The 109,767-nt window shown below is 49.0% G+C and overlaps 8 protein-coding genes and 1 long non-coding RNA gene across 19 annotated transcripts; 3 read left to right on the top strand and 6 right to left on the bottom strand.

Moving 5' to 3' along the window:
* Nucleotides 1-754: 754 nt before the first annotated feature.
* MRPL9 (mitochondrial ribosomal protein L9) lies at nt 755-5,017 on the bottom strand. Its single transcript, XM_004026662.5, has 7 exons — nt 4,417-5,017; nt 4,080-4,236; nt 3,469-3,593; nt 3,209-3,259; nt 2,555-2,656; nt 1,926-2,009; nt 755-1,299 (listed from the first exon to the last, which is right to left on the bottom strand). The coding sequence occupies exons 1-7, from the start codon at nt 4,567-4,569 to the stop codon at nt 1,168-1,170; spliced, it is 804 nt and encodes a 267-aa protein (XP_004026711.4). The 5' UTR covers nt 4,570-5,017; the 3' UTR covers nt 755-1,167.
* On the top strand, nt 3,941-12,421 carry OAZ3 (ornithine decarboxylase antizyme 3). Of its 2 annotated transcripts, none has more exon segments than NM_001290366.2 (5): nt 3,941-4,257; nt 8,238-8,374; nt 9,132-9,307; nt 11,262-11,347; nt 12,164-12,421. In NM_001290366.2, coding segments are annotated over 5 exon segments (573 nt in total). In that variant the 5' UTR covers nt 3,941-4,225; the 3' UTR covers nt 12,307-12,421.
* On the bottom strand, nt 11,346-32,529 carry TDRKH (tudor and KH domain containing). 3 transcript variants are annotated; one of them, XM_055359053.2, is made up of 14 exons: nt 31,821-32,039; nt 24,018-24,168; nt 22,605-22,711; nt 21,044-21,233; nt 20,196-20,335; nt 19,778-20,099; nt 17,527-17,687; nt 17,184-17,356; nt 16,908-16,972; nt 16,480-16,631; nt 16,153-16,254; nt 15,798-15,894; nt 15,504-15,595; nt 11,346-11,649 (listed from the first exon to the last, which is right to left on the bottom strand). In XM_055359053.2, the coding sequence occupies exons 1-13, from the start codon at nt 32,037-32,039 to the stop codon at nt 15,543-15,545; spliced, it is 1,932 nt and encodes a 643-aa protein (XP_055215028.1). In that variant the 3' UTR covers nt 11,346-11,649; nt 15,504-15,542. The 3 variants fall into 3 exon arrangements, with proteins under 3 accessions (XP_055215028.1, XP_055215024.1, XP_063551175.1); XM_055359049.2 differs by lacking the exon at nt 11,346-11,649 and adding an exon at nt 12,661-15,318 and having other exon boundaries at nt 31,821-32,529; XM_063695105.1 differs by lacking the exons at nt 11,346-11,649; nt 31,821-32,039 and adding an exon at nt 31,484-31,572 and having other exon boundaries at nt 14,576-15,595.
* Nucleotides 31,248-39,532, top strand: LOC129526037 (uncharacterized). Of its 3 annotated transcripts, XR_008670625.2 has the most exons (3): nt 32,261-32,324; nt 34,889-38,010; nt 38,506-39,518. XR_008670625.2 is itself a non-coding variant. In XM_055359194.2 (2 exons), the coding sequence occupies exon 1, from the start codon at nt 31,431-31,433 to the stop codon at nt 31,806-31,808; it is 378 nt and encodes a 125-aa protein (XP_055215169.1). In that variant the 5' UTR covers nt 31,248-31,430; the 3' UTR covers nt 31,809-32,324; nt 34,889-35,783. The 3 variants fall into 3 exon arrangements, 1 of the variants encoding a protein (XP_055215169.1); XM_055359194.2 differs by lacking the exon at nt 38,506-39,518 and having other exon boundaries at nt 31,248-32,324; nt 34,889-35,783; XR_008670622.2 differs by having other exon boundaries at nt 32,236-32,324; nt 37,805-39,532.
* A 1,594-nt stretch (nt 39,533-41,126) lies between these two features.
* On the bottom strand, nt 41,127-46,551 carry LINGO4 (leucine rich repeat and Ig domain containing 4). Its single transcript, XM_004026666.4, has 2 exons — nt 46,267-46,551; nt 41,127-43,752 (listed from the first exon to the last, which is right to left on the bottom strand). The coding sequence occupies exon 2, from the start codon at nt 43,737-43,739 to the stop codon at nt 41,958-41,960; it is 1,782 nt and encodes a 593-aa protein (XP_004026715.3). The 5' UTR covers nt 43,740-43,752; nt 46,267-46,551; the 3' UTR covers nt 41,127-41,957.
* On the bottom strand, nt 46,466-72,910 carry RORC (RAR related orphan receptor C). Of its 3 annotated transcripts, none has more exons than XM_004026659.4 (11): nt 72,807-72,910; nt 70,499-70,528; nt 58,246-58,331; nt 57,723-57,864; nt 55,972-56,484; nt 55,634-55,755; nt 54,543-54,675; nt 54,277-54,384; nt 53,985-54,095; nt 52,362-52,471; nt 46,466-48,667 (listed from the first exon to the last, which is right to left on the bottom strand). In XM_004026659.4, exons 1-11 carry the CDS (start codon nt 72,844-72,846, stop codon nt 48,506-48,508), a joined length of 1,557 nt encoding a protein of 518 aa, XP_004026708.3. In that variant the 5' UTR covers nt 72,847-72,910; the 3' UTR covers nt 46,466-48,505. The 3 variants fall into 3 exon arrangements, with proteins under 3 accessions (XP_004026708.3, XP_018878258.3, XP_055215195.2); XM_019022713.3 differs by lacking the exon at nt 72,807-72,910 and adding an exon at nt 72,012-72,581 and having other exon boundaries at nt 46,598-48,667; XM_055359220.2 differs by lacking the exon at nt 46,466-48,667 and adding an exon at nt 51,869-52,086 and having other exon boundaries at nt 72,807-72,896.
* LOC109026009 (uncharacterized) lies at nt 52,039-61,238 on the top strand. The gene is made up of 3 exons (XR_008670642.2): nt 52,039-52,106; nt 60,556-60,603; nt 60,793-61,238. It is a non-coding gene; the product is annotated as an uncharacterized lncRNA (long non-coding RNA).
* Nucleotides 72,911-78,707: 5,797 nt separating the features above from the next.
* On the bottom strand, nt 78,708-81,184 carry C2CD4D (C2 calcium dependent domain containing 4D). Of its 3 annotated transcripts, none has more exons than XM_055359247.2 (2): nt 81,080-81,184; nt 78,708-80,241 (listed from the first exon to the last, which is right to left on the bottom strand). In XM_055359247.2, exon 2 carries the CDS (start codon nt 80,008-80,010, stop codon nt 78,949-78,951), a length of 1,062 nt encoding a protein of 353 aa, XP_055215222.2. In that variant the 5' UTR covers nt 80,011-80,241; nt 81,080-81,184; the 3' UTR covers nt 78,708-78,948. The 3 variants fall into 3 exon arrangements, with proteins under 3 accessions (XP_055215222.2, XP_055215219.2, XP_018878281.2); XM_055359244.2 differs by lacking the exon at nt 81,080-81,184 and adding an exon at nt 80,679-80,775; XM_019022736.3 differs by lacking the exon at nt 81,080-81,184 and adding an exon at nt 80,619-80,685.
* A 6,275-nt stretch (nt 81,185-87,459) lies between these two features.
* THEM5 (thioesterase superfamily member 5) lies at nt 87,460-94,583 on the bottom strand. 2 transcript variants are annotated; one of them, XM_004026665.4, is made up of 6 exons: nt 94,370-94,576; nt 93,184-93,385; nt 91,979-92,117; nt 89,107-89,217; nt 88,663-88,787; nt 87,461-88,339 (listed from the first exon to the last, which is right to left on the bottom strand). In XM_004026665.4, exons 1-6 carry the CDS (start codon nt 94,490-94,492, stop codon nt 88,296-88,298), a joined length of 744 nt encoding a protein of 247 aa, XP_004026714.2. In that variant the 5' UTR covers nt 94,493-94,576; the 3' UTR covers nt 87,461-88,295. The 2 variants fall into 2 exon arrangements, with proteins under 2 accessions (XP_055215233.2, XP_004026714.2); XM_055359258.2 differs by lacking the exon at nt 88,663-88,787 and having other exon boundaries at nt 87,460-88,339; nt 94,370-94,583.
* Between the last annotated feature and the right edge of the window lie 15,184 nt (nt 94,584-109,767).

Here is a 109,767-nt window from a genome sequence, read left to right as displayed (position 1 = left end):
CCTGTAATCCCAGCACTTTGGGAGGCTGAGGAGGGTGGATCATGAGGTCAGGAGTTCGAGACCATCCTGGTCAATATGGTGAAACCCCATCTCTACTAAAAATATAAAAAATTAGCCGGGTGCTGTGGCACATGCCTGTAGTCCCAGCTACTCGGGAGGCTGAGGCAGGAGAATCACTTGAACCAGGGAGGCGGAGGTGCAGTGAGCTGAGATTATGCCACTGCACTCCAGCCTGGGTGACAGAGCAAGACTCTGTCTCAAAAAAAAAAAGAAAGAAAAAAGAAAAGAAAACTATCTACTTTCCTTGATCTTCCATCAAGACATCCATTCATCCATTCCAGAGTTACCTTATGACTAGCTCCCTATCATCTTAATCTTGGTCTAGAAAATTAATTAAGGTAACTTCTTTTTCAGAATTTCAGGAGCTGGTTCAAGGAAAAAAGTTCCCTTTTTAAGCTTCTTTCATCCCAGCTTTCCAACAATTACCCTTAGGCCTTACTCAGGTCTTAGAGAAGCAGAATCCATTGTGCTTATTCACATTGATGACTACATCAATGTATCTAAGAAGAAGAGTAAGTGTTAAGACCAAACACATCATCAACTTGTTCAGCACAATTTGTTCATACCACAGTAACTGTGTGATGCAGTCTAAGATATTCTCTTCTTTCCTTTTTAGCAGCAAACCTCTGTGGCTCAAGGAAATCTCAGTTGGATGTCCTGTCTCATCTACTCAAGACCAGTAAACAACACTTACTTAAAAAGAACATAATCTCTTTATTTCTGCTTGGGATACAAATGTTCAGTTTGGATGATGAGAATGAGGCAAGTACTGGAGACAATGGCTGGCTCTCCTGTTTGTCCCAATAAACTCCAATGGAGGAAGAAGCTAAACAGGTTTTGGATGGTTTCGGTCTACTGCATCTAGCTTATCAAATCTACAGCCTGGTACTTCTGGAACAAGACTGCCCTGCCCCAGTGATGACAGTTAAAGATAAAGATGGCAAAAATGAAGAAAGAATTCAACATGTATACGCAGTGCAGTCTGATGTCTTCAGATGTTCTCTAAAATCCTGTATTTGGTCAGAGCTGGGAGTGAGATCAGGGTGCTTGCCCATTTTTGCTCCACTGCTCCTGATTCTGCTTTGCTGCCTTGGAGGAAGAGTAGATTTAGATCTGGGGGCTGGTGGGGGCCATGGCCTTGGCAGCTTGCTGGGCTAACCAGTACTTATATCTTTTGGTCTTGGGCTTCTCAAAGTTCACGACAGACATAGGCACTCTCACAGTATCAAGCCCATTTACCTGCACACAAAACAATGGGAATTCTCAGAGATCAGTCAGGTAGGTAAGATTTAGCACCACTTAATCCCAGCTTTTCACCCTGACTTTTCTCCCAGTCAGAAAAAGGAGAGCTAGGGCTGGGCACAGTGGCTTATGCCTGTAATCCCAGCACTTTGGGAGGCTGAGGCAGGTGGATCACCTGAGGTCAGGAGTTTGAGACCAGCCTGGCCAACATGGGGAAACCCTGTCTCTACTAAAATACAAAAATTAGCCAGGCATGGTGGCGTGTGCCTGTAATCCCAGCTACTAGGGGGACTGAGGCAGAAGGATCACTTGAACCTCGGAGGTGGAGGTTGCAGTGAGCTGAGATCGTGCCACTGCACTCCAGCCTGGGCAACAGAGTGAGACTCCATCTCAAAAAAAAAAAAAAAAAATTAGAAAAAAGGGAGAGGTAGGTGCTAGGTGCGGTGGCTAACGCCTGTAGTCCTAGCTACTTGGGAGGCTGAGGTGGGAGGATCGCTTGAACCCAGGAGTTTGAATCCAGCCTGGGCAATGAAACAAAACCCTGTCTTTAAGAGAAAGGAAAAAAAGGAAAAAGTGGGGGAAAAGGAGAAAGAAAAAAGAAAGTATGCAAAACACTCACTCACCGTCACCTCACACCAATACTCGCCCCACCGTGTGATAGGCTCTTCTGGTAACTTTAAAGTATGTGGGGCAACCACAACACCAAGCTGCAAAAAAAAAAAAAAAAAAAAATCTCAGCTCAAATGAACTCTGTTTTCATGACTGCCACTCTAGGGAACCTCATAAAGAGGGTTACAGGATTCCCTGCACAGGGATGAATAAAACTGGGGTGTCTACTCTGGCTGATTCCATGGGACAGAAGGGCATACACCTTCATAGACGGTAGTAGAGAAATTCAATTCTGATTTCTCAGAAAGGGAGGTAGATTCACAAAGAGAAACAGGGCTTGAGGCCAAAACCACTTCATCCACAAAAGTAACAATTCTCCAGTGAGTCACAAATCCCCAGCATTTCCCTAGGTAGACAGGAAATAAATGGAAACCACCACCTTTTCCTATCAATCTTCAAATTCTATGTGACCATCCTTAGTCCTTAGCCATTTCCTTCCCATATTCCTGCAAACTAACCAAGAATACTTTCCTTAACTACAACTGGATGACCACACCCCTTCCTAACAAAGTGATCAATCCCAGGCCTCCTTTCCAGAGGCAGCTTCCACCTCAGGGGTAGAGTGGTTTTTGGGAACACTCACATTCTTGAAGAAGTGGCGGGCAACTATTTCAGGGTTCAGCTCCCATTTGACATTGTTCTTCATCCCTACCTCCAGGCGACAGCTTTTTAGAAATTTCACTGTCTGAAAGGAATTATGAGTTTGAGTCAAAGGAGAGGAAACATGTCAGGGTCACAAGGTATGCAAGCCAAGCAAGATGGCTCATGCCTGTAATCCCAGCACTTTGGGAGGCCAAGGTGGGTCTCCCAAAGTGGATCACTTCAGCCCAGGAGTTTGAAACCAGCCTGGCCAACATGGCAAAACCCTGTCTCTACCAAAAATACAACAGTTAGCCGGGCATGGTGGCGGGCACCTGTACTGATTATCTTCTCATGTGTCCATGTTCTCTCCAACTTGTACGTAAATATCCTTGAAGGCAGAGCCCTCATCTCAGACTATTCCATGGGTTCCCTGATTCCCAGATTGGGACCTCCCTTGGTACTTTAAGGCACTTCACCCAACACATCAGGGATCTCCCAAGAGGTCTCCATACCTGTTTTGTGGGGCAGCCACAACACTTCCCCTTTCTCCCACTCTGGGGTCTGCAATCAGGAGACCTCAAGGGAATCAGGGAGACTCTCAGGGTGAGGTTGGTAAGTCTTGTGACAAATGAATACTTTTTACGTTTCTACTCACCGCCTCACCTGCCTTGGTCTGGATCTTCTCTAATTTTCCTTCTTGTCTCAGCTAGAAAAGAAAGTTAAAGATGAAAAGCAGTAAAAGAAAAATGAGCCCATGTTAAATAGCATCAAACTATTCCTATGTTGGACATTGGCTGGGCTTCTGCATTCCTGTTCTTCTAGTTCCTATTTCAAGTTAAATGTCAAAGGGAAGGAAGCTGCGAGAGAAAAGAAGTTTTATCTCTCTAAGTCTCTCTGTCCTTCCTTTGAGCTCACCAATTTCTCCTCTTCAAACAGCTTCTTGTTTTCAGGGGATGCATATACAGCCAGTCCCTGAGGAAGGAGTCGATTCCGGCCTAAAGATTTCTTCACTGAGACCAGGTCACCCCGGACTCCAACATCTGTCAATTAGAACAGAGACAGGGGAATTAGAACCATCTAGGAGTCCCTAAAGAAAAGATGTCAAAGAGAGAAGCACCTCTTACTTTCTCACAGTGCTTATTTTTCCCAAAAGAAATGCTAATTCATATTCACTAGGAAGAAGATTTAAGAGACTGCTAATCAGTTTCTTTAGAACTTGATGTATAAATTTAATATCCCCTGTATAGAGGGAGGAGTTGTCCCATGGAGGATTTCAGTATCTGTGGCACAAATTGTCAGGCTCCTCTGCCCACACACTGTTAATGATGTTGCTGCCTTTATGTTTTAATTTTCAATGGAGGCCAATGTCACAATCACAATAGTTTTTATGGCTTCCTCTTCTCACGTATAGAGTCGGATTGTTTCCACAAAGAAAAAGCAAGGCAAATAGTTGAGGGGGACGGGCTAGAAAAAGCTGATGCCAAACCGGACCAGCCTGAGAGGAAGCGCCTCGGCCCGGGCCTTACTCTCCACCGACTGCGTCAGGATGAGCTCCAGGTTTTCTTTGGGCCGATGCTTCGTGTCCTCCACCAGCTTATAGACGCGATGTCGCCGGTGCAGGCGCGGCTTCCGGCCCTCCCCGGCCAGCGGTACCTTCCACCAGCGCTCCACGATGACCGTGCCCTGGCGGCCAGGAAAGCGACGGTAAGCTAGTCTCCACAAGGAACACCCTCTCCCTCCACCACGGCCGCCAGCCCCTCAAGGAAAGCCCGCCACCCCCACATCGGCCCCCTCCAGGTCCCAGTGCGCCTCCAGAAACAATACTCGAGCGTATCTACCCCCTACCCCAGACTCAGCCCTCACCCGATTTTGAGAAAGGCTGAAGTTGCAGGCCAGGTCAGGGGCGTTCCCTTCATGTCGCGGCCGCAGTAGCTCCTGGACGCCTCCCCGAAGCAGCCGTCCAGCGCCCGCCCGCAGCAGAGCTCTGCCCGGGGCCGTGACAACGGGCGCCGCCATGTTCACAGGCACAGAATGAGACCTGACGGAGGACCCCGGCGTCGGGCGGCAGGAAAGGCCCCCGCCAGGGCTGCCTGCGGCGCGCCGGCGCGGCTTTCGTCTGGGCTGAGCGAGGTTATGGGGAGCGGGCCGGGGAACAGACGGCACCGCGGCTTACCTATTTTTACTTTTTGGCAGAGGTGACGGACGTCTAGAATTACTGACTGATAATGGAATGAGTGTTAGGTGGACTGACGCCGGAAAAGACGCTCTTCCTCTTGAAAGTGTGGGCTTTGCTGTAGCTCTAGTTGCTGGGGTAACTTCTTTTAATTCTAACGTTCTGTGATGACTGGATACTGACCGGAGAATGAATGATGCTCTCACTTTTCCTTACTTCAAATCTACCTAAAAGTGGTAAAGGATGGGATCCCTTGGAAAACTCTGCCAGCTCCAGGAGGAGCCTGACCCTTAATCATTATACTGCAGTATTTAAGCTAATAAAGGAGAATTCTAAATCACAAGCTATGTAAACCATAGAAAAAAAAGCAACTATGGTAAGGCCGCGACAGTTCCCTCTGGGGAGGGTCTCAGTACTGGACAGAAGACCATAAAAACTGGATGAAAGAAGGTCCATTTGGCAGAGATTATGGAAAGACTGGCCCTTAAACATACTGACCAGTCCTCCTTCCTCCTAAATACACTACTTGGCCTCCTGGACACCGGTCTTCTTCAGTCTCGTTTGTTGATTTCTCCTTTTCTCCCCGCTTCTTAGAATGCCCTCTGGACTCCGTTTTTGAACCTTTACTCTTCTCAGTATACACTCACTGTTGATCTCATCCAGTCTCGTGGCTTACAATACCATTTATATGCCAATGACTCCCAAATTTCTAGTTCCATCCTAGACATCTCCCCAACTTGTCTCAAATATTCAACTGTTTATTCGTCATTTTCCTCTTACGTATCCAAAGGACACCTCAAAGTTAACTGTCCCAAACTAATTTATTTATTCCCCCCTCGCCCCCAAAACTGCCCCATCTGCAGCCTTTTTCCTCTCAGTTGAAAGAAACTCCATTCTTTCCATTCTAACTCTTTTCTCTCATACTCCATCAGGAAATCCTGTGAGTTCTACCTTTAAATTACAGATAGTCCCTGACTTGGATTTACAATTTTTGAGTTTGTGATGGTGTGAAAGTGATGTGCACTCAGTAGGACATCAATAAGTTACACGAAATATTCAACACTTTATTATAAAATAGGCTTTGTGTTAGATGATTTTACCCAACTGTCGGCTAAGTTGTCTGAGCATGTTTAAGATAGGCTAGGCTAAGCTATGGTGTTTGGTAGGTGTATTATATGCATTTTCAACTTACGATACTTTCAACATACGATGGGTTTATCAGGACATAACCCTATTTTAAGTCAAGGAGCACTTGTATTTCCAGAATCCAACCACTCGTCACCACCTCCAATGCTCTACCTGGATTACTGCAATAGTCCCCTAAAAGATATCCCTTAATTCTCTACAGTTTATAATTCTATGTAGCTTATTTATAGCAGCCAGAATGATCTTTTTAAAGCATAAGTCAGATCATGTCATTCTTCCACCCAAAACTTTGTAATGACTTCCTCCTTTACTCAAGGTAAAAGAAAAAGGCCATCAGATGGTCTACAAGGCCATACATACTCTGACCCCATTAGCTCCTCTATAATTTACACTGCTCCACCCACAGTGGCCTCCTTGTTTCTTGAAAACACCAGGCACGTTTCCTGCTCAGGGCTTTTGCACTGGCTGCTTTTGCGTTGGATGCTCTTATCCTCAGATGCTGGCTTGGTTAACAACCTCACATCCTCCAAGTGTTTAATTAAATGTCAGTTTTTTTCAGTGAGAGATCACCCTATTTCTTACTGTAACCCTGACCCATCCCCTTCACATTCCTTATCTTCCTTTATCTTGCTCTATTCCCCCCACCCCATAGCAGTTACCTTCTAACATACTAAATAATTTACTATGTTTATTTTCTAGGTTTGTCCTCTCACTTTTAGAAGATACGTTCCATAGGGCAGGGATTTGTTTTGTTCACTGATGTATCTCAAGCACCTAGAATAGTGCCTGGCTAATAGTAGACCCTCAATAAATATTTGTTGAATGGATAAATATGCAGAGGTCTCAAATTGGCAGTCCCAGAACCAAATTTTGCTTACAATGTTGTTTTTTTATCAACAATTTTTTTAGTAGTCGATATTTTTTTGAGTTGGAGTCTCGCTCTGTCGCCCAGGCTGGAGTGCAGTGGCACGATCTCAGCTCACTGCAAGCTCCGCCTCCTGGGTTCACGCCATTCTCCTGCCTCAGCCTCCCGTGTAGCTGGGAATACAGGCGCCTGCCACCACGCCCGGCTAATTTTTTGTATTTTTAGTACAGACAAGAGTTTCATCGTGTTAGCCAGGATGGTCTCGATCTCCTGACCTCGTGATCCGCCCGCCTTGGCCTCCCAAAATGCTGGGATTACAGACGTGAGCCACCGCGCCCGGCCCAGTAGTTGATATTTTTTAAAATTGGTGAGATTTACTACAAAACTGTCTTTCCAGTTTCTGTTCAAAAATCATACGATACAGCACCATCAAGTCTGCATTCTTGCATGGAACTGAATGGAATTGAGTTGTGTGGACTTCCTTTAGATAACGTGTGAGCTTTCCTATTTTGCTACAGCCCTACCCTGCCACTCCACTAATTTCCATAAGCTGTCTAGGCCCCTGAAGGGGCCTAGACAATTAGTTTGCAATTCCTACCCTACAAGGATCCTGGGTTATTAAGGGTAGGGATGATAATAAAAATACTCAACTGGTATGAACTGGGAACCAACTAATCAGGTCACCACTGGATCAGAGCCTTGGAAGAGTCAGATACCAACTCTTTACTTGCTGGATTTTGGGGGAAGGGGAGTGTCCACAGAGGAGCAGGGTGGGTGGGCACAAGTGCTCAGGCAGGGCTTTTGGCCAACCAGTACAGAAGTCTTCAAGTTCTATTTTTTAATCATTCATACAGCCATAACATGCATACTAGTCGAATATGAGCCTTGGATAAGGGATTAGGGTAGATAAGCAGCAGAGTGGAGTCCTGAGGTGACATAAGGGCTGACCCCTTATCCATGTCATAGTGCCCACTGGGTCACAATGCCACCAGGTTGCCTAAACCTCTGCCACCCACCTGTGAACTTCACTTTGCCACAGGGAGGCACTGAACTGAAAAACTGCCTTGTAAGAGGTGTCGCCCCTCTGTCCACTCCCTTTCTTATATCAAGAGGGGAAAAACACGTAACTACCTCTACCCGATCTGGTCACCATACGCCTATTACCTTTACTGTTACAAGTACCGGATCACCCTCCGGGAGAAGATGCTGCCTCGTTGTTATAAAAGGTACTTGTTTTCATCTCTATTTGTAGTTGTTTATATAAAATGTAAGGAAAAAGTAAAAGAATTTGAAAGAATTTCCCAAATGGCAAGAAATAACAACAGAATAGGGGGTGGAAAGCTGGCATGGAACTTTAGAATTTTTCCATCTGGTTGGGCCCAGGAACATAGAAACAGGCTGGACAACAGAAAATACAGAAGATCATGCCAGAGCCTGGTACTGTGTATCTTCCCACCTCAGATTCCAAGATAAACTAATTTGGGTCTCTTTCCCAACCAGCATCACTTATAAGGAAGAGGAGGACTTGACACTCCAGCCCCGTTCCTGCCTCCAGTGCTCCTGAGTCCCTAGTAGGCCTCCAGGAGGGCAAAAGCACCGAGCAGGGTAACCACGACCAGCTTAAAGAACTGTATTCGGTAAGTGGACTGTGAGCTAGTGCTGTGACAGGGCAACCCTTTTCTTGCATACCTTGCAGAGGAGGGACATTAGCAAGTTGGAAGATGAATTACAGAGGTAGATGGAATCTTGGAACGCATGTGTAAAAGCTACTTGCTATATAGACAAGGATTCTGGCCCACAGACTGTAAAATCAAGGTCATACAGATGGTAGTGAAAATCAGGATGGGAAAAGAGGGAGTGGGGACAAAGGTAAAACAAACTCTATAGGACTTCTGGGACATAAAGCTGTTTATGCCAAGATCCTGCTTAAAGATGCTAAGCAGGATCTGGAATCCAGAACTTGCCCACATATCATATTGCAATAACAAGCCTGGTTGTAACCATGGCATTTTAAATAGAAGAATTTAGAGAAAACCCATATAATGAAAAAAGTGGAAATTATTAGTGAGAAAGGAAGCACATTATAAAGCTTTGTTTAAATCCTAAGCTCTCTGATGTAAACATTTCTAAGTTCCTAAATGGTTATTGTACTCCTGGGTTGAAGTCAGCAGGCAGTAATACTGCCTCAGCTGGATTGTTTGATATAAAGGAGAACTCCACAATAGGCATAGGCTATTAGTTCCTGGGACTAAGGGATATTATTGCATCTTTAAGATCTTGGCTCCAATTCTCCCAGGCTCTCCCCATCAATGCCCACCTTGCTTCAACGGACACACCCCAATCTGCCTGAGGTCTGATTTGAAGACTAGAGGAGCATTTTTACTCCTTTTCCAGGCTGGGAACTTGACGGTGCTGGCTACTGACCCCCTGCTCCACCAGGACCCAGTACAGTTAGACTTTCACTTCCGCCTTACCTCCCAGACCTCTGCCCATTGGCACGGCCTTCTCTGTGACCGTCGACTCTTCCTGGATATCCCATATCAGGCCTTGGATCAAGGCAACTGGGAAAGGTGACTGAGCCTGGATGGGAGGATGGGGAGGGAATAGGTAGGGGATTTCACCCTTCTATCATGTCATAGTATATAAGGCTAATTCTGGAGCTAGATATAAGCAATCCATTCACCTGGCATGCAGACAAGCCTGTGAGCTGAGCCAGTATCTGGGGTTCAAGGGATAAGAGTCCATGGGAAGCTGGACTCAGATCCAGAAATAGTTGAATAATGGGAAGTACTTTCTAGCTGTTCATCTCAGTAGTCCTTTCTCCCCAGACCCCTTCTGTGGCTTACATCCAGTGGTGTGCAATCTCTTGGCTTCCAAGAAAAATCTACCAAAACTAGTTTAGCAACTTTCATTTCCTGGCTTGGGTGGGTGGAGGGCAGAAAACGACCAATAAGATTTTTTTCTGCTCCAAGTAGGTGTCTTTCTGGATTCTGAGTTGGCCAAATTTTTTTTTTTTTTCAGTATTTATTGATCATTCTTGGGTGTTTCTCGCAGAGGGGGATTTGGCAGGGTCATAGGACAATAGTGGAGGGAAGGTCAGCAGATAAACAAGTGAACAAGGGTCTCTGGTTTTCCTAGGCAGAGGACCCTGCGGCCTTCCGCAGTGTTTGTGTCCCTGGGTACTTGAGATGAGGGAGTGGTGATGACTCTTAACGAGCATGTTGCCTTCAAGCATCTGTTTAACAAAGCACATCTTGCACCGCCCTTAATCCATTTAACCCTGAGTGGACACAGCACATGTTTCAGAGAGCACGGGGTTGGGGGTAAGGTTATAGATTAACAGCATCCCAAGGCAGAAGAATTTTTCTTAGTACAGAACAAAATGGAGTCTCGTATGTCTACTTCTTTCTACACAGACACAGCAACAATCTGATTTCTCTATCTTTTCCCCACATTTCCCCCTTTTCTATTCGACAAAACCGCCATCGTCATCATGGCCCGTTCTCAATGAGCTGTTGGGTACACCTCCCAGACGGGGTGGCAGCCGGGCAGAGGGGCTCCTCACTTCCCAGAAGGGGCGGCCGGGCAGAGGCGCCCCCCACCTCCCTGATGGGGTGGCAGCCGGGCGGGGGCTGCCTCCCACCTCCCTCCCGGACAGGGCGGCTGGCCGGACGGGGGCTGCCCCCCACCTCCCGGACGGGGCAGCTGCCGGGCGGAGACGCTCCTCACTTCCCAGATGGGGTGGCTGCCAGGCAGAGGGGCTCCTCACTTCTCAGATGGGGCGGACGGGCAGAGACGCTCCTCACCTCCCAGACAGGGTCGCGGCCGGGCAGAGACAATCCTCAGTTCCCAGACGGGGTCGTGGCCAGGCAGAGGCACTCCTCACATCCCAGACGGGGCAGCGGGGCAGAGGCGCTCCCCACATCCCAGACGATGGGCAGCCAGGCGGAGACGCTCCTCACTTCCTAGACGGGATGACGGCCGGGCAGAGGCGCTCCTCACATCCCAGATGATGGGCGGCCAGGCAGAGACGCTCCTCACTTCCCAGACGGGGTGGTGGCCAGGCAGAGGCTGCAATCTCAGCACTTTGGGAGGCCAAGGCAGGCGGCTGGGAGGTGGAGGTTGTAGCGAGCCGAGATCACGCCACTGCACTCCAGCCTGGGCAACACTGAGCACCGAGTGAACGAGGCTCCATCTGCAATCCCGGCACCTCGGGAGGCCGAGGCTGGCAGATCACTTGTGGTTAGGAGCTGGAGACCAGCCTGGCCAACACAGCGAAACCCCGTCTCCACCAAAAAAATACGAAAACCAGTCAGGCATGGCGGCGCGTGCTTGCAATCCCAGGCACTCAGCAGGCTGAGGCAGGAGAATCAGGCAGGGAGGTTGCAGTGACCCGAGATGGCGGCAGTACAGTCCAGCTTAGGCTTTCACAACTTTGGTGGCATCAGAGGGAGACTGTGGGGAGACGGAGAGGGAGAGGGAGAGGGAGCGGCCAAATATTTTAACTGTTTCTGTGGCTCCTAGTTTGACCGCAACCCTGGAGTACGTGGAAGAGAAGACAAATGTGGACTCTGTGTTTGTGAACTTCCAGAATGATCGGAACGACAGAGGTGGGGATCTGCTGTTCTTCCTTGCTTTTTGCGCTGAGGCAGCTGGGTAACTCCTTTCCTTTATAGGAGACCCTCTTCCCGTCTTTAAAAATGCACCCTCAGGCATTTCAGGGATTCTTTTCTTCCCACCCACCACGAAGGTGGGAAGTTGTAACTTGTTCCATCAAGTTACAACTGGACTCTGAGGAAGCCCCTGCAGGTGGTGTTAGGGGCCAGACTGAAGGAGCACTGGTGAAATTACACAGAATCCATTCAAGGGATGTGGCCAGCAGGACAAAATGGATCTCAAACATATGGAGCACCTACAATGTGAAAGGGTCAGACATAAGGCCAAGGGAACGGGGACATATTTAACTGGATGCCTGGAGCATATGTTACAGAAACTATAGCCTCTTGCCTCAAGGAGTTCAAACTCTGTTGGATATAAGGGATGGTGAATAACCATTCATAAGTGATAGATACTATTTCAGAGCTTACTATGCCATCATTGTATTAGTATATAGGTAGACCTCACTAATCTCTAGTGTTAAGCACTTCATGAACATCTCATTTCATCTTAAATTCTGTGAGGAGGAAGGTTCTATGATTTATAAATGGAAAATTCTATAGATGGAAACTGAAGTTCTGCAGGACTAACTCACAGAACAAGTGTTAAAACCAGAGTTAGAGCCTAGGTCTGTCGGACTAAAGCACATCCTATATGCCTGCACTACACTGCTTCCCAGGGCCACTCCCTAGTGGAAGAAATCAAATCTGGGGGCATACATGTATTGAGTTTTAAAGCATGTTCTAATCATTTGTTCTATCCTTTCACAGGTGCCCTGCTGCGGGCCTTCAGCTACATGGGCTTTGAGGTGGTCAGACCAGGTCACCCTGCCCTCCCTCCCTTGGACAATGTCATCTTTATGGTGTATCCCCTTGAAAGGGATGTTGGCCACCTGCCCAGTGAGCCTCCTTGAACATGCTTATTCCAACACTTTGAGGGGCTGGAAGCCTTGACACATGGAATCAGGGGCCTGGGATGTGATTCAGGACACTTTCCATCCTAGGAATAAAGGGTAGTGCAATCATCAAGTGTTCACGGTTTCTTGCGGGGGTGGGTAATAGGGTTGACTGGAGTGGGATATACACCTTACAGAGCTAAATTCACTGAAAAGATCACAGGGACCTGAACTACGGAGGGAAAGTACCTAAGGATTTTTGGTTCCCTTTGCCTTCCTCCATGCCCCAAACTATTTCCCCATTTATTCTAACCATTTACTGAGCACTAATCAGTGAACTCCCTAGTTCAGAAAGACTGAGCTTTGTTAGGCTGTTTTTATCCATATATTTCAGTTGAGGTGCTATAGATGTGGAGAAAACCAGAGAAGGCATATAGATCTCTTGGCTTTGGCCCAAGTTGGGGGATCTCAACGGACAGAATAGGTAACATAGAAGAGGGCATTCCAGGCAGCAGGACAAGTACTGGGTTATACTAAAAGAATGACAAAGAACCCATCAGAATGGGCTGTAAACAGGTAAGACTTAAAGGCATATTAAAGAAAAAGACTTTTATACATAGTAACAAACTGCAGGTAAGAATGAGACATTACTCATTTTCCAGGGTAGGAAGTCTTATGAATGATTTATATCAGGGACCTCTAAAGAGTAAAGGTTCCCTACGGAACTCTGGTAGCACCAGTTCCAGGGCTGAGCATACTTCAGCGAGTTCATTGCAGGCAACATCTGAAACATCAAATAAATGGAAGCTCCTTAAAGATTCCTCCAAGAGTACCTGAACTACTCACCAGAACTGTTCCTTCACTAGAGCCTTTCTGCTAATTGGGACTGAGATTTTTCTTTTCTTTTTTTGGAGACAGCATCTTGCTGTGTCACACGGGCTGGAGTGGAGTGGTGCAATCTTGGCTCACTCACTGCAACCTCTGCTTCCCTGGGCTCAAGCGATCCTCCCACCTCAGCCTCTCAAGTAGCTAGGACCACAGGCACACACCACCACGCCTGGCTAATTTTTTTGTATTTTTGGTAGAGATGGGGTTTCAGCATGGTGCCAGGCTGGTCTCGAACTCCTGAGCTCAAGCAATCTGCCCGCCTCGGCCTCCCAAAGTGTTGGGATTATAGGTGTGAGCCACTGGTGCCTGGCTAATACTGAGATTTTTTCTGAGAAAATAAATTTTGAGAATTGTGGTTGTGAAAAAATATAGTTGCCATGTAGTATAGAGGTAGACGTTACTAATCCCTAAATTTTAAAAAAAGACCTGTGTAAGGCATCCTTATGTGCTAGTTTTAAATTTTCTAGTTTATCTTGCTTTATCCTTAAAAAAAATTCACTTGCCATTTTTCTACCATCCACATTACTATACATTTATATTTACTTTCAAGCACCTCAAGTACTTCAAGCCTCTCATTTGAGCCTCACAGTACTGTCAGAAAGATGCTATAAGGAAACACGTTAAAATTTTGCAAAAAGTTTACAGTGGAGATCTACTCCTTAAAGATTCCTCCAAGACTACATGAGCTACTTACCAGAGCTGCTCCTAGAATCCAGGTTTCTAGAATCTTAATCTGGGCCTTTTCTTTTGAATAGTATAGGTGGGGTCTTACTCACACAGCCTAAACCTAAATTGGTTCTGGTTCCTAGTGAATTTTTTTTTATGAGACAAGGTCGTGTGTTGGTGCAATCTGGGTTCACTGCAACCTCCGCTTCCCAGGTTCAAGTGATTCTTGTGCCTCAGCCTCCCAAATAGCTGGGATTACAGATGCCTGCCACCACGCCCAGCTAATTTTTGTATTTTGTATTTTTGTATTTTTTTGAGACAGAGTCTGTCTCTGTCACCCAGGCTGGAGTGCAGTGGCACGATCTCAGCTCACTGCAACCTCCACCTCCCGGGTTCAAGCAATTCTCCTGCCTCAGCCTCCCACGCAGCTGGGACAACAGGTGCATGCCACCATGCCTGGCTAATTTTTTGTATTTTTAGTAGAGACAGGGTTTCACCATGTTGGCCTCAAGTAATCTGCCTGCCTTAGCCTCCCAAAGCACTGGGATTACAGGTGTCAGCTACCGTGCCCAGCCAGTGAATGGTTATTTCTGAAGTGACTTTAGAGAAAGAATATGAATGTGTATATGGGAGGGACACTTGTTTCATAGATGTGATCCTTTCTGTGAGGCAGTTGGTAGTTTTCACCAGATTTAGGCTCACAGCCTGCTTCCACCTTGTGATTCAATCAGAATTTGGTTTTAGAAAATGTTCTTGAGAACTTTATTCAGCAAAAAAATCCTCCAAATGATTCAAACAGGACTGTATACTCTTCCTCTCTCTCCACGGGTGTATATGTGTGTATACATATAGATATTATACTAGCAATTTAGAAAATTTCCTGAGCCTCCTGTCTCCTTTCTATTTTAACTAAAGGTTACAGAGAAATAGCTGGAGCAGTTTCAAAAGCCTGTCTCCAATAACATATCAGCAATTGAGGCTGGGAGGCAGTATTCTCTTCCCACTTCCTGAGGCTTTTAAATATAATTATGCTAATTTTTGCCTTTGCCTCCTGATTCAACTGGAGTCTTTGAGTTCACCACTCAAAAGCTTTCCTTAACCAGAGTCACCTGATAAGGTGAGTCAGAAGTCTGCAGAATCACTTCCAATGACGAAAGCCTGACTGTTTCCCAGCCTCGAAAAGGATACAGCCTAGTAGTAATGTGCATCATGACTGGTAGAGGGGACTGAGCCTGACGTTGAACGGCCTGGAAGTAACACAGCAGTATTCAAACACTGGAGGGTTGGGGAGGGATCAGGAGGTGGAATGGGGGAGACACACTTGTAGTGTGGTAGTCCAATTTTTTTGTAGTCTGATGGGAGGAGAATATTAATTTGGTCCACAGCAAGCCAGACTATATGTGTAATAAAGGAAGGACTGCATGGATCCTTTATCATACACTCCTCTCCTCCACGCACCAATTCCTAGGCCAAATCCTGCCAAAGACAGAAATACACAAAAAGCTTGAAAGTGCTCAATCTGAGAGCAAGTTAAGCTGCAGGAAAGCAGCTGCAGAGAAGTATATTAAGACAGGGCATGGGAAAGAGGGAATCAAAGCAAGTGCCCCACTGTCACCCTCATTACTTTCCTGTTGCTACAGATAGATGATAGCTGCACTCACACAGCAAAGCAGATGGCTGAGCAAGCTGAAGCTCAGACTTCAGAGTAAGTAGTCATCTTCAAGGTTATCATCACCAGACATGGAAGCAGCTTCTATTGAAGATAAATAAGGAGAAAGTTAGACACTGCCCTATTCTAGCAGGCACTGCCAGCGAGGCTCAAAAGAAAAATGGACCTCTTGGTGCTCAATGACCTGACTAGGAACCAAGCCTTCAATTAACCTCCCTACTCTGGAAAGATTGAATGAGAAAAGTTAATCTCCAAAGATGCTCTAGGGAGGAAATACTGCTTGTACCTGATAAGCTGAGGCAGGACAGGGTATGTGTTATCTCTCCAGAGCTCTTTTTGGTCTCAGTGAGCAACGTGCTGAGAGAGGCATCTGTTTCTGTGGCCTGAGTGGATGAAAACAGGAAAAAAGGAGGAACATGTTGGCTTTTAGGAAAAAAGAGGCCACCCTTTCATTCTTCTCATAGGACCTGGTTAAGGCAGTTGCATTTGGCTACCAAGAGGGACAAAATGCTCCTTTGGTCAACTACTGGAGGAGCTCAAAGTCCTTAGGAAAGCTAACACAGTATCAGGACTAGAAGCCCTTAGTGTCTATGTGCTAGATTTGCCTGGAAGCAGCACCCTATATAACTACAATAGCTCACCATGTCCTTCAACATGTCTGGGACAGCTCTGTTTTCTTCTATGTCTTCAGGAAGCTCAATTGCGTATCCTTTGTGTACTAATTCTAGCCCAATATCAAGTTTCTGAGAAGAAAAATGAAAAGGGAATGATGTTCTCTCAGTAAGCAAGGGCAAATTTGAGGAAACAAGGCAGAAGGACTGATACTTTAAAGACATTCCTTTGGTGAGATGGTGAGAAGGATCTTACAGTAAGAGTAATATCAGATAAGGGTTTCTGAGAAAGAAAAAGTAAATTAGGCTATAAATATACTGAAGATATGGCAAGCAGTGAGTGAATGCCAGTCTTACCTTCCCATTGCTAGTATCATATAAGTAGATCTTTGGCCAAGTTGAGATCCCAGTCTGGACATAGCTAGAGATCTTGGCTACCAGAGGCTTCCAGTCAGCACAATGAGTGAGTCTATCAAACTCATCCAAAGCTTCCTCTTCCCACTGGTCACCTGGCAAAAGATTGTAGGGGTTACTGCTGATAGAGGTGGGGCTTATACCCTGGAGGGAAGTTGGAACTACCCTTTTCTACTCAGGAAGGCACCTGTGTCTTCTCTGGTTGGGGTGGGTCTGCCAGGCAAGTTTCTGGCTGCTGCTAGTGCTGGTGAGGAAAAGGCACCTGAGTCCCCAGAATTCAAAAAGCCTGGGAATGTGAGAATTCCTTCCAATGAACTGTATGAAGTTATTCTATTTGGAGGTAAGCTCAATAGGTGGCATGACCAATTTACCTGAGGGAGCGATCCGTGCCAGACTACATTCTATTGCTTGAAATGGAAGGCTTAGGAAGTCACTCCTGAAGTAAAAGAAACTAAAATTAGAATCCTGGGGCCAAAAACATCTTCTTATATTGCTGCTTTCAGAAAGAACCAACTAACATGAGACGATAACCATCTGCTCTCTGTAAACAGGTTCCCTTCCAAATCCCCCTGACAACTGCCAACAGTTCACCACCCTATGGCCAGAACTGAGTCAGCAGTTGGGATTGAGCTGACCTCAGCACTGACCTGAGAGCCCTGAGGTCCTTCAGTGGGCAATCTCCATTATCTCCAAAGTCAACAAAATAGAGGTCCAAGTTCCCATTCTCCAAGGTGCCGAGGACCCGGGCTCGATACCAGGAACCATTTGTAGGTAAAGGTGCTGCTACAATGTCTCCTACATGCACAGTCAAGTCTTCAGGCTGTATGTGGGGAGGAGGAGAAAGGCAGAGAGTTACAAAGTGGTAGGCTCATAAACAGAATTGCAGGAAGAAGAAAGAAAAGTAGTTGCTCCACAGGGAAAGCAAGAGTACAATGAAAAAGATATGCCTTCTTTTCATTAAACCCCAGCCCTGTCCCTATGGCAACTCACCACACTATTCTCATAGTGCTGGGTCATCTCATTGACAAGCTTATCCAATTGCAGGCTGCGGGAGCCAACGATCTGGATCCAGAAGTGGTTAGGGTGCTCAGAAGCAGAAACGTAGACTTCTAGGTACTCATCAGCATGAAAACTGAAGTCAGGACTGGGGACTGAACACAGAGATAAGGATGGTGGCCACATCAGACCCATCTCTGGTTGGAATGAAGAGACTAACCAGGGTAGTGAGAGGTACAAATACCAATGGCTGTTACCATTTTAAAATGGCAGGAGAGGCAACTGGATGAATCAAACAAGAATATCCTAAAGAAAGATACTAAGCTATCCTTTGTACCTTTCCCTGTAACTGAGTAATAACAGCTTACATTCTTTGTCATGTGCTACATATTCAAATCGGTCTCCAATTATACAGAAGGTAAACCTCCATATGCTAGCTACAGCATGGATCAGTAAAAAGGTATATGGACAGCAATCTTTACATGGACAGTGACGCACATGGACCTGTTCCAGATCCCATTCTACCACTGACTCTTTACATGACCCTGGACAAGTCTGTGAGCTTCTTGGGGACCCAGGTCCTCTTTGCCCACGCCAAAACCTATGTACAGAAGAGAAAGCTCACAGCCTTTTCTTTTTCAATAGTGATGATTTTTAAAAACAGTAATGAAAAAGGCAATATAAAATCTGGCTGAGAATTTTACTTGTTGATAAAGTATGTCTAGGCTGGGCATGGTGGCTCATGCCTGTAATCCCAGCACTTTGGGAGGCCAAGGTGGGTGGACCATTTGAGGCCAGGAGTTCGAGTCCAGCCTGTCCAACATGGTGAAACCCCATCTCTACTAAAAAATACAAAAATCAGTCGGGTGTGGTGGTGTGCACCTGTGGTCTCATCTACTCGGGAGGCTGAGGCATGAGAATCACTCGAACCTGGGAGGCGGAGGTTGCAGTGAGCCGAGAATGCACCATTGCACTCCAGCCTGGGAGACAGAGGAAGACTCTGTCTCAAAAAAAAAAGTATGTCTAGAGGAACAATATCATGTAAATCCAATTATTTGATGTATTACTCATTTGTTTCCTGTGTCAGCATTATTTTGCCATTTTCATCAGCTGTTTTATATTTAGAAAAATATTTATGTTTAGTATTAATTCAAGTAAAATATTATTACCAGTAAGGAATATCTGTGATGATAGACATAAGTGTATTCATGAAAAAAGACTTTTTATTGCTTCCTATTTTGGGTAATCTAAGCCAGTATTTCTTTTTAAAAAAAAAAGTTAATTTTTTTTTTTTTTTTGAGACAGGATCTCACTGTCACCCAGGCTGGAGTGCAACGGTGCAATCCCAGCTCACTGTAGCCTCGACTTCCTGGGCTCATGTGATTCTCCCATTTCAGCCTCCCAAGTAGTTGGAACCACAGGTTGCGCCACCATGCCCTAAGCCAGTATTTCTTTTTTTTTAAACAGAAAACCTAGGTTATTTGTTAAGCTGTTACAAAAACAAAACAATTACCATTTGAAGTACTTTGAGGACTTTATCCCAGACTCATTTGTTCTGTTACAGAAACTAACCTAAAAGGTTGGAAATTAAAGGATATAACCTAAGAGGTTATAACAGAGCAGGCTGGTAAAACATGGCGAAAGGAGCTCTCTCTTTCCCACCCTGTCTACTTACACCTCCAAGCTCCTGTGCATTCTCACCACATAGGTCTGCTAGCTTACAGAAGATGCATACAGCGAAGGCAGGAATTACAGGCCTACTCAGAGGGTACCCAGACACAGAAAGTTTTGGGGTAAATAATAAACTACAAATATCCTCTTGGTTAATTCATTTTTGTTAATAAAGGTCATGTATCTATCTTTTGCTGGTGACAACTTGTCTCAATATAGTCTGTCTCAAGAAAGAAGTAGTTCAGGTTGGGTTTTGGAAAAGGAAGAAGACTTTCATCAACTTTGCTTCAGAGTGGAAGAGTCACCAAGTTCTCTCCTACAATTAGGAGCAGAATCTTATACCTGCATAAATCATTTTCAGTGATCAACATCTGCATCCTCAAACTGTCCAGCAACTGTTGGTGTGGATTCTACCTCCATCCCATCTTCAAAATATCTTACCGAATCTTCTGTCCTGACCCCAGCCATATTATACTGGCTGCTCAGACTGAGAAAGCATTCCTTCTAATCTCTCCAATATCTAAGCCAGTATTTCTATCTTCAAAGATTAATGGGCTCCCTCTTTGTTACATACTTTCAAACATGGACATCTCTGGGATGGCCTGGGCTCCAGACTTCTGAAAGCTGTCATCACTAGGTTTCTCCCAGGAACCTTCCTTTGACACTACCACAGCCATGTCGCCTCCTCCTTTGGGTGGAGGAGTCACCAGGGGTGCAGTCGGCTCCATGCTAGAACTGGTGTTTTTCCATAAAGCTGGCTCTCCAGCTCCACCTGGCTCTGTCACGTCTTCTCTTCTCACACTGATTGGCTGTTTGCGTGGGACCCTGGTTTCTGCAGAATGAGCAATTCTCTTCCGAAGTTCTTCATCTTCTGAAACTTTCTCCAGTATCAAATGCTGTGGAAAACAAGAGAAAGGATGATATTCTGACCTGGGATAGAGTAAAAAGATCTTCTCATGCTCAGGTATAATTCAAGTCTATTAGCTACTTGCCTTGGCTGCTGCCACTTCCTTCTGTGTTCCTGAGATTTTTATAAGTCTTGATAGTAGTAATGTCCCTTCTGATTCTTTGTCACAGGTAATTTTGGCTCCAGAGGCCTTACAGATAGAACGAATTGTCTCGCCGCCTCTCCCTACATTAAACAATATATAAAAACCTGCCCTTCCCTCCTGGCCAACCTTAGCTACTGGAGAAATCACTGTTTTGTATATACTAGGAGAAGAGAATCAGTTCTCATTTCTAAAGTGAACAAAATACAAGATGTTGAATGGAAATCAGGAGCTACTGAAATCATTACTGTGAAAAGGAGAATACCATATTCTTTCCTTTTCCCATTTTATTTAAACTCTACACTTTGGCTAACTTCATGTCATTTTCATTTTGACCACTCAGCATGGCCATATCAGGTCACAAGAAGATACGCTACATAGTGTGTCAGAACACCGGATCAAGGACAGGACATTTCTCTGCCTCTAACAGCAGCACTAAGCAATGCTCTAGGGGAAAGCATAAAAGGTACCCTCTAGAGCACTGTCTTGAAAGACTTGAGATAACATGAGCATCCCAAGCTTCCCTTTAAAAATCAATTATAAGGTAAATATAATACACCTACTAGAACCCTTAAAGAATCAATTTGTAAGGTTCAGATCATACAACTTCTTGAGGAAACAGGTTTGGTTTTACCACCAGTTCTACAAACAGTAAACCTCTGGTCTCAATGTCCCTTTTTTTCCCCTCACATGGTGAAGGGGAACTAGGCCAGAAAAAACCCTGGGAAGGTGTGAAAGAGGGGCAAAGGTAAAGAATAAAGGAAACAATAGAGGAAGCCATCCAGTGGTACCTATGATTCTGCCCACAGATCTCTGGGGAACTGAAAGCTGCTCAGACACTGGGGTATTCTCTGTCAGGATCTGATGGATTGCTGCTTTGGCCTTGCACACCTGAACAGGAAAACCACTGATAAGCAGCACTCGCTCATCGCCTACATCCTCTGTGTCCACATCAATCCGAGCACCTGTCTGTTTCCGCAGCTGCAAAGAAAAGGACATCTGGCAGTACATTCTGGAAGAGCTCCCATTTGAGCCCAGCTACAGACACTCTAAAACAAACCCTGGAGGTAGATAGAATTAGCCAAAGGAATCAGCTAATACTATCTATACAACCAGTCCTCGGTTACTTTATATACAACCTCAGTTACTATCTATACAACCAGTCCTCACTTTATGGAAGGAGATTAGTAACAAATGTAACCCCAAATAGCAGTGAATTCAAACCCATTTATCTTTGTGTTTAGAATCCTTTCCCCTTACTAATTTTATTTGGATTAGAGAATCAAATATTTTGTTTTCTTGACATTTCAGCTGAAGAATGGAAGATGGTAAGAAAAACCAGGTAGCCATTCAATATTTACTGTCAATTAATGAGAGTTCATTAATTCCATAGTAGAAAAGGATAATTTGACCAGGCGCGGTGGCTCACGCCTCTAATCCCAGCACTTTGGGAAGCCAAGGTGGGTGGATCACGAGGTCAGGAGATCGAGATCACCCTGGCTAACATGGTGAAACCCTGTCTCTACAAAAAATACAAAAAATTAGCTGGGAGTGGTGGCAGGCACCTGTAGTCCCAGCTACTTGGGAGGCTGAGGCAGGAGAATGGTGTGAACATGGGAGGTGGAGCTTGCAGTGAGCCAAGATCACGCCACTGCATTCCAGCCTGGGTGACAGAGCCAGACTCTGTTTCAAAAAAAAAAAAAAAAAAAAAAAAAGGATAATTCAAGTTATACCATGCTGACAATCACCCAGTCAAAAACCCATATTTCAAGCTAAGTCATCCTTTCTCTAGGGAGAAGTACTCTTCTCTAGAAGGGAAGTAGCTAAAAAGTTTAGTTAGCTAAAAAGTTCCTCTATTTGTTCTTTTAAAAATATACATAGTGGCTGGGCCCAGTGGCTCACACCTGTAATCCCAGCACTCTGGGAGGCCGAGGCAGGCGGATCACCTGAGGTCAGGAGTTCGAGATCAGCCTGGCCAACATGACGAAACCTCGTCTCTACTAAAAATACCAAAAATTCACTGGGCGTGGTGGCGGGTGCCTGTAATCCCAGCTATTCGGGAGGCTGAGGCAGGAGAATCACTTGAACCCAGGAGGCAGATGTTGCAGTGAGCCGAGATCATGCCATTGCACTCCAGCCTGGACAACAAGAGCGAAACTCCATCTCAAAAAAAAAAATATATATATATATATATATTTTTTTTATATATACACACACACATACACACACACACACACACACACACACACAGAGCATGTGAATGTTTTGTGATATGGGGTCAGTGGAAGGAAACAAGAAATCAATAAACAGAATCAATCCTTGGGAAAGCAGACTGCCTACTCACACACTTACCTGTTTAATATTGGCTCCTTGCCGGCCAATGATGAGTTTCACAGCCTCCTGGGGAACCCGCATCTCTACCTCAATGTCATCTTCCCCAACAAATGTCAGCCGCTCTTCTGCACAGATCATTGTTCATCAGATCAGACTTAGATAACACCCAAAGCTATTATAACTACCAGTCCTCCCCAGAATCTGGCTGTCAAAGAGACACTGATCCAAGAGATAAAGTGAGGATCTCAACCATAACAACAAGTGGCATCTGAATGGGAATTAGAAGGTCCCAAAGGATCAGAGATGGGCATTTTCTCTGGGACACTGTTTCAGATGCTAAAATGGGAAAAGCAGATTCTGCAATAAAGAGGTGCTGGGGTTTGGGCAAACTACTTCTCCCAAGACATGACTATTGGAGAAGAATGAAGGCCAAAAGTTACCTGAGGGGTCCATTAGGCTCAGAACTTCTCCTGACTGATAGGTACATAAGTCATTTCTCTAGGTCCTATTCTCTAGATCCAGCCTTTGAGGTAAGTGCCTTCTACTAACAACTAATTAGAGAAAAGGAATATATAAAAAAGATGAGTACAGAAATTAAAAAAGAACTCTTTGCTGTGTTGATGTTGCTGAAGAAAGCACATCAATGGAGTTATAAAATGAGTTCATTTCATAGACTAGCTTACTTTGCTATGTAAGAACATAGCAAAGACTAGGCCAGGTGCAGTGGCTCACGCCTGTAATCTCAGCACTTTGGGAGGCCGAGGCAGGTGGATCACTTGAGGTCAGCCACCCTGGTGGTGAAACCCCGTCTCTACTAAAAATACAAACATTAGCCAGGAGTGGTGGCACACGCCTGTAATCCCAGCTACTAGGGTGGCTGAGGCAGGAGAACTGCTTGAACTCGGGAGGCAGAGGTTGCAGTGAGCCGAGATTGCTCCACTGCACTCCAGTGTGGGCGACAGAGTGAGACTCTGTCTCAAAGAAAAAAGAAAAGACTAAATAATTTTAGTCAAAGATTCCTCACAGAAAGTCAATTAAAATACCTGGGTCAGGCATGGAGGCACATGCCTGTAATCCTAGCACTCTGGGAGGCCGAGGCAGGTGGGTTGCTTGAGCTCAGGAGTTCAAGACCAGCCTGGGCAACATGGCAAAACCCCATCTCTACAAAAAATACAGGCCTGTGGTCCCAGCTACTTGGAGGCTGAGGTGGGAGGATTGCTTGAGCCCAGGAGGTCGACACTACAGTGAGCCAAGATTGTGCCACTGTACGCCAGGCTAGGTGACAGAGTGAGACCCTGTCTCAAAAAAACCCCACAAAAAACCCCAAAACAAAACACACACAATACCTGGCAAGGAAAGAGTTTTTTTCAATTTAACAAGGCAGGAGCATGTCTGAACATTTTCACACACACAGTCATAGGGTTCACGTACCTCTGCTTTCCCTATACCTGCGGTATAGGATATAGGCAACTGTTGCACTGGCTGGGATCCCAAGGCCCAGGGCTATTTTCTGAATGGTGGACAGGCTTGTCCAAGAAGTCCGTTCAGTAGACATTTTCTGCTGTACTCTTTGACTTACATCCTGAAACAAGCAAAGCAGGGAAAAGAGGGAGGTTTCATCCAATCCTTTTATGAATAGCAGAGAGGCATGGGAGCACATTATTACTGAAAAGACTACTACTGCCTACCTTCCAATTTCAAGAGCTTCAGCAATTTCAAAATTTATTTCATATAAAAAGGGCTCAGGGTATTTTTTAAAAGTTAGCTAAGGTACACATAGAATTAAATAGAAGCATACTTCACTTTCCCCACCCAAGTCAGTTTTAAAAGACAAAAAAAATTAAATGAATCAAATATTTGAAATATATATACTTAGATTTCATATTAAATTATTTAAAATTACTTATCTAAGTCCTTTTATGCCTCCAGGGCTTTCCAGAAGCTGCTGCCTCTGCAAGAAATGCCATTCCAGGCTTAGTAAAGGCCTTACTATTTATCTTTGTTGGAAGTACAGTCTTCATTTACTGTCTCTACTTTTGGTTTCTATTTATTTACTCCTTAACGAACAGTGAAATGGGGTTCTTCCCTGCTCCATCGCCAAAACTGTAACTTCCCAGATAATCAACCTAGAGGTCATGCATGGAGCCTTATCTCACCCATCTCTCTGCGGTAGCAGGAAGGTGGCCACTCCCTCCTTGATTTCTGTGCCCTCTTTCTCTTGGTTTCCTCTTATTTCCCTGGAGGGTCCTTCCAAGTTTGGGCTTCTCATCCTGTGTCATCAATTGTTAATGTCACTCTGCTCTCTTTAGACCATTTCATCCACATATGTGGGTTCAATTACTACCTATATGCTAATGACATCAACAATGCTGCATCCGGCCTGATTCAGAAGCTCAAATCTTATTTAGACCACTGCAGTGGACTTCTTACAGGCTTTTGTGCTGAGTTTCTCTCTGACACTGTATCTTCATTTTGCTGCCAAGCAAATTTTAACATGTTCCTCATTATATTTCCTTATTCCACATAGTTTCTCAGCCTCCCTCTCCACTCAAACGTCTCGTGCTGCCTCCTCCAACCTCTCTCAACTGAGGTCCTTGCTATTTCACTAAAAAAGGAGAGCATTCAGAGAAAATATCCACAAGCTTCTACACATTTGCCCACCTTCCTCCACCTGTGCCTAAATGCTTGCTGTTCTCTCCTGTGACCACAGATGAACTGTCTCTGCTCCTAGCACTGAAGTCTTTCATAAAAGCACTGCTCCACAAGTTCTCCTTGCTTCTCCTGCATGATTAACGTTTTCTTTCCTCTCTACTGGATAGTCCCATCAGCAGACAAACATTCTCTGTTCTTAAAGAAAACCCTTCCTGGATTTCACTTCAACTACTTCCCATTTCTTTTCTTCCTTTTAAAGGAAAACTCGAGTGTCAATATATCTGTCCTCAAGTTCTCTTCTTAAATCCACTCTAACTGCTCACATCAGAGTCACCAATGATTTCATACTGCTCAATCCAAAGATCGATTCTCAGTTTTCATCTTACCAGATGTCCCCACAGTATTTGGCACAGCTGATGATTCCCTCTTCTCTGAAACACTTTCTCCATAGCACACCCTCCTGGTTTTCCTCTTTCCTTTCTGGCTATTCCATCAGTCTCCCAGTTGCTGGTTTCTTCACATTTTTCTAACCTCTAAACACTGGAGTGCCTCAGGGATCTGTCCTTCAACCTCTTCTCTGTTCTACCTCACTTTCTTGGTGATCTCAAGTCTCATTCACAGTCTGGCTTTAACTCCTATCTATATGCTGATAACTTCCAAATTAATAGATCCATGTAGGACCTTTCTCAACTGCCTACATGGATCTCCATTTGATGTCTAACAGACATCTCAAACTTAACACTGAGCTCCTGATTCACCCCCTTCCCATAATCTTTGCCATCTCAGCAAATGGCAATTCCTTTTTTTTTTTTTTTTTGAGACAAGGTCTTTCTCTGTTGCCAGGCTGGAGTGCAGTGGCGCAACCATGGCTCACTGCAGCCACAACCTCTGGACTCAAGCAATCCTCCCATCTCTCAGCCTCCCAGTAGCTGAGACTACAGGTGCATGCCACCATGCCCGGCTAATTTTTGTATTTTTTGTAGAGAAAGGGTTTCACCATGTTGCCCAGGCTGGTCTCGAACTCCTGGGCTCAAGTGATCCACCAACCTCAGCCTTCCAAAGTGCTGAGATTACAGGTGTGAACCACTGTGCTCTGCCTCGACTGCATTCTCTTACTCCCTTAGTCATCCTCTCTCTCACACTGCACACCTAGCCTGTCAACAAATCTTTTTGCTCTACCTTCAAATTATCCAGAATCTGACCACTTTTTCTCTTTGCAGTTCTATGACCCTGCTCTAAAACACCATTATCTTTTCCCTAGATTACTGCATTGCTTAATTACGTTCCTGCCTTTGCCATTGTCTATTCAGTTTATTCTCAACACAAGAGCTGGAGTAAGTACTATGTGCTAGATGCTACTGTGGCACTAAAGACACAAAAATGAAGAGATAAATGTGTTGAGTAGCTACTATGCCAGGCAAATTACATAATTTTATTTTACAGTCATATAACCCTGTAAGGCAGGAAATATGAATCCCATAGAAGAGTACCCATGCTTGAAGAGGTTATCTAATCTCTAACCCAGAGTCTGGGTTATTCTTGCTTGTAAAAAACCTTGTAAAGTGATTTTAGAACTCCTTCCCCACTCTTCCTTTTACCTAAACTCTTAGGGTAACAGCACCTGTATTTTTATTCTTTATTTTGATCAACATATTCAATTCAAAATTAATACTGGAGAAAGTACTGTAGGTGGTTAAAAAAACACTGAAGACTAAAAAACTAAAGATAGGTGATAAAAAACTGAAAACTAAATATCTGCATTTCCAGATATTACAATCTAGTAGAACAAAGCAAGCTGGCTTTAAATGAGATTTGCTTAAAAATGAGTAAATGTAACTTATGCCATAATTTACCTCCAGGTACAAAAATTCAACCCAAATAATCATAATAAACAAAAATGTATTTCACCCTGGGGGGAAAAACTGGCTATATCCTGGTAAGGCTAAAAACATACTCATTAATACAAAACCTACTCTGGAATAAAACTTAGGCTTTCAGGGAAAGCACAGTCAATCTGGAAGAGTAAAGAGAGAAAGGAGAACATCTAGCACTGAAATCTCACTGAGGAGCAGATATAGTCAGGTAAGGGAGGCTGGAGGTAGATTTCTTACAACAGTCATCCTCTCTTATCCTCGAGGAATATGTTCCAAGAACCCCAGTGGATGCCTTGGAGTACTGAAAACTATAGGTTTTTTCAATCTGATAACCAAGATGGCTACTAAGTGACCAAGAGGCGGGTAGCATATACAGCATGGATATGCTGGACAAAGGCAGGATTCTCGTCTGGGCCAGGATGCTAGTCAGAATGGTGCACAATTTAAAACTTAAGAATTGTTTACTTATGGAACTTCCCATTTAATCTTTTTGGACCAGGATTGACTATGGGTAAGTGAAAGCAAAACCACGGAGAAGGGGAGACTACTACGCTGTCACACAGATGACCAGAATTTGCATCTGGCCTCACAGCTTTACTGATCAATAGAACTGAATAAAGTTCTTCAGAGAACTACCAGAAGTTTGCCAAATCTATTTTTTCTATATCCTGGTTTTAAACAAATTTAATCCACCTTCTTGCCCAGACTCAAAAGCCTGAGCAAAAAATAAAACGGCCTTTTACTACCCGAGGTGGGGGATGGGTACCTCTTTTCAAGGGTGTCGTCTATTTTGGGTCATTAGTTACTCAGTGAATTCAGTATATCATTTTTAGAGACTATCAATCTGAGGGAATACTGTTCTCTCCCGACCTTTTTAGAATGTAGGACAGAAAGGGTTGAGTTTAATGTAGGCTGTTTGTTTTCATTTATGAGGTTCTTTCCCCAACTCATTGGATAAGCTTCTCTTTTTTTAAATACACTGCAAATAAAAGCTTTCAACATCCTGAAAGTTTGGATGGTATTATATAAGCATCGTTGTATATACCAAAGGAAAGGAACAAGTTGTTTCATAAAGGAGATTTTTGACTTAAATAATTCTTGAATACACACCTCCCAAACTGCTACTTTCCTACATTGAGATGGTTTATTCTTGGTGTCTAGAAAGAATTTGACTTCTTTTGTCCCCTGATTACTTTAGATATATATATTTTTTGAGACGGAGTCTCACTCTGTTGCCCAGGCTGGAGTGCCGTGGCACGATCTCAGCTCACTGCAACCTCTGCCTCCCGGGTTCAAGCGATTCTTCTGCCTCAGCCTAATGAGTAGCTGGGACTACAGGCACCTGCCACCATGCCCAGCTAATTTATGTATTTTTAGTAGAGACAGGGTTTCACCATATTGGCCAGGATGGTCTCGAACTGCTGACCTCATGATCCACCCACCTCGGCCTCCCAGAGTGCTGGGATTACAGGCGTGAGCCACTGCGCCTGGCTTAGGTATTTTCTTATATGACCACTAAAGTGCAAAGCTTGTTTCCATTATTAATGCGTCTTGGTTAAATAGTGCTAGCTCTTTCTTGTGTGCTGAGCACGTTGGGGACAGAAGGAGGAAGAATTTCTACTTGGAAACATTCATAGTCTAGGAAACATAAACACCAAAACAGGCTGGGCACAGTGGCTCATGCCTGTTAATCCCAGCACTTTGAGAGGTTAAGGTAGGAGGACTGCTTGAGACCAAGTATTCAAGACTAGCCTGGGCAACATAGTGAGACTCTGTTTCTACAAAAAAAAAAAAAAAAAAAAAAAAAATAGCTAGGGGTGGTGTTGCACACCTGTAGTTCCAGCTACTCAGGAGGCCGAGGTGGGAGATGGCTTGAGCCCAGGAGGTGGACACTGCAGTAAACTGATGACACCACTGCACTCTACCCTGGGCAACAGAGCGAGAATTTGTCTCAAGGGGTTTAAAAAAAAAAAAGTATAGGGCAAGATGTGTGTAGGTTATATACAAATAATATGCATCTTATACAAGGGACATGAGCATCTATGGATTTGGGTTCTGCAGGGTTCCTGGAACCAATCCCCTGCAAATAACAAAGGGAGGGACAACTGTATAAATTCTTGGTCAATGCGACAGTTGAAAGTAGCTAGAACCTTAAGGTTTATTTCTTAGATGGTGTATAGTTGAAAATCATCTCATTAAAATACAACTCACTTTTCTTCCACAAACCTATACTACATGAATGAACTGCACTAAATGGACATTTATTCAAGCCAATAAATATCGAGTTCTGATGTGTGCTTGACCCTGGGGACACAACAGTCAAGATAGATTTGGCAGCTGCCTTCATGGAGTTTCCTGTCTGGCAAGGAAGATCTTGACAGGCAGGAGTCTTTAGGTCTTAGGGGCTTTGGGAAAGTGAAATCTAGCCCTGTGAACAAGAATAAACTGGATCTGTATTTTCATGCTGTCTGCTTTTAAAAACTGGCCATAATTGATGCTTATGGGGCATAGAAATCACAAGATTTTATAACTAGAAGGGACTACAGAACTTATTTGATTCCATTAATAACGTTGCAATTTGGGAAACTGCGGCTAAGGGATAGAAAAGAATTGATCTAAGGTCACACAGCTCATTAGTCATTTCTACACAATACAGTGTGCAATGGAAATAAGTCTGTTTTGATGGCCAGTCATAATCACACCTCTTTACAGAGGCCCAAAGGACTAGCAGCACTTTTGTTTTCCAGTTCTGACACTATCAAGAACAAGTGCAGAGGGGCCTCTGCAGCCAAGGCCCCTCAATCTCGACCCCCTACACTGGGTTGAATTACATTGCTATGGGCTTCCACAGAATCCCCAATATCCCTTGATAACACATGCCATGCTTGTCATTCTTGATTAACATCTGTGTCCGTGGTGAGGAGAATGAATTGAAGGCAGCAACTGTGGCTGCAGGAGACCAATCAGGGCCTAGTCCAGGTGTCAATGATGGAGATGGAGAACAGATGAATTGGAGAGTTTGTTGTTGTTTATTTAGAGACAGAGCCTTGGTCTGTCACCCAGGATGGAATGCAGTGAATGATAATAGCTCACTGCAGCCTTGAACTCCCGCAGTCGTCCGGCGTAGCTGAGATTATAGGTGCGGTTTTGGCCGACTTCTATTTGAAGCAAAAGGTAAATTTCACTAACTCCTCTTCAAACATTACAAATGAATGTGTGCTAATTGAGTTATCAGCTGATGTCTCAAAAAATGAGACTCTACTTGATCTGTCACTATGGTTTTGTTCACAATTTTCATATCCTTTCAGTTATAAGTTTCTCTTAAAGAGAAATGGAAAATAATGTAATGTAAACGGGGATAACTGCATAGTACTGACTGCTAGCTTGTGTTTGATTTTATTACTTAAAAATTGAATGGGAAGGAGGAAAATACTAGAACTTAAGACCACAGTTTCTAGGGGAAGCTAAGAAGAGAAGATGAGGATCATTGCTCAGTGAGGAATGTGGTTAGATAATGGTTTTCAGTAAAAGCTAACTTTGAAATTTCCTGACATTTGTATTGAACAATTGCCAAAAACTATCTGATATGCATCGCTAAGGCTTATTTTATCATTTAAAATGACAGGAGTCAAATAGGATGTGATCAGAAGTCAAATCACATTGTTAGCTCCATGAAAGCATAGATAACTCATTCCAGTATCTCCTAATAACCAGAACCTACAAAGAACCTACAACATGGTGACATGCTTGAATCGAAGCAGCTCAATGTTCTCATCCTTGGTACGTTTATTTTAAATTCAGGAGAAAAAAAAAGTGTCAACCCCTTTCTCTCAAAACAAGGAAAGAGTCTAAAAGTCAGTCTTTGAAATAGGGGTCTCCAGCCAACCCCCACGATGATACCTGGATTAAGGAATGAGGGATACTGGAAAAACAAAAACCCCAATGTATTATTCTGACGACTGTAAACAGCCATCCTATTAGCGACAACTAAAGAAAAAGCTGGGGAAAGTTAAAGGCAAAGTGATATATGGATGGCAGCTCTCAGTATCAAAAAGGCCCAGTGGAAGAGTCTGAACTGACTCAGGGCAAACACAAACGCTCCCGCACCGGGTCCGTTGTGGCGTAAGCGGGTGACTGGAGCATCTTCCTCAGATACAGTTACGAGTTCCCAGTGGGTCAAGTTGCCCCCGAGCGGCGTCTCACAGCCCAGGGCTCTGACCCCCGCGCTGCGCCCCACATCCTTCCCTCGCCCCGGGGCACGCCAGACCCCTCCCTTCCCTCGCTCCCGCATTTCCGTCTCTAGTGGCCAGGGCTGCCCATGACCCTGTCTTTCCCACTCCCCAAACCTTCGGTCTCCATCCCCGCCTTTACCGCTGCTCCAGTCAGCCGTCGAGTGCGCCGCCTCGCGCCTCACCCCAGCTGCAGCCACCAGCGCCGCCGCCTCCCACTCACACCACGACAGGGAGCCCCGCCGGCGGCGCTTCAGCCGCCACTTCCCCGCCCCCGCAGCCCGACAGCACCAATCAACACCCTGCTCGCAGTCCGACCAATCGCCTTCTCCCGTCACAACCAATCCTTCCGCGGGCTGCCCCTGAGCGACGTGGCTGCTGCTAGCTGCTGCCCAATTACCCGGATGGAATCCAAAGCAGGCCCACCCTGTCAGCCAATAAGATCCAGGAAAAGCAGATGTTGTTAATTGAGACCGCACCTGCTGAGAATTAAACAGCCAATTACAAGCTTCCCGGCGTCCTCGCAGACCACCTCTAGGCCAATTACCGAGGAGTTTTCTATCTTCTAACCCTTGGGGGAAAATCTGCGCTCCAGCAGCTGGGACCGAGGCATGAGAGCGTTGAATCATGAGTGGCACCGTTCGCAAAAATTGGTGTCTTTGTACAAAGACAGTGCCACAACACAACTCAGTGACCATCGGGAGAGCAGCCTCATGATGGGCGATGCTCCATCAGTTTTCTCTTGCGATCTTTTGCATAGATCGGTCCGGCCCCGCATATGGCGATGAGGACTCAAGAGACACGGAAAACGTTTTCTTTCTGGAAAACATGAAATAGGCTTTGTAGATGGACAGGAAGTCAAGGGACAAGCGGTGCGCCGCAGAGAGCGAGGACCCACTCTTCTATTCCTTTGCGGAGGCACGGACACACGGTGTGGCCCGAAACAGCGGCAGGAGAGTGAGACCCGGGCTCCGACCGCGGTGGTAAGGGGGCGGCGGGCCGTAGGGCCGCCAGGGGCCCACCCTTCCCTGGGGATTCGAGGAAACGGGTCGAGGCGACAGCGTGAAGGCCTACGCCGGGGGAGGGGGTGGTGGCGGGGGGCGTTTCTGTGGGGGCGAGGAAGGGAGCGGGTCTCCGCAGGCGAAGTTTGCTTTGGAAGATTTTATTCCAGACGCTGTCCTGGTCCCTGGACCGTTAGGAACGGTTGGGTCCTGCTACCGCCTCCGTGGGGCGGGGAGCCTCGCGAGACCAGCGCTGCGCCCTACTCGGTCCACCCTGTCCCCGCTCCGCGCTAGGGGCTCACCCGGGGGACAGGGGTCGGGCGATCCTGGTCATTGGGGGATCTTCCGCACTAGCTTCCATCACAATACCTGGCAGGTGATGAGCAATAAATATTTGCGGAAAGAACGCAAGGTTGTATCTTTTGTCAATTAGGCAGATGCCTTTGGGCCTCAGGTTTTGCTTTCTATTAATATAAAAATGTGTATGCGTTTTGAATAAGTAATACATTTACATTCTACAAAATTCAGAAGAAACAAGGTTATTATAGTGAATAAATTTTCCTTCTTTCAAGGCAACTAGGGTTACAAGTTTCTTGTGAAAAATTTCACAAGATATTCTATAGTTAACGTGTGTATATGTGTAATATATAAAGTGTATATATATATATACACACACATATTTTTTTTTAACCCAGTTGATAACATACATACTATTTTGCAGCTTTCTTTGATACAGTCTGGAAATGTTTCCGTAGCAGCATATACGTATCTGCCTCATAGAGATAGTTTCATAGTATGCCTGAGGGATATATGAAGATATATTTAACCAGTCCTTTAACATTTGATTGATATGCAAGGATACTTCATTTCCCTCTTGCATATGTGTATGATAAATACTTAGAAATGCAAGTGCCAAGTTAAAGAAATGTGTGCATTGTTTTTTCATTTGGATAGATAAAATTTTGTAAATTCCCTTCCTCCCACAAAGATTTTTATAATTTTAATCCCACCAGCAATTTTTGAAAATGATTTTAGTTAGTATTACCAAATTGCCTTCCCTGGAAATTTTACCAATTTTGTCTCCCGTCAGCAATGTATGAAAAGAACCTGTTTGATAGCACACTGGTGCTGTTAAACTTCCTGATTTTTGACAATCTGATAGTGTAAATGCTATCTCATTGCAAGATAAAATTTCATTGCTCTTATAAGTAAAGTTGAGCATCTTTTAATATATTTAAATGGCAATTTTTTTGTAAATTCTCTGTTTTTATATTCTGTTCATATTTTTATTGGTTATAGGGTCATTTCTTAATACTTGCTGTTTGTATATAAGTTAAAAGTATTTTCCCGGCCAGGTGTGGTGGCTCACGCCTGTAATCCCAGCACTTTGGGAGGCTGAGGCAGGCTAATCACCTGAGGTCAGGAGTTCAAGACCAGCCTGGCCAACATGCTGAAACCCCGTCTTTATTAAAAATACAAAAATTAGCTGGTTGTGGTGGCAAGCGCCTGTAATCCCAGCTACTTGGGAGACTGAGGCGGGAGAATCGCTTGAACTGGGGAAGCAGTGGTTGCAGTGAGCCGAGATTGCCACTGCACTCCAGCCTGGGCAACACAGCGAGACCCCGTCTCCAAAAAAAAAAAAAAAGTATGTCCCTTTTCCCAGTTTGTTCTATGTATATTGTTTATACATATAACAAGTATTTTCCCTTTTCCAAGTTTGTTCTATGTATATTGCATATTTTGAGGCTGGTCTCCAACTCCTGACCTCAGGTGATCAGCCTGCCTCAGCCTCCCAAAGTGCTAGGATTACAGGCCTGAGCCATTGCCCTCAGCCTGTTTATGGTTATTCTTTGCAAATTTTAAAAATTTTTATGTAATTGAATTTATCAATATTTTCTTCGATAATTTCTGGGTTTCTTTCTTTCTTTTTTTGAGGCAGAGTCTCATTCTGTCGCCCAGGCTGGAGTGCAGTGGCATGATCTTGGCCCACTGTAACCTCTGCTTCCCAGGTTGAAGAGATTCTCGTGCCTCAGCCTCCTGAGTAGTTGGGATTACAGGCATGTACCACCATACCTGGGTAATTTTTGTATTTTTTAGTAGACTCAGAGTTTTGCCATGTTGGCCAGACTGGTCTCAAACTCCTGGCCTCAAGTGATCCACCCGCCTTAGCCTCCCAAAGTATTGGTATTACAGGCGTGAGCCACTGTGCCTGGCCAACTTCTGTGTTTCATATAATTTTTAGTAAAGTCTCCCACTACTTAAGATTATTCTTAAAGCTCCTATGTTTTTTTAAAAAGTACTTTGATAGTGTCTTTGTATATGTAAATATTTGATTCATCTGGAATTTATTTTGGTGTAAAGGTGTGAGATAGAGATCCAGCTTTGTTTTGTTTTATTCAAATCCTTCTTATTGAATAACCCATGTTTTCTCCATTGTTTTTGAATGCTACCTTTATAATACCACATTGCCATATGTATTTGGGTCTATTTCTGGATTTTCTTCATTTTGTTCTATTGATCATTAAAATTTTTTTTTTTTTTTTCAGACGGAGTCTCACTCTGTCACCCAGGCTGGAGTGCAGTGGCACGATCTCGGCTCACTGGAACCTTCAACTCCCTGGTTCAAGCGATTCTCCTGCCTCAGCCTCCCGAATAGCTGGGACTACAGGTGCCCGCCACCACACCTGGCTAATTTTTTGTATTTTTAGTGGAGACGGGGTTTCACCGTGTTAGCCAGGAGGGTCTCAGTCTCCTGACCTGGTGATCCGCCCGCCTCGGCCTCCCAAAGTGCTGGGATTACAGGCATGAGCCACTGCGCCCGGCCTAAAAATTTTTTAAATTGTATACATTATGTTTTTTTACCACAATTTAAAAAATTAATTTATAATATACATGCAGAAAAATGCACAAATGACAAGTATATATCTTGATGAATTTTCACAAATGGAATACATTTGTGTAACCAGCAGCAGATCAAGAAACGGAACATTGCTAGTGCCCCAGAAGCCACTTGTGTGTTCCCTCTCAGTCACTGCTCTTCTCAAGGACAACCACTCTTCTGACTCCTGATACCATAAACTAATTTTGCCTGTTCTTGCTTTTTATATAAAGAGAACCACAGAGTCTGTACTCATTTGTGTCTGGCTTCCTTTGTTCAAATTATTTCTGTGAGATTCAGCCATATTGTGTATAGTTTTAGTCCCTTCATTCTGACTACTGTGTAGTATAATATTGTGAGGCTATATTGAACCATAATTTACTTTTCTATTCTGTTACTGTTATTTTGGCTGGAATCACATATTTTTAGATTATCTAAAGGAGAATGTATGATAAGAATCTTCCTATCTTCCTATACATTCAAGTCATTGGTGCCCCGTCAGTAGAATTTTAGTTTTCATTATGTAGAATTTACATACTTCTTATTAAAATTATTCCTAGGTATTGAGTGCCTTGATTGCTATAGCTATTTTTACTTTAAAAAAAGTTAAATGGTAGTTCAAATCCAAGGAAGAATGTGTCCAGTGTTGCTATAAAAATACAGACCTACTTTATGGGTCCATCCTCTTCTAGCTCCAGTGAAGGTGGGATGGGCAAAAAAGAGGAAATGAAGTCCAAAAAGGGGGTTACACTTTATAGTTAAACCACAAGAGGAATTTATTTCTTTTTTAAGACAGAGTCTTGCTCTGTTGCCAAGGCTTGAGGCAATAGCATGATCTCTACTCACTGCAACCTCCACCTCCCGGGCTCAAGCGATCCTCCTGCCTCAGCCTCCCAAGTAGCTGAGACTACAGACATGCACTACCACACCTGGCTAATTTTTGTCTTTTTAGCAGAGATGGGGTTTCACCATGTTGCCCAGGCTGGTCTCCAGCTCCTGGGCTCAAGGCATCCACCTGCCTTAGCCTCTCAAAGTTCTGGGATTACAGGAGTGAGTCAGTATGCTCAGCCTCACAGGAGGAATTTCTTAATCAGAGCAGTGAAAAGCCAGGTGGCATCACTTTTCCTGGATTTTTTTTTTTTTTTGAGATGGAGTCTCACTCTATCATCCAGGCTGGAGTGCAGTGGCACGATCTTGGCCCACTGCAACCTCTGCCTCCCGGGTTCAAATGATCTTCCTGCCTCAGCCTCCCGAATAGCTGGGATTATAGGTGCACACCACCACACCCGGCTAATTTTTGTATTTTTAGTAGAGATGGGGTCTCACCATGTTGCCCAGGCTGATCTTGAACTCCTGATCTCAGGTGATCCACCTGCCTCAGCATCCCAAAGTGCTGGGATTACAGGTGTGAGCCACTGTGATCTTATTTTAAAATCAGACTGAATTCTAACTTGCTGGGTAGGGAGGTTGGGGAGCAGAAGAAATAACTTCGAGTGAGCTGATGCCAAACTCACCCTCAAGTCACTGTACATTTGGGATTTGTCATCTCATTTCTCCTCTCAGATCCCAAATCAGGATTGAAAGATTGAATTGTGAGATGCTGGGATTGAGTGAATTGTAATTTCTTTATTCTCATCTCCAGTCCTAAGAGTCTATTCTCTTTCCCTGAAGGGTGTTCTGAACAGGCTGTGGGAGGCATTAGGTGGAGTGAGTTAAGATAAGGTCTGGGTTGCCCAGAGGGTTCAGTGAGCGGGTGTTCCCTTTAGTAAACTGAAGCAGGAAAGTAGATCTTAGCTAGGGATCTGGGCAGTGAGGGGCTCTCAAACACAAGGAGCCTGGCTCCAGAGCCTTGGCTGCCCACAGAGTTCCCTCCCTGTACAACATACGAATGATTCATTCAAGTGCTGTTCAGCTGTCTGAGTCTGAAAAACAGCACTCATCTCTCCTGTTGCCCATCGTAGGAGTCACCCCCTCCTCCCCACTTAAACCTCTTCACCAGAAACCAGCGACTGGGAGCAGAGCCTTAGTGTCCTCACTTATGCTGGTGCTACTATTCAATCTTTAGGCCAGATTTAATTGTGGCAGATGCCCTAGGAAAGAATTCTCCTCAGCCTCTCTGACCACCACCACCCAGCTCTATCTTCCTACTTAATTCCCCTTACGAAGCAATTTGGAGGAACAGGACCCAGGAGTCCCTGTTTTCAGATACTCTCCAGCCTGAGTCACCACCGTACTGACTTCTTACAGCAAGAGTTCCACCCAAAGTCTCTTGCCTCTCCCTCAGATGGGTGCTGGTGGGAGAAGGGGACAGGGGAGGAGAGAATGATGGAGCATTTTTGTGTGTTTTCTTGCTGGGCCCATTGTAATACCTGCTCTTACCTGTGCTAACATCCACTTTGAATGGTAGTCCTTCTCAGCCTTTTCTCTTTGCCTCTAATGGACCCTGGGGAGCAAAGGTGGCCTGAGGCCTCAGAGTTTCCGCTGCAACCTGTGGCTTCTTATAGCAGAATTTTTAACCTATATTCTGTGGAGTCTGTGATGGCTTCAGAATAACTGGATAATTTACAAACATTTTTGTTCATAGCTTGCATCAGGGATTCTCAGAGGGATCTGTGACTCAAAAAAGTTGAGGATCATTGCTTAGCCGGGCTCTCATCTCCTGAATCAGAGATCCAGCACAGCACAGGAAATAGAAGTCAGAAATAGAGAAAGATTATATCGGGGACGGAAATGTGAAGTGCTGAGATGGTGCCACAGCATCTTTGGGTCCAGAGTTCTCCCTCAGCTTAGGTAAGACCATGTCTGAGATGGAAAATAGAGGGGTAGAAGGAGAGCAGGATGGAATGTCCTCAGAAAGGTTCTGTCAAGCAGGGGTAGGCAGAAGGTAGGCAGAGTCAAATTATTCTCCAATCTGAAGTAGCTCACAGATTGTTCCGCCAATCTGTGCAACCTCTCTCTAACCTAGGAGGTTGTTGAGGTTAGAACCCAGAAAAGAACTAGGAAATGTGAAGCCTCCATTTCAGAGAATCCTTTGCTGGAAGCCAGGCATTTCACTGAAGTCCATTTACTCCCTGGAATTTCTGCTCCTTTCTATCAGTCCCTGAGGCAGAGGCTGTAAGGTCATTGGGAGAGCGGACTGAGAAGAAAGAGTAAAAACAAAGAAAAACCCCAACATCCTGAATCAGGTGCATTAGAGTTAATGAAGAATGTAAGGACCAATAACTTAGCCCAGTCCCCCCTGAAAGTTCAGAGTGGATGCATTGGAAGATTTCTCCTTTCTTACAGGTCGTGTCCTGCAACTGAAAGGCCCTGGGAGAGAGAGCCCTGAGGGCGTGGCAGTGAGGATGGCAGTGTGGTGGAAAGGGGGAGTTTTCAATCAGACAGCCATGAGCTCAAATAGCTAGTTACTATTTACTAACTAGCTCTGTGCACTTGAGCACTTACTCTATTTGACCTTTAGTTTCACCAGCTAAGATGCCTCCCTACTTTATAGGGTTGATGTAAGGATTAAATAAGAAAATATATATAAAGCCACTGACATAGAATAGGCCCTCAATAAATGTTATTTTCTTCTCTTTGAACTGCTGTCCCACCCTGGGCAGAGCCTCCATTAGATTGTCCCCATGATGTGGTACCATACATCCCTGCACATGGGCCACAAAACTTCTGCATACACACCACCCACTCATGTCCTTGGCTGCATTTGCACACTCATCAGCACACACACAGCAGCCTGTGCCATCACAGCTGAGTTGAGGGCAGTCTTCCCAACAGGTAAGATGAGGGACTGGCATGCTAATGCTTGGACAAGCTGTGGAAGTGCTCATCATAGTAAGCTTGTTACCTGAATGGGCTTCACCCCTCAAAAGTGTTCTGGTAAAGCTGTGAAAGGAGACTAAGGGGCTGTGGTGGGACTAACTCCATAGGCATTTCCTTGAGATTAAATGTGTTTCTTGAGGGATACTTTGTCCACCCACCACTGCCAAGGAGACCTTAGTCTATGCCCCGGGTTGCAATGTCTGAAGCTTTGCTGTCCAAAACGGTAGCCATTGGCCACATGTGGCTATTGAATGCTTGTAAAGGTAGGTGGTACAGCTGAGGAATGGAATTTTAAATTTATTTAATTTAAAATTTAAGACAGAGATTCAATTCAGTTATTGGAAAATGTTTTATGTTTGAAAAAACTTAGATGTGTGAATCCACTTTCTCAACAGTGACCTGTATGAAATATAGATTTTTCTGGTGAAAATTTAGTAACTGAATTGCGATGTTGAGATGTACTGTAAGTGTAAAACATACACTGGATTTTAAAGACCTAATATGAAAAAATGTTAAATATTTTATGATTGATTTTTATATTGATAATATATTGAAATGATAATAGTTTGGGTATATTGGGTTAAATAAAGTAAGTATTTAAATGTATCCGTTTCATTTTGATTTTTTAATTTAGTAGCTACTAGAAAATTTGAAATTACATGTGTGACTTAGATTCTGTGTCTGTTGGGTAGCTCTGCTCTGGAGACTTTGAGACTTCAGAGACCTTGGGCAGCAGCATGTCCCAGCACCAGTCATCTGTTCCCCAGAGCGTCAGGGGCTTCCCAGAGAAGATTTCTCTGAACAGCATTGCTGCTTCCGCATTGCAGAGAGGGCAACTAGAGTGAGAACCTTCAGCGTCTGACTCCCAAGTCCCAACCTAATAAGCTGCTGGTGGAAGGTTATGGAAAGGAGCGGGAGGGCTGTGCCCCAGGAAATCTGTCTGGTACATTATACACTAAAGAAAGGGAAGTTGCTGGGATGCTGATTGAGTTGTGTGTGCATGGTGGGTGGGGAGGTTGCAGGCTCAGGGAAACTCGTTTCTCAAGCAGGTCAGTTTCTCCAGCCCCACTCTCCTGTCTGCCTGGTTCTCACATTCACCTGTGGTACTACCCCCATATTCCTATCTCTGCCCCACTAAAGAGCGGCCTGCCTGTGAAGTCCAGCTTCACCTCCTCAGTGGCTCTGGGTGTCTCATTTGTCAGGCAGTTTGAGCTGGGAATCTTCTAATGAGTGGAGTCTCCTCAGAGCAAGGACAACAGCAGCAGGAATCAACTAGAAAGCTCACAATGCTTGCATCTGGTTTGGTGTAGGGGTGGGTGGGAGGAAACTAAGGACGCTGGGTAGATGCTGCTGTGCAGAAAGGCTCCCTAGGGCCATGTGATTCTTCCCTTCTCAGTCCCTCCTCCGGCTCCTCTCCTCTCCCTGTCACTCCTCCCTTCAGTGATGCTGAGGCTGTTGCTCTGTTCCTTGAGCTTCCAGCATCTCTACTTCTTTTTGGGCTCTGCTTTGCCCTCTATTTGAAGCACAGTCAGTGGTACTCAGCTGTTTCACCTCCTACTCCACCTCCCCATCTGGGGGTCTCTGTAAATCAGTGACCTCTACCCGGAGACAGCTTCCCACTGGGGCTGCACTAAGCACAGAACCAGAGGAAGCTGAAGAAGGATGGTGGAAATTAACTAGGCAGGCAGTTACTGCTGTTCCCCCTTCCCTCCACTTCTCACTACAGCCTGCTGTGCCCTCCTCCCTGTTCCTCCACGCCTAGTCTCTGCAGTGTCCTGGGTCTCTCTCCTTTGACAACTGCGGATTCTTGTGTTTGTTAGTCATTATCTTGGAGTTCTGAGTTTTCCCCAAGGGCACTAGGGATCTGTGACGCAAAAATGATGGGGAGCTCCCATGGAGAAATGGGAAAGAGAGGCAGCAGCTGGGTGTCCCAGGTGGAATTTCTATGTAGGGGTCCCCTGGAAGGTAGAGGATCACTCCTTCTCCAGTTCCAGAGATGGGGAGTGAAAGGGAAAGGATTGAGGCTGAAACTGGGGCTAGGAGTGCTGATCCCTCCGGGCATGGAGGTGGGGGTGCAGGGGGGTGAGGAAAGTGAAGGTGGGAGGGGCACTCCTTACCCTGTTTGTCAGGCAGGTTAGATGGAGGCAATGCCATTGGGACACATAATCAATGGGCAAGCAGAAAGAGAAGGAGCCGGGGAGATATAACAGAAATGAGGGTAGGAAATAGACTGAAGTAAAGAAAACTCCGGAGATGACATTTAGTTTTGGCTGCTACTGTTGTGGCCCTTTGACAGCAGGTTTAATGATCTGGTAGACAGAGGAAGGTGGTAGAGGCTCATGCAAACACAGTGCAGTATATGGTCTGTCCTCCCCATCCCACACTCTGTCCGCATCCTCTTCTCTGTAGCCTGTGGGTCCTTTGCTCTTATTCCTGTACATAGGGGCAGGGTTGGGGTGGGGAGCAGAAAAGAAAGGGACTCTGCCTGGTTGACAAACAGACTCTAAGGAGCAAGTGGCACTTCCCAGCCCCACCTCTGAAATAATCTTATAGCCGTGGTTGGCAATTGGTTATTAAAGGATATAAGCGTGTGTGAAGAAAGCCTAGTGGTTAGACTAGCTGACTAGCGCTTTGATTACGTTTCCTGTTTTGTGTGTGGAGGGGGTGAAGCGGGGGCTGGACTAACGACGGGGTCTGCATCTGCAGCTCCCTGGGACCCTCAGAGAAGAAATGACAATGCTATCCTCAGACCGGAAAAGCTCAGGAAGCAGACTCTCCGGCAGGAGGCACAACGCAGGCGGGAGGTGCAGGAGAGCGGTGCTGCTTGGGACTAGGTTCTGGTTCAAGCAGCCTTGGTTCTGTCTTCCCCTTTGGTATCTGAAGCAGACTTGGTGGGTTCCCCACTGGGGAAGGAAAGGTCAGAAGAGCTTGGCAGTGACCCGGTTACCCCCAGAGTTTTTATCCCCAGAGGGCCGAGGTGCCACAAAGTCAAAGGTCATGTGATGTTTGACCCGACCTTTGCCCTTGCTCCATAGGGCAATCAGGCCAAAGCAGAGGGTCACTGAGGTGAGGAAGGGGAGGAAGCCGACTGCCAGCACCATGGCCACACCTCTGCTATCCAGAAAAAAAGGCCCTGGGATCCCTGGCACGGTGATGTTGGGGTCAGAAAGTGTGCCGTTTGGTGGTTCCACCTGGATGACTTCCAGCCAGGTCCTCAGGGAGTCATTCCCAGCGACATTGCTGACCACACAGACATAGGCCCCTCTGTCCCGTAGCTGCACTGAGCGGATCTCCAGTGTCCCATCCTCTAGGACCCTTACTCTCCCAGCCCTGCCCAGCCAAGCCCCATGAGGCCTCATCCAGGAGACAGTGGGGGCTGGGTCTCCATCTCCAGAGCAGGAGAAAATGGCATGCCCGCCCTCCTCTGCAATGACCCATCGAGGCCCTGACTTTCGGATCAGGGCTGGTTTGCAGGTGAAGTGCCCTGGAGGCAGGATGTCTGAAAACTCCTTCAGGCTCTTCCCCTGGACATGCTGGGGGCCAGCACAGGCAGGGGGGGACGTGCCAAAGTCCAGGCGGCGGCGGAGCCGGAGCAGCCAGAGGAGGCGGCAGTCACAGGTTAGGGGGTTGCCAGACAGCCTCAAGGTGACCAGTTTGTCTGGAGAAGGGAAAGCTGTTTCCTCTAGTGTCTGAAGGGCGTTATCTGCCACATCCAGGAGGTGGAAGGCAGTCAAGCCATGGAAGGCATGGGCAGCAATGGAGGTGAGGCATGCCCCTGACAGGCGTAGCTCCTGGAGCCGCACCAGGGGGCTGAGCCTTCGGGCTGGGATGGCTGAGATGGGATTCTGAGACAGATCCAGGACCCTGAGGAAGCTGAGGTGGTACAGTGCTTGGAAGGGCACCGAGCTCAGATTGCAGCGAGTGATGGCCAGGCTGCTGAGATTGAGCCCAACCAGGCTCCCAGGGTCCAGAGCCTCCAGAGATGGCCAGAGGTGGATCTCCAGCTCCTTGAGCTGCCCCAGCCCCTGCAGGGCCCCAGCTGGCAGCCTCCCAATATCCAGTTCTCTAAGCCTTAGGGCCACTAGTGCCGGGAGACGGGCGAGGGCTAGGCCAGGCACTGTGCTGAGGTTGCAGCGCTCCAGGGTGAGGGTGCTCAACTTGGCCAGCCCTGCAAAGGCCCCCGGAGCCACAAATACCAGGTGGTTGTCCCCAACCTCCAGCTTCTGGAGGCTGCCTAGCTCCCCAAAAGCTCCATCTAGGAAGAGAACAATCTGGTTGAGGCGGAGGTCCAGCAGGGTCAGAGCAGAGAGGCCTGAGAAGACCCCAGGCCCCATGATTCTGAGCCGATTGCCCTGCAGCCTCAGGGTGAGTAGGCTTTGTAGGCCATGGAAGGCCCCGGGCTCAAGGGTTGAGAGCTGGTTGTAGCTGAGGTCCAATTCCTGGAGCAGGCTCAGGCGGGAGAGCATTCCCCGCTGGAGCCCCCACAGGCGGTTCCCACTCAGGTCCAGGAGCTCAGTGTCCAGTGGGAGTCCTCCAGGTACAGCCTCCAGTTGCCTGTGGCCACAGAGCACAGCCTGGGGCTGGGAGGTGCAGTCACACACAGCAGGGCAGCTGCCACCGCTCCCTCCAGGTAGGAGGAGGAGGAAAAGGAGCGGGGGCCATGGGGGCCAGGCTTTTTTTGGAGCTGTGGCTGCATCCATTCCCTCTTCAGTCCTGGAATAGATGATGACATGGCCCTTTTTGGAAAGTGGCTTCAGATGATGGTGACCCTGGACTTCCTGGCCCTTCTTAGAGAGGAGAGAAATCGGTCTATCTGTCTCAGCATTGCCAACAAGTAGGGCACAGAACCAGGAAGAATTCTTGTGTGCCACCTCCCTGGGGCTTCCTGGAGCTTCTCTTTGGGGAATCTCTGCTTTCCTCCCTCTTCCAGCCCTGGATAACCAGCCAAGTGCTTACTGGCTCGTGGAACCCTAGCCAAGCCTGATTTCTGTGGGGAAAAAGCTTATGGGAATGGGGCAGGGAACAGCAGGGAGGTACTGAGTCTTTCTGTATGGGGTTTCCTGATGTCTGTGAGATCCAGGAGTATCTCAGGTCCCTTCTCCCTGATACCTGCTCTTCCCAAGCTCTGCTCTGTCCCTCTCTGCTCACGCTTATTCTTTCACATTATGTACCCATAGTTTTGCTTAAGGCTCAGGGAGATCATGTCCTTGGCCCAGAGTTCCCTGTCCTGACTGGAGAGGTCCTCACCTTGACTAGCTCACCCAAGGCTGGGAAACATGCAGGCCTCAGCTCCATCCCCATGCTGAGCCCTCTTCCAGCCTGGCCCAGGGCCTGAGCCCTGGACTAACAAGATCCAATCTCCCCAAAATGCCCTGTGTGGACAACTGCCAAGCTGTACATTAGCTGTGGCATAGGATGCAGGGGGCACTTGACTGGGAAGCTGGGAATCCCCTGCAAGAGCCCAGGGGCAACTGCTTCTCTACTACAATTGAAGTTGGGGTGTGTGAGGGACCCAAAGGATGCCCAGGTTTTGAGTTCTGTTGCTTGGTCTTCAGTTTTGGGCTTCCCTCATATCCCTCCTTAATGGTGTTTGGATTCTGGTCCAGTGTGTGGATCTGAGGGAGAGCTCTTGTCCCTTTTGGCCTGAGCTGCCTGAGAAATTCCCAAGAGACAGATTGTGGACCAGGGAGCATAGATAAGTGAGGAGAGACAGCATCTGACCAAGCGCTGTAGGGTGGGGAGGAAGGGAGCCGTTGGCTGGCACAGCAGGTATCTGGGCACAGACAGTGTGCAGAGCCTGTAGACTTATAGTCAGTTTCTGGGTACCAGGTTCCGGGAACCCTCAGGAAGATGGTGACTACAATGGCTGAAGTGACAGAGGAGAAGGGGCCCTCTAGGTGATGAGGGCCCCTGACTCATCCTGTTCGATGTCAACAGGGACCCCAAGGCAGAGGAAGTACTGGAATTGGCAAGGGATGGCTACAGAGATAGGAGCAAAAGCCCATGGATGCTCTCTGGGATACAGCGCGTCTGAGTCTCTGCTGAGCGGCAATCCTGATCACCTTTGGGCTTGTGGGCTTCAGGCTCTCTGGGCTCTACAGGGTCAGCTTTCTACTACATGCCCTGTTTTTTCTCATGTGGAACTTAGGAGAGGCAGTTTAAGAGACGGTCATTTCTTCCCCTTTCCTTCCCACTTTCCACCTCCTAGAAGGATCATTCTAGTGGCTATCCTACAGCCACTTGAGAGGATTGTCCTAGTTGGGAAACTAAAGAAAGAGGCCAAAAGAGCAGAGGGATGCAGAAAACTGGTGTGAGGCTTGGGGATGAAAAAGAATAACGTGGGGCAAAGACTGTAGAGCAGACTCTTCTCGCCCCAGACTGACCTAACAGGTCTCTGTGGCATGCCCAGAGCTCTCCCGGGAAAGATGGCCCAGCCTCCCTTGTTCTCCCTAGGCTTGTTCTGGGAAGTCCACCTGACAGCTAGCTCTTCATCACTTCTGCTGCAGTTCCTGCCCATCCTCTGCCCTGCATTCAGCAAAAGTGCAGTGAAGCATGTAACCCAGCTTTCTTCCTTCCTGCTCCTGTGAGTTTCCCCCGAGTCCCAAAGCCTGCTGGGCCAGGGGCTGAGGGAGCTGGAGCAACCTATTTTATTTCTAAGGTGGCTAATTTAATCACAAACTTCCCTTGCCAACCTCCACGGCTGCAGGACCGGCTTCCGGCCACTTTGCAGGAAGAGAGATGTCAGAACCACTTTTTTGTCCCTTCAGTGGGATGGGGATATCACCAAGACATGACCCTTGAAGGCATCACCCCTCAAGGGTAGGGAGCCTTTTTCTTGTCTTTATGTGGCAGTCCAGAGACACTTTTGAACCTGGGTATCCTGTATCCTCTTTAAAGCACACCTGACTGACAAATGGGAACTGTGTGGGGAGAGGGTTCCTGGGGGAAAGATTTCTGGAAGATCCACACTGATTGTGGAGAAAAACCCTTCCAGAGGAAGGGGAAGCACTGGGGAGATGGAAGGGAGGCCTCCTTGGAGCCCTTCCACCCAGGGGTACTTGGGATATTTGAGTTTCCCCCTCAAAGTCCCATGGGGCCAGGATTAATTGTTAGCAGTGTGGGGGCCCAAACCCTCTTGCCTTGAGGGGCACACTAGTCTGGCCTGTCTCGGAGAATGTTATGGAAAAGGGCGGCTGCATCTTTGGGACAGAGAGTGGGGGCACTTACCGGAGAAGCGGGAAGGTGGCATCAAGTTTGGCACTGCATCTGTCCAGCGCTGGGGGCTCTGTCCCATTCGAGCTGCACCTCAGGCCCCTGCACCTTCCCTGTGTGCCTCAACCCCCGCTGCCTGGCTGTCCGGCTACCGCCTGCTGCTGCTGCTGCTGCTGTTGCTGCTTCGGCCGCTGCTGCCAAGACTGAGGTGGAGAAAAGAGCCAGAAAGCATTTCTCCTTTTTTTTTTTCCTCTCTCTCTCTCTCTTTTTAAACCAGGCAAGAATGAGTCTGCAGCAACCCTGTTGGTGCAAAATAAATAAATAAAGCAACCAGGGAGGGCTGCAGCAAGCACCACTACAGGCTGGCAAGTGACAGGGGAGGGAGCCAGGAGGGAGGCTCTGGTGCCAGGGAGGGGTCATGCAATAGCAAGAACAGCAGGTTCTAGAGGATCTCTCTGACATCCTGATTCCCCCACTGGGGAGCTTGGGCCAGCCACCTTCCAGAGGATTGTCTTTTGGTCTCCCAGATGTGGAGCAATTCTGTGCAACCTCTAAATCTAAACGTTCCCCGTGGGTATCATTTATGGGAAGTTCTCAGTCTAGAGCATCTCCCGTGGGGCTCAGTTTGAGGTTCCTACAGTGGGGGTTCCTGAAGATTCGTTCACAGTCCTCACTGAGGGACTGCTCCACCTGGGGAGAAACTGCAGGGGTGGGGTGAGGGTGGGTTGGATCTGTATAATGCTGATGGATAGCTGAGCTGGAAACCTGAGTCTTGACCCAGGAATGAGGGTGGAGAGCAGGCATGCAGGTAATCTAATTTAAGAATCTCCCCCACCCTCTGACACACACACCTCTTGCCTTTAAAATCATTTTATAAAGAATGGCACAAGTTGGGGTTTATGTTTACTCAGATGAACCCGTCCCCTTAGAGGACACAATCCCACCCCCAACCCCCCAACTCCACGACTGCCCATCATTGCTGTTAATCCCTCAGGGGAGGGTTCACAGCTGTTTATGAAGCCAAGAGAGGTTCTGGGCAAGATCACAGCTGGGGAAACAGGCCCAGGCCCTGCTCCCTGGTGTCCTCCATGCTGGAGTCAGCGGTGCCCAATGACGGGGTGATGTGATCACATCTGCTTCCTTCTCCACAACAAGAGCAGGGCTGGCGGGCAGGCCAGGAAAGTCCTCCAGGGTCTGATCTTGCCTTCCGACTGACCAGTGCCAGCGACTTCTGCTTCTCTTGGGTCTTCTAGTGGTAGAAGACAGCTGGAGCTGGGGTGGTATTTGGATCACCCCAGGCCCAAGATCAGTGGACTGGAGCACCATGGAAATGTTTGGGAGGGTCCCTCAGGATTGGGACTTTCCCCTGAGGCCTCTAGGCTCCTCCAAGCTGTGGCCTCAAGGATAAGAGAGATTGTGTCAGGTTCATGTGTCTCTGGAACTGCATGATTGCTGTTGAGTCTGTATGTGTTTCACCTGTGTATGGATATGTGTCTCTGATCAGATTTGTGCCAGCCCCTAAAGTCTATTTTTAAAGTGCACATAAGAGGTTTGAGTTTTAACTCTATGTCTGAGATGCTCTTGGCCTTCATTGTACCCTAGTCCCACACCCAAATCCCATAAAACAATTATCTCCAGCCTCTCATCCTCATCCCATCCATTTTTGGTTAGACCCCAGGTAAAGGGTAGGGTGCCCAAATACTTCCTTGCTGAGCTGGGAGGAAGGCAGAGGCAGAAAATGTAAAGCTCCAGATTCATTTTATACAGGTCCTTCTGGGCTCTCACTGCCAGTCTCTGAGCTTGATCCATCTCCCCAAGCCGAAGCCCAAAGGGAAATGCAATGAGGTATTTCAAAGGCTTATTCTTAGCTTCTGAGCTTCTGAATGAATTGTGTTCTATTCATCCAGGGAGCCCTGGATGCCCCTGTTTTCTTGAGGATGTCTTGGTCCCCCAGAAGTCCTTATATCCCAGCCACCCCATGCCTTCCAGAAGCTGGGTGTGAAGGAATATGGGAAATGAGACAGGTCAAAGCTGAGGCTGGAGATGGTGTTCTGCCAGCCCCACCCTCTGGCGATTGTCCCACTGCCAGGCCGGCCTGCTGACAGAAAGCCAGCCGCAGCATCTGCTCACTTCCAAAGAGCTGGTGGGGACCACCCTCCAGGGTTTATGGGAAAGGAAAAGGGTGAGGGTGGAACGGGGTCCAGGGAGGTGGGCCAGCAGGCCATAGGGAGAGGCAAGGAGTCCCTCTTCCAGGTCACTTGGACAGCCCCACAGGTGACTCGGTTTCAGTGCTGAAGAGCTCCTTGTAGAGTGGAGGGAAAGCGGCTTGGACCACGATGGGGTGGAGGTGCTGGAAGATCTGCAGCCTTTCCACATGCTGGCTACACAGGCTCCGAAGCTTCCCCTTGGGTGGCAGCTGGATATGGGTTAATGGGGAAGGGAGGGTCAATACTTCAGCTCTCCTCAGAGCAAAGAAGTCCGCTCGTTCTTCCTGGGCTAGGACAAACCCTCCTTGCCTTCCCCTTATGTACTTGGCACTTTGGCACCAGCCAAATCCCACTGGTAGAAGTACATGTGTGTTCAGGACAATGGAGGGAAGCGAGAGTGGGTGGCGGACAGGTGAATGTTTTCTGGGTGAAGCCCTCAATTTATGTTCCCAATACTTCTAGAATGAACCTTGTCAAAGACTCTAATGTGCACTTCGTGCTTTTATAAGAGTGACTATCTGTGACTCTTGTTGTATGCTGTCACATGCCTCTGCCTTTGTGCATGTTGTTCCCCTCTTCCCATTACTAATCCTTACCCTCTAGTGTCACCTCTCCTAAGACTATTTCCCTAACTGCCTCCCATCTGGATTAAGGGCCCTTCGTTTGGGCTTTCCTCTGTGTAGCACTTACTACATTGCAGGAAAATGGTCCAATTTGTCTGCCTTCCCACCCTAGATTTCAGCTCCTTGGCTGAGGTCTCTCTTTCCCTGTCCCCTCTGTACCTATCATAATGCTTAGCACATGGCACATGCTTAATAACTCTTTGAACTAAACAGACTTTCTAAGCAGGCACCTAACACTGCAAGTAGCAAACCAATGCTGCTAGCACTCAGCCAAAGGGGAGATGAAAAAGGCACAGAAACCAGTGAGCAGATGGAGGCAGGGAGACCTCACTGGAGCAAGGCTGAAAGAACAATTTATCTCTTGCAGTCTCCTCTATAACCAAGAGGCTTAAAAATGTCTTTTGCCTGCCATTGCCTCCCTCCCCCAGCTTAGTTTCCTTGGAAAGAGGCAGTCAGGGAAAAGCAGGCAGCAGGGTGTGATCCCTTCATATCTCCTGGATTCTTTCTCTTCCTCACCACTGCTTTATTCTGAGCTTTTTTGGGCTATGGCAATAGCTTCCTTCATTCATTCAACAAATATTTGTTGAGAACACGTCTGGATCTGAGCTAGGCACTGTGATGGCCTCTAGTGATATATCAGATATATCAGTCAATAAAGTATAATCTGTACCTTGATTAAATTTACATTCTGGTGAGGGGCCCAGAAAATAAATATGTAGTGTGTCAGATGATAAGTTCTTTAAAGAAAACTAAAGCTTTTTGTATGGGGTTACTGGTTAGGAAAAACCTCTCCTGAATGAAGAGATGGAGTAAGCCATTTGGAAAACTGGGGGAAGAACCCTCCAGGTGACTACAATAGCAGGTACAAAAGCCCTGCGACTGGGTTTGATGTGTTCGAGGAATAGCAAGGAAGAAAGTGTGGCTGCAATGGGTGTTTGAAGGGGCAGTGGAAGATCAAGTGAGAAAAGAAGGCAGGGATCATGTTATGAGCCACTTGACCATGATGCAGACTCTAGATTTGATTCTCGGCATCACAGGCAGCTACAGGAGGGCTGAGAACAGGAGTCAAGGCCAGGTGTGGTGGTTCATGCCTGTAATCCCAACACTTTGGGAGGCCGAGGTGGGCGGATCACCTGAGGTCAGGAGTTCGAGACCAGCCTGGCCAACATGGTGAAACCCTGTCTCTACTAAAAATACAAAAATTAGCCGGGCGTGTAATCCCTGTAATCCAAGCTACTCAGGAGGCTGAGGCAGGACAATCGCTTGAACCTGGGAGGTGGAGGTTGCAGTGAGCCGAGATCACACCACTGCACTCCAGCCTGGGCGACAGAGCAAGACTGCCTCAAAACAAACAAACAAACAACAATAAAAACAAGAAAAAAACCACAGGAGTGGGGCATGATGAGATTGCATTTTTAAAAGGGCTACCGTGGGTGCGGAGTAGGTGTGGTGTGGTTGCTACAGGGCAGATGAGGGTGGAACAGGGGCTCAGTTAGGAGGCCTCTCTTAAAGTCCAAGTGAAAGCTGAGAGCTGGTAGGGGCCAGGGTGGTGGTAATAGCAGGGAAGGTGATGTATTTTGAAAGCAGATCCAACCAGATTTACTTTCCAATTGCTCTCCCAGATTCCTGTCTCTCCTCCTTCAAATCCATCCTGTAGCAGATTAAAGTTCAAGTTCTTCAGAGCACAGACTGTGTAAGTCATTGCTGTATCCTTAACACCCAGCCCTGTGCCTGGCACATAGCAAAGGCCTGCTTGAATAATTACATAAATGGTTCCTTTATACTGGTTCCAAAGTAAATTGCCTAAATGACAGCTCTGATTGTGTCATTTTTCTAGCCTTTGGAGCTCCCTGTGGCCTAGAAATAAAGCTTTAACTCTTATATGGCATTGAAAGTCCTCTCTGATTTGCCCCTGACCTAATTTTCAGGCTGATCATCTGGTGCTCTTCTGCCCCATCAGTCTATCCCAGCTCCTGATTTTACACTTTAGTGAGGATGTACCATGAGCGATTCTCCACATACACACTATTTTGCCTCCTTATTTTTCTCCTGTTGTTCTTGGTCTTCATTGTACCCTAGTCCCACACCCAAATCCCATAAAACAATTATCCCCAGCCTCTCATACTCATCTCATCCATTTTTTTGGTTAAACCCCAGGAAAAGGATTTTTTTTCATTTTTTTTGTTTTGCTCCTATTGTTCCCTAAGCCTGGAATGCCTGCCCCACACCCATGAATGCCTGTTAAAATCTTAAATCATTCATGGCCTAGTATAAATGTCATCTTCCCTGGGAAGTATTTATGACCCACTCCTTTTACCCCCAAATTATTTTTAATCCCTGTTTTATACTCTCATAACATTTTCCTGGTGTCACTTATTATAGTTATACATAGGGGACACAGGGATAGAAAGAGCGCAAAGAGCACTGGGATTCAATCTTGCATTTAAGTCACTGAAGTCTCCTGATAGCTACAAGGAGTTTTTTTTTTTTTTTTTTTTTTTTTTTGAGACAGAGTTTGCTCTTGTTGCCCAGGCTGGAGTGCAATGGCACAATCTTGGCTCACTGCAACATCTGCCTCCCGGTTTCAAGCGATTATCCTGCCTCAGCCTCCCAAGTAGCTGGGTCTACAGGCGCCTGCCACCATGCCTGGCTAATTTTTTTTATTTTTAGTAGAGATGGGGTTTCACCATGTTAGTCAGGCTGGTCTCGAACTCCTGACCTCAGGTGATCCACCCGCCTTGGCCTCCCAAAGTGTTGGGATTACAGGCGTAAGCCACTGTGCCCGGCTGCTACACAGGGAGATTTGAACACCTGTCCTATTGACTGGGTTGCCATGAGGATGAGAAAGCATGTCAGCAAAAGCACTCTGTTAATTGCATTATTATTATATCACATACCACATTCTACTCTATGTTAGAGTTAGTGACACACAGATCTCTTCTTCATACCAGATTAAAATCTCTTGGTGGGGGCAGCGACCAAATCTCCGTGTCTTTCCACAGTGCCTTGTACAAGCAGGTGCTGGGTAAGTGCTGGCTATATTAAACTGAATTGTTCCCTGGAGGTGCCTCCCAATTCCAGGCCCTCTAACTTTCCAGTCTTTATGCACATGGAAGTAGCTGTTCATTCCCTTAGTTCCCACTGCTGATGCAAGCTCTCTAACAGAGAGTGGTACTCCCGCACTCCCTCCTCTGTACCCGCAGACCCCGGCCCTTGCAAACTCTGATGTTACAGAGCTGGCGATGGGCCTGGCCTCTTCTACCCCAGGGACTGCTCCTACCTTTGCCAGGATGGTTTGGCGATGAGTCTTGCAGAGATGATGATGAAAGGCCAGCTCCAGATTGTACTGCAGCTGTTCTACTTTCCTTTTCTCTTGGAGCCCTGGCCGGTCTGGAGGAGGGGGTGGGACCGTAATGAGAACAAGAAAGAACATGGACATTAACTCCCAACAAGAGGGTGTATCTTTTTGGACATCTGTGCTGGATAGAGGTCTTCTAAGCTGAGCGCGTGCATGTGTGTGCCTTGGTTTGATAATGGTAAGCTCTGGGACATTGGGCTTGGCTAGCTGTCTACAAGGAAAACCGGGAAGAGATGAAAGGTATGAGAATTTCTGATCTCCTGACTCCAAGCTACCTTCTCCCTGGTAACCTGATATTCCACATAGCTCATTCAATGCTAGGCACAAGGATTCTGTCATAGGGGTAACAAGAGTTGGAAAAGAGCTCCCCCATGTACGAAAAGGGCTCCTGATAGGAGGTGGCCTTCCTGAAGGTGCCCAGGCCTGCACTAGGGGGCTTGCAGCAATCTGTGACTAACTTTTGCCCTGATTCTATAAAATACCCAGAAGTCGTCTTTAAAGTTTTTATCTTCTAGTTTGAGGGGCATATTTAGGTGTCCACTCACTGGCAGAGCCAGAAGACTGATAGTCTCGATCTGCAAACTCAGGTTAGCAGCTTGACCCACTTTCCTAGGTTCTCTGAATATTTAGCATTCATCTGGCTCAGCCCAGCTACTCCATGCCAGGGGAGTGGATAGGATATCCAGAGTCTTCCTATTATAGGCATACAGCCTTAAAATTAGTTCACACAGAGCAGTGATTCTTAATCTTGGTGGCCTGGGGGTGGCTGTTAAAATTCAGTGCACCCCTTATCAATTACAGACGGTCCCAGTCTTATGATGAGTTGACTTACTATTTTTTGATTTTATGTTGGTGAGAAAGCCACTTGCATTCAGTAGAAACCATACTTTGAATACCCATGCAACCACTCTGCTGTTCACTTTTAGAACTATATTCAATAAATTACATGAGCTATTCAACACTTTATTATAAAATAGGCTTTGTGTTATATGCTTTTGCCAGACTGTAGGCTAATGTAAGCGTTCTGAGCACATTTAAGGTAGGCTAGGCTAAGCTATGGTGTTCAGTAGGTTAGGTGTGTTAAATGCAATTTCAACTTACCATATTTTCAACTTACGATAGGTTTATTGGGACATAACCCCATCATAAGTCATGGAGCACATGTACACTGGAATCTCTGGAAGTGGGACCCAGGCAGCAACAGTTTTTAAAGCTCCCCAGGTGATTCTGATGTGTGCTACAATGAAATCACTGCCATAGACTAACAATCAGACACATTTCTGTCAGGAAAGTGGCTCATTTCCTCTCAACCTCATTTCTCCCCACTTCCCACAACCCCACCTTATGCTGCTCTTGTCCCTCTCTGAGAGTCCTCTGAATCTTTATTTTAACTCATTTTATTTTATAGCAATACTGAGTAGGGCTCATTCTGCTATTTAAAGCAATTTCCCAGATTTAACTACATCTGAAGGTCTAGACTCTTCTTCAATATCTGCCATGCCCCTGCCACCTGAATGTCCTTCACCCAAGCCCAGCGACACTCACGGGCATTGATGAGAACAAGGGCTGTGTAGAGGGCAATCTCATCCTCGGAAAAGTGCAAGGCACTTAGGGAGTGGGAGAAGTCAAAGATGGAGCTGATGAGCTCGCTGCAGCCTGATGGAGTGGAAATGAGAAAAGTGAGAGAGTGGCTGGAGCGATGGTGCCCGAGGACACCGCACTTATTGTGTTTAGAGCAGAGAGGGCAATTCGCCCTGAAAAGAGGGTGCCGTGGGTCACAAAGCTTTGCCTGGGGTTGGCATCAGAATCTTCCCTCTCATTTCTCCCTGCCCCTCACCCAAGGCTCGGAACAGCTCCATGCCACCGTATTTGCCTTCAAAAAAGACCGTGCGGTTGTCAGCATTGTAGGCCCGGCACATCCTAACCAGCACCACTTCCATTGCTCCTGGGCAGTGGGGAGAGAAGATGCAGGGACAGTGTCAAGCAAAGCCAGGATCTGACTCTGTCCCCCTGATTTCCTTAAGCCACCTCCCTCCACTTGGCTCTGTCCCGTGCCGTGCTCTGTCCCCTTGTCCCCAGGCCTGCCCACCCATCCCTGGGCACCTGCTTTGAGAAGCACAATCTGGTCATTCTGGCAGAGCTCCATAAAGCCTGAGAGCCTCTTGGCGAACTCCACCACGTACTGAATGGCCTCGGTGAGGTGGTGGGCACAGCGTTCCCACATCTCCCACATGGACTGCAGGGAGGGAGGAGGGTCCCGCTGTAGCGCTCTGTGTGGCCCTGTGATCCTCCTGAGCCCTGGAGCCCCACCTAATAAACTGCAAGGGGTAGGCTCTGAACTCCTATGTTCTCAACTAGCATTTTCAAAAGCCTGGTCTTAGCACAAATGCACAGATTCCTGCCAGTGAGTCCCACACACTGAGCACCCACCGGCTGCTGACACCGAGTTAGCTGTTGTGAGGGAATCCAAAAAGTATGAGATACAGCTTTGCCCTCCAACAAGGTACATCTTGCTGAGGTGAACAGGACATACAGCTGCCCCCTCCCCCACAAAGGTTATGCCCAAGGTCTCAATAACCTGGAGAAGCAAATGTGAAGTGCCAAACGAGTGTGTTTAGAGCAGGTGGTATGAGAGTGTGATCGAAAAGGCAGCATAAACTTTGGAGCCTGATGAATCTGAATTTGACTTTGGTTCCACCACTTTGTGACTTTGAGGAAATCTATTAACCCCTCTAGGCTCAGTTTCTGTCTGTTAAAAGTAGGAATAAATGCCACCCTCATAGGTTGGTTGTGGTAGGGGCTGAGGATAATTTACATAAAGCGTTTAGCACAATGCCTGGCAGAGAAGGGGTGTTTAACAAATGGTAATCAGGGTTCTGATTATTGTTATTGTTGATGGAAGAGGAGGAAGGAGGGTGCACCAAGGTCTGCATGGTAGAGGAGGTAGGATGAAGGCCAGGTACAATTTTAATAGGCAAGAACTAAGGAAAAGCGCTCATCCATCTGCTGGGGTGTAGACAGATACACACATTCACAACTGTACATAGAAGGTGTGCACATGCTTGTTGGCCAGCCTGTGTCTGTGATGTCCCGCCCTGCCCCAGGACCCAGGCGTGTGCAGGTAGCCATCTCTGAACTCTCCCGGTGGGGGGGGGGTGGGATATGTTCCCTTCCTGCAGGTCTCCTGGCCTCACCTTCCTCTGGTAGCCAGTCACTTCCTCCCGGGAGAAGATGTTGGAGCGCTGCCGCAGCAGGTCCTCCAGCCGCAGCTGGCATGTCTCCCTGTAGGACTTGCAGACGCTCTGCACCAGGTGCTCTGGGGCCAGAGAAGGAAGGCATGGCTTGATCTCAGCCAGCTCCTACGCCTACCCACGCAAGGGCACTTCTCAGCCTGGCCTATCCTGCTCCGCCTCCTCCCTCCGCCCCCGTCTGGACCCCTCAATTCCCTCAGGCGCATGTTTGATTGATATGGGGTGCTGGTGGAAACCCCTCCCTCATCTCTACCACCCTCTCCACCTCCCCAGCTGCTCACCTATCTCTGTCAGGGAGGCATAGGGTGCCTCCGGTGTGCTGTGGAAACTGGGGCTGCCGTAGCTGTCTGGGCCCTGTCCCAGTTCCCCAAGCCCAGGATGCCTGTGTTCCTCAAAACGAAGTCCACATCGGTCAGGGGTCAGCTGGCTGCCTGTGCTATAGAAGCTCTCTCTGCCCTCAGCCTTGCCCCGCTCAGGGCTGTATTCAAGGTGGCATGAGGCCCCATTGAGCCCTGCCTTGGCCAAGTTGTTGGAATATGAGGGCCCAGAGCCTGAGGCTTTCAGGAGGCCAGGGGGACAGGCAGAAGCCTCAGGCAGGTCAGGCGAGGAGCCCAGGGGCAGTTGCCCGTCTGGGAGCCCCAAGGTGTAGGTGAGGGTATCTGCTCCTTGGGCCCCTGCTGGAGGGGTCTTGACCACTGGTTCCTGTTGCTGCTGTTGCCGCTGCTGCAGCTGTTTCTGCACTTCTGCATGCAGGCTGTCCCTCTGCTTCTTGGACATGCGGCCGAACTTGACAGCTGAAAGAGGTCCAGGGACCAGGGGTTTATGAGGCAGGAGAACATGGCACAGGGCACGGTCAGGAGGCATTTGGTGATTAAAGGATTAACTTGCTGCTCTCTGAATGGCTGACTCCAAGCACAGCTTCTCTAGCCTTTAGGGAACTTATGCTCAAGACCCCGTCCACCTCTCACTCTTGTTTGCTTCTGGGGTCTGTCCAGTCTGCCATTTCAATCTGCTAAGCAAAATCTTCTAAGTTCTAAATCAGATTTGAATCATGGCAGAATTCAAGCAATGAGTCTAGGCTGGGGATTCTGGCCTCCAGATATTGGGGCTGGGGGTGGTCGAGCAGAGGGCCTCAAGCTGTATTGGGGTCACCTCGCCTTTTTGGGAGGGTCGGAGGAAGAGGAGAGCTGAGAACACAGGTCTCCCTGTGGTCAGGCCTGCAGGCTCCCTGGTGACCTAGATACTCACCACAGCCCAACCCGGGCTCCGCGGCTTGTTTCTGAACATCCTCTTCTGCTCTCTCTTTCCTGCCTTTTTACTCCCCCCGCCACCCCTCCCAGGTGTAGGGGCACAGCCCCTCGCCCCGCCTGCCCCTTTGCACCCCTGCGTGCTTCCTTTTGCTTTGTTATTTTGGGCACTGAAAAGTGCTGACGGGCTCCTTCTGGCTCCTCATCACCTCATGCCCCCCCAGCTCCACCCTAGGCTCCTTCTGTGGTGGTGGAGGTGTGCAGGGGGACCGGTGAGGAGGTGGTGGGTGAGGAGGGTGGATAAGGCACCAGGAACACCAGCCCTCCCCCACGACCACCCTCTGGTTGTTCTCAGGCCAATTCTGTTTCCATTCCTGGCTATAGTTCTGTTTCCAAGTATGGGAATGGGGGACTAGAAAAGGACATAGAGCTAGAACTACAACAACAGGGTAGCAGGGGAAGGTGCCAGAGCTGCATGGGAGCTGGGCCAGAGGGAAGCAGAGTGAGGAGAATTCGTTCCAAGTAAGAAGAGATGAAGAGGTATGGGACCTTGGAAAGAGGATGTTTGTTCTAGCAAAGCCTAAAGTTGGGGACTCCAAAGAAATTTGATGGGGGTGACCCATCCATCCCTGCAGGGGAGGAGACAAGGGGTTGTAACGGGGAGGAATGGAGAGGAGACCAGAGGATGGGCAGTCTTGCAGGTTAAGCCTTGTCTAGCTCAGCAGGCCAGGCTGCCCCTCTGGAGACACCAGGAAAACCCCAGGGGGCTGTCGACTTGGCCTCACCATCTCGGGACATGCCCAGCGCCAGGCATTTCTGCAGGCGGCAGTGCTGGCATCGGTTTCGGCTGGTGCGGTCGATGGGGCAGTTCTGCTGACGGGTGCAGGAGTAGGCCGCGTTACAGCGCTGGCTCCGGCGGAAGAAGCCCTGGGGAAAGCAGATGGAGGGCAAGACTGCTTATCCTGGTCAGGCCCAGCTCACTCACAAAGGCCTCCAGCCCACAAGCTCTGGCAGCTTTTCTACATCCCACGACCTGTCAGTTTTCTCTCTCCTCCATCTATTTGTGTAATTGCAATTTATCCTGTAGTCATTTCCCCAGCTTAAGACAGGGCCCTGCCAGTGTTGAGGGCCCTGCAGGAAGGCGCTACTCAGGCATTTTCCTGGCTGCCCAGGAGATCATCCCTGGAGTCAGAACAAAGGCCATTAACCCCCTTGTTTATCTCTAAGGAGACACTGTGTGTGTGTGTGTGTGCGCGCGCTTGTGTATGCACACGCACACATGCATGCGTACACATGCCTATGACTCACCTTGCACCCCTCACAGGTGATAACCCCGTAGTGGATCCCAGACGACTTGTCCCCACAGATTTTGCAAGGGATCACTTCAATTTGTGCTGGAAGAGAGAAAGAGAAGTAGGTCAGCCCAGGAGCCTTTTCTGCATTCAACCACCATGTACCTGGGCTGCAGACACAGGTACCTGGTGCTTCCCCTACTTCTCCAACCAGCTCCAGCTTGCTGTTTCCCTCTTGCAAAATGGAAGGGGAAGTGAAATGCCAAATGCTTCTCAGCAAAGGGTGTGAGGAAGCTGTGTTTGTTTCACGGAGGAGGGGAGTGTTGAGGGGTGGCCGGGAGTTGTATCAGTGCTATGGAGGCAGAGAAAGCAGCTGCAGAGGGGCCACCTGCTCAGCCCTTCGAGTTGAAAAGCTCCAGTTGCCTCCCTCCCGCCTTGGGACATAGGACTCCTCACGGCCTCACAACACCTGCTTCCCGCCGAAGGGGCTTCCTCTGTGCCTACCTCCCTCGCTGGGGCTCAGCTCCCATGGGCAGAGTGTAGGGTATAGCAGGAAGATGTGGTACACAAGGGGTGGGGGATGGGCAGAGATGCCAGTCCTTCCCAGCCAGACAGTGAAGGCTCAGGGAGGTGCTATGCAGAGACGGGGTGAGGGGGTGGCAGGGAGGAACCCAGGAAACTGGGGCTCAACACCCCAGCTCTGCTGGATGCCTGAGAGCCTAGGGAAAGAATTAGCCAGGGCTCTTAGGCTCTTGGCCCCAGAGCAGAGAGAGGGTGGCTTTGTGTACATCCGTGTGTCTGAGTGTGAACACTTATGTTTGTACAAAGGCATCTGTATCCATTTGTGTGAACATAAATCATCAATGTTAAAAATGGCTGAGACTAGAGACCATCTCATTCAACCTCTTCATTTACCGATGAAGGACTAAGCCAGATGAGGCAAAGCGGTTGGGCCAGGGTCATAGGCCAGTTTGCCTGAGAGCTGGATCTACATCCCAGTTCCCCTGAGCTTTCCATTATGCTGTTCTGTGTACCTGTCTTTTGGGGTACACATTTCAGTGGGCATATTTGAAGGTGTGCTTGTGGGTGTGCATATGCAAGAAAAGTACATGTCATTTGTGAGCCTACGACATATCTGGTTGCTCCTGCGTCCACACGTGCATATTTGTATGTTAGTGTCTGCTCATGGGGCACTAGGACCCCAGGTTCTCTCTCCCACTGAACTCACTGTAACCTGTACCTGCTTCCCTACCCCTGTGGTTTGCTGCTGGCCCTAGGCTCATCTCTGCTTTGCCCTGTTCCTGTCAATGCCCACGACTCTCTGCTGAGCTTCATGGGACCACAGGAGGCCTTCTCCCAGCTCTTCCTTGAAAGGTAGCTGGGCAAAGCTTGGGATCCCTGGTTACTGTAGGTGTTTTTAGCATTTCCCAGAGCACATGGGTCTCTTTTCCACCATCACTGACCTGCTGCCTCCCCTCTGAGTGGGGAGCCCTGGGGCGGGACGGGCCAGAAAAGTGAAGAGAAGGGCCAAAGCCCCTTTTAATCTATGACATGTCTCCCACCAAAGGGGCAAAAGAAGTGGCAGCCTCTCTGGAGGGCGAATGCACATTGCTGTGAGCTCACCTCCAGTCCCTGGCCTGGACACTGGTCACATGTAGGGCCTGTTGATGTGAAGTGGGCAGGGAGACCATGGCTTGCCCGCCATTCCCCAAAATATTATTTCCATCATTCTTAAACCATCATCCCTCAGGCCAGACTTGAGGTGAGTCAGAGGCAGTAGCTGCCCATGACGGGGACAGGGCACATGGGTATCTGAAATCCCTTCGTTAGCACTCAATTCCTCACCCAACCCCCAGCCACACGTGCCTGCCCAGCAGCAAGCCTCCAGTGCTCACACTGTAAGCTGTGGCCCCCCCAAGACCAGGCGGTAAGTGAGTTTTCCAGGTTCTTTCCAGTAAATTAAGAGCAGATTTTAATGCATGGAGGGGAAGAGAGAATAGAGGGCACTGGGTGTCTGGAACAGTGGCAGAAAACGTGGGGGCCCCCATACTTCTAGTCACTTAGATTCTCCCTCTAGACCTGCGTTTTCTTGTCAGCAAGATCAGGATAAAAATATTATTGCCTGTCCATGGGGTGACTGTAGGCAACAGAGAGTAATGAAATGATATCACCTATGGAAAGCACTGTGTATTCAAGTTACTCCTGAGCAGAGGTCAGGCTGAGAAGCCCAGTGGGCCTGGCAAGGCTGAGAGGAGCACTTGGGCCCTGTGGACTCTGTTCTTGCCCAACACCTCCCCCTCCAACACTGTGGCATCTCTCTTTTCAGTGGCCTAAGACCAGAGATGGGAGAAACCAACGTGGGCCACCCAAAAAAGTAAGCGGGAGGGAGATTAGGCCAAGCCGCAGTGGGAACTCGGGCTCTGGCCCAGCAGTCAACCACAGGCCTCCCTGCCTCTTCCCTTCTCCAAGAGCCACATCCGCGTGCGTGTGTGTGCTGACCACATGGTGACCCCAGACACATCTCCCTGCCCCATGCTTGACCCACTGCTTCTCCTGGCCCTAGGAACCTCACAACAGTGTCACCAAGACCTTGACCTTCTCATAGGAAGATGCGGCCAGTCAAGGACCCCCTTCGCAAATACCCATGTTTGGGGGACACCAAAGCCTTGGACTCCAGCCACCTGGTCAGCCCATCCTCCATCCTCCCAGTCCAAGACAGAAGTACCCAGTGAGACAGACACACAAGGCCAAAGACTCTGAGCTAGAATGTCAGACCCCCTAGCCTCACTGAGCCGGAGAGACCAAGAGGTTTGGGTCCAGGAAAAACAGAGACATAGATCTAGGGATGGAGAGACGGCTGCGGAAACACTGAAACACAGAAAATCCACGCTTGTATCCTGGCCTTTGCCCAACCCATGGCCCCCTCAGCACTTCAGGCCCTCTAGTCCTGCTCCCCCCTCCTTCCCCTGCCACCTGCACTCCCTTCAATGCCATCCACCCAAACCTCAGAAAGAAAGTACCAGTGCTGTGTACATGAGGGTGTGTGTTACTTGTAGAGAAGGGGTGGGGGAGAACGGGAAGGGGGCTGGTAGACTTGGGGGTTGGTGAGAGGAGCTGAAAACACCTCCGATGATAACTCACCTTCAAAAGCTACCCCTGGGAGACACGTCCCTGAAGCAGCAGGTGGTGGGAACTCAGATTGGGGAGAAGGAGCTGAGTAATCACAGGATTACTCAAACTGTTGCCCAGGAGCCAGGCCTGCCAGGAACTTACCATCTAAGGGCCTGCCAGTGCCAGGAACTAGAGCCAAGCAAAGGTCAGGAACCTCGAACCAGCCCCTGCACCACTGCTCCCATGGCAGCCCTAACTCTACCCTCGCCTGCTGTCTTGGAAGGATCTTTGCATCTCACCTGCAGCTCTCTCACTGTAGCTCTCTCCTGAGAGAGAGCTTTCTCCAAAAGAAAACTCCAATTCCACATCTTCCAAAAGGAGAGACAAATGCCCAAATGCACCCGCCAGCTCCTTAAGTCATCTAATGACTGAATGACTATGGCTTTTTGCATCTCAAACAAGATTACCTGGGGATCTGAGGTGGGACTCAAGATTCTGCACTTCGGTCAGCTCTTAGTTGGTGCCTAAGCTTACTGGTCTTCAGCCTATACTTTGAGTAGCAAGAACTTAGTCCCTATTCCTGCCTTTTTGCCAGGCTGCTCCTTCCAGGGAGTGGGGCTGGGGTTGGCGATCTTTTCCTGAGCTCATTCTTGTATCTTTTCTGCCATCCAGTGTGACCTCTAACACTTCATTCTGAGACAATACTAGAAAAAGAAACTGAATCTCCTCTGGATTGCTTTAGAGACTGAAGTACCCCCAGGAGCATCCTAGTAGCTCCTCCTATGAGGGGAAATACGGTAGAGGCAAAGTCCTCCATCCTCCTCTAATCGAGCCTCTCACAGCTGCGAGATTCAATGATAGTGCTTTGAGTACTTCCAGAGCCTGGCCCTGTGCCAGCTTAGGAAGCCAACCCTGGGCCCTGTCCAGGTGCCCTATGCCACAGAGAGGAAGTGGTAGGAGCAGGGGAGGGGCTGCAACCCAGGGGGATCTCTCCTCTCAAACCCCAGAACCACCACCCCCCCACCATCATGGTAGAGAATGGGTTCACACAGAGAAACCCCGGGGTCCTCATCTCCTCCTGGTGCCTCGTCAATCTAGAGCTGGGCCTTTTCCTCTCCTCTTTCTCTCTCCTTTTTCTCCAGTGGATACTGATTAAGGAGAAAGGATAATGATAGACATAAGCATTGGCTGAATTCTTACTCTGTGCCAGGCTTTACATGCATTTTCATTTAATGATCACAACAACCCTGTGAAGTAGGCCCTGCTAGTATCATCCTCATCTTACAGATGAGAAAACTGAGGCCTAGAGAGAATAAACAGCTTGACTAAGATCACACAGCCAGAAGTGGCAGATCTGGCATTTGAACCTAGGTCTCTGTAATTCTGCAGCCAGTGCCCTCAAGCCTTAAGCTGTATACTTTATGAGGATAAGACACCCAAATGCACACTGGAGACCTGGGTAGAGAACATGGTCATTTGGCCGTAGGGGTAAAAGTGTGAGGTGATTGTGGTGGTCTAGGAACAGAATTCACAGAGGAAACCCACAGAACTAAAGCCAGGACTCCTGTTTGTATAAAGATCCCAAGAGATATTATTCCCTCTGTCCCAACTCTTCCTCTGAGGTCCCAGCCTCCTCCTGCCCTTACCCCTTTCTCTAAGGCCAAGTGGGATGACTTATATATCCCAACAGGGTTCCCGGGGACTCCTCAGGAACACCACAGCCCCTTTAGGGTATAGACTAGGTTTCCATACATCTTGGTATGCCTCCCTTTGCAGAATGAATGAATGAGTGAGAAAGAGGAATGCATCTCTTTCCTTAGCTTGAGCTCCTCCTCTCCCCACAGCCAGAACTCTCTGTCTCGATCCCCACCGAGACCACAGCTCCGGTCAGGGGTCACTTGCACACCCCAACCTGTCACCAGCCTCCCTCCTTTCTCAGCTCTCAGTTCCCCCAGCTTCTGCAAAGCTGGAAACCAAGGTGGTGGGTGCCACCACAGGGGAGCAGGAGCGGGAGGGCTGGGTGGGGGCTGGGGGAGAAGCGGTTCTACCTGGCGAACACTACCCCCAGCCCAGGCCAGGGCCCTCACCGCAGCTCCTGGTGAGAATTTTCTGCTGAAACACCCAGATCCTGGGGCTGAGAAAATAGTGAAGCTAAAACTCAGGTGGGCGAGGGAGTCTGGGGTTTTGAAAAGCCATGAATGACAGCCAGCCAGCCACCCGAAACCCCCTCCTGGTGCCTCCGCCACCCCCACAGTCTGGGACTGGAGAAAGGCGAGTGAAAACAACCAGTGAATGGGGGAGGGGATGAATCACTAGGAGGAAGCTCTGGCGAGTGGGAGCCCAGACGTCACCATCAGCACCTTCCCTGCCTTCAGGGCCATCTGTCCCTCATCCCAGAGCACCTTCACTGCTCCAGGAGGGTAGTGGACCCAGAAAGACCTTGGCTCTGGCCCTGAGGCCCTGCCTTGTTACTGTCCCTCCCCCGAAATAGACATCTCCATCCTTTTTGAGCCTCAGAGCCCCAGGGAAGGGGCTGCACTGCAGCAGCAGGCGTGGAGGTGAGACTTCAGAAAGGACTAGCTATATGGGAACAGGAGCATGGGCCTTGGGCTGCCCGCCTGGGAGAGACCTTAGCCCTTAGAAAGTCCTGTTCCCTGTTAGTTTGAGTTAGCAGCACAGAGGCAGGGGATGGGGAGGAGCCCTTGGTAGGGACCGAATATTTTCATTGTGCTGGGACAAGCTGAGTCTTTTCAGAGTCTAGCACCTTGGGCTCGGTGGTTTGGTATTTCTGTTAGGAATGGGAAGACGGGGAAAGAGAAGGGTGCTGGAGTGATGAAAGGAAGGAAGAAGCCCTTCACGGAGTCCTAAGATGGCCCTGGGCTCTCAGGGTGATATCTGTGTACCCTGGGGACTTGGAGTCCTTTCTGGCCCACTGTTCCTCATGATCATGACCAAACCTAAGAAAGATCAGCTCATAGACAGTGACCTCACACCCCTCGGCCTCCCACCTCCCCATTCAGGCCAAATGCCAGGGCCTGAGTGCCTATTGGCGCCATGCTGGCCATGCCCTTAGGGGAAGATGTCTGGGCTACCCTCCGTCTGGCTGGCTGGGAGTCTCTTTGGCATACAGACACATTATCTGCACTTGACAGCAGCAGGTTGGATGGCAGGGTGCTGGTGCCATCCTTGTCAGAGCCACCCTACTTCCCCCTTACCGCTTGCCTAGACCCTGTGTCTTCCTGTCTTCCCTTTACTGCCAGTTATCTTTTCTCTCCGCCTCTCCCTGTGTCTATGTGCCTTGTGATCTTCTGCACTCCAGCTCTGTTTCTGGGCTTCACACCTTCATGTTTGTTTGTTTGTTTAAGAGACACCTAAGCTAGGGTGCTGTGACATTGATCATAGCTCACTGCAGCCTTGAACTCCTGGGCTCAAATGATCCTCCTGCCTCAGTCTCCTGAGTAGCTGGGACTACGGGTACACGCCACCATGCCCAGCTAATTAAAAAAAACTTTTTTTGTAGGGACAGCGGCTCACTTTGTTGCCCAGGCTGGTCTCAAACTCCTGGCCTCAAGCCTCAGCCTCCCGAAGTGGGATTATAGGCATGAGCCACCGCGCCCGGCTGCACCTCCATGCGTTTGGCTCTATTGGTGTTTCTCCAACCACACCTCCAGCTGGACATTACTCTCTCCCCAGGTGTTCCAGAAACCTGCCCTCTGAGTTGGGCCTCTGCATCTCTCCTTATTTCTTGATTTGTTTCTGCTCCTTTTGTCGGGCCCTTGGTCTCTGGGTGTGTCACAGTCCCAAGCCCCATGTGCTTTGACTCTTGCCATCGGCGGTTGGAGGGGCTGGTGGTGGTTGGCACTCATTGGGGTCAGATAACTTGGGGCTATGAGATACCTGTAAATGTCCAAGTGAGAAGGACCAGTGGCACTGACCCCCTTGTTGGAGGAGGCCCTCTCTCCTACTTCCCCGCCTGGGTGGGGCTGTGTGTGTGTGGTGGGGGTGGGAATAATGGAGAGCTGGCCAAGTGTTTCCCTCAGCCCCTGCTGGGGACTCCTGCCCCACTGCTGGGCTAGAAGCACACCTAGTCATTTCATCCCAGGGTTGATTTGCTCATTAGGGGCCATCTCTGGGAAGACCAGTCTGCCAGCGTTTGCTGCTAATAGAGAGAAGCTAGAAGGGAAACGGAAGCTCCAAGGGGCCCTTTCCTCTGTGTAGAAGCTGTTGGCTCTTCTCTGCAGCCCTCCTTATCCACCCCAGCTCATATGCCTGCACTGTGGCCTCAGTCCCTGTCACAGAAGTGGAATTCTTTTCTTTCCTTGGTTTCCCTTCCTTCTAACCTCTGGGAGAGCTGAGTCTCCATCATCACCCTTGGGGATGCCTGCCTTAGGGCACTGGGCTCTCTCTTGGCCCTGGGCCTTTGGAACTGGGAGACTCTCCATAGTTGGTTTTGTTGTTCTATCTTAAAATTCAGCTCCCTTGTTTTGCGGATGGTAGACCAGGGCCCCGTGACTTGGCTTGTCTAAATCTATATGGCTAGCCAGTGATAGGCGGCACAAGTGCCTGGTCTTACACTGTCAGTCCAGGGGTCTTTCCAGGACTCAATACAGCCTCCATTCTGTGGCTTGTGGGAAGACCCCAGGTTGAAGCTGGGGCTGCCTCAGGCCTCAGCCACAGGGGCATGGGGCTTCCGTTTTCCTCCTTCACCTTGTGCTCTGAGAGCTTCTCTGGCTTCCCTGGCTTCCCTTCACAACAAATACAGGGGACTTCCTGAGGTTGCCCACCCTTGCTCTGCTGGAAGGCACAGGAACCCCAGACATCTGCCCACCAACTGTTGGCCCAGGGCTCCAAGCCAGGAAAAGGGTGAGGCCGAGGTCTTTCCAATCCCATCTCCATTGCCTTGCTTCCCCGGTCAAATGGGTGACTGACCCTGGAGAACCACACACACACACACACACACACACACACACCCACACACACACACGCGCGCACACACACACATGCACACACACGCAGGCATGTGCCCGGGTGCACCCTGACTGGATTCCACATAGTCCTCATGTCCCTGGATTGGGCAGAAAGCCTGGTGGCTTTGAGGCCTGGACACGGGGATTCTGTGCCCTGCTGCCTGCCAACCTCAGTTGACTCTTGCTGTCCTGTTGCTTCAGAGCACAGCAACTGCTCTGGCCTCCTTTTACTCACAAGCAGGCTGGAGGCACAGAGGGAAACACTGTAACAAGGGAAACACTGTAACAGGAGAGTGCATTCAGGGCCCCTAGTAATTACCAGCCCCCATCAGATACCAGCTGTGTAACGTTGGGCGAAGTACGCGGCCTCCTTGGCTTTCAGTCTTTTTGTAAAATTAAGGGCCTGGATACCTCAGATACTTTTGGAGGTTCTTTTTGGAACTCAGGAATTCCTCAACAGTCCTCTTACCATTGCTGCTGTCAGGGAGCCGCCTGGCCAGCAGGACTCCCCAGCTGCTCCACCCATCTCCCAACAGATCTTGACCTTGACCAGGACGCACCCTGCTTTGCTCAGCTTTGCTCACACTGTTCCCAAGACATCCTCCTTTCCAGAGGGGTGACGACAGGGTCCAGGCTCCCCCGCCCCCAGGTGGCCCCATTCACTTACTTCTCATGACTGAGCCTTGGCTCTGCCGGCCTTGGCTCCCTGTCCTTCTCAGCAGGGGGTGGTCCAGGAGTGGGGTGCAGCTGGCGGCAGAGGCGGGGCGAGGCCCTCTCAGCAGCGCCTCAGCCTGAAGCTCTGCACCTAGCTCTCTCCCCCAGTGCTTCTGGACTGGGGGGTTTAAGCTCTGCACCACACAGGTGGCCAAGTGACAACCCCCCACCCCACCCCCAAGGGGTGCAGTGAGTAGGATGACAGGCGCCCCACGTGGCCAATCTGGGCCTGGGGCAGGGTGTGAGGGGAGGGGCAGCCAATCGTAGGGGGCGTTGGAAAATTCCAAAACCACATGCGACAGCCACACGCGGTAAAAGCTGTTTCCACCCGCCAGGGTAGTTCTGGCTGGGGAGCCAGAATGGAGCTCACACGAGCCTGAGGCCAAATTTCTACTCCTCCTACCCCCGAGGACCTTCCAAGCCTGACCGTCTTTGCCAGGTGACTTCAGGGACAGGGATGTTTTCAGAGGTAAGTCACAGGATGTCTGCCTGGGGTGGTGGCATGTGCCACCTGACACCCTGTGGACTGCCAACAGCCATACCCAGTGTGGTGCAGCCTGGGGGGCTGTCCCACCACTCCCATGCCCACGCTCCTCCCTGCAGACACCACATATATCTTGCACTAGGGAATACATGGAAATGATAGAAGCAGTAATAATCACCAGGCAAATACCCACAATCCACAGAAGGAAACCAGAAATTTCCTTAGGAGCCAAACTGCTGAAATTGGAGTGTAGATAATGATCATCATCACCGTCATCATACTCATAATCATAATAATAGTGCTTACTATTATGTGTCAGAAATGGTTCTCGATGTTTTATGCGGATAATCTAATCCTCACAAAATACTTTATGTGGGCCGGGGGCAGTGGCTCACGCCTGTAATCCCAGCAATTTGGGAGCCCAAGGCGGGTGGATCACCTGAGGTTAGGAGTTCGAGACCAGCCTGGCCAACATGGTGAAACCCCATCTCTACTAAAAATACAAAAATTAGCCAGGCATGGTGGCAAGCACCTGTAGTCCCAGCTACTCGGGAGGCTGAGGCAGGAGAATTGCTTGAACCCGGGAGGTGGAGTTTGCAGTGAGCTGAGATAATGCCACTGCACTACAGCCTGAGCAGCTGAGTAAGACTCTGTCTCAAAAAGAAAAAATAAAAAAACTTTATGAAGTAGCTACCATTATCCTCATTTCGAGGAGGAAAGTGAGACACAGAGAGGTTAAGTAACTTGCCCAAGGTTACACACCTAGTACGTGGCAGAGTCAGGATTCAAGCCCAGGTAGATTGGCTTCGGATCCCACTTGAAGGATGGGAGGGTTTCTCTGGTTCAAGTCTGCTTTTTAGGGTGTCTCAGCCTGGGAGGTCCCTCGGTATGTGAGTCTCTCTGGAGTGTTTTTTGGCCTGGGGGAGGGGGGTCCTTCTCAGGTGCCAAACAATTCCAGAGACCTTCTCAGCCTCTTAGGTGCTCTGTGGGGTACATTGGTTTTGAGAGTCCCTCTTCAGGGCCCCTCAGTATTCAGGCTCCCTCTTGGTCTGGGGAGTTCCCCCGGGTTCCCCATCTTGGACCCCCATCTTGGGGTTGTCTCAATTCAGGAGCCAATTTTCAGAGTCTCTCGGCCTGGGGGAGGCCTTAATGTCTCCTGGATTCTGTGGGGCAAACTCCTGAGAGGTGTCTGATCTTGCTGGGACTCCAGACCCTCTCATCCAGGCACAGGCCTTTCCTTGCCTTCCTGGGCCTTTCTGGGGCTTCAGGAGCTGGGCCGTGGAGTGGGGGAGAGGCTGTCAGCCTGGATCCTCAGGACAACACTCTTGGGGTGGGGACACGAGGACCGGTGGGATGGGAAAGGGATAAGGAGGTATAGTCCTGGCTGAGGTTTCTGAGGTCAGGGGTTAAGGGTAGGAATAGGGTTTGACCTCTCCCAGTTCCTGCTGCTCCGAAAGTCCCCCTACTCCCCCCACCCACATAAGGTCCGTGACCCCCCTCCCCCAGCTCACCCGCGTCACTCCCTGACCCGCTTTCCTCCCGGGGCCCTGCTCAGCATTTCCGTGGGGCCCTGTGGCTAGGGGCAGGCGAGACACTGATCAGGATTATGCTGAGCAAAGCAACCCCCACCCAGGAGGAGGTAGCATCCTGGATGGCCCTCAGCCCTGGGCTGCCCAGCTCATGGAGAAGGGCAATGCTTTGCTCTCTGAGATGTCTCTACTTGGAACAGGGAGGCTCTAGACAATTTTGGCATTGGGCGAGATGGCAGTGAGCTCTCAGGAGGAACTGGCAAGGCAGTCAAGGGACGGCTATGGAGAAATGGTGTGGCCACTCCTACCTTGGAGGGATCCTCTCGATTCAGGGACCCATGCTCACAGAAGGGCACGCATGGCCCTGATGGGCATAGCTTCGGGACTGTGTGCATTCTCTGGGGGACTAGCCTTTGCCACAAACTAGGAGAGGAGAGCTGATGTGCTGAGTGGTCCCTAGAGAGGATTCTTATTCACTAGCGTCCACTGGGAAGTCCTCTCTGAGCTCTAGTGCCCTTCTTACCTGCTGTAGTCTGGCTTTCAGGGCCCCAGGACACAGAGTGCCCCTGTCCATTCTGTTTCCTACAGAGATAAAGCTCTCCTGCTCTCTAGTCCTGCACAGGCTGGCTCCAGGCTTGTTCACACCTCAGGATGTGTTAACCACAGAGATGAACACCAAACCTGGCTCAGCACCACAAAGCTTGGTGCAGGCTGGGCACAGTGGCCCATGCCTGTAATCTCAGCACTTTGGGAGGCCGAGAGGGGTGGATCAGAAGGTCAGGAGTTTGAGACCAGCCTGACCCACATGGTGAAACCCCGTCTCTACTAAAAATACAAAAATTAGCCAGGCGTGGTGGTGGGTGCCTGTAGTCCCAGCTACTCGAGAGGCTGAGGCAGGAGAATCGCTTGAACCTGGGAGGTGGAGGTTGCAGTGAGCTGAGATTGTGCCATCATACTCCAGCCCAGGCGACAGTGTGAGACTCTGTCTCAAAAAAAAAAAAAAAAAGCCTGGTGCAGGCTCCCTGTCTCCCTTGGCAGCAGCGCTGAGTTCCTGAGTTCCTGAGTTCCTGAGTTCCTGAGTTCCTGAGGCCACCCTGCCTCCGCACACCCCCCTACCTCTATCTCCTTCCTTCCCCGGCCTGGCAGTCGGCCCCCACCCCCTCCCATCTCCCTGCCTCTGTCCAGCATTTCTCCTCGCCTTTTTTCACAAGGCGGTTCCCTTTTCCTTTGTTCTCTCCTGGTTTCTTTACAGTGTTTCCTTTCATGCTTCAGGCTTCTTCCTCATCTCCTCCCATTGCCCTGATCTGTGGTTTCCTCGCACCTCCCCTTGCTTTCCTGTTGCCTGCCATCTCTTCCTGACTCCTCCACCTCTGTCCAACCTCAGTCCCCCCACAGATCACTTGCTGAATTATTCTCCATCTCATTATGCCCCAGCCATTTTCTTGCCCCGGACCCCCTACTCACAGGTGTGGGTCTTCTTTGCAGCCAGCAGCTCTGTAAAGACAAGAAGGGGGTTGACGTCAAAGGTTGAAGACCATGAGGGGCTGAGACACTTTCCCCACTCCTAGGATCCCACTGCCGCACTCCTTCCCTCAGAGCCTGGCGTCTGAAGGGCAGGCAGGCCACCCCCTGCAGTGCCCCTCTCTCCTCCTCTGCCCTTGGGCCACACTGGCCCTCTTCCAGGTACCCAGAAGTGTCAGGCTCCTCACTGCCTCTGGGACTCCCCCAAGCTGCTCCTTTGCCTAGAATGCCCGTCCCTCCTGTACCCCTTAATCCAGCCAGCTTCTCTTTCCCCCTCAGGTCTCTGATTATGTTTCTTCCTTGGAGAAGCCACACACACCCCCTTCCCCTGCCCTTGTGCTGACACATTTAGCTCCTTGCATTTTATTTCCTGGCACTCACCATGTCACTAACTGTCACCTAGCTGCTGTAATTGTGTCTTGTCTATGAAATGGGTCTTCCCTGCCAAATTGTAAAGCCCTGTGAAGGCAGGGACTGTGTTGGTCTTATTTACCTTGTAATTTCATTGGAGGTGCACAAGAAATATCCTACAGCCAGAGTTAAATCTCTGTGGGACTGAAATCTCTTGGTTGCTTATCTATGCCTGAAAACACCAGGGCTTCAGAGATGTGGGGGTTGGGAGTAGGGGGAGAGGATGTTTGGAGGAAGAGGAGGGGAGAGTTGCAAATACAGACCCCTCTCTGGCTTCCACGGGCCAGGCTTCCCTGGCCTACCAGCCTGAAGAGGAAGGCCTCCCTTCTCTGCTGCTGCTGCGTGGCTGGGTCTGGGTGGAGATTGGGCAGTAGGGAGCATGAGTGGGTCGATGGGGGTCACATGGATACTCGGACCTCCAGGAGGAGCAGCCGTTGAGGGGAGGCCCTTAGCTGGAGCATGGTTGGTGGGTGGGAGGGTGTCACCCATTCATGCAGTTAACATCTATGAAGCACCTAGCCAGGGAGCCCCTGGAAAGAGGATTCCCCTGCCAGACCTTGGCCCATTCCCTACATCCACATAGCAGCTCATCACAGAACACAGGGCCAGTCTTTTGTCTCAGAAAGCTCTTCAACCATGCCCTATACCCCCTATAGCTTCCCTAACCTCTGACTCTGTTCTGTTATTTTTTTCCTTCTGCTGTTCAGTCTTGACACCTGACACACATACACACACATACACACACACACACACACACACACACACACACACACACACACAGTGCCCTTCTGCCCGGGAGATGCTCCCCACTGGCAGGCCGTGGTCACTAGGCTGTGTGGAGGCAAGTGGCCTGATGGCCTGGGCTCTGCTGGGGTGAGGGAGGAGAAAAGACTGCCCCGAGGTGGCAAGGCCCCACCCAGCCCAGCCCACCTCCCCTTGCTCCTGCCTGGCCCCACCCAGCTTCCTCCCTGACGTGGCAGCGGCTCCTGGCCTCTAGCCTTGCACCTCAGAGCGGTCCTGTGGTGGGGGTGCTCCCCTTGCTCACCCAGGCAGCCAGTTCTTCCTCCACCAGGTGGCCCTGGAGCTTGGTGGCTCTGGCCCTCAAACTTTCCTCCTCCATGCTCACAGCTGACCAAGCCTGTGGCCCTGCGATCCTGCTCTGAGGGGGTTCCTGACTTGGACCATGGATGGGGCCAAGGACGGCCTGACATTCTGTCCTTCCCTGCTGATGGCCCAGTGCCCCACATTCTCTGCAGAGATGAAATCCCACACCCCTGGGTGAGTGGCGAGGAAAGGACCAGGCTACGTGGTCATGGGCAGCTGACACGGTGTGGTTCCCCCTGCCACACTCCCCAAGTCTGTCACTCCTTAAAGGACAGGTTTCTCCACTGGTGAATGAACAGAAGGTGGAGCAGCCAGCCTCCTGGCCACTGCTGTCTGGGGTCCTGGCCAGATCAAGGAAGCAGTGTCCCTGTGCCTCCTGGGGTAAGCCCACACCTGGGAGGGCCTGTCCACATTCTGACCCCTCGCTGGGTCTAGATCTGGCTCCCCTGACTTGGCTCTTCCCTCCCCATCTACCCTCCAACCTGTTCCTTCCTTCTCCCGCTTCTCCCTTTCTTTCCTGTTTCTCTCCTTTTGCGATTTCTTCCCCTCTGTCATCTCCCCAGCCCCTCCTCCTGTTTCTCCTCCAGTTTCACTCCCTGCCAACCCAGGGCTTTCTCCTCTGCACTCTTGTCCCTCCCTCCCCTCCTCACTTCTTGCCCAGTCTCTTGCCATTTCTGCCCTCCTCTGAACCTCCGGCAGTCTCTTCCACCTGCAGGCAGGGCCATGGGCCTCTTACCCCGTGAGGCTCGGTGCTGTCTCTGTGGGGCCCTGTCCATGGGGCAGCTCCCTTGGTGCCGTCCTGGCTGCCCTGGCTGCCCAGGAGGGCAGGGAGCAGGGCCCAGGGGAGGGAGGAGGGCGGAGGGTGGAAGGCGGGAGCACCTGGCCCTCCAGCAGGCAGGGAAAAGGAGTGGCTGGCAGAGTGTCCTGGCACCAGGAGGGGACATGAGGAGAGACCAGTGGACCAGTGCATGGAGCCTTGAGGAGAAACAGGACAGGAGAAAGGAAGGGAACTAGCATTTATTAATCACTTACTGTGTGCTGGGCCCTTTGCAGGACACTTTATGTAAATCCATGCTTTTACTTTGTGTAAATATTCACAGCACCCACCACAGGGAAACATTATTATTCCAGATTGATCAGTGAGTGGAGGGATTCTCAGAGATATTAATGATTTTGCCCAAGGACTCACACAAGAACAATAAATGGGTGAGCTATGATTTGGACCCAAGTCTTTGTGACTTTAGAATCCTGTGATTTCTACCTAAGACAGGTGACAGGCATAGGGGAGATGGAGAGGGCAGGTTTGGGGGACTGTGTCTCTTCTCTAGGATGCAGTCAGACTCCTCCCAGTGACTGTTCAGTTCCCTGAGGCCTCTGCCTGCTCGGCCCCTGCCCCTAACCCTTGCTGCTCTAGCCAGGACTCCCTGACCCCCTGATGCTTCCACGTGCTCCTCATCTGTTGGGGCAAGGGGCAGGCCTGGAGGAGTGCCTGGAGGCAGAGAAGCCATGGTGGGGAAGAGGAGAGGAGAGATGCTGCACTGGACTCATTGGGAGAAGGAGAGGCTCCCAGACCTAGTGGCCCACACTGAGGCCTGCAGTGAAGGCTCTGAGGGGTGCCAAGAGGACGAGGCTTCTGGGGATCCTGGTGCTGCTTTTCTCCTGCATGGCCTGGGCCCAGAGTTTGATTAGCTGGGCCTGACTCTCCTGGTTACCCAACAGGCAACTGGCCAGGGGCCAGGCTGCAGCAAGAGGCTCCCTGGCACCTCCTCCTGCTCTCGTTCCCAGCTGGTAAACAGCAGAGCAGGAGTCAGCCATGCCACAGCCTCGTGACTCGCCCACTCCCCCCCACCTGGTGCACGTGGCACCTGGCATGGAGAGGGCAAGCAGCTGTCCCTTCCCTCTTCTGCCGTCTCGTCTCGCCATCCTCCACTCCTGCCCAACCCTGGAGCTTCACACTCTGCTACCATCAGCACCTCTGTTCTTAGGTAGCTCCCAGAGTCTCCCCATGGCTGCAGATTGAGAGATAAAGGTAGAAGTGGAGAAGGACTTTTCAACTCCTAGGGTCATTGACAGCGGATGAGTAGTGAGAAAGAGGAGGGGAAGTTTTGGGGACCTTCTGCACTGAGAGTCTAAGGGTATGTGTCTATGCCTCTGAGGCTCTGATTATCCCCCGTGTTCTTTTGGTAAATGTGGGCCCACGCATCCATGTATGCATCTCTGCACAGAACAGGATGTTGGTCTGTTTGGGGGCTCTGCCCCTTGGGCAGGTTTGGAGTGAGAGGTAAAGTGCTTTGCAGCTCCCTTCCCCCCTCCCCCCCAGCACCCTCCAGCTGACAGGACGAGCCAGCAACATGCCGGGGGTGGGAGTGCAGGGGAGATGCAGTTCTGCTCCCCTCCTCCTCAGAACTCCTCAGTTATCCCCCATCTCTCTGTCTCTCTTTGCTGGCTCCTGCCTGTCTGCGGCTCTTCTCCAGCTGTCCCCTCTCTATCTTTTCTCCTTTTTAGGCCTCTCTTCCTCTTGACTCTGGGTCTCCCAGGGGCCCTTCGTGACTACCTCTCCTACAACCCACCAATTGCAGGCACAGAGTGGAGGTCACGTAGAATGCTTGTGGATGGACACAGAGCATCCCCAGACACTGCAGGCACAGCTGACTCCCCAGTTGTGCCACCTCGTGCTACTATGTAGGGTGGGGAGGAAGTGACTGGAGATTTAGAAGACAGTATCCTGACCTCTAGGCCTAGGAGTGTCACATGCTTCCTAGGCATTCTCTACCTCTCCCCTGCCCTAAGCATGGATAGTTTGAGTTTTTTTTTCTCCCCAGGGCAAGAAGATCCCTTGGTTATCCTTTTGGGAAGTTCCCCCTCTTGTCTAAACTTTCTCCCTCTTGCTGCAATCACAGCCCCTTATCTGGAAGAATCGTCCTTTCAAAGCAGGGCGGTGGTTATTTCCTCTTCAAATACAATCTTATATAAGGAAGGGGCTGATAGGGATCAGAGAATCATTTCATCCCCACGTGCCCAGTCCCCTTATTGGGGAAATCTCCATGCTGGGGGCAAACACTCTGGAAGGGATGGGAGGTGGTGGTGGTGGCTTGGAACTGGGGAGCAGTCCCCAGCATCTCTTTCCCTCCTTCCCCAACCCTAAACCACAGAAACCACTTAAAGCTCAGCACAAACCTGCCCTTTCAGGGAGGGCCTGGGGGTCAAGGTGGAAAATATGTGGAGCCTGGGTAGTCTGCGGTGGCACACACTTCCCCAGCCCCATCCTTGGAGGGCCCTCTCCTTGGGATGCCTGATCCAGTGATTAGGGACCACCTTTCTTTGGGTTCTAGGGGGTTCCATGCCTGGGGACGCCTCAACCCACTGGAGTGACTCAGGGATGGGTTGTGCCTCAACCGTTGAAAAAGGACAGCCCAGGCTCTGTAACCTTCGGTAGCCTCCAGATCTCACAGTCCCCACCCCTCCCCCTTCTTGTCACAAAGGCCACTGTGGGTGGAGGAACAGTGGGAGTTTGACCCTAGCTCCTGGCCTTGAACTTTCCACAGTGACCCTGCTTGTACCTCTCCTCTACCAATTAACATTTATAGTCACACAGGCTTGGAGGCGGCAAGAAGGGTTTAAATGCTGGAGCAGAATCACTTATAAGAATGTGGTCTGCCATTTACTAGCTGTAGGCCCTGAGGGAAATCTCAGCCCTCAGCTACCACATCAGTAAAAATGGGGCAATAATACCTGTCCTAACTAGTGGATTTTTTTGTTTTGTTTTGTTTTTGAGACAAGGTCTCACTTTGTCACCCACGCTGGAGCGCAGTGGCGTGATCTCAGCTTACTGCAGGCTTGACCTCCTGGGTTCAAGAGGTCCTCCTGCCTCAGCCCCCCAAGTAGTTGGGACTACAAGTGCATGCCACCACATGCAGCTAATTTTTGCATTTTTTGTAGAGATGGGGTTTCACCATGTTGCCCAGGCTGGTCTCAAACTCCTGAGCTCAGGTAATCTGCCTGCCTCAGCCTCCCACATTTATCCACTTATCAAAGTGTTAGGATTACAGTCGTGAGCCACCACACCTGGCCTCTGACTAGTGTTTATAGAAGTGCTTTGGGGCCAGAGCAATCTGCACACTGGAGGGGTTCTTAGGACCTCCTCACTCCCATGTTCCTGTACTTTAGCTACCCAGGATGTTCCTCCAGCAATGCTAGGGCCCCCATCACAGAGCCTCAGGGCTGTGAATGCTGAGTGAACTGCTCCTGGGAGGAGTGGCCTTGGATTTCCTCACAGCTTCCCCTAAGCAGTTGGGGTGGCAGTGGGGGTGTCTGGGTGGAGTCAGGTCAGAACCTTTCCCTCCAGCCAGGGCTGATCCCCAGGCAAGCTTACTTAACCTATCTATCTGATCCATTTCTTTCTTTGTAAAGTGGGAATAATAATACCTACTCTCCTGAGTGGTTGTGATGCGGTGGCTCACGCCTGTAATCCCAGCACTTTGGGAGGCCGAGGTGGGCGGATCATGAGACCGAGACCGAGATCATGAGACCAAATCAGGAGATCGAGACCATCCTGGCTAACACGGTGAAACCCCGTCTCTACTAAAAATACAAAAAACCAGCGGGTGTGGTGGCACGTGCCTGTAGTGGCAGCTACTCGGGAGGCTGAGGCAGGAGAATCACTTGAACCTGGGAGGTGGAGATTGCAGTGAGACGAGATCGCACCACAGCACTCCAGCCTGGGCAACAGAGTGAGACTCCGTCCCCCTACCCCAAAAAAGAGGAATACTAATACCTACTCTACTGAGTGGTTGTGATGATTAACTGAGATAACACAGATAAAGTTCAGGACCTGATCCAAAGTACTATGGTTAAAAAAAAAAAGTTTCCTCTCCTCCCTCCCTGTTTCTGTCCCTATAATCTTCCCTTCTCTTTATCTGACCCCTCTTTTCTATTCCCTTTCTTGCTTTATTTTTGTCTGTAACATATCACCAAGTAGCATTCTTTACATTTTAATGGCTTATTTTATCACTTTTCTGATCCCCATGTCTGTTTAATCACTGCTGTATCCAATGCCTGCCACCTGATGGACCTTCCCGAAGTATTTGTTGAAGGAATGCATGAATGAAGGTTCTACGGCCTCTAACTTTCTTTCCAGATACTTTCAAATGGGCATCAAATCCAGTTTCTCACCAAGGGTTGTTATGGGAGAATTTGGGGGCTGAAATAGAAATCCAGTACTAGGGGTAGACCTAAATCTATAGGTAGACTTCCCAGAATTCAAACATGGGATTTTAAACTGGCAGGGTACGAAACCTTTGCAGAGCTACCATCTTAGGGAAGGAGGCCCCTTTTAGAGTTACTTGATTGGGAGGCAGCAGCTGGCAGTGGGGAGTATTATCCTGAAGTGATTAAGAGTCCAGACCCTGGAGCCAGACTCCCTGAATTCTTCCCTTTACTAGCTATGTGAGTCCTAGTTCTTCCCTTTACTAGCTATGCGAGGCCCAAGATTCCATTGGATAATAATAGTATTTACACCCTTATAGAAGGTGCTGGGAGGAATAAATGGCTTGACTAATTGTTGGAACAGTTCCTCATGTGGTTATAATCCATGTGTAGTAGTTAGCACTTAGGATTGTTTGGTCAATGCCACCACCTGGTGGACACCTGGAGCAAGAGTTCTTTGGCCTAGGGCTGGGTGGTGGGGACCCAATCAGGGAAGGGAGAAGGAACTGGAGAGCTGTCTGAATGAAGCCATGTGTGTGTGTGTGTGTGTGTGTGTGTTGGAATTTAACGTGTCCAGGTGCTGAGGTTTTTGAGGTTTTGTCAGATCCCGCAAGCTTAGCCCTGGTGCAGGCCACAGCTGGCACCATGAAAAATGAGAAAGGGCCCAAGGGAGAGGGAGAAAGAAGCTGGGTTAGCCTAGTGCCTACCTCACTTCCTCCCTCCCTCCTCCAAGCCTGGCCTGAGTCCAGAGGAACCGGCTCCTGGGAAGGTGGAGGGAGAGAGAAGAAGGTCACTGCTGACGTCAGGGACATTCAGGTAGAGGTAAACACAATGTGACCTACAATTATCCACCTCCCCCCACCCCCACCTCCTTCTGGCTGGAGGAGCCTCTTCTGGCATTCCTGAGAACAGTTCTCACACTTTGGTAGTACCCCACCTCCCCCCTTTCAATCCCTGGGACATTATATCTCATTCATTTGGTACCCAAGCACCTCTCTGGTTCTTGGCTCCAGACTTGCCCCACCCCTCAAGGGACGCACAGGTGTGGAAGAGGCAAGGGGGAAGAAGGAAGACTAAAGGGCACTGTGTGTTCATCTGACATCCCCTGACTCACTCTCAAGACCCAGAAATTTCATCTGTCTTCAGGACAGATGTGGGTTTTAGAGGGGCACAGGAAAGGAGTGTTAATTTCCTCTGTGCAGCCTCAAGTGGAAGGTGGCTTGTGTTGGTTTCTGTCAGAGTGACTCAGTGATTGCAGGGCTCCCTGATTGTTTGGGGGCCTTGTTGGACGGGGACCTTAGGACCTACTTGGCCCAGATCTACTGAAGGTGCATCTCGTGGGGATGGAGCCCAGGACCCTGCATATTTAACAAGCTCTTCCAGGATTTCTGATGTCTGGTTATTCTGATGCTCCTTCAAGCTTGAGAACCACTGCTTAAGGTCTGCTCTACTCAGACCGTCTGAATGAGCATCTTCCCCCGGGAAGATATGGCCGGGATAGAGGGAAGATCGGTAGGCTCTATGCCCGAGCGTGTAAGGTGCCAGTAAGGGGAAATATCTGGCTAAGGACAAGCGGACATTTTATTAGCAAAAATAAATACAAGCCGGGCAGGGTGGAAAGAATGTGGACTGCAGACACAGTGGAGACGTCCTGAGGAAGCCAGGGGCTCAGGCTACAGGCTGAGATGGGTGGGCGCCAGGGATGACCCGGGACCTAGTCCCCCACCCAGCGGGGGCAGCAGCGCAATGAGGGGCGTCTCGCACTCCCCCAGCAGCACATCCCTGCGAAGTCCCGCGCCCCTGTCTAGCACCTTGGCTCTCAGGCTGCGGGCGGCCAGGTCCGGGGGGCCGAGCCCGTCGAAAAAGAAATCCTCGTTGAAGATGGGGTTGGCGCTGCACTTGACCACGCGGCTCTGCTGCTCCCGCGGCCGGACGCGGGGCCGCAGCCTCAGCACCACACAGCAGCCGCCGCCGCCGCTCCCGGGGCGGGACCGCGGCTGGGGCAGGCCCTCGGCGCTCACTAGGCGCAGCCGCAGCCGCCCGGGCCCGGCCTGATATTCGGTGGAGAGCCGCAGCTGCCCGCCGCGGGGCCCCAGGCGCAGCACGCTCTCGCGCGTGGGCCGCAGCTGGCAGCACAGGAAGTCCAGGTGGAAGAGCGGCGGCGTGGGCGGCCCGGCGCGGCGCGGCGAGTGCGGGCTGGTATCGGCCGAGCTCGCTTTTTCTGGGGACAGGGAGTGCGGCCTGGACACCCGGCGCCGGCCCAGGCCTGGCCGCGGGGAGCCGAAGGGCGACGAGTCCGGCGACGAGGCCGTGTCGCTGTCGGGGGCCCGGCAGAGGCGCAGGTCCGGGGCGGAGACGTGCAGCCGGGACTGCGCCGCGGGGAGTCCCCCGGCCGGGGCGGGTGGCGGCCCGTGGAACAGGGATTCCCGCCGGCGCGTGTGCGGGCTCTCAGGCAGGAAGGCCCAGCCTTCGCGGCCCGCCAGGTGAGGCAGCGAGCAGGTCGCGGGGAGGCCGCGCCCCACCACGTGCCGCCGGGCCGCGGGCACTGCGCCGCCCGGGTCCGGGAGCCGAGGCGGGATGAAGAACTGCGGGATGCGATCCGGGGTGAGGATGTTGGGGCAGGCGCTCGTGGGCGGGCCCGGGGCGCGACGCTTGGAGAACAGGCCGGAAGGCGCCCAACGGGCCGCAGGCTCCGCGGCCCCCACCTTATAGCCAGCTTTTTCCAAGAGCCACATGCGGTGGGTGGGGTAATGGAATTCCGAATTCCGCAGGGCCGAGGGGGTCCAAATCCCGTCTCAGATGGGAGTGCTCGGCGGAGCGGGGCTGGGCGAGGAGCGCAGAGGAGTCAGAGGTGAGTGATGCTGGCGTACACCGGGCGGTCAGCCACCGCGCCCCGGTCTCCGGACCCACTGGGAGCGCGGACCCCTGTTTGAGCAGAAAAAGAAAGGGCGGCGCAGTCTCGGGGGCTGGGGAGAAATGGAGGAAGCGAAGGGCCAGTCAGTCACATTTTCATATACGGGCCTCCGTCACCAAGTACACAGATTCTCCCACTGGTACTAAAGATGCCCCATTCACCTTAGAGGGCCCATATAGTATCCACCAGAACCCTAGGGTACTATTAGGACAAATAGGATAATAAACGCATTATAGCAAAAGGACTCAGATCCCAAACCCCCTGGGACACTGCGCCCTAGGCGGGCTCACGCCCTCCTCCCCCGCCCATTTCGAAGACTTGGGTTTTCCTCTGGGATCCAGTCTGGCGCCCCTTGGGACTTCCTCCCTTTGCCAGGCTGCCCCGGCTCAAGCTTCTCTGGCCTGAGCCATCCCTCAGTCCTAGCCCCACCTGCCTCCTCTGGCTCCTCCTTCCCCTCCTCGAGTCGCTCCAAGCCAGAAGAGGACTCACTTCTGCTCCTGGCAGCCAGGGGACACACCTGGCTGCTGACCTCAGGACACCCTGGGCTGGTCCAAGGAGACGCACCTCCCGGGGACACAGAATCCCACCCCCGGTAGCCCTGACCGTCCAGCTCCCGCGCCTCCCAGCCCTACCGCATCCCGCGTCTGCAGGGCGGGGCCGGGCCGTTGGGTCGCCCCTCCCACTCTCCACTCCTTTTCTCCCTCGGAAACCACCGAGCACAAAGGCAGCATTGATTCTCCGCCACCCTCAGAGCGGTCTCCGGAAGGCTCCGCCACCACGCGCTCGCCTCACCCCTGCGCGGAGCCACCAAGAGCACCGTGTTCCGACCCTCTGCCCTGGGATCCGAGCTAGCGACCCTCTCCGTCGTGCGCCCGGAGTGCTGGCCTCACCTGTGGGTCGCCTTTGGGTTCTGGCCTCAGGCCCTGACACTTTAAGAGCCAGAGGGGAGCAGCTTTCTCTGCAGCTTGCTCCCCCAGCGCAGTCCTTATGGGAGGAGCTGGCAGGGGCCTCCGCTGCCTACGTCCTACCTCTTTTCCTGGATAAACACAGCTCTGTCTGCGCGGCCATCAGCCCGGTCTTCTGACTTCCTCCAGCTGAAGCCAGGTTTCTAGCAACAATCCATTCCTGTGCCCAGGCCTCCTCTGCTGAAGCTGGGCTGCTTAGGGGTGGGGGAGGGCTACAGAGAAGAGGGAGACGGCCATCAGTGGACAGTGGCCACTTCTTTGGTGCTCGGTTCCAACCCCAGCCCTCACAGGTGAAGTCCGTCTTCTGTAAAACCCTCCTGGTTGAAATCCTGCCTTGGCCCCCAGTGCCCTGTTCTGGAGCCATTCCAATAGCTTCAAGGCAGAGTGACTTGCAGTGATCAGTTCTCTGCATTATTCTGGCTAATAGTTTTCTGAATTATTGTGGCTAAAGGAAAAGTGGCCAGACTCAGGATTTCTGGACTTAGAAACACTGAAAATAAAGCTGGATCCAACAGTCAGGATCAAGCTGGCCTATGTCGTCCATCCCTGACAGATCTTAGGAAGCACAGGCCACCACAGACAAGATGAGACCATCAGTTGCAGTCTAGACACACCTACCATCTTTCAGTCTCTGAAAGGAAGCAAGGCTAGTTCCTCGCCTAGGACCACTCTTCTTCATGCTTCAGCTCTGGAGGCCCTCACTGACACCCTCCCATCTAAATTAGGGGTACCTGCTGTACACTTTCACAGTACCTCATACTTTTCCTTTATGGCATTGATTACAGTTTTTCCCCCTCTATTTATGTGGTTATTTGTTTAATGTCCACCTCTCTTACTAGACTAAGAATCTTAAAAACAGTGCTTGGTGCAAAGCAGGTACTCAATCAGGATGTATTTGATGAGTGAAGTAGTAAGCAAAATTATACTTGAATCAATTTGTTCATCCATTCATTGAAGTGCCTAAAATGCACCAGGCACTGTGCTAGGGGGATACATAGAATAGAGAGCTGTCTAAGGGGAGAGACAGACAATAAACATGCAAACAAGAATAAGACAAATCCTGAAATGCAGGAAAAAAGATGAAACAAACCAGTGAATGCAATGATTATTGTGTCATCTAATACTTGAAGATTTTAACAAAGCAAGTGTTTCTTTTGTGGCGATCCCTGGTGGCCTCCAGACCTTCCATTCATGTGGCTTCTGACTCAGCTCAGCCCTGGTGTTGTTTCTGGGGAGGGTCCATGTTCTTGGAGTGCTGCAGTATTCATTGCTTTGTCATCAGTCAGATGGGCTGGGAATCTGGATTCTGCGACTGACTAGCTGTGTGACCTCTAGCATGTAACTTAATCTCTTTGGGGCTTACCTTTTCCATCTGGAAAACAGAAAGAATAAAACTCTCAGAGTTGGTATGAGGATTAAAGATAACACGTGGGCATCATTTAGGCTGACATCCGCTAAAAGTGTGAGAAAACAGAAAACCCAACTCAGTCTGACTTAACAATATGGACACTTGACTTCCATAATAAGAAGTCCAGAAGTAGGTAGGACCCAGGGAACACAACTGTTTTATTTTTCTTCCTTTTCTTTTTTCTCTTTAGGCTAGTCAAGTGAAGCAGTGGGAGTGGAGATGGAACAAAGAAATCTGCAATTGGTTGTGATCAATTAGTTGTAAACACTACTGCACTTGGACCAACCTCTTCCTTTTCCTGACTGCTTAGGAAGGATGGAATGTATTTCCTTCCTTCTGGGAGTGTTTGAATGAAGATTAGACTCTCCTTGACCATGAATGAAGAGCAACCAGTTTTTTAGTATACAGTGATTTAGACTCTGGGTCTAGAGTGTAGATATCATGGGCACTGTGAAAGCACAGAAGGAGAAAAGGTTTTTATGTGAGTATATGGGAGAGGAAATAGTTTATTGTCATAAGCTTTTTGGCTATGGCCTCCGTTACATCTCTAGCTTTTGGAAGGCACTAAATTGAGGCCATTCAAATCCATGTCCACCTATCCTTTGCCCATCGTGAGACTGATGGCTTAGGAAGCATGTGGTCTAGGTACTAGAGAGGGAGCCTGACCCACCTACCTCACCGCTGCTGCTGAATTTGTGCACAACTCTCTGACCTGGTTCCATGTCACAAAGGGTTTCATTCTCTCTGATTCCCTGAATCCCCAGCTCCAGCCGCAGATCCTGGAACCCTAGCATATGCCTGAAGCTGAATATTTTACTTGCCAGAGTAAGAGTTTTTACATAGACTCTGTCATCTTCTACTGGCCCTCCTCTTAAACTGAGGCAGCGGCTGCTAGCTACTCACCAAACCCATTTTACTTTCTTTTTCTTTTTCTTTCTTTTTTTTTTTTTTGAGACAGAGTCTTGCTCTGTCGCCCAGACTGGAGTGCAGTGGTATGATCTCGGCTCACTGCAACCTCCGCCTCTCAGGTTCAAGCGATTCTCCCACCGTAGCCTCCTGAGTCACTGGGATTACAGGTGTGTGCCACCACACCCAGCTAATTTTTGTATTTTTTGGTAGAGATGGAGGTTTCACTATGTTGGCCAGGCTAGTCTCTAACTCCTGACCTCAAGTGATCCACCCACCTCAGCCTCCCAAAGTGCTGGGATTACAGGCATGAGCCACCGTGCCTGGCCCCCCATTTTACTTTCTTCTTTAACATATATTTAGAATGAAAACATGTTGAAGGGATGATGGCATTAGAAAATTACCACTGGCCACTATCACAGTAATAATTGCTTTAGGCAAGAATGATCAATAAAAGCTAAAATTAATGGGCAAAAGTATGATGAGAAACAGGATATTTATACAATCGCAAAGTGCCTCCCAATAAGATACTTATTAAAAAGGTAAAAATGGTAATTTTCAGTGGAGAAATATGGCAGACACCATAGTAACCAACTGATCAAAGGGAACATTGGCATTAATGGGATGAATCAGCATCACATTTCTCTTGTCATGAAGCACTGAGAAGGCCACAGCATTGCTTCTGAAATATTGCAACAAAAATGAATGACTTGAATCTAATGATGAGGAAACATTGGAGAAATCCAAACCTTGGAACACGCTACAAAACAACTAACTCGTACTCTGAGAAACATATCAGTGGACTGGATTCCAAACAGTGGCTCATGCCTGTAATTTTAACACTTTGGGAGGCCAAGGTAGGCAAATCACTTGAGGCCAGCAGTTTGAGGCCAGCCTGGGCAACATAGGGAGACCCCATCTATACAAAAAATTAAATAAAATTTATCTGAGCTTGGTGGCATGTGCCTGTAGTCCCATTTACTTGGGAGGCTGAAGCAGGAGGCTCCCTTGAGCCCAGAAATTTGAGGCTGCAGTGATCTATGATCACGTCATTGCACTCCACCCTGGGCAGCAGAGCAAGGCCCTGTCTCTAAAAAAGGAAATTAAAAAAAAAAAAAAAACAAAACATGTCAAGGTAATGAAAGACAAAGAAAGAGAAACTGTTTCAAATTAAAGGGGATTAAAGAAACATGACAACTAAATGTGACATATGATTCTGAATTGGATCCTGAACCACAGAAAGGATATTAGTGGGCAACTGGCAAAATCTGAATAAAGTTTGTAGATTATAAAAAAACAACAGACAAAAAACATGTAGTTAGACCATATTTTCTTTCTTTCTTTTTTTTTTTTTTTTTGAGATGGAGTCTCGCTCTGTCACCCAGGGTGGAGTGCAGTGGCGCCATCTCGGCTCGCTGCAACCTCCGCTTCCCGGGTTCAAGTGATTCTCCTGCCTCAGCCTCACGAGTAGCTGGGACTACAGGCGAGCACCACCATGCCCTGTTAATGTTTGTATTTTTAAAAATTTTTAGTAGAGATGGGGTTTCACCATATTGGCCAGGCTGGGGTTAGACCATATTTTCTAACCAGCTTTCTTTGCAGTTTGGTGGGGCTTTGTGACTGAATTCTGGCCAATGGAACCACTTGGAGGCCTGGCCCAGAACATCTCCCTGTGGATTCTCTCATCTGGCAACTGGATGCCTACACCAAGGGTGATTTTGGAGTCATGTGTTGGAGATCACAAAGCTGTTGTCAGCCAGGTTCCTGAATGACTGCTAGACACCACGGGCTGAACTTTATGTGAGTGAGAAATACATTCTATTTGAAGATATGGGTTAAGCTACAGAGATTTAAAGGCTTATCTGTTTCAACATTTGGTTTTACCATACCTAATAACAAAGTCCTTCATGATACGGCCTGGGAAGCTCTAATTCTTTGGTAAACCTTCCCTAATCTTGACCTCTTCCTGAATATCCCCTCCATGTACTAGCCTCAGTAGAATTCTGGCTGTCTCAAGACAGGACACTTCTTACAGCCGTCCCTGTGGAAGCTGGTGCCACCCTTCTCCTCCCCAGGCTCAGAGGAGCTACAGATTTCTTCTGGATAGCCATTGCCTCCTCCATTGTTCTTCTCCCTCACAGCAAATCTTTTCTCCTTAGAAATGTGTACCAGCCATGTTGCTGTCTTCCCTCCCCTTCCACTGTTCTCACCTGACTCATCCACCATTGCCCCTGGGTTTTGCCAGCTGGTTCCCACCTTCCTTTCTCCTAAGGTTGGTGCTACTCCAGATACCTGTTTTCTACCAGCAGCTGGGCGCTTAGGATGTCTTGGTCACACATGTACCTGGTACCTGTTTTCCTGATCCCTACAACGGTTTTTCCAAACCATCCCCCTTCCTCCAGACCTCTTTCCCCACTGATGGCCTTGCCTTCCATTTCATTGAGAAAGTTGAAGCACTCTGGGTTGAATCCCCTCAACTTCCTGTCCTGCTCTGCACTCTACCTCCTTCCTTTCAGTCTCAGAGTCATGCTGACGCTCTCCCATGGCTCCCAAGACAGCTCTAAGAGAGCTGTTCTGTTGGATGACACCTCTGTCCCTCTTTCTCCTAAAAGTTTCAGTCTCTTTCCACTAGCAATTAAAATACAGTCAAATATCTTTCCTTGAATAACAACAACATTCCCAGAAAGAAGCATCTACATTCATTTCCTCATTCCCTGTTCATATTTTCATCCACTGTAATCTGGATTTTTCTCCCACCTCCTAAGATTGCTCTGGCAAAGGAAACCACATTTTCTTCATGACCAAATCCAAAGGTCTCTTTTTAATTTTATTGTGCACTTATTTATTTTAGTTTCTTACCTTTTTTGTTTTTGTAGAGATGAGTGTCTCACTTTGTTGCCCAGGCTGGTCTCAAACTCCTGGCCTCAAGCAGTCCTCCCACCTCGGCCTCCCAAAGTGTTGGGATTACAGGCATGAGCCACCACTCCTGGCTCAAAAGCTTCTTTTTAATTCGCATCTTCCTTGCCTTCTCTTCAGCATTTGATACTGCTGACCTCTTCCTCTTAAGGATGGTCACTTCTGTCCTGTTCTCAGCCTCTTTAGTGGATCCTTGGTTTTCTATCCCAACTTTGAGCCTTAGTGTGACATAAGGTTCTGGTTCTATTTTTGACCTCTTTCCTTCTCCTTCCCTCCCTCCCCTTTCCCCCTCCCTCCTCACCTCTGTCTTTCCCCTTGCCTCCTTCTCACTTCCACTCTGTATAAGGCATTCCCAGGGGTTTCATGTCACATTTTTTTTTCTTTTGGGACGGAGTTTTGCTCTTGTTGCCCAGGCTGGAGTGCAATGGTGTGATCTCGGCTCACTGCAACCTCCGCCTCTCGGGTTCAAATGATTCTCCTGCCTCAGCCTCCTGAGTAGCTGGGATTACAGGCATGTGCCACCACACCCGGCTAATTTTTTGTGTTTTTAGTAGAGATAGGGTTTCTCCATGTTGGTCAGGCTGGTCTCGAACTCCCGGCCAGCCTCTCGACTCTCGAATCACTCAGGTGATCGGCCCGCATCGGCCTCCCAAAGTGCTGGAATTACAGGCATGAGCCACCGTGTCCGGCCTCATGTCACATTTTATATTGGCTCACGATTTGAGTCAGTAGCTTATCTCTCCAAGCTCCATATCACAATATCCACGTTCCTGCTGGCACTTGCCACATGGTACAAGTTCCATGGGCACTTCAAGCTCAATGCATGTAAAACTGAGCTCATTGTTTACCCCCACCTCTTTCTGTATTTCCAGTGATAACCACCTGGAAACTCATAAGCCAGAAACTTGGAGCTCGTCTTCACAGATCCACATTGTATAACTAGTGGCAAAGTCCTGCACTTCCTGTGTTTGTAACATTTTCTCATATCTCTCAGCTTCGCAGCTCTGACCCCTGCAGGGCCTTACAGTCTCTAGTGTAAAGCCTGCGGGGATCTCCTAACTAGTACTCCTGCCTTCAGTCTTGCTGATGCCTTACTGCCACTGAGTCATCTTTCTAAATAACAAAGCTCTGTCACTCCCCAGCCCAAGCCCTTTGGAGGCTCCCTGTTGCCTGCAAGACAAAGTTCCAGCTCTCCAGCAGGGATTATGCAGCCTTCCTGTGGTTTGCTCCTGCCCACCTTCTCTTTCCCTAAATGCCTGCCCTCCTCAACACCTTGCTCTTCTCCAAAGTCCCTGTACACTTTCACACCTCTGCACCTTTGTCTTACTTCCCTTCTGCTTGGGATATCCTCCTCTCCCCTGCCTGCCTAATGAACACCACTTAACTTTTGAGACAGTTCAGGAAGAGCTTCTTCTAGAAGATGTTTTCTGATTGCTTTTGTAGAGTAAAATTAGCCCTTCCTCCCGCTGAGATGACACTGCACTCATGATAGAAGCCAGGGTGGGTGTGGGAGGAGCGTGATAGGGCACTCTGACTTGGCACCTGGCTCCCGCATTGTGCATCTTGAGACTGGGGCCCTGTCTTTCACTTCTGGGTGCCTGGTGCCTCACACAGTGCCTGACACCTGGCGGGTACTCAGTAAATCTTTTCAGTCGGTGCTGAATGGGAAGGTGGGTATGTGAGATGCCCTGGAAGGATTTTGATTTCCAACCACAGAAAGGCCCTGGGCCGAGAATGGGACTGTGAGACTTTATTTACTCAGAAAAAAGGGTCCTTTCCCTCGCCTCACCAATTGCTGCTTGAGGACCCCTCCCTGCTCTTTGATGGGTCCCAGGCAGGCAGGGGAGGCAGGAGGCAGGAGGCAGGAGGCAGGCAGGGGAGGCAGTGGCTCTCCTGCAGGCACAGTGACTGTTACTGGGGAGACTCTTCTTCCAACTGCAGCTGAAGGAAAACACCTGCAAGAGAAGGGTGAGCTGAGCTGCAAGAGCTGCACTGAGATGGCAGGAGCTTGATGGATACTCTGAACATTTGGCTGCAAATTACCCATTACCTGGGTCCTGTCCTTTCGTTACAGGTTGGATAACTCATATATAGAAAAAAAAATCCTAGTTCTGCTCTCCCTTGCTTCATCTGTGTCCCTAGTAGGTGCCCTATCCCACCCCTAAAGAAGCTGGACCGCAGCTTGGGATGAATCATTGGCATCTTTTCTTCCTCCTGTTTGTTCTGGGGGTGGGTGGTGGCAGGACGGGGCCTGGGGCTGGGCTGGGGGCTCCTTTACCTGAGGACTTGGCATAAACTGTCTGCTGGTCTCTGCTGTGGGCGATGCAGGACATGTAAAGCTTCTGGTTCTCAATCTTGTCCACTTCTACATCCATTACAACCAGAGAGCCCACGGGGATCAAGCTGGGAGATGAGGCAGCTTAGCCCATCTCTCATGTGAACCCGGTTCCCCATCCCTTCACTGTCTGTGTCCTCTTCCCTCTCTTCATCCCTCCCTGCCTCGAGGACTCAGAAGTGGCCCTGGGCTCAGGGCCTTTTTGTCAGCTCCCAAAGTTGGACAGCAGAGGCTGTGTCCTGGCCAGGGACTAGAGGAATTTCTTGGGAGTGGGCTGGGGAAGGAGAGTGGCAGGCAGGGCTCCTACACCCCAGCTGCCGAGGATGGCCACTTCCAGGGATGAAAAGGTCTGTGACTTTGGCCAATGCCCCAGGGGCCCATACTTACTTTTTGAACCTGATGTTGAGACTTAGTGTGAACAGCCCCTCTCCAGCCAGGAAGGCAGTTTTAGAAAAGATCTCGTCCATCATGGCTGCCAGGGACCCGCCGTGAGCAAACCTGGGGGTGGGGTAAGGTGAGGAGCAAGGCCTGGGCTGGGGCTGCTGGGCAGACCCCCTCAATGGGCCTTCCCTCCCTCCTGTGGTGATTCTACCTCTCCCTTTCCCTAGACCCTTCCAAACACAGACGTTCAGCCTCAGGGCAGCCAAATAGGAAAGAAGGAAACAGCTGCATCCCATCTGATCAAACCCGTCAAAATCAACTGAGCTCTTCTGTTTTGCTTCAGCATGCGTTTGCAGCCAATGATACAACATTTTATTTCATCAGGGAAAATTGTTTTTTTCTGATAAAGTTAATAGAAAACATTTTTCTGGTTCATTACCTAATTGCTGGCAATAATTGCCATAATTTGGAAGGATGGGCATATACAGGAAATGAAAAAGTCCCTGAACTTTTTGACTCAGTCTTTGAGGCACAACCCTGGGCTGTTTCTCACCTTACCAGTCACTACAGCCAGTGCGGGGCCCACATCTCAAGATAAGTAAATGTGAAACATAACTTACGACCTATCAAGGGCTGGCATGACACACTTCTGAGCAGTGTTGCCACAGAAAGCAGAGCGCCTGCTTCAGTAGGCTCAATGCTGAAATTGAGCTGAAATGCTCAAATGCCGCAGACATTTGCTTTATTTAGAATGCATAGAATGGCCAGTTGCAGTGGCTCACGCCTGTAATCCCAGCACTTTGGGAGGCTGAGGTGGGCAGATCACTTGATGTCAGGAGTTCGAGACCAGCTTGGCCAGTATGGTGAAACTCCGTCTCTACTAAAAAATATAAAAATTAGATGGGTGTGGTGGCAAGCGCCTGTAACTCAGCTACTCGAGAGGCTGAGACATGAGAATCGCTTGAACCCGGTGGGTGGAGGTTGCAGTGAGCTGAGATTGCGCCACTGCATTCCAGCCTGGGCAACAGATCAAGACTGTCTCAAAATTAAAAAAAAAAAAAAGCATAAAATGTTCATTCTTGCTTATGCAAGCTTTATGTCAGCTACTTCATGGTTGGCTAATTTGGGGAAAATAGGCACCCATTTTAGAATTCAAATAACACCAGACAGATTTGAGTTCCTGATTTTCAAAAGCACAGCCCATTCTCCACAGAGCCAGATCAGCTGTCCACACTGTACTGCCATGGGTTACCCTCCTGCTGCTGTGACCAGTGGCTTTTCCAGACCCTTCCCTCCCTGCTTCTTTAGTCTCTATCCACCCAGTTGGACTCCTTGTCCCACAGCTCACTACCTGTTTGATCTTGAGCAAATTGCTAAACCTTTCTGAGCCTTAGTTTTTCCACCATGAATTTCACAATTCTGATCTCAGCAGATTAAATAAACAAATGTTTGCAAACATAATTTACACACTTCTTAGGCACTTCCCTCTCTGCCTCCCAAATTGCTTGAAAGAGAGTGAAAAGAGTTGGTGTCAAAGAACTTGAGACCAACTCTCTCCTCCTTGTCCTCACTGGCCAGCCTGGGGACCCATTGGCCAGTATGTGGATCTACAGAGTAGCTCTTGGCCAACGAGTAACTCCTCCTTCCCACTCCCCATGGTCTAGGGGCCTGGTGGATACTAATCTCTTCTCTAGACCCCCAACCCCTCAATCCACTGACTGGCCTTAGTGTTGGATGGTCCTCCTCTGCCTCTTTGGCCTCACTTCCATCAGCCCCTAAATAAAAGTCAGCCATGCTTCAGAAAGGAGGGAGTCCATGGCCTGGGCAGGGCTCTGAGCAATTCACTAGTATCTGCACAGCCTAGTGTGTGGAGCAGTGTCCCTGTGGAGGACTCCTTTGGGATGGCTAAGGTGACTGAGGGCTGCAGTTGGCATCCACAGCCTCTGGAGGCCCTGACATCTATTTAGCACTCTGGATTCTATTTAACCCCAGTTAAGCCCCTCTCAGGCTTCAGGACCCTAAAGCCACTCCTGCCCTCTCTTGTCTCTCCCTTGCAGGAGCTCCAGCACCACCTCCAGCCTTCAGTGACTGTCTGGAGCAGGCATCGGGATGGAAGAGAAGGGCGACAACCATGAACTTGGTGACCCACGGTCAGCCTGATTTCCCTTGTGGACACATTTATGCCCAGTGTGCATTCCTCCTGAGGTCTGTTCCAAGTCTGGAGGCAGCAGAGTAGAGTGGAGAGAACAGTGGACTTGGAATCTCACCTCCCAGATTAGAGTCCTGGATCTGACTTTGATTGCTGGTGCTGCCTCAGGCAAGTTACTTTAGCTGTGTGCACCTCCATTTCCCCATGGATAGAACATGGGTTTTGGGTAGAAGTGTCTGATAGCTGTACTGTGCTTTACGGTTCATGAGCACGCACACATAGGCCCATAATATCATATCTCTGGTCACCCTGGCAGGTAGATATTATTGCCCCAGGTTTCAGGTAAGAAGACTAAAGACCAGGGGTCAAATTGCTTGCTCAGAGTCCCACAGCCAGCAGCAGCCAGGCAGGACACCAAGTCAGAGTCTAGATTCCAGATCTTGCCCTCTTCCAAGTGTACCACATTCTTCTCAAAGTGGCCTCTCAGGTCTTTTGTCCAGAAAATTTTGAGACTTTGATGAGAAGCCCATATCTGCATACTGGGGATTAGGCCAGATAACCCTGTGTGTCCTTCCAGGCCTGGTATTGTGAGGCTGAAGCCTAGTGCCCCACACTCCCATCCTCACCCCTTAGAGAAAGATAGAGACTCCAGGGCCAGCCTGGTGGGTGCTGAACCTGCCCTGCTGAGCCAAGCCCAGGAGGCAGCCAAGGTCCTACCAGTGACCTTACCCTGGGGGCCCCTCCAGGTAGGGGCCTGGTTGGAAAAGACAGACCGACTTCTTCTGGGATGGCTGGAAAAAGATGACATACTCAAAGCCTTGTCCTTCCACTTGGATGCACCTGGTGAAGATGCGACAGTCACCTTTGTCTGGGGAGAGATAGGCAGTGTTGCAGCCGGAGAAGGGAGGGTATGGTCAGGATGCAGCACCATTTGGTTGAGTCTTGCCTCTGGTACAAGATTAAGGAGAGAAAACCAGAGGACACCAGGTCCACCCCCAGGGAGCCTTCCCTCTGGGAGCAGAGGCACAGTTGCTGTCCTCACAGAGCCTTTCTGTCTAGGGCAGAAACATGCAGGAAGTGCCCTGGCTGAGAATGGAGATAGGATCAGGGCCAGGGCAAGACTTTAAGAGACCATAAGCATTGAAAATTGAAAATGTAATTACTCATGTAACTCACATATAATTCAAAAGAATAATACTAAACAGTAAAATAAGAGCAGAAAAGTCCATCAAAGTTCTGATTTTTTTTCCCCAAGACAGCTACCACTACTACATCCTTTTTTGGAAGTACCAAATTCTTTGAAAAAAAATTATGTTGGTATTCCTGCTTTGTTTGTGCCATAAACCCAAGGGTAGTCTGTCCCCTGTACCACTCCTTCATCACTAGGCAGGAAGACAACATATATGAGTGAGAGAGACAGGGAGATACACATGCGTGCACACGCGAGTGCACACACACACACAAGAAGGTGGAAGCTCTATCATTAGGATCCATTAGGATCATTAGGTGTTTCAGGAGTGCTGCTCCAGACCCCGCACAGCAGGGATGATGTGCAGGGCCTCAGTGGAAGCGGTGTGGGGTCCAAGGGCTTTCATGGGGTTGGGGCGGAAGGCTTGGGATGAGGCTTGATAGTTAGGGAGGGGCAGTCAGTGAGAAGTCGGGGCAGGAGCTGGGCTGGCTGTCCTCCAGTGGGGACATGCTTGGCTGGGAGCAAAGGTGGGCCCACCAGGGTGTGCTGCTTCAGATGGGAGGAGGGGAGCTGGAGACTTGAGAGGACACCCGCCGCCTATTGCCTGGGGCTGCAGCATCAGGGGTGGAGTTGGACAGCAGGAAGAACTCGCTGAGAACTGGAAGGCGGTCTGTGAAGTTGCTTCTCAGTCTTAGAACACAGGGAAGGGCGGCTGGGGTGTGTGTACTCATGGTCCTGTCCTTACCTGAGGAAACTGCCAGTCCAGATGGGAGCTTGAGTCCCTGGATGTGGTCTCTGTTGGACTTGAAGGAGGGCAGCTTGATCCAGCCGCTAGACTTAGTCTTCTCCAGAAATTCTTGGTACAGGCTCAGCATGTCCGAACACCAGCTGGCATTGGGAAGAGCATAATCCTTCAAGTCTGTCTTCTCTGGCAAGAATCTTGAGAACTGGGCAGGAAAAATCAGAATGACTAGACAGCATCCTGGAGGGGGGCTGCTGCCTGGGCTCGGGACCTCTAAACAGCTGTTCCTGGGTGCTGGGGCTTCTCAATCCCTTCTGCCAGAGTATCGATCCAAGGGAAAGGGCCCATATTCCTTGCAGGGGGGCTGCGGACCCCTATGGGTGATGGGGCATAAGGATGCTAAAGAGCAAGGGAAGGGCGGGCAGGGAGTGGGGCCAGAGATGATGGGCATGCTGCTCGATGTGGTGCCTTACTCTTGTTCTGCTTAAAACATGTGAGCAGTTCTTTAAAGTTGACAACTGCTCATATTAGCCTCACTGTACAGATGGGGAAACTGAGGGAATACGGCCAAGGTTGCCAAGCATGTGACTGTGAGAGCTGGTGGTCGCACTAGACGCTGTCTCCTCTGCAGGGCAGGGCCACAGTTGTTGAGGACCATTCTAGCAACCCCCACCTCAGGGGCTACTCCAGCTCTGCCCACTGCTGTGGGCCTGCCTGGGCAGGGTGGCTCCTTTGAAACACATTTGGGCCCCCACAGAGCTGTGGTGCCATGGCTGGGGCACAGACTATGTGCCCATCTGTGTGACGTAAGGAAGTCCTCTGTAGCGTCACCTGCTCATACACCAGTCACAACTGTAGACAGCATGTGAGCTGCTTGCCAATGCCACAGATGGGGGTCCTCTGTCTGGGGATACCCCAGCTTTGCTGCAGTAGTCTGAGTCCCAGAGGAGGAAAGTCATTTGTTGGTGGCCACACAAGATTCAGAGCCAAATGCAGGTCTCCTGGTAGTTTTAGTTTTGAATGGGGGCGACTTGGTATCCCAGAGCACTTTGTCTTTGCCAAATCAAATAGCTCCTCCGAACACTGCCCACCTGCCCTGGCCATGGGCTGGGAAGAGGAGATTTGGGGTGCTCCTTAAGCCCTAGGCTCATGGGAAAACACTGCCCATCTGGCTGAGCTGGGAACTCACCATGGAGTCTGTGGAGGATCCAAATGCTGAGGCAGGGTTGAGTCTGGGCAGGATACGGGGGGCCTCAAGAAGGCCTCTGTGGTGGCCAAGTCTTGCTGCCACCTGGAAGCATCTCCTTATCATGGCCAAGTGCAAGGATCCAGCCCTGCTTGGATGGAGGGTCTTGGCTGACTCCCAAGGAGTGCTTTCAGCTGCACTTGGGGCCGCTTCTCTCCCTTCTGTTGCAGGCTTTCTTTCAGAGAGCTAGGCGAGGCTGGGCTGGTGTGCTGCAACACCCACAGATGCTCCGCGCCTTTAGCTGGTCTAGGAGCCCCACCCAGTGCTTGGGGAGGGACAGATGCTGCTTGGGCATGAAAAGGCAGCAGGACTGGCTTGAGTTGCAAAAGGAGTAAACAAGTACATAAACAAATAGTATGGGGTATATAGAGCCTTGGAGAGCTGCCTGGGGGTTCTGAGGGAGAATCCAAGAATATTTCCAGAAGGATAAGGGAAGCCTGTCCCTTGATTGGAGGGTGCTGGTGGAGTGTTCTTGGTATGTGCTCTGCAGTGTATACCGGACTCTGAAAACTCTGGTATGATTTTGTGACTCAGAAAACCAACTCACAGGCCGGGTGCGGTGGCTCACGCCTGTAATCCCAGCACTTTGGGAGGCTGAGGCGACGGATTACGAGGTTAGGAGATCGAGACCATCCTGGCTAACACGGTGAAACCCCGTCTCTACTAAAAAAAATACAAAAAATTAGACGGGCGTGGTGGTGGGTGCCTGTAGTCCCAGCTACGCAGGGGGCTGAGGCAGGAGAATGGCGTGAACCTGGGAGGCGGAGCTTGCAGTGAGCTGAGATCTAGCCACCGCACTCCAGCCTGGGCGACTGAGCGAGACTCCGTCTCAAAAAATAAAAAATAAAAAAAATAAAAAAAAAGAAAACCAACTCACAGCCTTAGACACCTCTTTTTTTTTTTTTTTTTTTTTTTTTGGTGAGACGGAGTTTCAATCTTGTCCCCCAGGCTGGTGTGCAATGGCGTGATCTCGGCTCACTGCAACCTCCGCCTCCTGGGTTCAAGTGATTCTCCTGCCTCAGCCTCCTGAGTAGCTGGGATTACAGGCACACACCACCACACCCAGCTAAATTTTGTATATTTTTTTTTAGTAGAGATGGGGTTTTGCCATGTTAGCCAAGCGGGTCTTGAACTCCTGACCTCAGGAGACCTCCCAAAGTGCTGGGATTACAGGCGTGAGCCACTGCACCTGGCCAACACCTCTTCTTATATCCCGGACAAGGGTTAGCACAGGAGAGTTTCACCTGCTGGTCTCTGGCTGGGGATAGGAGTTGGAGGTGGGGGAGGGCTTGACAGGGAGGGCAGAAAATAATTTGGGAGGAAACAGCTTGGCAGGGATACTCTCATGTTTTGGGAACCCCGTGCCCAGGGAGTGGCTCATGTCAGCAGGCAGTGCTGGGAGTGAGGTGGGCGCGGCAGTGAGGCTTTGTTGAGTGGGAAGGGACACTCAGCCAACATCTGCAAGGCAGTGGGATTTGGTGGTGGTGTGTCTTCTATTGAATTTAAACTGCCAATTTTCAATTAAAATCTCAGTTTTAAATTGACTAAAATAAAAGCATGTTCTAAAGATCAGTCCTCGCGCAGTGGCTCAAGGCTGTAATCTCAGCATTTTGGGAGGCCGAGTGAGACCTTGTCTTAAAAAAAAAAAATTCAGAACTGTGCAAAGGTGGAATCATAACAGTGGTGATGACGATAATAATAGTTGTGATGATTATGACATTTTGGCAGGTTCCAAAAGATGAAACTGATTTAATGCGGAAATTTAAAAGATTTGGTTCACCCTCTGTATTTGGTTGCCCTAAAAGAAGACTAGAATATAAATATTTCCCCTCACCTCCTGCAAAGGTTTGAATTAAACTTCCTTAAGGACTGGGGGAACCATTTTTTTATTTTTTTATTTTGTCAGAGTCTCACTCTTGTTGCCCAGGAGTGCAGTGGCACCATCTCGGCTCACTGCAACCTCTGCCTCCCAGGCTCAAGCAATTCTCCTGCCTCAGCCTCCCAAGTAGCTGGGATTACAGGCGCTTGCTACTACGCCCGGCTAGTTTTTATATTTTTAGTAGAGACGGGGTTTCATCATGTTGGCCAGGCTGGTCTCAAACTCCTGGCCTTGGCTGATCTGCCTGCCTCAGCCTCCCAAAGTGCTGGGATTACAGGCATGAGGCACCACGCCCAGCTGGAACAGTTTTTTTGGTTGATTCAGGCTCTGGGTCTAAGCAAAGATATTTGAGTTGGTTGCCATCCCCAGATAAGTGAGAATATCTGGCAGCACTCATTTTCAGCCCTGGGCCGCAGCCGTTGCCGTGAGGCAGAAATTAAAAAAAGATAGTAAGTACTACATTCATTCACTCCAAGAAAAGTAACAGACAAGCCTATAAGAAGGTCATAGTGACCTAGTCTGAGAAGTAAAAGCCAAGGCCCAGAATGTGGCAAGGCAAAGGTTAAAAAGAAAGGAAGAACATGTTTTTCTCTGCCTAGCAAGCTCACTTCAAAGACAATTATAAGATAATGCTCTTCGAGAAGTCGAAACCAAAGGAATAGGCTCCAGACATCCCCCGTCTGGAGCAAGGGTGAAGGAAAAAAAAAAGGACAAATGTCTGTCTGTATTTAGCCAGTTCTTGTTTTTTCTTTCCACGCAGCTACAAGGCCACCAGCTATGCAAAGCCACAAGTTATGCCAAGTCATCAGTTATGCTATAGATTATGTGACCTGTCATTATATGATTCACTGCCTGTTTTGCTTCTGTAAGCCTGCTTATAAAAATCCTGCTCAGTCTTTGTTCAATGCTCAGCTTTTTGGATGTGAATCCACTGAGCCAGTGCCTACCTTAAAATAAACATCGTCCTGTTTTTCCATATCTGTCTCTCTGGTCCTCAGTTTACCACAATAGCTGTAGCTGGTACCCTGTGCCTGTGGCTTGCCCAGGCGTCCCTGGCACTTGGCGTCCCTTCATTCCCTGGGTCCATCCTTGATCTGGAAGGATGCACTTGAGAAGACAGGATAGAAAAGAAAAATCCTAGGAAGGGTAGGTGAACTGGAGAGAAGTTAGAGGAAAGGTGAGTGGGGAGCAAGAGGGGACCCTCAGGCGGCCCTGACAGCTGGAAGCTGGTTCCAGCAAGGTGGCCCCAGGAGGAAAGAGCTGTCCTCCTAAGAAGAGTCAGTAGGGCCAGGCGCGGTGGCTCACGCCTATAATCCCAGCACTTTGGGAGGCCAAGGCGGGTGGATCACCTGAGGTTGGGAGATCGAGACTAGCCTGACCAACATGGAGAAACCTCATCTCTACTAAAAATACAGAATTAGCCGGGCATGGTGGCGCATGCCTGTAATCCTAGCTACTTGGGAGGCTGAGGCAGGAGAATCGTTTGAAGCCAGGAGGCGGATATTGTGGTGAGCTGAGATTGCGCCATTGCACTCCAGCCTGGGCAGCAAGAGTGAAACTCTGTCTCAGAAAATATAAAGAGTCAGTAGGTGGCTGGGTGCAGTGGCTCATGCCTGTAAGTCCAGCACTTTGGGAGGCTGAGGTGGGAGGATCGCTGGAGCCCAGGAGTTCGAGACCAGCCTGGACAACATAGTGAGACCCCCGACTCTACAAAAAAGAAAAAAAATTAGCTGGGTGTGGTGGTGTGTGCCTGTGGTCCCAGCTACTCAGGAGGCTGAGGCAGGAGGATCGCTTTAGCCCAGGAGTTTGAGGCTATAGTGAGCCCAGACTGTGCCACTGCACTGCAGCCTAGGTGACAGAGTGAGACCCTGTCTCAATTAAAAGAAAAAAAAAAGTTGGTAGGTGCACCTGGGAAAGGAAATTGCTGTTTCATGGGCTGAGTGCCACTTGGGAGCTGGGTTGTCACCCAGCGATTTTCCCATGGTGATCCCAGTGGGGTCTGAATCTCTTGTTGCCTCCTATGTTGGTTGTTTGACGATTTTTGGTTAAATCGACTTTCAAATATTTACATAATTATGATTATGTAACTTTTGCTCTCAGCCTTGCCACATACTACAGTTACATTTGTTTCCTGTATCACTTTATTTTCTTGAGTGGATAATTACCAAGGTTCAGCTGGATGATGTGGCCCAGAGGAAAACAGGGGAAGGGAAGGAGCTGACAACTGGTTGAGGTCAACTTTCACTTCTCTGCTAGGAGGGAAGAGCATCCAGGAGGGAGAAAATAAGAGAGACGAGGCTCTGGTGCTGTCTGTGATACTGCAGAGCAGCTCTAGTTGGATCAAGGGCATGACAGATGGAAAGAATTAGAATATCTGAGAAGAACATCCATAACTGATGGTACAACCATGGATGTGGCCCCCAATTAGCTGGCTGGAGGAGAGTGAAGGAGGTTTCCAAGGCCATCTAGGAAAAGAAAGATTAGGATTATTGAGAAAGTGCTCCTTTCTCCCTTTCCAACTCCTCCTCCCACCATTCCACATATCTTGTGGATGCTTTCTGCAATGCAGAGCCCTTCCTGGATGTGGGTCAAGTGGTCCACTCTCCAGGGAGGTGGAAAGGTGCTCAGCTAATACTTTGAATGGGTTTTGTGACAACATGAACTTTAGCCCCAACGCTTCTCCTTCTGTATGAATTTAGCTCAGAGGAAAAAAAGAAAATTCACCTCAGAGACAAGAAAGCCCTCCTCAGGCCTGGAGTCTCTGGAGAAACAATCAGAAAAAAGAGGAAGCCAGTGCCAATTAAGCACAACTGAGAATTCCTACTGAGTTTTGGTTTAGCTTACTGCTGGCCTGGTTCATTTCCAGTTTGGGACATGTGGGTGCATGTTGAGTTTGAAAGCTTCTCTTCCTGGGGTATGACCTGTGCCCAGAAGCACGTTTTGGGCCTGATCTGCTTGTGGTCCACAGCAGAGCCAGCAGTGGTGTGCAGGCAAACATGTAACAGTCTGCCCTGGGGCTGGGGGTAAGGTGGGGGGAGCTCTGATTTGTAGCATTTGCCCATTTCTGCATTGTAAATATTCCCATGGTGGCTGATTTCTAGCTATCCATATGAAGTCACTGTGCAGTTGGGAGGAGGTGAGCCCAGTCAGCTTTTGCAAACCAGTAGGACCCGGCTCCAGCATACCACTGCATGAGCAAACTCTTTGGCTCACAGTGAAAGAGCAGGAGTGACCAAGGCCTTGGCAGGTTCAGCAGATCGGCTCTTGTTTCCAGATCTAAACTCACTCGCACTTTTCTATCTTTTGGAGTTGGAGTTTCCTTCCCTTGTAAGGCTGACTATGGAGTACTCAGTCTCCCCACCTTGTCCTCTTTGTTGCCCCACAAACAAATTCACGGGACATGTTTTATTCAAAGACATTTACTGTTAACCACTAAGAGGAAACAGGAAGATGATTAACGTTCCCAGAAATCTCCCAAATCCCTCCTTGTCTTGGGTGGCCCTGGGAGCCCTTCTCAGATCACCTTGGACATGTGCTGAGCTCCCCTGATGTGGACTGGCTGGCTCCCCATGGGATCGTGGGACTCCCAGCACGTTGGAGTGGTGCCGTCCAGGCTGATTCTCATCTGGCCATTCTGGATGAGGAAGGACCTTCTTCAGCCCTGCAGGCTTACCACAGGCAACTTCTGGAGGGCTCCCTGTCAAACTCCCACCAAGGCTGCCCTGCCCTCAGGAAAGCTGGGTTCCTTGATCTGCAGAGCTAAGGGTCAGAGGCAAGGTGGGCGGGTTCCTTGTCCTGCAGAGCTGAGGGTCGGAGGCAACCTGGGCAGGAGCAGCTGTGCATAATAGGGGTGGTGGGCAGACCCAAGGGGACTTGGGGGCAAACCTGGCCTCACTTCATGTGGGAGTTACCATGATACAGGCCCAGCTGCTGGCACCTCTGCTTTTTCAAGAAAAGCTGGCACAAATCTAGACTTTTATGTGAAAACTTCTAACTTTTAGATGCTGCAGCAGTAATTTATAAAAATACTGCCTGAGCCAAACCAAATGCTTCTGACTGGATCCTGTCGTGTGGGCTGCCAGTCCTGCCCCCTGGTTCTCAGCTCATTCCCAGGCCCTCCAGGAGTCTGCTGCCTGTCTGCCCCAGATCTAGTCTCTGACTCTTCCCAGATTAGCCATTTTTTCCCTTGTTCCCTCTGGGAGGGATCCTCTTGAGATTTGTTTTACACCTGGACACCCATAGGGGACTCTTTGAAAAGGAAAGTAACTGTTACATGTTGAAATGAATGAATCAGCTGGCTTTATAGGGCCTCAGGGTTTGTGCTTCATCTGGGTTCTAAGGTTTTTGGTCTTTGCTATAGGAGAAAGGTGCCAATGGGCAGCTTTTGGGAAAGGCACAAACCCACCCTCAGACAGCCCAGGGCTGGTGAGGACTCACCACGACCAGGGAAAAGGCTGTCTTGACAAAACATGGGGCACAGGATGGGAGCTAAAATAAATGGCTGCTGAGCACTCTGCCCAGAGGAACCCTGGGAGGCTGGGCTTGAAAGGCCCCTTGGGCCATGGCACAGGGACCTTTTGCCTAGGGGAGCCACACAGCTGGTAGGCAGGCGTTGGCTGTGTGGGCAGCTGCCGGTGTGATCACAGGGCTGATGAGGGGGTCTCGGCAGGGAACAGAAACAGGAACTGTGTTGGGACTGAGGGGAAACCCGAGGCCATTCCACAAATGTCGGAGCCCTGACCACTGCTCAACTAGAACTGAGTTCCTTTTTGTGAAATGCTAAGGGGCAGTGAGGCAGGACCTCCAAGCTCAGAAAGCTGTGGTGACATCCTGAAGGGGTGCGTGTGTGTGCGCGCACACGCACGTGCTGAGGTGGGGCTCAGAGGCCCTGGCCAGCCCTGTACTGCAATCCCCTCCGCTTCAAATCCAGATCACAGCTTGAGAGGGGATACTTTCAAACCAGTGGGACAGCCACACAATGCCACTGGCATATCTGCTTTACCAGCTTGGGGTACAAAGTAAGGCCACTTTCCTGTTAAGAAGCATATTAAATGACTGACACCCCTGACATCCTGAGCCCCTTTCTCCTCTGAGAACTCTGAAGCGGGGGTATTTAGGTGCTTGAGTCAGCTCAATGGCCAAGCTCCTGAGGCTTCCAAGTACAGGTGATGTGGACTTCACCAGCCGCTGAGGATGCCTAGGAACCAGCCCTCTCCCTCAAGGTCAGGGACATCCCAGGGGTGGAGTGTGTTCCACACAGGATAACAGATGGCTATGGAGCAAGTCCTGTGGCCCCAGTAAGGCATTGTCCTTGCTGATAGTCACAGCAGTGGCCGGGATGAGGGTGGGGTGCAGGCAAGTCCTCCTCAGGCCCCAAGAGGCTCCTGAGGGGCTCTTGAGCACTGTCCCTGCAGGGGAGCCTCCCAAGGATCTCCCCCAGCCACCCCTACCTCTGTGCTCCCCAGACAAGGAGCCCTTTCCCTCTTTGGGCACCTTTCCCTGCCAGATCCCCCGTAGCCACGGTTCTCTACCTCCCCTCTCCCCAGTCAGTCCTCAGGCCTCTGTTCAGTCAGCGCTGGGGAGACTCCCTTTCTTCTCAGAATTCTTCCCATTTGAGCCCAGGCAGGAATAATTAGCAACTGAAAAACAGGTTCTTTTTCCCCTGCAGGCTGGTAGGGCTCTATCTTTGGGCTTCTGGAGGATGAGGGAAAACAATGACACTCCATTCTTTGAGTGCCCTGAAAAGGTTGGGTCATACTAAACCAGCCTGACCATGGCCTTCCCTCATGGAAGCTGGGCTGTCTGCAAGTGTCTGGCTCTGAGGCTGTCTTCGGTTCTGTCTATGAAGACATACAAAGAATTCATCGGGAAGTCCTTTCCTTCCTATGGCTGTGGCTCCTGGCCTTCAGCAGCGCAGGGAAACTCTGGAGGTGTGGCCTCCTTGGAGGGGCACTTCCGCTGTCCACAGCTGGGCACTGGGCACATGGCATGGCCACTGTGCCTTGGTGGCTCCATCAGCTATAACCACTCCAGTGTAGAGTTTATTGGTGCCAGGGTGAGAGAGAAAGCCTTGTGCGCTCCCCAGCACCCTCTGTTAGCCTGAGCTGGCCTGACTCCTTGGCACTGTGGGCTTTCCTCTCTGCCCCCACCTTCAGCAACTGCAGCTCCAGAGTTAACTGGCTCTTTTAGTACATGCACAGGCACATGCAGTCACCTACACTCACATAGATACACTCACACATCCACAGATGTGGATATACATGCTCACGCACATACATGCATGCATGCATACTCACACATGTCTATACAATATACACACAGGTGCGTGCATACACTCACACACACAAATACATGCACACTCACACACATACATAAACTTACACACATAACACAAATGCACATACATGCGCATACACACATTCACATATATATATGCTCACTCACACATTGACTCCATAATACCACACACAAGCACACACAGACCTTCCAAAGGCTGTGAAGGGAAGGAAGACTGTGTGTATGTTTCTATGCGGGGGAACCTTGGAGTGAGTTTAATAAATAGTGATGTTGATAGTTATTGCATCATGCATTGTTCATCATAAAATTTTGCTTCTCTTTTAAAATGTAGATATTCTAGCTGGGTTGGGTGGCTCATGCATGTAATCCCAGCACTTTGGGAGGCTGAGGCAGGAGAATTGCTTGAGCCCAGGAGTTCAAGGATCAGCCTGGGCAACATAGTGAGACCGCCATCTCTGTTACAATAAATAAATAAATAAAATAAAATATAAATATTCTTGTGAAGGGTCATAGTGTAAGAGTATATTACATTATTTTATTATATTACATAATAAAATAAAATTAGTTATTGTATTTTACTTCTTAGTTTAAATGGGAACCTAAAAGTAGATTTTGATAAGGAGAAGGGTGAAATGATGGCAAAGGGGACAACCCTGTATCTGAGCTTATGAAAGAGAGATTTTCCCTGGATGCATAATTTTGCCAGGTATCTCGGCCCTGAAAGGGCATGGCTGGAGCAGACAGACTGACCTCATCATAGGTGAAGCCCCACAGAACCCTCAGACTGAATCTGGAGGTGTCTCCAAGAGTCTTTGGTTCAGGTCTCTCGTTGTAAAGAGAAGAAAACTCAAGTTCATTGAGGTTACGTGACTTGTCCATCCACACATCAAGCCTCATAGATGGCATTTCCAAAATTCATCTCAATCTGTTTTCTTCTTCACCTATCATTCACATATGAAATCCCAGGGAAGACTCTAATGTTAGGTTATGTGCCTCCTCCTTGGACTAATGTCTGTGGTCAAGGGGGTGGGGAGCTATGATGATCAAAGCTTGTCAAGTGGCCAGGTTTGATTGGCAGTCCTCTCACCCAGCTTGACTCTAAGGGCTTTCTGCCAAGTCAGCATGGTTCTGTTTTCAGAAGACTGGGAGGAAGGGACAGAAGATGACAGACAAGAAAACAACTGGTGTCCATGATTGTATCTTAGCAATAGCCTAGACATTTCTGACCCAGAGATGGATAGGGTGGGGGTGATGGAGGAGGCATGTCCCCATTGTGAAGACTGTGTTTTGGGAGAGAAAGGATGAAACAGAGACAAAATAAGAGACAGGAGGGGTGAAGGTGGTGTTTCTGGCTGAGGCTCATTTCCAAGTGCTACAGTTCAGTGTTTCAATCCTAGAGTTCTTTAGAAAATTGCTAAAGTTTGCGGCGGGGGGGTGTTTTATAAATGAACTGAGGACTGGGGTGACTTTATGAAAACACTTTTCCTATATTTTAGATTTGGGTGTGGTAGATATTATTCCTGAATCTTGTTTCTAGTATGTTTTCCTTTTGTCACCTTTATCTACACCTGCTGTGATGAGTTTTTTTGTTTTCTGAAGAATAAGGTTTTTCAGAGGCAATCAACAGCCCAAGTGTTGTCTCCTAAATTAGAACACTTATTTCATTTTTATTCCTGACTCAGCTAATGTACATTAGGCTAATGTATAATTAGCGACCACTCTGTAACATCCACCCCAGTCCTTTACACTTGTATTTACTCATTACCTTATTATTCTAGAGGAGTTTTATTCTGATCCTAAAATGACACTAATGATATACCACCATCAAAATTTTCCTTATTATTAAAACTTTATCAATTTCTTTTTTTTTCTCCTAGAAACAGAGTCTCGCTCTGTCACCAAGGCTAGAGTGCAATGGTGTGATCACAGCTCACTGCAGCCTTGACCTCCTGGACTTAACTGATTCTCCCGCCTCAGCCTCCTGAGTAGCTGGGACCACAGGTGCATGCCACCATGCTTAGCTAATTTTAAAAATTATTTGTAGAGATGAGATCTTGCTGTGTTGCCCAGGCTGGTCTCAAACTCCTGGGCTCAAGCATTCCTCCCACCTTGGCCTCCTGGCCTAAAACTTTATCGATTTCTTGATCGGGTATTATTCTTTATAAAATATAACATTTTCAAAATTGCAAATTGGAAACTCTGGCCTTAAGTGCAGTGATAAGGGAAATGTCCCTTCCTCCTCTGCCTTCTCCAGGATCTGTCTCCATTTACACCATCACACCTTTACGCACTTCTGTGTTGGTCATCACAGAGGGGTAGTGAATCCTGATGCTGGAAGTTTGGGATCTGAAGCCAGGAGGACCCAGATACAAATCCCAGGTTTGCTTCAACTTCTGCATCTGTAAAATGGGAATAATAAGAGCACCTACTTAATGGAGTAGCTGTGTGATTTTGGGAATTTATTTAAGCCTCACAAAGTTTGCTCACATGTAAATTGAGGCTATCAATAGTATCTAAGGAGTAAAGAAAGTGACACAAATAATGTGCTTACACAATGCCTAGCAAACTGTAACTGAGTAATAGCTATCACTTTTTTTTCACAATTACTTGTATTGCAGTAGGTTTGAACAACTCAAGAGAAGCGTTATGGGCCAATTCATCTTTTTTTTTCACTTGCAGATGGAGACTGCCTCTTCATAAACAGCCTCTGTCTTCTTTAACACTGCTTCTCTCAAGTAGGGTAAAAGCCTTGCATTAAATCTATTGCACATATGCTCATGAAAAGGTTCTTTAAGGTCAGCTGCCCCTGGAAGTTGACATTCCTCAGTTTTTGTCCCTCCCTGTCTGCACTTGGCCAGACTGCTGTGCTCTGGAAGCACAAGTGTGAGGACTGGGGAGAGTTGGCAGGAGGCGAGTGAACTGCCACAGTTCAAGGTTGGGCACATGCTCCCAGGGCAGCCAGCAGGGACCTTCATTTTCATTAAAGTCATTCATAATTGTGCATACACTATTTGGGGTGTGAATACTGGTCTAACAGAGGGTGCCCCAAGTTTAGTGCATGAGCTGCAAAGCCACCTCCAACCTGTGCAGGCAGGCAATGTGTCATTTCTTACCCTGCTTCAGGGTTGCTCCTCCTGGCCTCCTGTAGGCAGCCCAAGAAGCCAGGAGCCACTAGGGCCAAGGGGGCAGCCCCAGCTCCTCACATGGAAAACAGGGTGGGAGGCTGCTGAGGGGCCCATTGTGGATGCTGGTGCTGCTGTCACCTCTGCCATGTCTCCAACAGTTCCCTGTAGTGACTGAGGCACGTCCTCCACTGAGGCTGTCTTTCTTCCATGGTGATGGCCACCCAAGCACACCCTTGCTTCCATGATGACAGCCACCACTGCTTTCTCAGGATGGGGTGAAGAAGAAGTTCCTCTCCCAAGAGTGAGGCTCACCTCTGGGTGCTCCCACCGGGTGGGCCTGGGTTCCCATTGCTATGATGCTTAACACACAGACACAGTTCTTCAGTTGTGGTCACACACGGCAGCTTCTTCCAGTTCAGATTCCACCACCCAAAGGGGCTGAATGGGGCCCATGTTGGAGGTGAGCCACTTCATGGCCCTGACTCTACAAACCCCTTCCCCTTCCAATTCTTGTCCCCTGCGCCTGCCTCTTTCTGCCCTCCTTCCTCCTGCTGCAACTCCCTCATGCCACCTAGGTGCTTCTAGACACGTTCCAAAAACTTTGAATCGCTTCTCTTTGCCATCTTTTCTCCTCCTGTGGAGCCGCCACTACGTTGCCCAGGCTAGTCTCGAAATCCTGAGCTCAAGCTATCTGCCTGTAGTTCCACCTACTCAGGAGGCTGAGGTAGGAGGATCACTTGAGCCCGAGAGGTTGAGGCTGCAGTGAGCTGTGATTGTGCCACGGCACTCCAGCCTGGGCAACACAGTGTGACCCTGTCTCAAATACATACATACATACGTACATACATACATACAGAGGAGCTTTTTGGTTTATTAGCTTGTTAAAAAATTAGAGAATTAAGTAAGATTCAGGTCATAGTACTGTAAGATTTTAGAGAGTTAAAGATAAGTGGGATGAATTTGAAAAAGTTCTGCTGGTGAAGGGAATGTTTAGGAAGGACCTGAGAAGGCAGAAATGGAAAAAAAAATGAAATCTTTTCGCGGTCCCTTGGCTGGGCAATCTTAATTTTTCCTAAGCAATAAACAAGATCTACAAAACACTTTAAAACAAAATATCACACACACGAGATTGATAGTTTCCGGACCAGTTAATTTTAACAATTAAAAGTTGTATTTAGTATCAACACAAATAATATTTTTGCTTTTTTTTTTTTTTTTTTTGAGACAGAGTCTCTCGCTCTGTCGCCCAGGCTGGAGCGCAGTGGCGCGATCTCGGCTCACTGCAAGCTCCGCCTCCCTGGTTCTATCCATTCTCCTGCCTCAGCCTCCTGAGTAGCTGGGACTACAGGCGCCCGCCACCACGCCCGGCTAATTTTTTGTATTTTTAGTAGAGATGGGGTTTCACCGTGTTAGCCAGGATGGTCTTGATCTCCTGACCTTGTGATCTGCCTGCCTCGGCCTCCCAAAGTGCTGGGATTACAGGCGTGAGCCACCGCGCCCAGCTTATTTTTGCTTTCAATAGAAAAATCTTACAGTAGTATTTAAAGTGAGATCAGTGAAACTGAGCATGTCAGTCGCTGTTTTATCTTTGTAACGTGGCTGGCAAAGGGCTCCTGGTAGTACAAGTGTCAGCTCTGCCATCTTCTTATTGTTTGCTTGTATTTGCATTTTTTTTTTTTTTTTTGAGATAGGTCTCACTCTGTCACCCAGGCTGGGGTGCAGTGGCGTGATCTCGGCTTACTGTAACCTCCATCTCCTGGGTTCAAGTGATTCTCCTGCCTCAGCCTCCCGAGTAGCTGAGACCACAGGAGCCCATCACCATGCCCGGCTAATTTTTGTAGTTTTAGTAGAGACAGGGTTTCACCATGTTGGCCAGGCTGGTCTCAAACTCCTGGCCTCAAGTGATCCACCTGCCTCGGCCTCCCAGAATGCTAGGATTACAGGTGTGAGCCACTGTGCCCGGCCTGTACTTGCAGTTTTAGTAGTATCTTTTTTGTTTTTTTAAACAGCTTTGTTTAGATAAAATTCATATAATACATAATTCACGCATTTAAAATGTACACTTCAATGGTTTTTGGTATATTATAATAGCCTTCTGAAGTTGTGGTAAAATATATGTAACATAAAATTTGCCATTTTAACCACTTTTAAGTGTACAATTCAGTTTTAAAACTTTTTTATCACCCTAGAAAAACAGTATTGTAAGTAATCACTTACATCACTTCCTGTTCTCTCCTCCATGCGCACCACCCTCATTCCCCTAGCAAGCACTGTATTAGTCCATTCTCACACTGCTATGAACTGCCGGAGACTGGGTAAATTTCTAAAGGAAAGAAGTTTAATTGACTCGCAGTCCTGCATGGCTGGGGAGGACACAGGAAACTTACAATCATGGCAAAAAGGAAAGAAAACACATCCTTCCTGACATAGCAGGAGAGAGACGTGCTGAGCGAAGTGGGGAAAAGCCCTTTATAAAACCATCAGATCTCATGAGAATGCACTCACTACCACGAGAACAGCATGGGGGAACTGCCCCCATGTTCTAATCACCTTCCACAAGGTCCTGTCCCCAACACATGGGGATTACAATTTGGATTACAATTCAAGATGAGATTTTGGGTGGGGACACAGCCAAACCATATCAATCACTAATCCATTTTCTGTCTCTATGGAGTTGCCTATTCTAAATATAGTATTGTTTTCTTTCACGTAATGTGATGCTTTTGAGGTTTATCCAAGCTGCAGCATGTTTCAGTATTTCATTCCTTTGTATGGCTGAATAATAGTCTATTATGTGTGTGTGTGTGTGTGTACTACAATTTGTTTATCCATTCATTCATTAATGGCCATTTAGGTTGTTTCCACATTTTGGCTATTACGAATAATGCTATTATAAACACTAGTGTACAAGCTTCTGTGTGGATGCGTGTTTTCATTTCTCTTGTATTTATACCTAGCAGTGGAATTGCTGGGTCATATAGTAATTGTATGTCTTTTTGGGGAACTGCCAAATTTTCCGTAGCAGCTGCACTATTTTATATTCACCCAGCAATGTATGAAGTTTCTATTTTTTTTTTTACATCCTCCTTGACACTGTTTTTAAAAACGAAAAATTATAGACCAGCCTGGCCAACATGGTGAAACCCCATCTCTACTAAAAATACACAAAAAAATTAGCCAGGTGTGGTGGTGGGTGCCTGTAATCTCAGTTACTTGGGAGGCTGAGGCAGGAGAATCACTTGAACCTGGGAGGCGGAGGTTGCAGTGACCCCAGGTTGTGCCATTGCATTCCAACCTAGACAACAAGGGCAAAACTCCATCTCAAAAAAATAAAATAAAATAATAAAATAAAAAAATTATAGGCATTTTAGTAGGTGTGGTCATTGTGGTTTTGATTTGCATGTTTCTAATGATTAGTGATGTTGAGGCTCTTTTCATATACTTGTTAGCCATTTCCATTTCCATATCTTCTTTGGAGAAATGTCCATTCAAGTTCTTCGCCCATTTTTAAACTGGGTTCTTTGTTGTTGAGTTGTAAGAATTCCTTATATATTCTGAATGCTAACATCTTTTTGGATACATAATTTGCAAATATTTTTCCCATTCTGTAGGGATTTTTTTTCACTTCACTGATAATATTCTTTAATGCACAAAAGATGAATTTTTTTTTTTTTTTTTTTTTTTTTGAGATGGAGTCTTGCTCTGTCGCCCAGGCTGGAGTGCAGTGGCGCAATCTCGGCTCACTGCAAGCTCTGCCTCCCGGGTTCATGCCATTCTCCTGCCTCAGCCTCCTGAATAGCTGGGACTACAGGCGCCCGCCACCACGCCTGGCTAATTTTTTGTATTTTTAGTAAAGATGGGGTTTCACCATGTCAGCCAGGATGGTCTCGATCTCCTGACCTTGTGATCCGCCTGCCTCAGCCTCCCAAAGTGCTGGGATTACAGGCTTGAGCCACCGCACCCAGCCAATGAAGTTTTGTACCCTGCGATTTTGCTGAATTTATTTATTAGTGCTAGTTTTGTTTTTTTGGTGAATTCTT

The sequence above is a fragment of the Gorilla gorilla genome, chromosome 1 (assembly GCF_029281585.2).
Source record: "Gorilla gorilla gorilla isolate KB3781 chromosome 1, NHGRI_mGorGor1-v2.1_pri, whole genome shotgun sequence".
Lineage (NCBI taxonomy): Eukaryota > Metazoa > Chordata > Mammalia > Primates > Hominidae > Gorilla > Gorilla gorilla.
This window is presented reverse-complemented; position numbering and strand designations above follow the sequence as displayed.

Excerpts from the sequence above, each read along its gene's own strand:
- MRPL9 (XM_004026662.5), bottom strand. The coding sequence starts at position 4,569 with ATGGCGGCGCCCGTTGTCACGGCCCCGGGCAGAGCTCTGCTGCGGGCG. Across the intron at positions 3,260-3,468 it reads TGTTTGAAGAGGAGAAATTG|CTGAGACAAGAAGGAAAATT; the intron begins GTGAGCTCAAAG and ends TTTCTTTTCTAG. Across the intron at positions 1,300-1,925 it reads AGTATTGGTGTGAGGTGACG|GTAAATGGGCTTGATACTGT; the intron begins GTGAGTGAGTGT and ends TTTTGTGTGCAG.
- LOC129526037 (XM_055359194.2), top strand. The coding sequence starts at position 31,431 with ATGACCCTGTCTTTCCCACTCCCCAAACCTTCGGTCTCCATCCCCGCC.
- TDRKH (XM_055359049.2), bottom strand. The coding sequence starts at position 32,039 with ATGGTCACTGAGTTGTGTTGTGGCACTGTCTTTGTACAAAGACACCAA. Across the intron at positions 24,169-31,820 it reads GGCTGTTTAATTCTCAGCAG|GATGTAAGTCAAAGAGTACA; the intron begins GTGCGGTCTCAA and ends TGCTTGTTTCAG. Across the intron at positions 15,596-15,797 it reads GTCCTGCCTCAGCTTATCAG|AAGCTGCTTCCATGTCTGGT; the intron begins GTACAAGCAGTA and ends TATCTTCAATAG.
- LINGO4 (XM_004026666.4), bottom strand. The coding sequence starts at position 43,739 with ATGGATGCAGCCACAGCTCCAAAAAAAGCCTGGCCCCCATGGCCCCCG.
- RORC (XM_019022713.3), bottom strand. The coding sequence starts at position 72,213 with ATGTGGGGCACTGGGCCATCAGCAGGGAAGGACAGAATGTCAGGCCGT. Across the intron at positions 58,332-70,498 it reads TGCAAAGAAGACCCACACCT|CACAAATTGAAGTGATCCCT; the intron begins GTGAGTAGGGGG and ends TCTCTCTTCCAG. Across the intron at positions 54,676-55,633 it reads TGACTGGCTACCAGAGGAAG|TCCATGTGGGAGATGTGGGA; the intron begins GTGAGGCCAGGA and ends CCCTCCCTGCAG.
- C2CD4D (XM_055359247.2), bottom strand. The coding sequence starts at position 80,010 with ATGTGGCTCTTGGAAAAAGCTGGCTATAAGGTGGGGGCCGCGGAGCCT.
- THEM5 (XM_055359258.2), bottom strand. The coding sequence starts at position 94,492 with ATGATAAGGAGATGCTTCCAGGTGGCAGCAAGACTTGGCCACCACAGA. Across the intron at positions 92,118-93,183 it reads TGGACTGGCAGTTTCCTCAG|ACAAAGGTGACTGTCGCATC; the intron begins GTAAGGACAGGA and ends ATCTCTCCCCAG. Across the intron at positions 88,340-89,106 it reads CTCAACATCAGGTTCAAAAA|GTGTTTTCCTTCAGCTGCAG; the intron begins GTAAGTATGGGC and ends CTTCTCTTGCAG.